This window comes from Podarcis filfolensis (assembly GCF_964270895.1).
Source record: "Podarcis filfolensis genome assembly, chromosome: W".
NCBI classification, from domain to species: domain Eukaryota; kingdom Metazoa; phylum Chordata; class Lepidosauria; order Squamata; family Lacertidae; genus Podarcis; species Podarcis filfolensis.
In genome coordinates, this window is record NC_139619.1 from 40123841 (window position 1) to 40267693 (window position 143853).

The 143853-nt window shown below is 48.4% G+C and overlaps 1 protein-coding gene across 1 annotated transcript; it reads left to right on the top strand.

Annotated features, from left to right (window-relative positions):
- Window positions 1–21042: 21042 nt before the first annotated feature.
- On the top strand, window positions 21043–102274 carry LOC310753814 (inositol polyphosphate 5-phosphatase OCRL-like; the record flags this gene model as incomplete). Its single annotated transcript, XM_083595148.1, has 11 exons — window positions 21043–21072; window positions 80062–80115; window positions 82103–82196; window positions 83593–83747; window positions 84244–84354; window positions 84818–84983; window positions 85792–85943; window positions 94901–95020; window positions 95838–95949; window positions 96033–96135; window positions 102247–102274. 11 exons carry the CDS (start codon window positions 21043–21045, stop codon window positions 102272–102274), a joined length of 1125 nt encoding a protein of 374 aa, XP_083451274.1.
- Between the last annotated feature and the right edge of the window lie 41579 nt (window positions 102275–143853).

Genomic DNA, 143853 nt, shown 5'->3' on the forward strand with positions numbered 1-143853 from the left:
AGTTATACTAGATCTAGGTTTCAAACGGAAGTGATTGAAGGGAAAGTGAAACTACTGAAGGCCGCATATAGCATATTATTAGAATGGGAGACGAAAGATGAAGAGGTAAAATCAGTTATGATTAAATGGGCACAAGATGTAGGTCACAACATTATGATGGAAGATTGGGTTAAATTATGGAAAACTGACTTAAAATTTACAGATTGTTCCCTACTGAAGGAGAATTACATGAAGATGATGTACAGATGGTACACAACACCAGTGCAGTTAGGGGAAATGTACAAAACTAGTTCAAATATATGTTGGAAGTGTAAGGAAAAGGAGGGAACATTTTATCATATGTGGTGGGATTGTAAAGTAATTAAAAATTTTGGGAAATGATATACAATGAATTGAAGAAAATGTTCCATTTACCATTTGTTAAAAAACCTGAGGCTTTTTTGTTGGGGATTGTAGGGAAAGATCTGCCAAAAAAGTTGAAAAACATTTTCATGTATGCGACAACGGCCGCAAGAGTTCTGGTAGCACAAGGATGGAAGACTGAAGAAACCCCAACTAAAGAATCACGGCAAGAAAAGTTGATGGATTATGCAGAACTGGCAAAACTGACATATAGGTTACGGGACAAGCAGAACTGTGACTTTACGGATGAATGGGAACCTTTTACAAAGTATTTGAAGACGCAACAAAGCGAACTGGACTCCTTGGCAGGTTTTGAATAAACATTCACATTTTTTTTTACTGATAATAATTCGCTAAACAGTTTGAAGATCTACACAATTCTGTAACATGCAGAAAATAGCGTTATTGGAGAAACCAAAGACTGGAACTGAGGGAAGTCGGGGGGTGGGGTGGGAGGATGGGTTTTGTGGGGGGGAGGGGGGAGGGAGGAAAAACAGGGGGTGGGGAAATAAGGATATGTTTTTGGAAAATATGTTTTGTTATAACTTTGAATAAATAAATTAAAATAAAAAAAAGAATTAGACAGCCCTGGGACAACAAAACACTCGGACACAGTGCCTTTAAAGCACGGACCTGGGCCTAGGAAGCATGGGGCACCAGGTACCTGTGGCTGAGCCTTGAGAGACTGCTGTCCAAGGTGCTGAAGGGATTGACTACAAAGATGCAACTGTTAGCATGTCAAGGGGCATGATGGTGCTTTGAATGCATAAAGCAGTTGCGGCCTAACTTGCACAGTTGCAGAATGAACTGAACTGAGCTGGAAGAAGCAGGACTACATGGGATGTAGAACGCTATACAGGAAATGGCTCGGGGTGGCCCACTGGGAGAGGCACATGATGCAAAAAGCGGCAGTTTCAACCCATTCATGGGAAAGAGAGCTCTGAAATCCTGGAGAGCAGCTGCTGGCTGTGGCAGACCATACAGAAGTAGATGGCCCAGTGGTCTCACTGGGTTTTTAAGCCAGAACACAGCTTCAGCGCCCCCAGAACAAACCAATTTTTAATTCCCCAAACTTTTACTAATCAGAGTTTCCTTTTTAAAGCGACAGTAGTTCAATGCATTGACTAGGGGCTTTTCAATGTTCAAAGGCACTTTGGATGCCTTGACTTGCAATCCTTACAACAACCCTGCAGAGCAGTTCAGTGTTATCTCGAGTAGCAGAATAGCGAGGCGCGATGCCGAGGCGGACGCAGGGTGGCCCACCCAAGGAGTTCATGGTAGGGGGACCTAATGAGGCCAAACTCCGTCTTTTGCAGCCCACTCCTGCATATTGTAATAAACAAAAATCTGCCCTTATTCCCTTATGGGGAACACATAATAAGACTGATTTTTACAAAAATTTAGAAGAAAAATTGTTTGAATATATGGACCAAAAGATAGTAATAATGAGAGATATGAATGGAGTGTTGTCAATGGAAATGGACAGACTGAGAGCAACAGGGATGAGTAAGGATGGAAAATTACCTAAGACTTTTTTTTCGATGACAAAGAATTGTAATTTAATAGACATTTGGAGACTTAGACACCCGTTGGGAAAGGAGTTCACATTTCATCCTGAGCCAAATCAATCAATGTCAAGAATAGATCAAGTATGGGTATCCAATGAATTAACTCCGAGAATACTGGATAATGAAATTCAACCAAGAGTAATTTCGGATCACAGTGCAATAAAATTTGAAATAAAAGGATATGAGGAAAGAACCTTCAGATGGAGAATTAATGATTACCTTCTAGATGATCAAAAAATCATTAATAGGGCACAAAAGTATTTGACAGATTATTTTGTAAATAATTGTAACAAGGGCACGAAAATGAAGACAGTATGGGATGCCAGCAAAGCTGTGATGAGAGGATTTTTTATCCAGCAGAATTCATTGAAAAATAAAAGCAGAGAGAAAGGAAAAAAGGAAATTTTAAAGCAAATACAGTGGTGCCCCACAAGACAAATGCCTCGCAAAACGAAAAACGCGCAAGACGAAAGGGTTTTTCGGTTTTTGCGTCGCTTCGCTAGACGATTTTCCCTATGGGCTTGCTTCGCAAGACGAAACGTCTTGCGAGATCTTGCGAGTTTGTTTCCTTTTTCTTAAAGCCGCTAAGCCGCTAAGCCGTTAATAGCCACTAAGGCGCTAAGCCGCTAATAGCCACTAAGCCGCTAAGCCGCTAATAGCTGTGCTTCGCAAGACGAAAAAACCGCAAGACGAAGAGACTCGCGGAACGGATTAATTTCGTCTTGTGAGGCACCACTGTAATGGACAATGAACAAAAATTAATAAAAAAACCTAACAATTTGAAAATAAGACAGGGTATAAAGGTTTTGCAAAAACAATTTGCAATGATAATAAATAAAGAAGTGGAATGGAATATTAAAAAAATGAGACAAAGGAACTTTGAATTCGCTAATAAATCAGGAAAATGGCTGGCGTGGCAGATTAAGAAAAGGAAGGAACAGAATACTGTTAATAAAATCATCATTGAAGGTACAGAAATAGATGATCCGAAAGGGATTAGAAAGGGATTCTTGGACTTTTACAGACATCTATACAAAAGTAGAGAAAAGAATAATATGAGGAAAATAGAAAGATTTTTAAAAGAAAAAGAGGTGCAGAAGATCTCGACAGAAAAAAAAGACAGACTGAACGCCCCAATAGAAACTGAAGAGATAAAAGAGGCAATAAAAGAACTGAAAAAAGGGAAAGCTCCAGGACCAGATGGATTTACGGCAAGTTACTATAAAGAAATGAAACACATCCTACTTGTACCAATGAAAGAAGTTATGAATAACATTATGAAAGAAAGAGAAATCCCGGAAACCTGGAAAGAAGCCTTTATCACATTTATTCCAAAACAAGATTCCGATTTAACACAAGTTAAAAATTATAGGCCTATTTCATTGTTGAATACAGACTATAAAATCTTTGCAAGTATATTGGCAATGAGGATGAAAAAGGTATTACAAGAAATTATACACAAAGATCAAGCGGGTTTTCTTCCGGGCAGGCAGATGAAAGACAATATAAGAAATATAATTGATATTTTAGAATATTTGACTGCCAGGAATGAGAAACAAGCTATGTTAATATTTGTGGACGCAGAAAAGGCCTTCAATAATATATCATGGCAATTTATGTTAAAAAATTTGGAATTGATGGATGTGGGAAAAGAATTTTTTAATGGAATAAAGGCTATATATACAGAACAGAGAGCAAAGCTGATAGTAAATAATATTACTACAGAAGACATAAGAATAACCAAGGGTACAAGGCAGGGATGTCCTCTTTCCCCATTGTTATTCATCTTGGTACTGGAGGTCTTTCTGAAATCAATAAGGAAAAATGGAGAAATAAAAGGGGTGACAGTAGGTCAAAATGAATATAAGGTTAAAGCTTTTGCCGATGATCTGGTACTAACAGTGGAAGAACCATTGAAAAGTGTAAAAAAAAAATATTGGAAGAGATAGAGCAGTTCAGTCAAGTGGCAGGGTTTATACTGAATAAGAAAAAGACTAAAATAATCGCAAAAAATATGAATCAAGAGATGATAGAAACAATGCAACAACAAATAGAGATAGAAGTGGTAAAGAAAATCAAATATTTGGGAATATGGTTAACCCCCAAGAGTATTGATCTGTTTCAGAATAATTATATACCAGTGTGGAATGGAATAAAAAGAGATCTGGAGGTGTGGGGAAGGATGAAGATATCATTTTGGGGGAGAATTTCAACGATAAAGATGAGTGTGCTGCCAAAGATGTTATTTTTGTTTCAGACAATTCCTATAATCAAGGGGGCATCAATACTTAAAGAATGGCAAAGAGTAATCTCAAGGTATATCTGGCAGGGTAAGAAGCCAAGAATTCAATTTAAGTTATTAACGGATGCGAAAGAAAGAGGGGGCTTCGCTCTGCCAGATTTGAAACTATATTATGAAGCATCATGCCTCTGTTGGGTTAAAAGAGTGGATAAAATTAGAAAATGGAGAGTTGTTAGATTTGGAAGGTTTTGACAACAGATTTGGTTGGCACGCATACTTATGGTGTGAAAAGAAGAAAATACATAAAGGTTTTGAAAACCACATTTTCCGTAGATCTCTTATAGAAATATGGGATAGGTATAAAAACCTATTAGAACCAAAACTTCCTCACTGGCTATCTCCATTAGAGGTGATGAGTGTTAAAAAGATCAATATGAGGGGGAGATGGATAACATATGGAGAGTTGATAATTAAAGAAGCAGGGAAATGGAAAATAAAACCATATGAAGAGGTAAAAGAGTATGTATATGATTGGTTGCATTATTATCAGGTTAATGAAATGTTTAAAAAGGATATTAAAGAGTGTGGGTATGTGGAAAAAGATTCAAAATTCCAAGCAGAAATACTAAGTAATGATTATAAAATCTTATCAAAAATGTATAAAATGCTGCTGGAATGGTATACAAAAGACGAAGAAGTTAAATCGGTGATGGTACATTGGGCCAGAGATTTTGGATATAATATACAATTTGATGACTGGACAAAATTATGGAATGAAAGATTAAGATTTACGGCATGTACTGCGTTAAAGGAAAACGTTATGAAAATGGTATATAGATGGTATATCACACCAGTAAAACTTGCAAAAATGTACAAAACGTGTAATAAGTGTTGGAAGTGTAAAGAAAAAGAAGGGACATTTTACCATATGTGGTGGGAATGTAAAAAGGTGAAAGGCTTCTGGGAAATGATTTATAATGAATTGAAAAAGATGTTGAAATATACATTTGTTAAGAAACCGGAGGCCATACTTTTAGGAATTGTAGGAAATGAAATATGTAAAAAAGATTGTAAACTTTTCCAATACGCAGTAACAGTGGCGAGAATACTCATGGCCCAAAAATGGAAACAGGAAGAATTACCGACGGTCGAAGAATGGAGATTGAAATTGACGGACTTTGCAGAACTGGATAAACTAACGGGGAAGATTCGATATTTGCGAGACCAGAAGTTCACCGAGGACTGGGGAAAATTTACAGATTATCTGAAAAGTATATGTGATGAACAGACAACGCTTGTAGGTTTTCAAGATGTTCTGTGAAAATATGAGGAATATTGTCAAAAAGGGAATAAGATTGGGGAGGTTATATTTCAAAGGCAATATTAAAATTAGAAAATGTGTGAATAAATAAACAAAATGGAAGATTGGCAGAGAAGCTGGGGGAAGTAAAAGAAAAGAAGGTTATGTGATAAATTCTGATATGGGTTATAGAAACTTGTATTTGAAAATGAATAAAAATATTATTGTCAGGGACTCAGGAGCAGGAGCACTGGGGAGAGAGGAAATGGAGTGCGAAGGGGAAGAATTAGCGTCAGACGCAATTAGCGTCAGAAGAGGCTAGAAAGGGCGAGATCCCAACGGCCAGGCGGAATCAGAGGCGGAAGGAACTGAGGAAGAGATGGAGTAAGGCTAGAATCTTAAATTGGTGTCAGGGGGGAGGAGACTCAGACGGAGCATCGGCGGTCTAACAGTTGAGACGTAGAGCTGCACGCTGCGGCTCTGGAAGTGAAACTGAACTTCAATAAAGACTTTGTACCTAACAACGAAGCAGTGGTCCTTTGTGAGCTGGGACCTTGGGCAGCTCTGACAATTATATATATAAAAAAACAACCCTGCAGAGCAGTTCAGTGTTATCTCGAGTTGCAGAATAGCGAGGCGCGATGCCGAGGCGGGCGCAGGGTGGCCCACCCAAGGAGTTGATGGTAGGGGGACCTAATGAGGCCCACTCCTGCATATTGTAATAAACAAAAATCTGCCCTTATTCCCTTATGGGGAACACAAGAGCCCTTCTAGAGTCCTTTGTAGGTTCTCCATCGTTCGGAGAAAATAACAGAGGCCAAGCAGAGAAGATTGAGAAGCAAAGCAGCTAGTAAGCGTGATCTTTATTGAACTGTTGCAACAGGGTGCTCCCCCCACAGGCAGGAGGAGGAGGAGGACCCACAACAAAGATGTGCCTGCCCTTATAGAGACATTTTAAATTGCCCGCCTTGGAGTCCAAGACCACCCCCAGAAACATCATACCTACATCACAGAAAGGGCTGTAGCTCAAGACCACCCCCCAGATACATCGTACCTACATCACAGAAAGGGCGATCTACAACAGACATCTGAGTGCGTTGTTTATCTCCTGTCTGGCAGGTTACCTGCTAGTGCTCACTTGATTGGGTTCCCTGGGGAGCCTGGCCAGTCTTTTGTAATGACAAAGACTTAGTTCCTGAGCCAGGTCACAGGCTCAGCCTATGTAGGAGTGCAAATATCCAGAGATGTAGTGATCAGATGGGATTACTATGAGGAATTATAAAAGACCCTGATGCTGGGAAAGATGGAGGGCACTAGGAGAAGGGGATGACAGAGGACGAGATGGTAGGACAGTGTTCTCGAAGCTACCAACATGAGTTTGACCAAACTGCGGGAGGCAGTGGAAGACAGGAGGGCCTGGCGTGCTCTGGTCCAGGGGGTCACGAAGAGTCGGACACGACTAAACAACAACAACAAAGCTCTCCATTCCTTTTCTGCACCAAACTTGATTATCGGAGGACAGGAAAATACTAGCAAAAGAAAAGGGGAAAAAAGCTGACCTTGTCTTGTGTTTCTTTCCTGGAATAAGAAAAAAATGAAGAGACACGAGAATTCTAAGGTGCCAGAACAAGCTTTGCTGGCTACTGGTAGTAAACAAACCAGAAGAGACAGAAGATGACCGACTTTCCATTGAAGAAGCCTTGACCCGTTTGAATAAAGGTAAGAAGAAAGATAGGGCTCTGTGCTTATGCCCCAATCCAGCAGAGAAGAACAAGACATGTAAATCAGCTCCAGTACGTTTGTCTCTTGCTGGATCACGAACTGGGAATAAAGCTGGTGCATATTGGAGTGTTAGTACTGAACTGCATTGTTTCCAATATGATGTGCTTCTGAATGGGTACTCCTCTTCATCTTTTAGCTCATCAAGCCATACTTTAAAATGGTGTTTACATGTGACTAGGGTTGGGTAAGGCCCTTACCGTCAGGATGTTAATACTTGGATGCTCAGTTGAGGTTTATCCCCTTCTCTTCAGCTGTTTAAGGACTGCCCCTCTTTCTGATTTACTGCCGCTGAACTTTGTGCCATCTGCAGATTTCTGACCCAAACCACTGGTTGGCTTTCATTGAGTTCTGTGGACACAGTAAAAAAAAGCTGCCATCTGGTTTCTCTCGGGATGTTCGGATTGTGGAACACAGATTTGCTCTCCACCGTAACCATGTCTCTCAGCATACCACTTTATTTCCCCCCAGATAGGTGGCTACTATTCACTTGTAGGAAGATGTGCTTATTTAGATTACAACATTGCAGTGGGAGCAAAAGCCACCTTTCTTCTCTCAAGAGGGTTAGTCGAGTTTCTGTTGTTACGGAAAAATCCAGGTGGGAGGCTGCTCAGAGCCCGTGGGTCCCTGCGGAACAAAGAAGGAGTCCAGCCACCAACCGGAGCAAATAGCGGAGACCAAAGTTTATCGCTGTCAGGGGCTCAGGAGCAGGGCAGCGTAGGGGAGTATGACAGTGGCCCGAGAGATTCCATGAGCTTCTCCAGCGAATCAGAAGATTCTCAGAAGGGGGCGCCAAAGGTCAGGGCAAGGGGGGCCCCAGGGGGGACGCACCAGAAACAAGGAGCCAGCGGGGAACCCCAAAGCAGCAGCGGGGGATCAGGACCAGTTTTCCCACCAGAGCGTAGTGGGGGGGAAGAGTCACATGTGTCAGGGCCAGCGTCTCCTCCAGCGGGGAGAGAAAGTGAGTCAGGGCTGACCACGCCTCCAACGGAGGGGAGGTCAGTTGCAGCTAGCCCCCCCAGAGGGGGAAGCAGTGACAGCAGCAGTGAAACGGTCAGGAGGAAAGTTGCTGGCTGGGCGCGCGCGCCAAGTTCAAATGTACAGGCGCGGGGGACAGCAGGAGACCCGGATGGGGAACCAGCTCCTAAAGCCCGCCGGAGGGAGGGGGAAGGCTCAGGGGATTCAGCGTCAGAAGAGTCTAGAAAGGGCGAGACCCCAACGGACAGGCGGAACCAGAGGCGGAAGGAACAGAGGAAGAGGTGGAGTAAGGCTAGAGTCTTAAACTGGTGTCTGGGGGGAGGAGACTCAGACGGAGCATCAGCGGTCTGATAGTTGAGACGTAGAGCTGCACGCTGCGGCTCTGGAAGTGAAACTGAACTTCAATAAAGACTTTTGTACTTAACAACGAAGCAGCGTTGGTCCTTTGTGAGCTGGGACCTCGGGCGGCTCTGACAGTATGCTCCGTCTGCTTTGAATTAACCCTCGCAGCGTGAGTTGGTGCAGCGAGGGGCAAGACTTGGCGTTTTGCGAGCTCACGAAGATAGGCAAAGATGACTACAGAGGACAAGGTGAAAGAACTGCAAAACACAGTCACGAGGGTGTATGCAGAAGTAGAAGCATCCAGGAAAAGAGAAGAAGAAGAAGCAGTAGCGCTCTGCCGGGATCTACAAACCAGGTGGGAACGTTGGGGCAAAGAGGGGCTGCCAGGACCCAAGCCAGAGGGAGTTGGCCTCGGGAAGAGGGGGGGCAGGATAGTAGCCCACTTCGACGGGAACCTGCAGCAGTACCCTAACTTCAGAGCCGACATAGTTTACGCGCTCAATTTGCTTCGGAAAGACTTTAGAGATGAGGAAGAGAAAGTGGGATTAATAATTACTCATCTGCATGGGGAAGCTAAATCGTGGCTGCGGAATTTGTGGCGCGAAAATGATCCCGCCCTCCAAGATGCCGACGCATTTATCAAAGCTATGGACGCTTGTTTTAAATCAACGGTAGATGTGGATGTGGCCAGGAGGGAAATGCATGGGCTGCAGCAGGGGAAAGCCACGGTGAGACAATATCACTCACGCTTTTTTGCGTTAGTGAACGTGCTGGGCTGGGAGAAAGACTCCGTTGCCGTCAGAAATCTGTTCTGGGAGGGACTGAATGGGGCCGTGAAAGATGAGCTGGCAAGGGGAGAAAGACCTAAAGGCACCACAGAGGTCGTCCAAAGAGCACTGGCGATAGGGGTGCGCCTGGAAGACCGCCCTTGGAGCAGAGAGGAGGGACGTAGGGCAAGCACTCCAGCCAGAACAACTCCCTTCCTACCCAAAGAGACAGGGCGCGCGCTATCCACGCCTCCACTGGGGAGAGGAGAAGAGCCGATGGAGATAGGTGGTGCCAGGGCTCAGACAGCAAGCAGAGCCCAAACACTAGGAGCAGTCAAGGCGAAGACTCATAGAGGGAGCAGGAAGTGTTACATCTGCGACAGTGCACAGCACATGGCCAAAGAGGGTCCCCAGAGGATCCAGAAGCACACTGCAGCCTCAGCAACAGTAAAGGGAGCAGTTCAGCAGCAAGAACAGCTGCAGGGAAAAGAAGAAGCCTGGTTGGAAACGGAAGCACTGGGGCCCAGCCAGGCGAGTCAGTGAAGCAGTCCCCAGAGATTTTACAGCCCACAGACCCCCTCCCACCCAAACCAGTGGTGCAACTCACCGCATCGCTCCAGCTGCCCAATGGGCTCACCCTGGAAGTCCCAATCACCATTGACTCTGGGAGCAACGCAGACTTTGTAGGAGTGGACTTCATCAAGCAACATCGCATAGCACTCCTACCAGCCACGATGCCCCTAAACGTCGTCACGGTCGATGGCAGGAAGATACTGGGAGGAGAGGTGGTACAGCAAACACCGCCTATGGTAATGCAAATTGGAAACCACCGCGAAGTCATCAGCTTCAACGTCACCCACCTGTCGGACACGCCCATAGTGTTGGGTATGAGTTGGCTGGATAGGCACAGCCCGGCATTAGCATGGTACCAGCGGCAATTGACCTTCTGCTCCTCCTACTGCACAGAACACTGCATCCGGACCAGCCAGGAGGACGAGGGGCAAGAGGATGAACCGCAGTTACACCTAGGCATGGTGCAAGCTGTACCCAACAAGTACAAGGAGTTTTTGGAGGTCTTCTGCGAGAGGGAAGCGGATAACCTGCCTCCCCACAGGCCCTACGACTGCAAGATTGACCTCCTGCCGGGGGCGACGCTGCCGACTGGAAAACTGTATTCCATGTCTGAGGACGAACAGCAAGAACTCAGGGAGTTCATAGATCACAACTTGAAGCGGGGATTCATCCAAGAATCCAAAGCAGTGGGGGGCAGTCCCGTGTTTTTCGTGAAGAAGAAAGACACGCCCCAACGCAGGCTCGTAGTTGATTATAGGATCATCAATTCCAGGACGAAGCCCACAACATTCCCCATGCCCAAGATCGACGACCTGCTCGCGACGGTGAGGAAGGGACGACTCTTCATCAAGTTGGATCTACAAGGGGCGTACAACCTTATACGCATGCGGGAGGGCCATGAGTGGAAGACGGCCATGTTTACACCTTTAGGCACCTATGAATATCGCGTAATGCCGTTTGGTCTACAAAATGGCTCCCATACATTCCAAGCTTTCATGCATCACGTGTTAGCGGGACTCCTCTACAAGAAGTGCGTCTGCTTCCTGGACGACATCCTGGTCTTATCGGAATCGCAGGAGGCTCACGAGGGGGACGTCAAGGAGGTCCTGCAGAGGCTACGGGAGCACAGACTTTACGCCAAACTAGAGAAGTGCCACTTCGACATGACGGAGGTGGATTTCCTGGGCTACAAGCTGTCCGACAAGGGACTCGCCATGGACAGCACCAAGGTCGGCGCGGTGTTGGATTGGAAGAGCCCGCGCAATCGGAAGGAGGTCCAGAAGTTCGTCGGCTTCGCCAACTTTTATCGCAAGTTCATCAAGGGGTTCGCGAAGGAGACGGCGGCCATCACGGACACACTCAGCTCCAAGAAGAAGAAGTTCACCTGGACGGACCAGGCGGAGCAGTCCTTTAGGTGACTCAAGCGTCTCTTCGCGTCCGAAGAACAGCTGCTACACGTAAACCCCAGCAAGCCAATGAGGGTTGAGACGGACGCCTCGGACAGAGCGGTGGGGGCGGTCCTGTTGCAGTAAGATCCGCAAGGGAACTGGAGGCCGTGCGCATTCTACTCCAGGAAACTCAGCAAGTCGGAACAGAACTACACCATCTGGGACAGGGAGTTGCTGGCCATTCGTGCAGCCTTCAAGGCGTGGCGGTACTTCCTCGTCGGAGCCAGACACACAGTGCAGGTCCGCACGGACCATAAGAACCTGGAGTACTGGCGCACGGCGCGGTTCCTGAACCAGAGACACATCCGCTGGGCGGAGTTCTTTGCGGATTTCGATTTCCGGATAGAATACGTCCCGGGAGACACCAACGTCATGGCGGATGCACTATCCAGGAAGCCGCAGTATCTCAAGGAAACAGCACCGGTGGTGGCCAAACACATTTTCGCACCGAAAGCGTGGGCGTGCGCCTCAGCCGCAGTGGAACTGGACGCGGTGCATCGAGTGCTGCAGACGGATTCGTTCGCACAATCCAAGGTGCGAAGAGGCACAGCGAAGGACGACGAGTTCCAGATACGAGACGGACTGCTCATCCGCAAAGGGGCTCTCTACGTGCCCGGAGACGACCTCCGCGCGAAAGTCTTGCAGCAGCTACACGACGCGCCCAGCGCTGGGCACTTCGGCAAGGACAAGACGGCGGAATTGGTAACCAGAGACTTTTGGTGGCCCAAGATGAGAGGAGAAGTCGCGGATTACGTCTCCAGGTGTGACACCTGCCAAAGGGCCAAGCCAGTACACAGGAAGCCGGCGGGTCTGCTAGAACCCCTACAGACGCCGTTCGAACCGTGGGAGAGAGTGGCCCTGGACTTTGTCACAGATCTGCCCAGTTCGCGAGGCAAAACAGCCGTACTCGTACAAGATCAACTTAGCGTCGGCACGACATCCGCAGACCAACGGACAGGCGGAGAGGGTCAACGCCATCATGCAGCAGTACCTGCGATGCTACGCGAATCAACAACCCTCGACCTGGGTGGACTACCTACCGCTGGCCGAGTTTGCATACAACAACACGAAGCACGCATCTACAGGGGTGACACCGTTCTTCGCCAACAATGGGCGTCATCCTAGAACCTTCCTGGGGTTAGAGATGAAGGGGGAGGGGGAGCCACGGGGAGCAGAGCACTTAGCAGCAGAGTTACAGGAGGTCCACGAGCAACTCCGAAGGCACTTGGAACTGGCGAAACACGCCTACAAAATGCAGGCAGACAAGCACAGGAGAGTTGGGGAAGACATCCAGGTGGCGGACTGGGTCTGGTTAGCAGCCCAGGCAGTGCCGGCCAGGACGTTAGCTAAGAGGAAGCTCAAACACAAGCAGCTGGGGCCTTACCAGGTCGCGGCACAAATCAATCCAGTGGCCTTCCGGTTGACACTCCCGGAGGGCTCCAGAATGCATCCAGTCTTTCATAGGTCAGTGCTCACACCCTACAGGGCACCCCACAGGTTTCAGGCGCCAGGGAACGCGCCAGACCCACTTAACGAATCTCCAAAGAGGGAGGGGTCACGGAGGGCGACGCCACTCAACGAGGTCACGGAGATTTTGGACTTGAGGTGGGGGGAAGAGGGGGTGGAATATCTCCTCGCCAGGGAAGGTACCCCAGCCAGCGCCAACAGATGGGTACCGTGCTATGCCGTGGAGGAGCACTACCTCAAAGACGAGTTCCATGCACTCTTCCCACATAGACCTATGCCGGCAGAGTATTTCGACGACTGGCTTTCCACACCCACACTTTCAGCCAGTACGTTCCAGGGTTTTTCATCAGCTGAAGAGACGAGGCCGGAAACAAGCTCCCCGGAGGGGTCACTCTCGGGGTTTGCCACAGACCGCTCCTATTGGTGGGACACTCAACCGGAGGTGGGGTGGCGCAGGGAACTGCTGTTGGGACCCTTACACGCAGTCTCACCCGAGGTACCCGGGGGAGGGAAGGACATGGACGTTTTGGGGGAGGATCCTGGATTCGAGCACAACAGCAGAGAGATGGAAGCAGAAGAAATCGACGTCGACGAGCCCATTGCGGTCTGGCCGGATCCCGCGGGCCGGCTGCACACCGGGGGGGAAGACTGGTATCCCGCACTCACACCCACAGCACTGGAGCACCCGGAACCCACACCCAAAGAGGGGGAGCGGGGAAGGGGGGCTTCGAGGGGGGGATGGATGTCAGGGGCTCAGGAGCAGGAGCACAGGGGAGAGAGGAAATGGAGAGTGAAGGGGAAGAATCCGAGGGCAGCGTAGGGGAGTATGACAGTGGCCCGAGAGATTCCATGAGCTTCTCCAGCGAATCAGAAGATTCCCAGAAGGGGGCGCCGACGGTCAGGGCAAGGGGGGTCCCAGGGGGGACGCACCAGAAACAAGGAGCCAGCGGGGAACCCCAAAGCAGCAGCGGGGGATCAGGACCAGTTTTCCCACCAGAGCATAGTGGGGGGGAAGAGTCACATGTGTCAGGGCCAGCGTCTCCTCCAGCGGGGAGAGAGAGTGAGTCAGGGCTGACCACGCCTCCAACGGAGGGGAGGTCAGTTGCAGCTAGCCCCCCCTGAGGGGGAAGCAGTGACAGCAGCAGTGAAACGGTCAGGAGGAAAGTTGCTGGCTGGGTGCGCGCGCCAAGTTCAAATGTACAGGCGCGGGGAACAGCAGGAGACCCGGATGGGGAACCAGCTCCTAAAGCCCGCCGGAGGGAGGGGGAAGGCTCAGGGGATTCAGCGTCAGAAGAGTCTAGAAAGGGCGAGACCCCAACGGACAGGCGGAACCAGAGGAGGAAGGAACAGAGGAAGAGGTGGAGTAAGGCTAGAATCTTAAACTGGTGTCTGGGGGGAGGAGACTCAGACGGAGCATCGGCGGTCAAACAGTTGAGACGTAGAGCTGCACGCTGCGGCTCTGGAAGTGAAACTGAACTTCAGTAAAGACTTTTGTACTTAACAACGAAGCAGCATTGGTCCTTTGTGAGCTGGGACCTCGGGCGGCTCTGACAATCGCGCAACAGGTTCAGAGAGGAATTGAACCCCGAGAACGGGGTGACAAGGACTTTTAAAAGTTCCTATCTTATCCCAGCAGACAGTTCGCTAAACATCACCACTCCATCAGAAAAGGGGAGGGTTATACATGGTTAACATAGGAGGAATGTGTTGGGGTAACATGCAAATACAGGATATGTCTTGGGAAATCCGCTCCACTTCCCTGTGGGGAGGAGTTGTGGTGGACCACGTGGCCACCCACTCCCCACCAGGGGTGGGGGACTCTGTCCCCCGTTGCCTATGGGATCCCGGCCACGTCAGAGCCGGGCCAGCCAACCCCCAGAGGACTTCCTCTTTGGCTCGCTTCCTCAATCACCCGCCCTCCCTCCCTATTTTGCAGGTTAGGCAATGGCCTTGCTGTGGACTTTGGTTGGTCGCCTTGGTTGTCCGAGTGGCCTGGTAGGAATTTTACCACTTGGCAAATTGGCACTGGACACTTGGTTTTCGCCTACCTCGTAGCAATCGTCACAACTTTGTTAGGGTTGCGGTTAGGCATTGTTTGACCTTGTGTGGGGGAGGGGAGATGTGGCCATCACCTGCCCCTCCATGCTTAAGAGTATTCTGTTAAAGGAATCCGGGGGTGTTGATCTAGTCTGAAGCCCAGCTGGGGGGCTAAGGCCTTGACACGACCCCGACGGGAACACCAGGGGGAGCTTGAGTTGGTTCGCATCGACAGGGCTCCCCCATCGACAGGGCTTACCCTTACTGGGACTTCCTGCAGGAGTCAGATATAGTCAGGTCCAATCAATGCCTAAGCCAATACCACTCACATTCTTTAATTTCAATAAAGTTGTGGCCAAAATTTGCCCAGTAACATAAACCTAATATCTGTGTCCTTGTGTGAGTCATTTCCAACGAGGGGAGGGGGCTGCGGGGTCTCGACACCCAAGTACATTCTAAGGACCTACTGCAAGAGGACAATAGAACTTTGGTTTGCATAGTCTGCCGCCTGGGTAAGTCCGGAGGAGAGCTTTTGCCCAGCGATTGTCACCTACGGGTAAAGTATCTTCCTGTGAGTAGGTGACCTCCCGCTTGGGGAATTCTGGCAGGGACTGAGGGGTTCCCAAGTCCTTGGCCAACGACGCAGACTGGCGGTGGAATGAAGAGAATTGGTGAAACCAGTGGTTTTCTATGAATTTCCAAGTGTTTTTAGGCTTTTTTAATACAGACGGTTCTTTTCGGAAGTGGCCTGGCCTGACATTGCTACATTGTATCTAGCTGGACCATAAAGAAGGCTGATCGCCGAAGAATTGATGCTTTTGAATTCTGCTGCTGGAGGAGACTCTTGAGAGTCCCATGGACTGCAAAAAGTCAAACCTCTCCATTCTTAAGGAAATCAGCCCTGAGTGCTCACTGGAAGGACAGATCCTGAAGCTGAGGCTCCAAGACTTTGGCCACCTCATGAGAAGAGAAGACTCCCTGGAAAAGACCCTGATGCTGGGAAAGATGGAGGGCGCAAGGAGAAGGGGACAACAGAGGACGAGATGGTTGGATCGTGTTCTCGAAGCTACCAGCATGAGTTTAAGCAAAGTGCGGGAGGCAGTGGAAGACAGGAGGGCCTGGCGTGCTCTGGTCCATGGGGTCACGCAGAGTCAGACACGACTAAACGACTAAACAACATCTAGTTTTGATTGGATTAACAGGGTAATGAGGTTTCGATTGACTCAGTCCGTTGTTTTCGCAGCGGGAGCTGTCATCACCTTGTCAGCGCTCAGTGGAGCGTGCAAAACAGCTGGAGCTGAGCTGCCTCTGCAGAGTCATGGCATTGCTGCGATTGGCTGAAGGGCTACATTCAATGCCATCTGATTGGCTAGAACGCATCCTCATGCAAATACATTGTTCATTCATCAAATACATCGATCGTGTATAGCATCGGGATACGGGGTCAGAAATGGCGCTTTCTTCTCGGGGTTTTGGACTTTTGTGCGGTGCTTGGTACAACGTTGTGACGGGGCGAGGGGAGTCCTAGTGTGGCAGGGTTCCCTTAAAACAAAAAATTTTTTTTTCCTTCCAGTAGCACCTTAAAGACCAACTAAGTTAGTTCTTGGTATGAGCTTTCGTGTGCATGCACACCTCTTCAGATACACTGAAACAGAAGTTGCCAGATCCTTCTATATAGTGAGAAGGTTGGGAGGGGTATTACTCAGAAGGGTGGTGGGAATGGGTGATAGGCAGATAGCTGTGATGAGCCTGTTGACGACTCTTAACGACTGCAATAGGTCTTACAGGAAAAAGCAAGGGGTGAGAAGGTGAAAAATGGCTTTGTCATGTATAATGAGATAAGAATCCAATGTCTTTGTTAAGACCAGGTCTCTCCATGGTTTTAAGTTTGGTAATGAGTTGCAATTCAGCAGCTTCTCTTTCCAGTCTATTTCTGAAATTCCTTTGTAGTAATACAGCTACTTTGAGATCTTGTATAGAATGTCCTGGGAGATTGAAGTGTTCTCCTACTGGTTTCTCTGTCTTGTGATTCTTGATGTCCGATTTATGTCCGTTTATTCTTTGGCGTAAGGTTTGGCCTGTTTGTCCAATATAGAGAGCTGAAGGACACTGTTGGCATTTGATGGCATATACAATGTTAGACGATGAGCAATTAAATAGTCCCGAGATGGTATGTGTGATGTTGTTGGGGCCAGTAATGGTGTTGTCCGGGTGTATGTGGCAGCAAAGTTGGCATCTGGGTTTATTGCAGGCTCTGGTGCCAGTGTCCGTGTTACGTCTGGTTGTAGTATTATTGTGGGTTAGGAGTTGTTTAAGATTGGGTGGCTGTCTGTAGGCAATGAAAGGTCTTCCTCCCAGAGCTTGAGAAAGAGAACTGTCATTGTCCAGGAGAGGTTGTAGATCTCTGATGATGCGTTGTACTGTTTTAACTTGGGAGCTGTATGTGATGACTAGAGGTGTTCTGTTATTTTCTTTTTTGGGTCTGTCTTGCAGCAAGTTCTCTCTGGGTATCTGTCTGGCTCTGTTGATCTGTTGTCTAACTTCATCTGCTGGGTATTTTAGTTCTAAAAAGGTTTGCTGTAGATCTCTTAGGTGAGAGTCTCTGTCTGTAGAATTGGAACAGATACGGCTGTAACGTAGTGCCTGGCTATATACAATGGACTGTTTGGTATGTTTGGGATGGTAGCTAGAGGCATGTAGATATGTTTGTCGGTCAGTTGGTTTACGGTATAAGGTGGTGTCTATGCGTCCATCCTGTGTTTTTATAGTAGGGTCCAAAAAATGTATTTCTTGTATAGATTGATTCATTGTTAGGTTGATTGTGGGGTGAAAATCATTGAATTTCTGGTGGAAGGTGTCCAGGGTCTGTTGACCATGTGTCCAGATGATAAAAATATCGTCAATGTATCGCAGGTACAAGAGAGGTTTGAGTGGGTAGGAGTTTAGGAAACGTTCTAAATCTGCCATGAAGATGTTGGCATTCTGTGGGGCCATGCGGGTGCCCATTGCTGTGCTGCTGATCTGAAGGAACAGGTCATCACCGAATTTGAAGTTGTTGTGGGTAAGGACAAATTGGCAGAGTTTGGTGGCAAAGTCCGCTGTGGTTTTATCTGAAATTGTGTTCCTTATAGCTTGTAAACCATCGTTGTGTGGGATGTTGGTATACAGAGATTCCACATCCATAGTAGCTAGTATAGTGTTGTTGGGAAGATTATTTAAAGATTGTATTTTCCTCAGAAAATCTGTGGTGTCACGTACATAGCTGGGAGCACTGATGGCATATGGTTTCAGAACAGAGTCCATATAACCGGAGACACCCACTGTAATAGTGCCAATACCTGAAATGATGGGGCGTCCTGGATTTCCTGGTTTGTGTATTTTAGGTAGAAGATAGAAAGTTCCTGGTCGAGGTTCTGTTGGTGTGTTGGTGAGGATCTGTTCTTGGATGTGTGGGGGTAGCTCCTTAACAATCTTGTTCAGTTCTTTTTTGTATTCTTGTGTGGGGTCTGAGTCCAATTTTATGTAAAAGGCGGTATTGGAAAGTTGTCTGTGAGCCTCCTGAATGTAGTCAGTTTTGTTCATGATGACGACAGCTCCACCTTTGTCTGCTTCTTTAATTATAATGTCTGGGTTGTTTCTGAGATAATCTATGGCTCTCCTTTCAGCATGGTTTAGATTTTGTTGTAAGCGATGGTGTTTTCTGGTCACATCTGTTTGGATTCTGTGGCGGAAGCAGTCAATGTACAAGTCCAGTGTGGTATTGCGTCCATCAGAAGGGGTCCATGTGGAGTCCCTTTTTGTGTAACACTTTTTCGGTGGTAGTTGGTGGTCAGTGTTCTGTTGGGAGGGTGGTTGTTGTTCTCCAGTGGGTTGAGAGGTGTTGTGTTGTGGAGTTGTTGCTTGTTCTGCTTTGTCTTGTTGTTGTGTGTGTTGAAAATACTCCATCAGGCGTAAACGGCGGAAAAATGCTTCCAAGTCCCCGTAGAACTGAATCATGTGTGGGGGATTTGGCAGGGCAGAATGACAGTCCATGTGAAAGGACTGATTCCTCAGCTGGGCTGAGTGCTTGCTGTGAGAGATTGACAATATTGTTGATCTTGTTTAGATTAGTAGCCTGTAGGTTGGAAAGGTTAGAGAGTTTCTTGTTTTTCTGTTTTTTCAGTAGCTCCAGTTGAGAGTGGTAAATGTTTTGTTTTTCCTTTTGGAACTCTTGCCAAGCTTGGTGGTTCCTGATAGAGTTGTCCAATACAAGGAGTTCCTCCTTTATTAGCTTCTGTTTAGAGTAGAGAACGCTGATCAGATGTTTGAGCAGCTTCTTAGAGAAAGTGTTGCATAGTTTTCTTGCATATTCAGTGGGATACGTGGATTGTAGAGGGTTCTTAATTCTAAGACCCTTGGGTATAATGTCCAGGTTCTTGCATTTAGTAAGAAAGAAGATATCAGTCTGTACCTGTGCAAGTTTCTTGGTGAGGTTGATGGACTTCCATTTCATGCGGCTCAATGTGGTGCCTTCCATAGTTCCAGTTACAGATAGGTAGCCGTGTTGGTCTGCCATAGTCAAAACAAAAAAATTTTTTTTCCTTCCAGTAGCACCTTAAAGACCAACTAAGTTAGTTCTTGGTATGAGCTTTCGTGTGCATGCACACTTCTTCAGATACACTGAAACAGAAGTTGCCAGATCCTTCTATATAGTGAGAAGGTGGGGAGGGGTATTACTCAGAAGGGTGGTGGGAATGGGTGATTGGCCAACACGGCTACCTATCTGTAACTCTTCTTTTGATCTTAATGTTATCAAGCAGTCTCTTGCCTTATTCTTCCTTTGTCTTGTACCAAGCCTAAATGCACTCACTATCTTGAATTCATCCTTCTCTAGGCCCTGTTGCCAAAAGTCCAGAAATTCTTTTGTCAGGAAGTCCGCCAAGTTATCTCTCTCACTTTCCGGAACTGATCTGATCCTTAAGTTTCTCTCTTTTCTTTGCAATTCGATCATAGACAAAGTCAGATCATGATCCTCCAATTTCTTAATGACCGGTGGTATCCTCTCCTGGGTAGCAGCGGCAATTTCCTTTGCTTCCTCAGCAATCTTTCGAGTTGTAGCCGAGTCCTCCAAAAGTCTTACAATAGTCTCTGTATTAGAATTTACCTTCCTTCCCAATTCATCGATACTTTTCGTGTTCAGGTCAATTTTTGCTGAGACCTCAGCCACTTGTTTATTAATTTCCGCAACTTGTTTACTTGTCTCTGTTCCCTGCTTCGTTAAGTATTCCAAAGATACATTAATTTTGCCAAGTGCCTGTGCCAGAGCATCTTCTGTTGACATAGCTCTTACTTTTGTTTGAGAGGCAGCAGCTGCACCCGTGCCTCCGGATGTTGAAGCTCTCCGCTGGTGGGAAATATCAGTCTTGTATTGTCTACCAGATCTTAAGCTTCTTTCTTCAAATTTCCCCTTTTCTTTATCCATAACACTCTCATTCAGAGCCAAGGTCACGTCCTAAACTTGTACTTTTGTTTTAGAAAGGAAATTTCCACTGGCTCTCACTTCTAGTGGCTTAGTTGTTATTGTTGCAACAAAGTCTCCACTAGGGGGAAAAGTTCCAACTTCACTTTGAAATTTTATAACCAATGTCTCTTTAAAAAACCCCTTTTCTCCAATTAGCCACAGTTTCCAATTTATCTTCAATGCTATTTTATGTAAAAGTCCATCCAAAGACACTGTATCTTTACACAGAGTTACTGCTACAAACAATCCCAATGTGCTGACAGTCCACCAGTCCACCATGTCAAGGCAGTCCGACTCCAGAGATCAAGGCAGCGGATGTTCTTTTTAAATTCGTTCCTTTCTTACAGGCATAAAAAGTTCAATTTCCACCCCCCTTCGCTCCTGCCAAACGGTGGGGAGAAATGCTCTTCCAAACGATAGATTACTAATTTCAAGAAAATATTCACTCTTAAGTTACAGCTTACAGTCACTTTGCTTTAGATTGTCTACACAACGGGAAGGCAAACTTCCTTTTTGTACCTTTCCCGTGCTAGTGCCAAAATTCTTGTTAATTTAATTTCAATTTAAGTCCGTTAATCCTACTCACGAGTAGTTGCTTTTAAGTCCAAATTCTTGGGAAGAAATCAGCGCTCTCCGATCATGGCGATGCGGCTTCACTCAACAGGCTGGGTAGACGACCCTCAGCACCGCGCCGCTCACCCGCTGCCGCTCCGAAGCCTTTAAAAAGGCTCCTTTGCGGTTTTGGGGGGGCGCAAAAGGTGCCCGCCGGGTCTCCTCGTTCACAGGCTTCCGCGCCTGTGATTTTTAGGGGTCCCCGCTTCGCCGTAGCGGCAGGACCTGAACCCGCTGAGCAGACTTCCCCCGGAGCTCGGGGGAAAATCCGCCATTAATCGCTGGCGCTGACCGGAAGTCTTCGGGGCTGAGGAATTTCAAGGAAGCTTTCGACTTGCCCCTACCTACACCTACCTACCCACTGAACGAAGGAGCAAGAAAGCAAAAGGCAAGTTCAGCATTCCAGAGTTTTCCAAATGCCATGGCATCTCAATGGGGCTCCCTTGCCAATTGATGGTAAAGCAAGCCATTGGACAGGCCATCATGCATGAGGACAGTTTTTCGAATGGATTTGAATCACACTTTGCCTTTTTTCTAATTCAAGATAGTGCCTTGCGGAAGCAGGGAGCTTTGCAGAGTCCTTTGGAGACTGTGGAAAAGATTGCGCAAGAGAGAGGCTTGGCACCAGAAGAAATTCATAACTTGCTGAACATCGCACTCAGTGCCAAGCTTGGTAAAGAAAACATGTTTGGGCTTCTCTTTCCCCTTGGCAACAAAGTATGTCAACGGAGCTGCATTGCCCTGCCTTCTCCCTTAACAAGAACCGGGGCTGCTTCGAGCTTGTGAGAAATTATCAAGAGTGAAGATGTTCAGAATGTTAAGCAGTGTCTTTCAATGTCTTGCAGGCACAGTGATAAGCACTAGGCTACTGAAGACTCTGATTCCCATTTCCGTAATAACAGAGGATTCTCTTCTTTCAGCTGTGTCTTGGCTCTGTGCTCGCAAGTGTTCTAGTGACTTTCAGGTAACTTGGAAAGCATGGTAATGATGTCTTGGTTCTGAAGAATGATATTTCCCCCAGTCTGACTTAGTTATCCTGGTGATGATTCAGCTAGATGTTGTACACGCTGAGCATATTCCAGAAGGGGTTTGTTGTCTTGGCCTTGCTTTGGCTTACTGAGATCTATCTTCTCCCTATAGGTGCTCATTCTAAAATGGATAATTGTAACGTTTGACTTCATTGATCAGAAGGAAAATATGAATGCTCTCTATGGTTTCTTCTTCCGCTTCTTACAATATGAGAAATTGGTAAGATAAAAAGGAATGTGTTATTTTGAAGGAACTCGCTTTTATTCTGACATTAACCCAAATCAAACAATAAAGAGTACTTTCTGACCACACAACAGGACACCATGTGAAAAGTGGGGCCTTAAAAATACCTCTCCCATTTCCTTCCTTTTCCTGTCTTGTTCCTTCCCAATGGGTGCCGGTCGCAGCGCCCCCCAGGTGCACGGCATGTTCAGGCAGGCAGGCAGGCAGGCAGGCAGCTATCCGATGTCGATCCTGCCCGTTCCTCCCTCCACCCCCCTCAAAGACAGCCGCGCAGGCAGCTATCCGATGGAGGGAGGGAGGGAAATCCTGTTCTGCATAGCTATCAATTCGGGTGTGATAGTCTTATGTTTGCATACTTATGGGAAAATAAAACTAAGTTATTCTAGAGCTTGTATTTGTGTGTATTCATGGTATTATTTGTAGACCCAGTAGATGGCAGTGTGGTGTGGAGAGTGTTTTTGGCAGCTCGTGAAAGGATAGAGGGTGGAACGTTGACCGTTCAAAGGCACTATAAGCAAGATATATATATCTCGCCACATTTTCCTAGCTACGTTTCCCCATAAAAGTATACACTCGAATACATTTGTATCAAATACATTTGGAACAAGTGATTGTTACATTAAAGGAACATTCTCTAGGTGATGAGTTTGGGGGGAAATACAAAAACCCATTCGGATACATTTGGATACATTTAGAAAAGTACAGCATTTTGAGGAAAAATACATTCAGATCCATTCTTAAAGTCAATGAGAAAGATACAGCAAAAAGGATACAATATGATACAGCGAAAAAGGATCCATTCCCCAAGGCACCATTGACCTTCTTGTAGGGTGTGAAGGCAGAATATGATCTATTTGATATTGGTAGGGTCCTTCTCCTTCATTCCCCTCTCTGACCCTGACTCTCTTACGACACAGGGACCATCCCAGAGTGTGGGCACAACTTTTGCCGGTCCGGCCTGATCCAGTGCAGCGGGGCAAAAAGGAGGCTGGCTTCCTGTCCTCAAGGCCGAGTTGGAGTCCAGAGAAGGAGCCTCATCCGCAATCGGCAATTGGCTACCTTTGTCGAAGTAGCCAAGACTCTCAGTCTTCCAGAGGGAAAGGAGGAGTCTGTGAGAAGCACCAGGAGCCCCTGAAACTCTTTTGCAAGGAGGATGAAGCCCCCATCTGTGTGGTTTGGGGCAGATCCAAGAAGCACCAACACCACGAGGTGATTCCTCTGGAAGAGGCTGTCGAGGAATACAAGGTACCTTGAGGGGGAGAAATAGCTGTGTATTCTTCTTGGCAGGTTATCTTCTTAATTCTCAGATCCAGAGTAGGCATGGTATTAATTGGTGGTTGTTTATTACCTTAGAAGCAGCCAAGGGGAAGCCTGAGGGCTGCTGGGATGGCTGGGAGGAGAGAGTCAAAGTCTTTCTCTCTGCCAGGGGGGCCAAGGGATCTTCCCTTTGAAATACAGCAGCTTCATGGGACCATGGCAGGGAGAGAAAGGGTTAACCTCATCCACATCCCCCAGCAAGGTTGCTTTGTACATATTTAGAACACTACAAATGTGAATTGCACATACACAACTGTCAGGGGACTGCCATCGGAGCCAGAGGCGGAGGGAAGGCTCCAGAGGGATGCCGGAGAGGGTCCCAGCAGGCAGAGAGGCAGCCCATCTGCTGGGGAAGGAAATCAGCGTAACACCAGTGGAGAAGGGGGGCAGATGGGGGAATCGGAGAGGAGGCTCCAGGACTCTTCACTGGAGACCAGCGGAGAGAGCACGGGTGCTCCGCTGCCCACACCCTCCCTGCACAGAAGACTTCCACGCAGGGAGAGTAGGAGGAGACTTGGCGTCAAAGAACTTCTTTGCTGGAAGAAGTTCAAGAAACGCCCACTGACGAATTCTGCCAGCGACTGAAACAGCCACAAAGTGAAGGGCTGTCCAGACAGAAAGGGTTCAACCAGGTAACCTAGCCAGGAGTGGCGGCAACTTACGCACAAGCAACCCCTATAACCATTACAGCAATCCGTCAGTCCCCGACGTTGCTTGTGCGCAGCTACAGGGAGGCAGCATAATGAGCCAAACCAGAGAAGCCGGAGGGACGGAGCAAGCAGCTGGAGTGCAAAATCTGGTAGAGAGGAACCGAGATTTGGAACAGCATGTGGCTCTCCTGACAGCGCGGCTGGACAAAAGACGGACTCAGGATGCACAGGTCAGACCCACCCCCATCGCAAGGAAGGTACCGGGGGTGGTACACAAGTTTGGGCGGAAGCCCCAGGACTACAACGCGTTCCGAACGGAAATAGAGTACGCTTTGGAACTGCAGCATAATGACTTTTCTGATGATGGGGAAAGGGTGGCCTATATTGTGGGGCATCTAGAGGATGGGGCACGGGAATGGATCAGGCCCCTAATGGCGACGCAAACTGCTGCCTTGAAGGACCTTAGGTAATTTTTCCAAGCGATGGATGCGATGTATTCCAGTGAAGTGGAGCAAAGTGTGACTCGACGGGAATTGATGGGGTGCAAGCAGGGGAGCCAATCAGTTAGAGACTACTGGTCGCGCTTTGTGATGTTGATCCACCGGCTCGGGTGGGATCTGGACTCTGAACCCATTCAAATGTTGTTTGAGGAGGGGTTGTCCCCAACTGTGAAGGACGAGCTGTCCCGCGCGCCCCGCCCGCAGTCGATGGATCAGCTGACCAAGGCTGTGCTTGCGATTGGAGTGCGGCAGGAAGCGCGGGCTCAGGAGAAACGCGAAGTGAGAGGGGAACGTTGCCATGACTACCGCATTCCTGAAATACCGAGACAGCTTTCCCAGGCGGCTGAGCCAATGGAAATAGATGGCGCGCGCGCGAGGTTTCAAACTCCAGTGAAGGTCGCAAGAGGGAGGGAAAGGATTGGAAAACCACCAAGAAGTGTTTCCTCTGCCAACGGCCAGGACATTTTGCCAGGGTCTGCCCTCAAAGAAAGGCCTGGCAAGGGATGGTGGGAGCTGCTGGCTGTGAGGAGAAGGGGGGAGAAGGGCAGGCGCAGGGAAACGGCAACGCCTAGCTGCCAACCAGCGGGGCCAGCAGCCAGGCCAGCAACCAATAGAAGTGCCCCAGCCTGACCCTCCCAGGGCAGCTATAGCCATAGAAGTGGTGCTAGAACTCCCGAATGGGCACCCAGTCAAGGTGGAGGGGCCGCTGGATTCAGGCAGCTCCTGCAATTTCTTCAGCAGGGACTTCGCTCTAGAGCACCAACTCCACCTGCTGCCCCTGGATTTTCCCTTGCAAGTGACCACCATCAATGGCAGGGAACTTCTGGGAGGGGAAGTGACACACCAGACCCCACCAATGCGAATGAGGGTTTCCAGGCACATGGAGACCATTGCCTTTCATGTAGCCACACTGGCAGGACCCCCAATAATACTGGGGATGAGCTGGCTGGCACTGCATGATCCAGTAGTGTCATGGCATCAGCGGTCAGTCACCTTTGGGTCAGCTTACTGCTTGGAACACTGTCTGGGGGGGGGGGGAGAACCCAAGGATGACAGTGGCCAGGGTGGCTGGGCTGGCTGTGGAGCCAAAAGGGGAGGTGCCACCACAATATGCTGACCTGAAGGAAGCCTTCAGCGAGAAGGAGGCGGATAGACTACCCCCCCCATAGGCCCTTTGACTGCCAAATCAACTTACTCCCAGGGGCTCAGCTGCCGGTGGGTAAGCTGTATGCCATGTCTGACCGGGAGATGCAGGAGTTGCGGCAATTTATTGACAAGAACCTGAAGAGAGGGTTCATAAGAGAATCAAAGGCGGTGGGGGGCAGTCCGGTGTTCTTTGTGGACAAAAAGGATACTAATCAGCCCAGGCTCGTTGTGGACTACCGGGGCGTCAACCTGGTGTCAGAACCCGTGACCTTCCCAATGCCCAGGATTGACGACATTTTAACACGGGTGAGGCAGGGGAAAATTTTTACCAAGCTGGACCTCAGGGGAGCGTACAATTTGTTTTTTTTTTTTTAAATAAATTTTTTATTGGTTTTTCCACACATAATACAAAACAATACAACACAATACATAGACATACAAACATATAAACACGTATACTTTCTTAACCTTTCTTTTCTTGAACCTTCTTTCAGCGACTTCCCCATACCTCCCCTTTCTGCATCCCTGTTATCAATCTTTTCAGCATCCCCTGATTTCAATATAACACTTTCTTTAGATCTTATTTCTCATATCCAGTTGTTAATCGCTGCAATTCTATTTTGCATTACCCAAAACATTTTAGCATTCATTAATTTTACAACAGTTCTTAAGATAGATTTTAAATTTCTTCCAATCTTCTTCCACCGTCTCTTTCCCTTGGTCTCGGATTCTGCCGGTCATCTCCGCCAGTCCCATGTAGTCTATTACCTTGGTCTGCCATTCTTCCAGTGTGGGTAGTTCTTGTGTCTTCCAATACTTTGCTAACAGTACTCTTGCTGCTGTTGTAGCGTACATAAAAAACGTCCTATCTTTCCTTGACACCAATTGGCCTACCATGCCCAGGAGAAAGGCTTCTGGTTTCTTCACGAACGTGCATTTAAGCACCTTTTTCATTTCATTATAAATCATTTCCCAGAATACCTTAATCCTTGGGCACGTCCACCAAAGGTGGTAGAAAGTACCTTCAGTTTCCTTACATTTCCAGCATTTATTACTGGGCATATGATAAATTTTTGCAAGCTTGACTGGAGTCATGTACCACCTATAAATCATTTTCATGATGTTCTCTCTCAAGGCATTACATGCCGTGAACTTTATGCCGGTGGTCCATAACTGTTCCCAGTCAGCAAACATAATGTTGTGACCAATGTCTTGTGCCCATTTAATCATAGCTGATTTAACCGTCTCGTCTTGTGTATTCCATTTCAACAGCAAGCTATACATTCTTGACAAATTCTTAGTATTGGGTTCCAATAGCTCTGTTTCTAGTTTTGACTTCTCCACCTGGAAGCCAATTTTCCTGTCCTGTTTGAAAACTTCATTTATCTGATAATAATGAAGCCAATCTCTTACCTTTGACTTCAATTTCTCATAGCTCTGCAGTTTTACTTTTCCCTCCTCCTGTTCTACAATTTCCCAGTACTTTGGCCATTTGGATTCCATATTAAGTTTTTTCACTTCCTTAGCTTCCATTGGTGACAGCCACCTAGGGGTTTTGTTTTCCAACAAATCTTTATATCGAATCCAAACATTGTACAATGCTTTCCTAACCATGTGATTCTTAAAGCCTTGATGAATTTTTACCTTGTCATACCATATATATGCATGCCAGCCGAATCTGTTGTTAAACCCTTCCAAGTCCAAAATGTCTGTGTTTTCAAGAAGCAGCCAACTTTTCAGCCAGCAATACGCCGCTGATTCATAATACAGCTTTAAGTCCGGCAGGGCAAACCCCCCTCTTTCTTTTGCATCAGTTAATATCTTAAATTTTATTCTGGGCTTTTTGCCCTGCCAGACAAATCTAGATATATCTTTTTGCCACCTCTTGAAACAATCCATTTTGTCTAAAATCTGCAATGTTTGAAACAAAAACAACATTCTAGGCAGGACATTCATCTTAATAACAGCAATTCGGCCTAACAAGGAAAGTCTCAAATTTGACCATACTTCTAGATCTTTCTTAATTTCTGACCAGCATTTCTCATAGTTATCTTTAAATAGGTTCACATTCTTAGATGTCAAATTAATCCCTAGGTATTTCACCTTCTTTGCTACCGTCAAACCAGTTTCACTCTGAAACTTCTCCCTTTCAGCAGCTGTTAGGTTTTTATCCAATACTTTCGTTTTCTGTTTGTTCAATTTAAAACCTGCTACTTGACCAAATACTTGTATTAGTTCTAACACTCTTTTCGTACTAGTGTCTGGCTCTTGTAAAGTTAAAACCAAGTCATCTGCAAATGCTCTCAGTTTATACTGTTTTGCTCCGACCTGAATCCCTTTAACCAGCTGGTCCTCTCTAATCATGTTTAATAAAATCTCCAGGACAGATATAAAAAGTAGTGGGGATATTGGGCATCCCTGTCGTGTCCCTTTTTCAATAGCAAATTCTTCTGTAACCACATTATTTACAATCAGTTTTGCTTTTTGTTCGGAATAAATTGCACTTATACCATTTTCAAAACCTTGGCCTACCCCCATCCCTTGGAGATTCTTTTTCATAAAACTCCAAGAAATATTGTCAAAGACTTTCTCCGCATCCACAAATATTAATACTGCCTTAGTATTAATATTAACTTCCAGTAACTCCATAATGTCTATTATATTTCTCACATTGTCTGACAAATGTCTTCCTGGAAGAAAGCCCGCTTGGTCTTTATGAATCTCCCCCACCAAAACTCTTTTCAATCTTTTTGCCAAAATGTCTGCAAAAATTTTATAATCCACATTAAGTAATGATATAGGGCGGTAGTTCTTGACCTGGTTCTTCTCAGTCTCTGTCTTTGGTATAAGTGTGATATAAGCTTCTTTCCACGATTCAGGTGCCTTCTTCCCCTCCAAAATTTCATTACAGACCTCCTTCAACGGTTGCATAAGCCATTCTTTCAAAGCTTTGTAGTATCTGGAGGTCAGTCCGTCAGGTCATGGAGATTTCCCCAATTGCATATTTTGAATGGCTCCCTCAATTTCTTGATCAGTTATCTTCTGGTTCAAAATCATTCTGCTTTGTTCAGAAATTTTTTGTAATCCATATTTTTAAAGAAATTCTTCAATTTCTTTTTCGTTCGCCGGCCCTTGTGCATAGAGTCTCCTGAAATAGCTCTGAAAACAGTTTCTAATCTCGTTTGGTTTATAGATGTTCTTTCCCTCCACTTCTAAATTGATAACCGTATTCTGTTTTTGTCTCTTCTTCAGTTGCCATGCCAAAAGTTTCCCACATTTATCTGCCGATTCAAATGTCTTTTGTCTCATTTGTTTTATTTTCCATTCTATCTCTTGATTCATCAGTTCCATATATTGTCTTTGGTGAAACTTAATTTCTCTCAAAATTTCATGAGATTTTGGTTTAGATCTCAATCTTTTTTCTCCTTCTTTTATCTTTTCCATGATCTTATCCTTTCTTTCATTCTGTCTCTTCCTTTTTATGGCATTCTGTTGTATTAAGAATCCTCTCATGACAGCTTTACTTGCGTCCCAAACTATTCTTTTTTCCACTTCTGTTCTCAGATTTATCTCAAAATAGTCCTTAACCGCCTTCTGGGCCTTTTTGTACACCTCTTCATCTCTAAACAGGGAGTCATTCATCCTCCATCTAAAGGAACCAGCTGTTGTTGGGTTCATTTCCATCTTTACAGCATTATGGTCGGAGCAAGTCTTTGGGCAGATTTCCACTTTCTTGATCTTTGATGCCATCCCACTAGTTATCCATATTTGGTCAATTCTAGTCCAAGTCATTTTTGCTTCAGAGAAAAATGTTCCCTCTCTCTCGAGAGGGTTCCTTGTTCTCCAAATGTCAATCAGGTTCATATTGTCAGTCATTTCAAAAAAGGTCTTAGGTAGTCTCCCATCCTTGGAGATCACCTGTTTTTGTGCTTTGTCCATATTTGTAGAGACCACTCCATTCATGTCTCCCATTAATATTACATTGTAATCCAAAAAGTCTATTAGTGTCTCATGCAATTTCTTGAAGAATTCTGACTTCCCTTCGTTTGGTGCGTAGACTCCTATTATCAATAGTTTTTCTCATTGTACTTGAATTTCAATTGCCAAATACCTTCCTTGTTCATCCTTAAATATTAATTTAGGGGCCAATTTCTCCTTTGCATAAATCACCACTCCTCTTTTCTTCACTTTATCCGACGAAATAAATTCTTGTCCTAATCTTTTATTAATAAGTAATTTTCGATGTACTCTAGTCACATGGGTTTCCTGTAAACAAATCAAGTCCAATTGTTCTTTTTTTAGGATGTGAAAGACTTCTCGTCTCTTCCTAGGAAGATTCAAGCCATTACAATTCCAACTTAGAAAATGCAGAGACATCTTGTTATTTATTTGGTTACCCCTCCAACAGCACCAGGGAGATCTTCTTCTGATGATTTTTTAGCTCCAAAAGATAAGTTTGAAATATCTGGTAGATTTTCTGAGTCCGTAGGTTCCGCCGTTTCCTTAAGAAGATCCTCCTCATTCCTTGTCATGAACTGTTCTTTATCTTGCACTGTTTTTATCTTGATTTTCTTTCCTTTGTAGTTAAAAGACAGGCCTTGTGGGAACTCCCATCTGAATAGAATGTTGTTCTTTCTCAATAGAGTGACCAAATCCTTGTAATGTGTCCTCGCTTCCAGGATATTTTTAGGGATATCTTTAAAAATCTGCACACGCGAGTCTTCAATTTCCAGAGCTGTTTGAAAGTGTAAGTTCAATATCTTATCTCTCTCCTCCTGAGATCTCAGAGTTATAAGGCAATCTCTTGGGCTCTTTCTGTTCTGTTTCCTTCCCAGTCTGAAAGCAGTTGTTATCTTAAATTCCTCCTCTTTCAGGCTGTCCTGCCAAAAGTCCAGAAATTCTTTTGTCAGATAGTCTATCAAATTGTCCTTTTCATTTTCTGGAATCAATCTCAGTCTCAAATTTTTATTTTTTCTCTGTAATTCCAATAGAGACAGGGCAGCATCATGTTCTTCCAGCTTTTTACAGACTGGTACTATCTTTTCCTGTGTATTTCCTGCTGAAAGTTTTGCTTCCTCTGCCGAAATTTTTGCCTCCTCTGCAATCTTTCTAGTTATTTCATTCTCTTGAACTAATTTATTTATAGTCTCTGTATTCAGATCCAATTTTGTTGATAATTCCTTCAACTGTTTGGAATTTTCAGTGCTCTGCTTTGTTAGCCCTTCTAGAGTCTCATTTATCTTGACTAATGCCTTTGTTATTGTTACTGTATCCATGGAGGGAGTTAAAGGGGCTGCAGGTGGTACAATTGAAGCTCTTCTCTTTTGTTCAACTTTACTCTTAGCCCTTGTTATTCTTTCCTCTGTTGGGCCACTCATATCCCAAGGTCTTTCCCACGAGAATCACTTTCAGCTGGGAATTTCCACAACCTTACAGTGAAAAATAATGGCTATTTTCCTACAGCCTCTAGATGGAGCAGTTCAAAGCTTCCAATACAAAGTAACAAAAGTTCCCTTCCTAGGTAAACAAAGGTAGCAACCAAATATCCAATATCTTCCAAAATGTCAAATTGTATCTTTCCAAAGTTCCAAATTTGTAGCAAGTCAGGTCTTTAATTGTAATCCAGCAAAGCGCCTACTTTGTAACAAGTCTCAAATGACAGTTCTCAGTCCCGGTAACTCACTTCCAGGCAGTCCTCCCCAAGGGTTTAAAACGGCAGAGCTTTGCCCTTCTAAGCTTCTTTCATGCAGGTAGGACAGATCATAAATCTTCCCCCCCTGCCCCTGCCTGCTAAGGGGGGGAACTGAGTCCAATGCCTGAGTCCGTCACTTTTAAAACGCTTTCTGTCAATTGCAGCTTCTTGTTTCGATGCTTTATTTACATGCAGTCCGGAGAAGGCAGACTTCCTTAATTTTTACCCTCTCCGCTTTCAGCCAATTTGTAGTAATTTCCTTTTAAATTTGTTGCTCAGTCTTACTCACGGTAGTCCAATTTGTAATCCAAATGTCAGGAAGAAGTCGGCGCTCTCCGCCAATGGCGACGCGGCTTCACTTCACGGGCTGGGTAGCGGCTCTCAGCACCGCGCTCCCCGCTGCCACTCCGGAGCCTTTAAAAAGGCTCCTTTGCAGTAAAGGGGGGCGCTTAAGGTGCCCGCCGAGCCTCCTTGCTCTCAGGCTTCTGCGCCTGAGATTTTAGGGGTCCCCGCTTCGCCGTAGCGGTCAGACCCGAACTCGTGAAGCAGCCTCCCTGAGCGGAGCTCAGCGAGAGGCGGCCATTAGCGCTGGCGCCAACCGGAAGTCCAGGGGAGCGTACAATTTGATTAGGATGAGGGAGGGGGACGAATGGAAAACCACCATGTTCACCCCCCTGGGGGCCTTTGAGTACTTAGTTATGCCATTTGGATTACAGTCGGGCTCCGCCTGCTTTCAAGCTTTCATGCACCACGTGTTGGGGTCCCTGCTGTACAAGAACTGCGTAGCCTTTTTGGACGACGTCTTAATCTATTCAGACAATGAGAAGCAACATGTCAGAGACGTCAGGGAAGTGCTAAAGAGACTGCAGAAGCACCAGTTGTGGGTCAAGCTGGAAAAATGCCAATTTCATGCCAGAGAGGTCGAGTTTCTGGGGTACAAGTTGTCAGACAAGGGCCTAGCTATGGACCCAAGCAAAGTACAGGCGGTGCTGGAATGGAAGGCCCCCAAAACCCGGAAGGACGTGCAGAGGTTCCTAGGGTTCAGCAACTTCTACAGGAAGTTCATCAAGAACTTCGCCCACTTGACAGCGCCCATCACAGATTGTCTCAGTAGCAAAAAGAAGTTCGCCTGGACAGAAAGTGCTCAGCAATCCTTTGAAAGACTGAAGAAGGCGTTCGCTTTGGAAGAGCAGCTCCTGCACGTTGATCTGCAGAAGCCCATGAGGCTGGAGACCGACGCGTCAGACCGAGCCATCGGAGCGGTACTATTGCAGCCAGGGGCCCAGCAGGGCTGGAGGCCGTGTGCCTTTTTCTCGAGGAAGCTGAGCAAGTCGGAGCAAAACTACACGGTGTATGACCGCGAACTGCTTGCGATCTATGCAGCGTTTCGCCGATTGAGACATCTGTTAATAGGGGCGCAGCACAAGATCCAGGTTTGTACGGATCACAAGAACTTGGAATACTGGAGGACTGCGCGAGTACTCAACCAGAGACAGATTCGATGAGCACAGGAGTTCTCCAAGTTTTCCTTCGAGATCCGATACGTGCCGGGAGAGGAAAACGTAAGAGCAGATGCTCTCTCCCGGAAGCCGGAGTACATGGAAGGAGAGGGACCGCCGGAGATCCGACACGTGTTCCCCGAGAACCGATGGGTGTGTGGGGGAGCGTTGGTTGGGAAACGAGAACTGGTCGGGCTTACTAGAAACGACGGGTTCGCTCAAACTAAAATCAGGGAACTCCGGGACGGAAGGGAAAACCATGGAGGGTTTGAGGAAAACGAAGTGCTACTGTACTATAAGGGGGCGCTGTACGTACCGGGGGAGACCTTGAGGGGGAAGGTACTCAAACAACTCCACAACAACCCAACAGCGGGGCACTTTGGACAGCACAAAACCATGCTGCTTGTCACCAGGCAGTTCTGGTGGCCAAGGGTGAGGGAAGATGTATGGGAATATGTACGGGGGTGCGACCGCTGCCAGAGGGCAAAGGGAGAGAGGGCGGCCCCCGCAGGGTTACTGGAACCCTTACCCACGCCGGGAAGACCCTGGGAGGTGGTGTCCATCGATTTTATGACAGATTTGCCCAAGTCAAGGGGGAAGACAGCAGTCATGGTAGTAGTCGATCTACTGACGAAAATGTGCCATTTCATAGCTTGCTCACATGTGGTGACGGCAGAGGAAACAGCCAGGTTGTTTGTGGATCACATCTTCAGGCTGTATGGAGCTCCCTCAAGGGTCATCTCAGATCGCGGGTGTCAGAGCTGCCCAAGGTCCCAGCTCACAAAGGACCAACGCTGCTTCGTTGTTAGGTACAAAGTCTTTATTGAAGTTCAGTTTCACTTCCAGAGCCGCAGCGTGCAGCTCTACGTCTCAACTGTTAGACCGCCGATGCTCCGTCTGAGTCTCCTCCCCCCTGACACCAATTTAAGATTCTAGCCTTACTCCACCTCTTCCTCAGTTCCTTCCGCCTCTGATTCCGCCTGGCCGTTGGGATCTCGCCCTTTCTAGCCTCTTCTGACGCTGAGTCCCCTGAGCCTTCCCCCTCCCTCCGGCGGGCTTTAGGAGCTGGTTCCCCATCCGGGTCTCCTGCTGTTCCCCGCGCCTGTACATTTGAACTCGGCGCGCGCGCCCAGCCGGTAACTTTTCTCCTGACCGTTTCACTGCTGCTGCTGTCACTGCTTCCCCCTCTGGGGGGGGGGGGCTAGCTGCAACTGACCTCCCCTCCGTTGCAGGCGTGGTCAGCCCTGACTCACTCTCTCTCCCCGCTGGAGGAGACGCTGGCCCTGACACATGTGACTCTTCCCCCCCACTACGCTCTGGTGGGGAAACTGGTCCCAATCCCCCACTGCTGCTTTGGGGTTCCCCTCTGTCTCCTTGTTTCTGGTGCGTCCCCCCTGGGACCCCCCTTGCCCTGACCGTCGGCGCCCCCTTCTGGGAATCTTCTGATTCGCTGGAGAAGCTCATGGAATCTCTCGGGCCACTGTCATACTCCCCTACGCTGCCCTCGGATTCTTCCCCTTCGCTCTCCATTTCCTCTGTCCCCAGTGCTCCTGCTCCTGAGTCCCTGACAGCGGGAAACAATTTACTTCCCGGTTCTGGAGGAAGCTCATGAGCTTGCTGCAGGTTGAGGTGGGCTTCTCGATGGCGAGACACCCGGAAACCAACGGGCAAGCAGAAAGAGCGAACAGTATACTCCAGCAATACCTACGCTGCTATGTCAGCGAGAGATAGAACAATTGGGTAGAGAAACTAGCGTTGGCTGAATTTGCATACAATAACGCTGAACATGTGTCCACGGGAATGAGCCCGTTCATGGCCAATTATGGGTGTCACCCCAGGGCCTTCCCGGGGAGGGGGGAGGAAGGATGGAGTGTACCTGCGGCAGAGCAGTTTGTGGAAGAAATGGAAGCCTTGCACCAGCAACTCAAGATGAACTTGGAGCGGGCCAAGGAAGTTTACAAGAGGCAGGCAGACAAGCACCGTCGGGAGGGGGAGGCCATACGGGTGGGAGACCGAGTGTGGTTGTCAACCCAAGGGTTACCCCTTAAGGGAGGGTGCAAGAAGTTGCAGCCGAGGCGGCTGGGACCTTTTGAGGTAACACAGCAGGTGAACCCCGTGGCATTCAAGCTCAAGTTGCCTGACAGCATGAAGATACATCCGGTGTTCCATAGGTCCCTATTCTCACCGTACAGGGAGGGGCGGGAATTTCCAGGGCGGGAGGGAGGAGTCACCACCCACCCGCGGGTAGAGGAGAGGGAACACCACAACCAAGCCATGGAAATACTCGATTCAAGGTAGCGAGGGCGCCAGGTGGAGTACTTGGTAGCTTGGGAGGGAGAACCCAGGTCAGAAAACACGTGGGTTCCCGCTGAGGCAATCAATGACGGGTATCTGGTGGAAGAGTTCCACAGCCTGTTCCCAGATAAACCAAAACCACTAGCGAGATTCTGGGAGGAAGAATTTGGAACCACAGACGACGAAGAGGACTTTGTGGGTTTTCCTGCCTCCGAAGAGGAAGGAGGGGAGGTGTCAGAGGGAGAAGAATCAGACTGGGAGGCCCACCCCGCGGGAAGAGATCGGAGCGGGTGGGAAGCGGGTTTTGAATCCTCAGAGGAGTCGGGCCGGGGGTGGAGGGGGTCTTGGGGGGGAGGTGGATGTCAGGGAACTGCCATCGGAGCCAGAGGCGGAGGGAAGGCTCCAGAGGGATGCCGGAGAGGGTCCCAGCAGGCAGAGAGGCAGCCCATCTGCTGGGGAAGGAAATCTGCGTAACACCAGTGGAGAAGGGGGGCAGATGGGGGAATCGGAGAGGAGGCTCCAGGACTCTTCACCGGAGACCAGCGGGGAGAGCACGGGTGCTCCGCTGCCCACACCCTCCCTGCGCAGAAGACTTCCGCGCAGGGAGAGTAGGAGGAGACTTGGCGTCAAAGAACTTCTTTGCTGGAAGAAGTTCAAGAAACGCCCACTGACGGATTCTGCCAGCGACTGAAACAGCCACGAAGTGAAGGGCTGTCCAGACAGAAAGGGTTCAACCAGGTAACCTAGCCAGGAGTGGCGGCAACTTACACACGAGCAACCCCTATAACCATTACAACAACTAAGTCCATGTCTCCTTTGACTAGCAGGATGCCTCCTCAATACCCTGCAAAGCAGATAGCAGCAAGGGGTCAGCTGCAAGGGGGTGGGGACTGGTGGCCAGTGTTATAAGGAAAAAACGGCTCCTTTTCCCTTCTGGGGTACCTCAGAGCCCATATAGAGTCCTTTGGTAGTGTCAGGGAATCAGGAGCAGGAGCACTGGGGAGAGAGGATTGGGAGAGCGAAGGGGAAGAATCCGAGGGCAGCGTAGGGGAGTATGACAGTGGCCCGAGAGATTCCATGAGCTTCTCCAGCGAATCAGAAGATTCCCAGAAGGGGGCGCCGATGGTCAGGGCAAGGGGGGTCCCAGGGGGGACGCACCAGAAACAAGGAGCCAGAGGGGAACCCCAAAGCAGCAGTGGAGGATCAGGACCAGTTTCCCCACCAGAGCGTAGTGGGGGGGAGGAGTCACATGTGTCAGGAGCAGTGTCTCCTCCAGAGAGGGAGTCAGGGCTGACCACGCCTCCAACGGAGGGGAGGTCAGTTGCAGCTAGCCCCCCCGATGGGGGAAGCAGTGACAGCAGCAGTGGAACGGTCAGGAGGAAAGTTGCTGGCTGGGCGCGCGCGCCAAGTTCAAATGTGCAGGCGCGCGGAACAGCAGGAGACCCGGATGGGGAACCAGCTCCTAAAGCCCGCCGGAGGGAGGGAGAAGGCTCAGGGGAATCAGCGGGAGAAGAGGCTAGAAAGGGCGGAACCCCGGCGGGCAGGCGGACCCAGAGGAGGAAGGAGCAGCGGAGAAGGTGGAGCAAGGCTAGACTCTTAAATTGGTGTCAAGGGGGAGGAGACTCAGACGGAGCATCAGTGGTCTGACACTTTAGACGTGGGGCTGCGCGCTGCGGCTCTGGAAGTGAAACTGAACTTCAATAAAGGCTTTTATACTTAACAACGAAGCAGCGTTGGTCCTTTGTGAGCTGGGACCTAGGGTAGCCCTGACAGTATGCTCCGTCCCACATAAAAACCTCGCAGCGTGAGTTGGTGCAGCGAGGGGCAAGACTTGGTGTTTTGCGAGCTCACGAAGATAGGCAAAGATGACTACAGAGAGCCAGATGAAAGAACTGCAAGAAGCAGTCACGACGCTTTACGCGGAAGTAGCAGCATCCAGGAAAAGAGAAGAAGAAGCAGTAGCGCTCTGCCGGGATCTGCAAGCCAGGTGGGACCGTTGGGGGAAAGAGGGGCTGCCAGGACCCAAACCGGAGGGAGTTGGCCTCGGGAAGAGGGGGGGCAGCCTGGTGGCGCACTTTGATGGGAACCTGCAGCAATACCCTAACTTCAGAGCTGACGTGGTTTACGCGCTCAATTTGCTTCGGAAAGACTTTAGAGATGAGGAAGAGAAGGTGGGCTTCATAATCACTCATTTGCATGGGGAAGCAAAAGCGTGGCTGCGGAATTTGTGGCGCGAAAAAGACCCTGCCCTCAAAGATTCCGATGCATTTATCAAAGCTATGGACGCTTGCTTTAAATCTACGGTAGATGTAGATATTGCTCGGAGGGAAATGCATGGACTACAGCAAGGGAAAGCGACGGTGAGGCAGTATCACTCGCGCTTTTTTGCCTTACTGAACGTGCTGGGCTGGGAGAAGGACTCCATTGCTGTCAGAGACCTGTTCTGGGAGGGGCTAAGTGGAGAGGTGAAAGATGAACTGGCAAGAGGAGAAAGACCCCAAAATACCCAAGAAGTTGCCCAAAGAGCGTTGGCAATTGGTGTGCGCCTGGAAGGACGTAAGGGAAGCACCCCAGCCAGGACAACCCCTTTCTTTCCCAGAGAGGCGGGGCGGGCGCTGTCCATGCCTCCTTTGGGAAGGGGAGAAGAGCCGATGGAGATTGGTGGTGCAAGGGCTCAGACTGCCAGCAGAGCCCAAACACCGGGAGCAGTCAAGGGGAAGGCTCCTAGAGGGACCAGGAAGTGTTACATCTGCGACAGTGCACAGCACATGGCCAAAGAGTGTCCCCAGAGGCTCCAGAAGCACACTGCAGCCTCAGCAACAGTAAAGGGAACAGGTGAGCAGCTGAAACAGCTGCAGGGGGAAGAAGAAGCCTGGTTGGAAACAGAGCCACTGGGGCCCAACCAGGCAAGTCAGTGAAGCAGTCCCCAGAGATTTTACAGCCCACAGACCCCCTCCCACCCAAACCAGTGGTGCAACTCACCGCATCGCTCCAGTTGCCCAATGGGCACACCATGCAAGTACCAATAACCATTGACTCTGGGAGCAACGCAGACTTTATTGGAGTGGACTTTATCAAGCAACATCGCATAGCACTCATGCCAGCCACGATGCCCCTAAACGTCGTCACGGTCGATGGCAGGAAGCTACTGGGAGGAGAGGTGGTACAGCAAACACCACCGATGGTGATGCAAATTGGAAACCACCGCGAAGTCATCAGCTTCAACGTCACCCACCTGTCGGACACGCCCATAGTGTTGGGTATGAGTTGGCTGGATAGGCACAGCCCGGCATTGGCATGGTACCAGCGGCAGTTGACCTTCTGTTCCTCCTACTGCGCAGAACACTGCATCCAGACCCGCCAGGAGGAGGAGGGGCAAGAGGATGAACCGCAGCTACACCTAGGCATGGTGCAAGCGGTACCCAACAAGTACAAGGAGTTTTTGGAGGTCTTCTGCGAGTGGGAAGCGGATAAGCTGCCTCCCCACAGGCCTTACGACTGCAAGATTGACCTCCTGCCGGGAGCGACGCTGCCGACTGGGAAACTGTATTCCATGTCTGAAGATGAACTGCAAGAACTCAGGGAGTTCATAGATCACAACTTGAAGCGGGGGTTCATCCAAGAATCTAAAGCAGTGGGGGGCAGTCCCGTGTTTTTCGTGAAGAAGAAGGACACGCCCCAACGGAGACTCATAGTTGATTTTAGGACCATAAATTCCAAAACAAAGCCCGCAGCATTCCCCATGCCCAAGATCGACGACCTGCTCGCGACGGTGAGGAAGGGACGGATCTTCACCAAGTTGGATCTACGAGGGGCGTACAACCTTATACGCATGCGGGAGGGCGATGAGTGGAAGACAGCCATGTTTACACCTTTAGGCACCTATGAATATCGCGTAATGCCTTTTGGTCTGCAAAATGGCTCCCATACCTTCCAAGCTTTCATGCATCACGTGTTAGCGGGACTCCTCTACAAGAAGTGCGTCTGCTTCCTGGACGATATCCTGATCTTCTCGGAATCGCAGGAGGCTCACGAGAGGGACGTCAAGGAGGTCCTGCAGAGGCTACGGGAGCACAGACTTTACGCCAAATTAGAGAAGTGCCAGTTCGACATGACGGAGGTGGATTTTCTGGGCTACAAGCTGTCCGACAAGGGACTCGCCATGGACAGCGCCAAGGTCCGCGCGGTGTTGGACTGGAAGAGCCTGCGCAATCGGAAGGAGGTCCAGAGGTTCGTCGGCTTCGCCAACTTTTATCGCAAGTTCATCAAAGGGTTCGCGAAGGAGACGGCGGCCATCACGGACACCCTCAGCTCCAAGAAGAAGAAGTTCACCTGGACGGACCAGGCGGAGCAGTCCTTTCGGAGACTCAAGCGTCTCTTCGCGTCCGAAGAACAGCTGCTACATGTAAACCCCAGCAGACCAATGAGGGTTGAGACGGACGCCTCAGACAGAGCAGTGGGGGCCGTCCTGTTGCAGCAAGATCCGCAAGGGGAATGGAGGCCGTGCGCATTCTACTCCAGGAAACTCAGCAAGGCGGAACAGAACTACACCATCTGGGACAGGGAGTTGCTGGCCATTCATGCAGCTTTCAGGGCGTGGCGGCACTTCCTCGTTGGAGCCAGACACACAGTGCAAGTCCGCACGGACCATAAGAACCTGGAGTACTGGCGCACGGCGCGGTTCCTGAACCAGAGACACATCCGCTGGGCGGAGTTCTTTGCGGATTTCGATTTCCGGATAGAATACATCCCGGGAGACAACAACGTCATGGCGGATGCACTATCCAGGAAGCCGCAGTATCTCGAGGAAGCGGCGCCGGTGGCGGCCAAGCACATTTTCGCACCGAAAGCGTGGGCGTGCGCTTCAGCTGCCGTGGACCTGGACGCGGTGCGTCGAGCGCTGCAGACGGATTCGTTCGCACAATCCAAGATGGAGGAGGTGCGAAGAGGCACAGCGAAGGACGACGAGTTCCAGATACGAGACGGACTGCTCATCCGCAAAGGGGCTCTCTACGTGCCCGGAGACGACCTCCGCGCGAAAGTCTTGCAGCAGCTACACGACGCGCCCAGCGCTGGGCACTTCGGCAAGGACAAAACGGCGGAATTAGTAACCAGAGACTTTTGGTGGCCCAAGGTGAGGGGAGAAGCCGCGGATTACGTCTCCAGGTGTGACACCTGCCAAAGGGCCAAGCCAGTACACAGGAAGCCAGCGGGTCTACTAGAACCCCTACAGACGCCGCTCGAACCGTGGGAGAGAGTGGCCCTGGACTTTGTCACAGATCTGCCCAGCTCGCGAGGCAAAACAGCGGTGCTCGTGGTCGTAGACATGTTCACCAAGATGGCACACTTTATTCCGTGCGCGAAGGTGGCCACAGCGGAACAGACCGCCAAGCTGTTCATAGACCACGTGTTCAAAGCTCACGGCTTGCCGCGGTCCATCCTGTCCGACCGGGGTCGCCAATTCGTCTCGAGCTTCTGGCAGAAGCTGCTGGGCATCCTGAACGTCAAGATCAACTTAGCGTCGGCACGACACCCGCAGACCAACGGACAAGCGGAGAGGGTCAACGCCATCATGCAGCAGTACCTGCGATGCTACGCCAATCAACAACCCTCGACCTGGGTGGACTACCTACCGCTGGCCGAGTTTGCCTACAACAACACGAAGCACGGGTCTACGGGAGTGACACCGTTCTTCGCCAATAATGGGCGGCATCCCAGAACTTTCCCAGGGTTAGAGACGAAGGGGGAGGGGGAGCCAAGGGGAGCAGAGCACTTAGCAGCAGAGTTACAGGAGGTCCACGAGCAACTCCGCAGGCAATTGGAACTGGCGAAACACGCCTACAAAATGCAGGCAGACAAGCACAGGAGGGTCGGGGAGGACATCCAGGTGGGGGACTGGGTCTGGTTAGCAGCCCAGGCAGTGCCGGCCAGGACGCTAGCTAAGAGGAAGCTCAAGCACAAGCAGCTGGGACCTTACCAGGTCGCGGCGCAAATCAATCCAGTGGCCTTCCGGTTGACACTCCCGGAGGGCTCCAGAATGCACCCAGTCTTTCATAGGTCAGTGCTCACACCCTACAGGGAACCCCACAGGTTTCAGGCGACAGGGAACGCGCCAGACACACTTAGTGAATCTCCGAAGAGGGAGGGGTCACGGAGGGCGACGCCACTCAACGAGGTCACGGAGATTTTGGACTCGAGGTGGGGGGAAGAGGGGGTGGAATACCTCCTCGCCAGGGAAGGTACCCCAGCCAGTGCCAACAGGTGGGTACCGTGCTATGCCGTGGAGGAGCACTATCTTAAAGACGAGTTCCATGCACTCTTCCCACACAGACCTATGCCGGCAGAGTATTTCGACGACTGGCTCTTCACGCCCACACTGTCAGCCAGTACGTTCCAGGGTTTTTCATCAGCTGAAGAGACGACGCCAGACACTAGCTCCTCGGAGGGGTCTCTCTCGGGGTTTGCCACAGACCGCTCCTATTGGTGGGACACTCAACCGGAGGTGGGGTGGCGCAGGGAGCTGCTGCGGGGACCTTTGCAAGCTGTCTCACCAGAGGTACCCGGGGGAGGGGAGGACATGGACGTGTTGGGGGAGGATCCTGGATTCGAGCACATCAGCAGAGAGATGGAAGCAGAGGAAATCGACGTCGACGAGCCCGTTGCGGTTGGGCCGGATCCAGTGGACCGGCTACACACCAGGGGGGAAGAATGGTATCCCGCACTCACACCCACTGGACTGGAGCACCCGGAACCCACACCCGAAGAGGGGGAGGGGGGAAGGGGGGGCTTCGAGGGGGGGATGGATGTCAGGGAATCAGGAGCAGGAGCACTGGGGAGAGAGGATTGGGAGAGCGAAGGGGAAGAATCCGAGGGCAGCGTAGGGGAGTATGACAGTGGCCCGAGAGATTCCATGAGCTTCTCCAGTGAATCAGAAGATTCCCAGAAGGGGGCGCCGATGGTCAGGGCAAGGGGGGTCCCAGGGGGGACGCACCAGAAACAAGGAGCCAGAGGGGAACCCCAAAGCAGCAGTGGAGGATCAGGACCAGTTTCCCCACCAGAGCGTAGTGGGGGGGAGGAGTCACATGTGTCAGGAGCAGTGTCTCCTCCAGAGAGGGAGTCAGGGCTGACCACGCCTCCAACGGAGGGGAGGTCAGTTGCAGCTAGCCCCCCCGATGGGGGAAGCAGTGACAGCAGCAGTGGAACGGTCAGGAGGAAAGTTGCTGGCTGGGCGCGCGCGCCAAGTTCAAATGTGCAGGCGCGCGGAACAGCAGGAGACCCGGATGGGGAACCAGCTCCTAAAGCCCGCCGGAGGGAGGGAGAAGGCTCAGGGGAATCAGCGGGAGAAGAGGCTAGAAAGGGCGGAACCCCGGCGGGCAGGCGGACCCAGAGGAGGAAGGAGCAGCGGAGAAGGTGGAGCAAGGCTAGACTCTTAAATTGGTGTCAAGGGGGAGGAGACTCAGACGGAGCATCAGTGGTCTGACACTTTAGACGTGGGGCTGCGCGCTGCGGCTCTGGAAGTGAAACTGAACTTCAATAAAGGCTTTTATACTTAACAACGAAGCAGCGTTGGTCCTTTGTGAGCTGGGACCTAGGGTAGCCCTGACAGGTAGCTTCTCTATCGGCAGGAGAAAATAACAGAGGCCAACCAGAGAATACTGAGAAGCAAAGCAGCTAGTAAGCCAGATCTTTATTACCTGTTGCAACAGGGTCTCACCCCCCCCCCCACGCAGGAAGGAGGAAGAGACCCCAAACCAAGTCCTTCTATAGACATTTGAAATTGCCCACCATGGAGCCCAAGACCACCCCTCCATACATCATACATACATCACAGAAGGGGCGGCCTACAGCAGACTCCTGTCTGGCAGGAAACCTGTTGATGGGTTTACCTGTCTGTTCATGGGTTTACCTGCATATTCTTTTGTGATGAGAACTACTTACGGTATTTATGTATGTGTTTATATCTTAGACCTTCTAATTCTCCTAACACCAGGAATTGACCAGATGGTGCAGGATGCCCCCCCCTCCCCAGTATCTGTTGGAAGCAGATTTAGGAGTGGGGGGTGGAAGCACCTACTGGTGGGGAGCACACTTCTTCTGGGAATGCTTCCTCCTCCTCCTCTTCCCACTTCTCGCTGGGGCCTCAAGATGAGAAGTCAGGCTGGAAGTCTCCTCGGAGAAGACAAAGGAGCAAGCATGGCTGCCTTTCCTCTTCTCCAGACCAGTTAGTTGGACTAGAAACCTTTCCCATCCCAGTTCTGCAGTGGTTTTCAAGCAGTGTGCTGTGGCAGCTGGGGTGCCTTGAATGATGGTCGGGGTGCCGCGGGAGACACTGGCCTCTGTCCCTCTTTCCTTCCCTCCCTCCTCGGATGCCATCTCTGCCTCCCCAAGGCTTGCCCAGCTGTTCTCCCCCAGAGAATGGTGCCTCTGGGGCTGGCCAGGGGGTGTGGGCTGCCAGGAGCTGAGGCGGCCTCAGAGGAAGCAAGCCAACTGGCGAGGGGCCCTTGCTGTTGGGAATGGACAGGCAAGTCCCAGGCCCCTGGGGGGCAGCGGGGGCAGCTCAGAGACCAAGAGGAGGACTCCTAAGGAGAGGGGAGAGGAGGCTGAGAGAGCACTCCGCAAGGGAGGCTGTTCAAGAAAGGGGGAGGGGAGGCAAGCAAGGGGGGACCTAACTGGTCTCCTGAGCCCCACAGGGGTGCCGCAGAAAGAAGGGAGTTGGTCCAGGGAGCCGTGGACCCCAAAAGGTTGAAAACCTCTGTACTTTTCTTTCCTCCAGTCAATTACTTTCCTATTATAGCAAGGCCACTGGACCCAAGAAGCCAGTAGAATATTCATCTCCTCTCTTTGTCGCCGCCTGGAGATTCGGAGGAAAGCGAGAGGGGAAATTCTGGCCTATCAAGCAGACCTGGACAAGGAAAGCAAAGACCTCCTTGGAAGTGTCCCTCTTGTTACTAGTGAGGGAACAAGCACTTCAAGAAGCAAGTCCGGACTGAGGAGGGAGGGGGAAATCTGCCCATTTCAACTTCTCCCCATTTCTCCTTTCTCCATATCGGTTTGTTATTTATTTATTATTCTGAAAATGAATCAAATGCTAGGGTGGCTACCTTCTCGTATAAAGATTTTGATACGTGCTTTACCCTCATAAATTCATTTTTTGTGAACATTACCTGGCTGGGTCAACCTTGAGAAATTCAGAGGTGTGAATTTCAAAAGATTGCTGTTTTGGTCTCCATATTTTTCCAAGAATTGTGAATTAGGTAAGTTCTCCTTTGAATGCAGCTAAATGGAGTTTATTTCCCATTGTTGTTCATTATGTGAAAATAATAATAATAATAATAATAATAATAATAATAATAATAATAATAATTTATTATTTATGCCCCGCCCATCTGGCTGGGCCTCCCCAGCCACTCTGGGCGGCTTCCATAGAAACCAAAAATACAGTAAAATATCACACGTTAAAAACTTCCCTGAACAGGGCTGCCTTAAGATGTCTTCTGAATGTCAGGTAGTTGTTTATCGCTTTGACATCTGCTGGAAGGGCGTTCCACAGGGCAGGCGCCACTACTGAGAAGGCCCTCTGCCTGGTTCCCTGTAGCTTTGCTTCTCGCAATGAGGGAACCGCCAGAAGGCCCTCGGCGCTGGACCTCAGCGTCCGGGCAGAATGATGGGGGTGGAGACGCTCCTTCAGGTATACTGGACCGAGGCCGTTTAGGGCTTTAAAGGTCAGCACCAACACTTTGAATTGTGCTCGGAAACGTACTGGGAGCCAATGTAGGTCTTTCAAGACCGGTGTTATATGGTCTCGGCGGCCGCCCCCAGTCACCAGTCTAGCTGCCACATTCTGGATTAGTTGTAGTTTCCGAGTCACCTTCAAAGGTAGCCCCACGTAGAGTGCATTGCAGTAGTCCAAGCGGGAGATAACCAGAGCATACACCACTCTGGCGAGACAGTCCGCAGGCAGATAGGGTCTCAGCCTATGTACCAGATGGAGCTGGTAAACAGCTGCCCTGGACACAGATTTGACCTGTGTCTCCATGGACAGCTGTGAGTCCAAAATGACTCCCAGGCTGCGCACCTGGTCCTTCAGGGGCACAGTTACCCCATTCAGGACCAGGGAATCCTCCACACCTGCCCGCCTCCTGTCCCCCCAAAAACAGTACTTCTGTCTTGTCAGGATTCAACCTCAATGTGTTAGCCGCCATCCATCCTCCAACCGCTGCCAGACACTCACACAGGACCTTCACCGCCCTCACTGGTTCTGATTTAAAAGAGAGGTAGAGCTGGGTATCATCCGCATACTGATGAACACCCAGCCCAAACCTCCTGATGATCTCTCCCAGCAGCTGCATGTAAATGTTGAAAAGCATGGGGGAGAGGACAGAACCCTGAGGCACCCCACAAGTGAGAGCCCAGGGGTCTGAACACTCATCCCCCCCCCACCACTTTCTGAACACGGCCCAGGAGGAAGGAGCGGAACCACTGTATGACAGTGCCTCCAGCTCCCAGACCCTGAAGACGGTCCAGAAGGATGTTATGGTCGATGGTATCAAACGCCGCTGAGAGATCCAGCAGAACTAGGAAACAGCTCTCACCTTTGTCCCTAGCCCGCCGGAGATCATCAACCAGTGCAACCAAGGCAGTTTCAGTCCCATGATGAGGCCTAAATCCCGACTGGAAGGGATCCAAATGGTCCGCTTCTTCCAGGCGTGCCTGGAGTTGTTCGGCAACCGCTCGCTCAATCACCTTGCCCAAGAATGGAAGATTTGAGACTGGGCGATAGTTGGCCATCGTGGCCGCATCTAAAGATGGTTTTTTAAGAAGCGGTTTAATAACCGCCTCTTTCAGCGGGTCTGGGAAGGCTCCCTCACGGAGGGCAGCATTCACCACCCCACGAAGCCCATCGCCCAGTCCTTCCCGGCTAGCTTTTATAAGCCAGGATGGGCAAGGATCCAGGAGACAGGTGGTTGGTTTCACTCGTCCAAGCAGCCTGTCCACATCCTCGGAGGTAACAGATTGGAATTGATCCCACTCAACTTGACTAGACAGAACTCTAGCACTCTCCCGCCCCGGCCCTGCTCCCATGGTGGAGTCTACTTCTTCCCGAATCTGAGCGATTTTATCTGCAAAAAACTTTGCAAAATCATTGCAGGAGAACATGTGGCCCGTACTGGGCCCCGATGTTGCAGGTGGTTCCGCTAAATTCTGAACCACCTGAAAAAGTCTCCTGCTGCTGTTTTCTGCAGATGCAATAGAGGCAGCGAAGAAATTCTTCTTCGCCGTCGCTATCGCCACTTGGTAGGCTCGACGTTGAGCTCTAACCTGTGTCCGGTCAGATTCGGAATGAGTTATCCGCCACCGGCGCTCTAGCCGTCTCAACGATTGTTTCATTGCCCTCAGATCCGTGGAAAACCACGGGGCTGTCCGGGCTCCATGCAATCGGAGAGGGCGCTTCGGAGCCAAACAGTCAATAGCCCTGGTTAACTCCACATTCCAGCGGGCCACCAGGGAATCAGCTGAAAGGCCATCAACATGGGATAAAGCATCCCCTACCACTCTCTGGAAACCATTTGGATCCATTAAGTGGCGGGGGCGGACCATCCGAATTGGTCCCACCTCCCTGCAGAGGGGATGGGTCGCAGAGAAGTCCAGTTGCACCAGGAAGTGATCTGACCATGGCACTTCTTTCGTTTCGCTTTTACTTAGTGTCAGATCACCAACATCCATAGAGGTAAACACCAGGTCCAAGGCATGTCCGCGGCTATGGGTTGGGCCAGACTTATTCAGGGACAGCCCCATGGAGGCCATGCTTTCCACGAAGTCCCGAGCGGCCCCTTGTAAGGTTGTGTCGGCATGGATGTTAAAATCCCCTAGGACGACCAAGCTAGGTGTCTCCAGGAGAACATCTGCCACGACCTGAAGCAGCTCGGGCAGGGAATCCTTGGTGCAGCGGGGAGGTCGGTACACCAAAAGGAATCCTGTACTGCCCCTATTGCCCAACTTCCAGAACATGCACTCGGAAAACTGGGTCTTCCCAATAGGACGCCTGGTGCAAACTAATGACTTCCTAAAAATCACTGCAACCCCCCCTCCCCACCCACATGACCTGGGTTGCTGTGTGTAAGAGAAACCTGGTGGACAAGCAGTGGCAAGGACAGGCCCATCTGCTTCATCCAACCAAGTCTCTGTCACACATGCCAGGTCAAATCCTCCATCCATGATCAAGTCATGGATGGCAGTGGTCTTCTGAATCATTGACCTGGCATTGCACAGCAGCACCTTCAGGTCATGTGGGTATCCCTTGCTGATTCTAGTATCCATCCGGTCAGGACCAGACCCGGAGGCAGAAATAGTCCTCAGACAACGACTAAACCTGCCCCCTCTGTAATGACATGGTCTAGTCTTAGCGTAACTCCTCCTCCTACCCGTGATCACTGAGATCGGTTGCCCCAGTGCATCCCCCCCTGCGGGACATGCCCCAGCCATTTTGTGGGCTGGGGCCCACTCCCCGGCAGCCCTGACCCCTCCCCCTAACAACAAAATAACACCTTAAACAAACAAATAAAACCAATAAAACAATACAAACAAAAAAATGTAAAAATTACAAAAACATCAAAATAAAAAATAATTCCCCAAGCCCAACCAAACATCCATCCCACCCCCACCCCCCACATACAAAAAATCCAAAAGAATTTTTTTAAAAAAACATTTAAAAACACTCTGTGCCCCTCTGGCAGTAACAACTGTCCTAGTGAGGCCTGTCAGGCCCCGCCCTGGGCCAGGTGGTAAGTGGCAAGAGCAGGGCCCTCAGGCACTCACTCAGGGGAGTCCTCCTGGGCAGCGGCAGCAAGCAGTCCTTGTGAGGCTTCAGGCCCCACCCTGGGCCAGGTAGGTGGTAAGCGGCAAGAGCAGGGCCCTCAGGCACTCACTCAGGGGAGTCCTCCTGGGCAGCAGGCAGCAAGCAGCACGCAGTCCTTATGAGGCTTCAGGCCCCGCCCCAGGCCAGATGGTAAGTGGCAAGAGCAGGGCCCTCAGGCACTCACTCAGGGGAGTCCTCCTGGGCAGCGGCAGCAAGCAGTCCTTGTGAGGCTTCAGGCCCCACCCTGGGCCAGGTAGGTGGTAAGCGGCAAGAGCAGGGCCCTCAGGCACTCACTCAGGGGAGTCCTCCTGGGCAGCAGGCAGCAAGCAGCACGCAGTCCTTATGAGGCTTCAGGCCCCGCCCCAGGCCAGATGGTAAGTGGCAAGAGCAGGGCCCTCAGGCACTCACTCAGGGGAGTCCTCCTGGGCAGCGGCAGCAAGCAGTCCTTGTGAGGCTTCAGGCCTCACCCTGGGCCAGGTAGGTGGTAAGCGGCAAGAGCAGGGCCCTCAGGCACTCACTCAGGGGAGTCCTCCTGGGCAGCAGGCAGCAAGCAGCACGCAGTCCTTATGAGGCTTCAGGCCCCGCCCCAGGCCAGATGGTAAGTGGCAAGAGCAGGGCCCTCAGGCACTCACTCAGGGGAGTCCTCCCGGGCAGAAAAGCAGTCAAGGAGAACCCTGAGGACTTGTGAGCTGAGAGGGTGGAAGCAGTTCAATTCAAATCCTAATTCTCTTGCCGATGTTTTGAAGGCTGACCATCTTCCTCACTCAGACCTGCTCAGAACCGGAGAGGAGACTGTGGAGAAGTTGAGACACCTGCGCCAGTTCCAGGAGGAGGAGGAGGAGGAGGAGGAGGAGGAGGAGGAAGAGGAAGAGGAAGAGGAAGAGGAAGAGGAAGAGGAAGAGGAAGAAGAAGAAGAAGAAGAAGAAGAAGAAGAAGAAGAAGAAGAAGAAAAGCGTCTGCTGAATCATGTGGAAGAGGTGGAGAAGGAGATTGCAGGGAGAAGGGATGAGCAGCTGGCCAGACTCTGCAGGAAACTCTCCTCTCTTGAGAGGATCATCCAGGTGGGGGCCACTAGGTGGCGCATCGGAAGATGGCTGACAATAACATCTCTCCGACCCACACGAGGTAATTTGGAGGCTATGATGGGGGTAATTAGCCTCCTTAACCCCCCCAGGATTGTGGGGGGACGGCCCTTGCCTGCTGTGCCCTATACCACCCCCGAATTTGTGGGGGTGGGGGCACTAGGCACAAAGCCCTCCTGTGGGATTCCGGCACTCCTGGATGCCGTCCCTGATTCGCGCCGCTAGTTGCAAGCATCTTCAAAAGAAACAATTTGGATGAGATAAATTGCACATGCTTCAAGAAAAAAGGGGAGTAAAGACTGCTGACAGAAGAGATCTCTGATAACAAGACAAGAATAAAATATGAGAAGATACGTCAAGATACGGTATGACAAATGACTGAGGGGGGAGGGGGGGGAAAACCTGCCTTCCTTTTTCTTATGTGATTTAACAAGAATCCCCTCCCCTAATGAGTCAGAAACTAAGGACTTAAGCTGTGGATTTAAGGCTGTGTGGAGATAAACTTTCGAACCAAAGCAATGTTTCAAGATGAAGCTGGAAAGCTAAGAGTTTTGGAATGACGCAGTTAAAAATGCCGTCGCCATTTTGGGAGGCATTGTTGGAGCTCTTGGGTCTGGGAGGAGAAAGAGAGAAGTAGAGTTGTTTACATATCATGAATCAACTCCTCGGTGGGACTTAAGAGCGACAAATGCCAAATTCATGATGGAAAGAGCGATGCTATCTACGAAGGAGATATATGGAAACCATCTGGACTTAGTGGAGGAAAGGGAAATCCACACAGGATTATTATTTTGCTTATCGGCTTAAGGAGACTAACAGAAGAGATCGTAAAGGAAAAATAGAAATTCTATGAACAAGATATGATGTGGAATGGGACTGATTTGGACATTAACGCAGTAATAAGAAGATGATTTGAATCCCCCTTTGGATCTTGAAGTATGGGTTCCCCCAACAAAATTTAAAAATTTGGCTTTGTAATTATGTGATGTGATTTAATTTGATGTGATTGGCCAGTTAATAAAAATTATTTTAAAAAAAGAGAGAGAGAGAGGATCATCCAGGTGATGGAGGAAAAGGGTCAGCAGCCAGCGAGTGAACTGCTGCAGGTAAGACGGCTCCAGGAAAAGGCTGCCTCCCATCCTTTCTGTGCCCCTTTCATGTACGCAAGGAGTGTAGGGGCTCAGTTGACGGAGCCTCGAGTCAGCTTTGTAATGGACAGGAACACCCCAGAGACCTGGGATGCTGAACTCACCTGAAGGCCGACTAGAGATTCTTCAGTCTTCTTGAGGGAAGGGGAGGGGATTTTCTGCTCCTTGCTGATGATTTGCCTCCGAATGCCTTCCCGTTGGGCAATGCTGCCTTCCTGCCCTGCCCTGGGCTTCGCCAAGGATGCAGTCAGGCCTCCTTCTGACATGAGCCAGTCTCTTGACCAAGCTTCTCTTCCCATTCCCTCCACAACTTCTGGGTGGACCCCCTTCCCCATAGATCCTGATCGGCCCCAAATGGTGCTCGGTCACAGTGATCAAAGAGCAAGACAGAGGGACTCATCCAGACTGCGCCACCTTCTCCACTCACAATCCCATATGGCCAGACGTACAAGTGCTTCTGAACGCCCTCTTTAAGGAGGCGGAGAAGGCTGACATACTGGCAAAGGCAGGAGAAGACCTATTACGGAATGATTGCCAGATGTCCCCGTCTCCCGGGGACAGTCCCTGGATTTACAAATCTGTCCCCAACAGATTGTAGATTTGTAGATTTATTAGTAGGGAAGGAATGTTGCGTGATTGGTTCAACGGCACAAGACACATCATATGGGGACTTATGACTAGGCAAAATGGCGGGTGCCACGGCAATGAGCAGCTCCTGAAGCCAGCCAGAGCCAAGTGCACTACCAGGCTGGCTCCGGGCTGCTGAGACTACCGCTGCCACTGCCACTGCCGAGGGGGAACCAGGGATGCCCAGCGCGTCAACTGGGGGAACCGCTGACACACACCCCCCGGACCCAAATTGAGGCGGGAGCGAGAGCGCCCGGCCATGTGGCCGACTGCCCAGCGTCGCTCCAGGGCCAGTAAAAACCCCGGAGCCAACCCAGGGAGAAGGAGAAGGAAGAGAGAGAAAGAGGAAGGAGAAAAAAGAGGGGAGCCCCGACCTTGCGGCCGCTGAGGAAGAAAGGTAGGAGAGCACCAGGAGGGCAAGGACACGGGGCCGAGCCAAGGCCCGACCCGAGCCTACTCCAGGGCAGATAGCACTCCAAGAGATCAGGCTGGGGCCCAGAGGAAGGCCACGCGACAGAGGAGACCCAGAAGAGAAGATATTACTTGTTATTTTTTTAAAAAATGATTTTTAAAAAATAACATTTGTTTCTCTTTTGGAAAAAAAAAATGTCCCCGGATTCTTTGAAAAAAAATCTGGTAACCTTACCTTAAATCCTAACCTTCTAATTCCAAGTCTCTTCTTTCTCAATATCCCCATTCCGTTAACCGCACCAAGCAACAAGCTGTCAAATACAAGTTTAAAACACAAGCTTTCCTTTGCATCTCGCAGAACTTTAAATGTAATTCGTGGGTTTTTTCACCTGTCCTCCAAACTTAGGTCGTTTTGCCTTCCTTTAAATGGGAAATCAGTAGTCGAGCCATACTTTTTGGTAAAACGTTCGTCTGGATCCCGGAAGTCCTACCTGAGAAGAACAATGGGAGTGTCCGCTAGCGCCAGCCGCTTCTCCTTCTGCAAGCAGCGCCACCCGAATTCCCACCTGGGATGAGCCGCTTGGCGCACTAAACTGAGCCGCCGGAGAAAGACTGGGGCGGGCGGCAAGTGGGAGGGGGAAGTCGTGCGCTTCTGTCCCGTGAGAAAAGTGCTGGGCTCTGTCTCTCCAGTTGCGCTTCCTCGGTTCAGAGGCGGACTATAGCAGCTGGGCTGGGCTGCCACAAAGCCCATCAAGGCCACAGGCTGCTAGCATGACTCATCCCGGCTTTCTCATCTGAGGGGAAAGGATGCGCGGTCTTAAATGCTGGCCTTGGCAACTTGGCTGAGCTACCTTGGGCCAGTCCTTGGGCCAGCTTAGCCTCCCACCCCAGCCGCTCCAGGATGGGAAGTGCGTCCCGAGGGAAGCGGGATTCAGGCGGAGGAGGACGTCGGGTTGGGTGGGGGTTGCCAGGAGCAGCACGATGTCCCTCCAACCCCCGGCTTCCACTCTCCAGGCAGGCGCCCAACGTGGCCAGCTGGCAAGGGCTCTTTCTTACTCCAGCCTTTGCGTGCAGATCCCGGGTTCAGCCCCAGATCTCTGGAGCGGAAAGGCTCTTGGGCGTGACTATGAAAGGCAGCATCTGTCATACTGAGCCAGTACAGATGAACGTGACTATTGGTTCGCTTCCTCGGCATCCCAGAACTGTGAAGGTTGCCTCAAATGTTGAGCCGCACAGCTAAGCAAGAAGGAGTGGAGTGTCTCCGGGGGGAGCATAGCTCCCATTCCCTGCCAAACACACAGACAGGACAGTGTGGTGGCACCCAGGGAATAGTTGCAGCAGCTGGATGGCTGGCTGAAACACACACCATTGCACTCTTTTTGAATGGGATTCAATCTGAATCAGCCAGTTAGTGAACTTGGTGCTCCTGTGCAACAAACCCACTACAAAATTGCTCTTCCCCACACACTTCCAGGTCCCTCCAGCTGGGCTTTTCGAGTGTGATGGGTTTTTCTCACTCCAGAGCAGTTTGTCTTTAAGCTGAAGGTCAGCAGGAAAGCAAGGGAGACTAAAAATTTTGCATTTGTTGATATAATAAGGTTTTAATAACTCTAATAATGACTAACTGTGTGGAAATGACTGGAAAAAAGAAAAAAAGGGAAAATCAAGGCTTTCGACTCTTGGTTTTCTGGAAGAAGATCAAAAGACTCCCCTGGACTAGAAGAGACATCTCATTAACAACTGGCGAAATGCCAAAGAACTTTGGATATCTGCTTGGGAGGTTTCTGATGCAGTATTAATTTAACAAGGAGCCAGGAGTGAAACCGAAAGTAGACTGACCAGCTAGCTGAATCCAATTATATTGCTATGGGGTGGGGGGGAACCTCTAACATTTTACTTTTCGATACTTGTACTTCCAGGGTGAATTGAATGTATGGAGGGGGGCGGGTTGGAGGAGCGGAGGAAAGAAGAGCTAACTTGTCCGTGGCTAGGGGGCGCAATCTGGACGGTTCTGCCGGGGCGCAAGATCACCTAACTACTGCTCTGCGCCTCTGGACCAGGGGTGGATGGTGCTCATTGGGACTGGGAGGGTGGAAGGCAAGGAAGCCAACAGTAGGTGGCGCCAGAGCCAAGGAGTGGCAGAGCAAATGCGTTCTGTATCTGAGATGGAGTGGGAAGGGGCTGGCAGCCACCGCAGCCATCCCCTGTCTGCCCTCATGGACCGGCCAGAATCCACTGGGCAAATGCTCATCTTGCCAGAGTCTGGGTCTTCTGCTGTTGCTCTCTCAGAAACCGTGCCCAGGTGGGATGTTTCGTTTTTCGTAGCTGCTTCATCCCTGAGGAAGTTGGAGGTGACGCAACTCCTGCATCTCTGACATGGGAAGGTTTGGAGGTATTTCAAATTCCACCCTTCTTCCTTGGCTCCCTGGAAAGAAGGCATCTTTACATTTTGAGCACATTTCACAGGCCAGGAGCCAAGCACTCCTTCCCGAGGGGGAGAAGAGGCCCAGAAAAGATGAGCCCTTCCCAGTTTAAATGGCAACACTCCTTTGCAAGATTGGCCACCTTTTTAATTGTTATGGAAAATCAATAAAATGATAAGTTGCCCCTGCCAAAGGGTTGCTTGACATCTGGCTGAAGACTTTTTGTGCTAAAAGTTGAAGCTATGCTGGGGTGTGTGTGTGTGTGTCCATGTGGCCGCTGTGTATTCAACATTCCATCCCCTCCAAAGAATCCTAAGAACCTTAGTTTTCCTTTCACAGTGCTACGATTCCCAGCACCCTTAACAAACCATTGTTCCCAGGACTTTTGGGGTGTGGGTGGGAGGAGATGTGCTTTACGTGTGCGGTGTGCAGGCATCTCCCAGCACATGTGTGGGGGGATTCAAGACTAACTCTTATGCTTTTCTTCCTTAGACCAGCTTGACGTTGAAAAAGAGGTTCTCTGGGTTGAGGAACACACGCAATTTCACAGCGAAGCAGAACATGGGCCGAATGGTCACTCTGACATTGCATTTGGTGAAGTCAGACTGGCTTTGCAAAGGAGCTTGCCCCTGAAGCCAGTTGGTTGTCTGCCTCTGGCTGGCTGGCGGCTTGGCATCACCAAAACACAAAGAGACAGCCCCATGCAACCTCACACCCAAAGATTTCTGCCCATGCTTCAGACATGCAGCCCTAAGAGCAGCTCTGACTCCCACTCTAGGCCCCTCTGCCCCAGTCTTCCTCCTGATGTAGGCTACAGGATCTGGGAAGTCTGATCCAGCTTTGAGGTGTGGTTCCATATGGCCGTTAGTACTGTTGTGTTTTTGCCAGAGAGCTACGTGGTAAGGAAGATCTCCAAGCACGCTTCCTACGAGGTCCTCTTTAATCCTCAGATGTGCCCACAAAGGCATGATCCAGCACCCTCATGCCACAGCTGCCTCTGGAGTGACCCTCCCTCCGGTAATAAGCGTGCCTCACAGCTGAGTGCCTGGTTGTTTGTGTAGGGCGGAGGCTGGGAATCTTGTGGGCTCCCAGATATTGCCAGATCCAATGGCCTTCTGCCTCAGCCAGCATGGCCGACGGTCAGGGGTGATGGAATCCAACAACATCTAGAGGGCCGACTCTGGGGTTGCGGCGCTCATCTCGCTTTACTGGCCGAGGGAGCTGCCGTGCAGCTTCTGGGTCATGTGGCCAGCAGGACTAAGCCGCTTCTGACGAACCAGAGCAGCACACGGAAACACCGTTTACCTTCCCACCAGAGTGGTACCTATTGATCTACTTGCACTTGGACGTGCTTTCGAACTGCTAGGTTGGCAGGAGCAGGGACCGAGCAACGGGAGCTCACCCCGTCGTGGGGATTCAAACCGCCGACCTTCTGATCTGCAAGTCCTAGGCTCTGTGGTTTAACCCACAGCGCCACCCATGTCCCACTGTTAGTAGTACCCAGTGGCCATTTGTTTTTCATGTCTCCTTTTATGATATGTTTATCAGTATGTGGTTAGCAGCTTCAGATGCTACTGTTTTACAGAGGCTGTTTCGCTTGCTCTTTTTACCCCTTTACTAGACAGGCTGTATTTCTGTGCTGTTTTCAGAGTCGGGAATGCCCATTCCTTCACGGCCAGCATGGAAACACAGAAGGCTGCTTCCGGAGGCGGCACCAACGGCAATGGCGGTCTCCTTCTAACCGGGAGGGAGAAGCTCTGCGGAAAGTGGGTCTGTCCGCTACGGCGAAGCGGAGACCCTTCTAAAAATCACAGGCAGGAGAAGCCTGTGAGCGTGGGACTCGGCGGGCACCTTTAGCGCCCCCCGAATTGGCAAAGGAACCCCCTAAGGGGTCCCGGAGCGTAACGGGAGGCGCGGTGCTGAGAGTCGATTGCTACTTCCGTGGGGCGAAGCCGCACAGCTGTTGCCGGAGAGCGCTGACCTTCTTCCTGTGACAATTCGGCTGCTAAACAACTACCCGTGAGTAGGTGAAGCTTAAGAAATTGGGACTAAAGGAAAAAAAAAAGGGATCAATTTGACACTGAAGCGGGAAGGTGTAAACAGGAAGTCCACCTTCCGTTTTTGTACACAGATCAAAGCAAAGACGTTTCTAAGCTCAGACCTGGAGAGCGGAGCTTTTAAACTTCTAAATCTGGACATTAAAGCGAAAGAACTCCCCCCCCTCCCAGGATAGTGAAGAGGGGGGGGAAGAGGGGAAAGTGACTTTGTTTCTTCTGGGGAAAATAGAGACAATTGCCTAACTCCTGGGACGGACTGCCAGGTGCATTAGAACTGTTGCATTGAGAGTTGCACTTTCTATGGACATTGTAACTTTTTAATGGTTAACTCTGCAAAGGAGATACTTGTTGAAGGTCTCCTCTGGACTTGAAACTCTTGCTTGCTTTTTCTCTTTTTTCTTGAGGGGGTTTAAGAAAGTTGGAAAAGACTTTTTTACTACTGTAAATTGAAGGACTGCTACAGTATCCCCCTAGAGGAATACTGAAGTTGTACATCCAGCTAGGGGATTTTTCCACTCTGGACTTTGGGGATTTTCCACAGCAAGATCTGTCTGTGGGAACAACCTTGACGCATAGACAGAGGTGGGATGACGGATAGAACAACACGTTCGGGAAAGGCCAGAGTGCAGCAGCCCAGCACAGTTTCCCAGCAACGCAGACCATCTGTTCCTGGCCCTCCTGTGACACAGGGGGAAGACTTTGCACAAGTTGAGCCAAAAGGAATGGCATCAGAAGGGGATTTTACCTCTGTGCTAAATAAAATTTTTGAAAAATTGGAAGGCCTAAGCAAACAAGTTACGGAACAATCAACTAAAATAGACAATTTGGGACAGAAGGTGAATTCTAATACAGAATCTATTGAAAACTGTTGGAAGAATCTGCGTCTAATAGAAAAATAGCTGAGGAAGCAAGAGAAAAAGCAGTGGCTGTAGAGGAAGAAATAAAACCTATGCGTAAACAGATTGGGGATCATCAGTCACTTCTGTCTATGATTGAACTGAGGGAGAAACAGATTAATTTAAGGATCAGGGCAGTACCAGAACTTGAAAAGGATAATTTAAGTGACTATCTTACGCAGGAATTTGGAAAATTTTGGAATTTGGAGTTGGAGAAAGACTTTAAGATAGTAAGTGTGTTTAGACTTGGAAGAGGAGGAAGGAAAAACTGGGTGAGAGACTGTCTGGTTACCCTTCGAACGAAAGAAGAGAGAGATAAAATACTGAGTGCGCACTTCCAGAAGACTTTGGAGATAAACGACTCGAGAGTGGAGATTTTTAAGGATATACCGAAACATCTATTGGACCTTAGATCTAACTACGGTGATCTGGTGACCCTACTGAGAAGAAACAGAATTGTTTTCAGGTGGGAATTCCCCCAGGGATTATCCTTTAACTTGAAAGGGAAAAAGTTCAAAATAAGATCGTTGGAAGATAAGGAAAATTTTTTGAAAGACCACGAAGAAGACCTGCAAAAAGAAGTGATAGAAGAATTAAGAGCTTTAAGAGCAGGAGTACTAGACATAGCACCACCACCTTTGGGACTGGAAAAACAAAAAGAAGTGATACCACCGTCAGAACAAGAAGAACTTTTGGGAGCAGTTGGAGGAAAATAGAATAACTACATCATGTCTCTGCAATTATTAAGTTGGAATATTCATGGATTTAACTCCCCGGAGAAGAGGAAGAAAATCTTGCATTTACTGAAAAAGGAACTGTCAGGGAATCAGGAGCAGGAGCAATGGGGAGAGAGGAATGGGAGAGCGAAGGGGAAGAATCCGAGGGCAGCGTAGGGGAGTATGACAGTGGCCCGAGAGATTCCATGAGCTTCTCCAGCGAATCAGAAGATTCCCAGAAGGGGGCGCCGATGGTCAGGGCAAGGGGGGTCCCAGGGGGGACGCACCAGAAACAAGGAGCCAGAGGGGAACCCCAAAACAGCAGTGGAGGATCGCGACCAGTTTCCCCACCAGAGCGTAGTGGGGGGGAAGAGTCACATGTGTCAGGGCCAGCGTCTCCTCCAGAGAGGGAGTCAGGGCTGACCACGCCTCCATCGGAGAGTGGAGGAACGGAAGGGAGGTCAGTTGCAGCTAGCCCCCCCGAAGGGGGAAGCAGTGACAGCAGCAGTGAAACGGTCAGGAGGAAAGCTGCTGGCTGGGCGCGCGCGCCAAGTTCAAATGTGCAGGCGCGCGGGACAGCAGGAGACCCGGATGGGGAACCAGCTCCTAAAGCCCGCCGGAGGGAGGGAGACGGCTCAGGGGAATCAGTCTCAGAGGAGGCTAGAAGGGGCGAGACCCCGGCGGGCAGGCGGACCCAGAGGAGGAAAGAGCAGCGAAAAAGGTGGAGCAAGGCTAGAATCTTAAATTGGTGTCAAGGGGGAGGAGACTCAGACGGGGCATCAGCGGTCTGATAGTTGAGACGTAGAGCTGCACGCTGCGGCTCTGGAAGTGAAACTGAACTTCAATAAAGACTTTTGTACTTAACAACGAAGCAGCGTTGGTCCTTTGTGAGCTGGGACCTCGGGCGGCTCTGACAGTATGCTCCGTCTGCTTTGAATTAACCCTCGCAGCGTGAGTCGGTGCAGCGAGGGGCAAGACTTGGTGTTTTGCGAGCTCACGAAGATAGGCAAAGATGACTACAGAGAGCCAGGTGAAAGAACTGCAAGAAGCAGTCACGACGCTTTACGCAGAAGTAGCAGCATCCAGGAAGAGAGAAGAAGAAGCAGTAGCGCTCTGCCGGGATCTGCAGGCCAGGTGGGACCGTTGGGAGAAAGAGGGGCTGCCAGGACCCAAACCGGAGGGAGTTGGCCTCGGGAAGAGGGGGGCAGCCTAGTAGCCCACTTCAACGGGGACCTGCAGCAATACCCTAACTTCAGAGCTGACGTGGTTTACGCGCTCAATTTGCTTCGGAAAGACTTTAGAGATGAGGAAGAGAAAGTGGGTTTCATAATTACTCATTTGCATGGGGAAGCTAAAGCGTGGCTGCGGAATTTGTGGCGTGAAAATGACCCCGCCCTCCAAGATTCCGATGCATTTATCAAAGCTATGGACGCTTGCTTTAAATCAACGGTAGATGTAGATGTTGCTCGGAGGGAAATGCATGGACTACAGCAAGGGAAAGCGACGGTGAGGCAATATCACTCACGCTTTTTTGCCTTACTGAACGTGCTGGGCTGGGAGAAGGACTCTATTGCCGTCAGAGACCTGTTCTGGGAGGGGCTAAGTGGAGCCGTGAAAGATGAGCTGGCAAGGGGGGAAAGACCCCGGAGTACCCAAGAAGTTACCCAAAGAGCGTTGGCAATTGGTGTTCGCCTGGAAGGACGCCCTTGGAGCAGGGAGGAAGGAGGTAAGGCAAGCACCCCAGCCAGGACAACCCCCTTCCTATCCAGAGAGACAGGGCGGGCGCTATCCATGCCTCCATTGGGAAGGGGAGAAGAGCCGATGGAGATAGGTGGTGCCGGGGCTCAGACTGCCAGCAGAGCCCAAACACCGGGAGCAGTCAAGGCGAAGGCTCCTAGAGGGACCAGGAAGTGCTACATCTGCGACAGTGCACAGCACATGGCCAAAGAGTGTCCCCAGAGGCTCCAGAAGCACACTGCAGCCTCAGCAACAGTAAAGGGAACAGGTCAGCAGCCGAAACAGCTGCAGGGGGAAGAAGAAGCCTGGTTGGAAGGGGAAGGACTGGGGCCCAACCAGGCGAGTCAGTGAAGCAGTCCCCAGAGATTTTACAGCCCACAGACCCCCTCCCACCCAAACCAGTGGTGCAACTCACCGCATCGCTCCAGTTGCCCAATGGGCACACCCTGCAAGTACCAATAACCATTGACTCTGGGAGCAACGCAGACTTTGTAGGAGTGGACTTTATCAAGCAACATCGCATAGCACTCCTGCCAGCCACCATGCCCCTAAATGTCGTCACAGTCGATGGCAGGAAGCTACTGGGAGGAGAGGTCGTACAGCAAACACCACCGATGGTGATGCAAATTGGAAACCACCGCGAAGTCATCAGCTTCAACGTCACCCACATGTCAGACACGCCCATAGTGTTGGGTATGAGTTGGCTGGATAAGCACAGCCCGGCATTAGCATGGTACCAGCGGCAATTGACCTTCTGCTCCTCCTACTGCGCAGAACACTGCATCCAGACCCGCCAGGAGGAGGAGGGGCAAGAGGATGAACCGCAGTTACACCTAGGCATGGTGCAAGCGGTACCCAACAAGTACAAGGAGTTTTTGGAGGTCTTCTGCGAGAGGGAAGCGGATAACCTGCCTCCCCACAGGCCTTACGACTGCAAGATTGACCTCCTGCCGGGAGCGACGCTGCCGACTGGGAAACTGTATTCCATGTCTGAAGACGAACTGCAAGAACTCAGGGAGTTCATAGATCACAACTTGAAGCGGGGGTTCATCCAAGAATCTAAAGCAGTGGGGGGCAGTCCCGTGTTTTTCGTGAAGAAGAAGGACACGCCCCAACGCAGGCTCATAGTTGATTATAGGATCATAAATTCCAAAACAAAGCCCGCAGCATTCCCCATGCCCAAGATCGACGACCTGCTCGCGACGGTGAGGAAGGGACGGATCTTCACCAAGTTGGATCTACGAGGGGCGTACAACCTTATACGCATGCGGGAGGGCGATGAGTGGAAAACAGCCATGTTTACACCTTTAGGCACCTATGAATATGGCGTAATGCCTTTTGGTCTGCAAAATGGCTCCCATACCTTCCAAGCTTTCATGCATCACGTGTTAGCGGGACTCCTCTACAAGAAGTGCGTCTGCTTCCTGGACGACATCCTGGTCTTCTCGGTATCGCAGGAGGCTCACGAGAGGGACGTCAAGGAGGTCCTGCAGAGGCTACGGGAGCACAGACTTTACGCCAAATTAGAGAAGTGCCAGTTCGACATGACGGAGGTGGATTTCCTGGGCTACAAGCTGTCCGACAAGGGACTCGCCATGGACAGCACCAAGGTCCGCGCGGTGTTGGACTGGAAGAGCCCGGGCAATCGGAAGGAGGTCCAGAAGTTCGTCGGCTTCGCCAACTTTTATCGCAAGTTCATCAAGGGGTTCGCGAAGGAGACGGCGGCCATCACGGACACCCTCAGCTCCAAGAAGAAGAAGTTCACCTGGACGGACCAGGCGGAGCAGTCCTTTCGGAGACTCAAGCGTCTCTTCGCGTCCGAAGAACAGCTGCTACATGTAAACCCCAGCAGACCAATGAGGGTTGAGACGGACGCCTCGGACAGAGCGGTGGGGGCCGTCCTGTTGCAGCAAGATCCGCAAGGGGAATGGAGGCCGTGCGCATTCTACTCCAGGAAACTCAGCAAGGCGGAACAGAAGTACACCATCTGGGACAGGGAGTTGCTGGCCATTCATGCAGCTTTCAAGGCGTGGCGGCACTTCCTCGTTGGAGCCAGGCACACAGTGCACGTCCGCACGGACCATAAGAACCTGGAGTACTGGCGCACGGCGCGGTTCCTGAACCAGAGACACATTCGCTGGGCGGAGTTCTTTGCGGATTTCGATTTCCGGATAGAATACATCCCGGGAGACAACAACGTCATGGCGGATGCACTATCCAGGAAGCCGCAGTATCTCGAGGAAGCGTCGCCGGTGGCGGCCAAGCACATTTTCGCACCGAAAGCGTGGGCGTGCGCTTCAGCTGCCGTGGACCTGGACGCGGTGCGTCGAGCGCTGCAGACGGATTCGTTCGCGCAATCCAAGATGGAGGAGGTGCGAAAAGGCGCAGCGAAGGACGACGAGTTCCAAATACGAGACGGACTGCTCATCCGCAAAGGGGCTCTCTACGTACCCGGAGACGACCTCCGCGCGAAAGTCTTGCAGCAGTTACACGACGCGCCCAGCGCTGGGCACTTCGGCAAGGACAAGACGGCGGAATTAGTAACCAGAGACTTTTGGTGGCCCAAGGTGAGGGGAGAAGTCGCGGATTACGTCTCCAGGTGTGACACCTGCCAAAGGGCCAAGCCGGTACACAGGAAGCCGGCGGGTCTACTAGAACCCCTACAGACGCCGCTCGAACCGTGGGAGAGAGTGGCCCTGGACTTTGTCACAGATCTGCCCAGTTCGCGAGGCAAAACAGCGGTACTCGTGGTCGTAGACATGTTCACCAAGATGGCACACTTTATTCCGTGTGCGAAGGTGGCCACAGCGGAACAGACCGCCAAGCTGTTCATAGACCACGTGTTCAAAGCTCACGGCTTGCCGCGGTCCATCCTGTCCGACCGGGGTCGCCAATTCGTCTCGAGCTTCTGGCAGAAGCTGCTGGGCATCCTGAACGTCAAGATCAACTTAGCGTCGGCACGACACCCGCAGACCAACGGGCAAGCGGAGAGGGTCAACGCCATCATGCAGCAGTACCTGCGATGCTATGCCAATCAACAACCCTCGACCTGGGTGGACTACCTACCGCTGGCCGAGTTTGCCTACAACAACACGAAGCACGGGTCTACAGGAGTGACACCGTTCTTCGCCAATAATGGGCGGCATCCCAGAACTTTCCCGGGGTTAGAGACGAAGGGGGAGGGGGAGCCAAGGGGAGCAGAGCACTTAGCAGCAGAGTTACAGGAGGTTCACAAGCAACTCCGAAGGCAATTGGAACTGGCGAAACACGCCTACAAAGTGCAGGCAGACAAGCACAGGAGGGTCGGGGAGGACATCCAGGTGGGGGACTGGGTCTGGTTAGCTGCCCAGGCAGTGCCGGCCAGAACGCTAGCCAAGAGGAAGCTCAAACACAAGCAGCTGGGGCCTTACCAGGTCGTGGCGCAAATCAATCCAGTGGCCTTCCGGTTGACGCTCCCGGAGGGCTCCAGAATGCACCCAGTCTTTCATAGGTCAGTGCTCACACCCTACAGGGCACCCCACAGGTTTCAGGCGCCAGGGAACGCGCCAGACCCGCTTAACGAATCTCCGAAGAGGGAGGGGTCACAGAGGGCGATGCCACTCAACGAGGTCACGGAGATTTTGGACTCGAGGTGGGGGGAAGAGGGGGTGGAATACCTCCTCGCCAGGGAAGGTACCCCAGCCAGCGCCAACAGGTGGGTACCGTGCTATGCCGTGGAGGAGCACTATCTTAAAGATGAGTTCCATGCACTCTTCCCACACAGACCTATGCCGGCAGAGTATTTTGACGACTGGCTCTTCACACCCACACTGTCAGCCAGTACGTTCCAGGGTTTTTCATCAGCTGAAGAGACGCCGCCGGAAACTAGCTCCCCGGAGGGGTCACTCTCGGGGTTTGCCACAGACCGCTCCTATTGGTGGGACACTCAACCGGAGGTGGGGTGGCGCAGGGAGCTGCTGCGGGGACCTTTGCAAGCAGTCTCACCAGAGGTACCCGGGGGAGGGGAGGACATGGACGTGTTGCGGGAGGATCCTGGATTCGAGCACATCAGCAGAGAGATGGAAGCAGAGGAAATCGACGTCGACGAGCCCGTTGCGGTTGGGCCGGATCCAGCGGACCGGCTACACACCAGGGGGGAAGAATGGTATCCCGCACTCACACCCACAGCACTGGAGCACCCGGAACCCACACCCGAAGAGGGGGAGGGGGGAAGGGGGGGCTTCGAGGGGGGGATGGATGTCAGGGAATCAGGAGCAGGAGCAATGGGGAGAGAGGAATGGGAGAGCGAAGGGGAAGAATCCGAGGGCAACGTAGGGGAGTATGACAGTGGCCCGAGAGATTCCATGAGCTTCTCCAGCGAATCAGAAGATTCCCAGAAGGGGGCGCCGATGGTCAGGGCAAGGGGGGTCCCAGGGGGGACTCACCAGAAACAAGGAGCCAGAGGGGAACCCCAAAACAGCAGTGGAGGATCGCGACCAGTTTCCCCACCAGAGCGTAGTGGGGGTGAAGAGTCACATGTGTCAGGGCCAGCGTCTCCTCCAGAGAGGGAGTCAGGGCTGACCACGCCTCCATGGGAGAGTGGAGGAACGGAAGGGAGGTCAGTTGCAGCTAGCCCCCCCGAAGGGGGAAGCAGTGACAGCAGCAGTGAAACGGTCAGGAGGAAAGCTGCTGGCTGGGCGCGCGCGCCAAGTTCAAATGTGCAGGCGCGCGGGACAGCAGGAGACCCGGATGGGGAACCAGCTCCTAAAGCCCGCCGGAGGGAGGGAGACGGCTCTGGGGAATCAGCCTCAGAGGAGGCTAGAAGGGGCGAGACCCCGGCGGGCAGGCGGACCCAGAGGAGGAAAGAGCAGCGAAAAAGGTGGAGCAAGGCTAGAATCTTAAATTGGTGTCAAGGGGGAGGAGACTCAGACGGAGCATCAGCGGTCTGACAGTTGAGACGTAGAGCTGCGCGCTGCGGCTCTGGAAGTGAAACTGAACTTCAATAAAGACTTTTGTACTTAACAACGAAGCAGCGTTGGTCCTTTGTGAGCTGGGACCTAGGGTAGCTCTGACAGGAACAATTGGACTTAATTTGTTTACAGGAAACTCATGTGATAAGGCTTCACAGGAAAGTACTGATTAATAAAAGATTGGGTCAAGAGTTTATTTCATCGGACAAGGTTAAAAAGAGAGGAGTTGTTATTTATGCTAAAGAGAGCCTATCACCGAAAATTGTTTTTAAAGATGAACAAGGAAGATGGGGGGCAATTGAAATTCAATCACAAGGAGAAAAATTTTTGATTGTGCACCAAATGAGGGGAAATCTGATTTTTTTAGGAAATTGCAAGAGACATTGCTTGACTACATGGACTATAATATTATCCTGATGGGAGATATGAATGGAGTGGTATCTACAAATATGGATAAGTCGCAGAGACAAGTTGTAACTAAAGATGGCAGACTACCAAAAACCTTTTTTGAACTGACTGACAATATGGACTTGATTGACATTTGGAGATCCAAGAACCCCCTTGGAAGGGAGGGAACATTCTTCTCTGAAGCCAACATGACATGGACAAGAATTGACCAAATATGGATAACTAGAGGACTGTCACCTAAGATTCGAAAAGCGGAAATTTGCCCAAAAACCTGCTCCGACCACAATGCAGTGAAGATGGAGATGAAATTAACACCAATCGGTTCCTTCAGATGGAGGATGAATGACACCTTATTTAGAGATCAAGAGGTCACTAAGAAGGCCCAAAAAATCCTGAGAGACTATTTTGAGATAAATTTGAAGACTACGGTTGAAAAAAGAGTAATCTGGGACGCAAGCAAAGCGGTTATGAGAGGGTTTCTGATTCAACAGAATGCATTAAAGAAGAGAATACAAAATGAGAAAAAAGATAAAATCTTGGAAAAAATAAAAGAAGGAGAGAAGAAATTAAGAGCGAAACCAAAGTCGCAAGAGATTCTGAGAGAAATAAAATTATATCAAGTACAATACATGAAAATGATAAATCAGGAAGTTGAATGGAAAATTAAGCAGATGAGACAAAAGACATTTGAATCAGCTAATAAATGTGGGAAACTGCTAGCTTGGCAGATGAAAAAAAGACAAAAATTAAATACTATTACAAATCTGGATGTGGAAGGAAAGAATATACAGAATCCATTGGAGATTAGAAAGTGTTTCCAGAGATATTTTAAACAACTATATACACAAGGGCCACAGAAAGAGACTGATATAGACCAATTTTTAAGAACAAATGGATTACAAAAAATCTCTCAAGAAAATAAGATAATGTAAGGACCAAGCGGGCTTTCTGCCGGGAAGACACATATCTGATAACTTGAGGAATGTAATTGACATCTTGGAAAAGTTAGATGTGAACATAAATACTAAAGCTGTTTTGATATTTGTGGACGCGGAGAAAGCCTTTGACAACATTTCTTGGAGTTTTATGAAAAAGAACTTACAGGGTATGGGGGTAGGCCAAGGTTTTGAAAATGGTATAAGTGCAATATACTCTGAACAAAAGGCTAAATTAATTGTAAATAATGTGGTTACGGAACAATTTAAGATTGAAAAAGGGACACGACAAGGGTGCCCAATCTCCCCTTTACTTTTTATATCGGTCCTGGAGGTTTTGCTGAATATGATTAGAAGGGACCGGTTGGTTAAAGGCATACAGGTCGGAGCTAAACAGTATAAATTGAGAGCATTTGCAGATGATCTAGTCTTGACGTTACAGGAGCCTGAATCTAGTACCAAAAGAGTTTTAGAATTAATTCAAGAATTTGGTCAGGTGGCAGGATTTAAATTGAACAAGACCAAAACTAAGGTTTTAGAGAAAAATATGACATTGTTTGAAAAAGAGAAATTTCAGAATGAAACAGGTCTGTCTGTGGTGAAGAAGGTGAAATATCTGGGGATCAACATGACTTCTAAAAATGGGAACTTATTTAAAAATAATTATGAGAAATGCTGGTCAGAAGTGAAAAAAGATCTCGAAACATGGTCAAATTTGAAGCTTTCCTTGATGGGTCGAATAGCAGCTATAAAGATGAATGTATTGCCTAAAATGTTATTTTTGTTTCAAACATTACAAATTGTGGACAAGATGGACTGTTTTAAGAAGTGGCAGAAAGATATCTCTAAATTTGTCTGGCAGGGCAAGAAGCCCAGGATAAAATATAAGATTTTAACTGACGCAAAAGAAAGGGGTGGCTTTGCCCTGCCAGACTTCAGACTGTACTATGAATCAGCAGCATTCTGCTGGTTGAAAGACTGGCTGCTTCTTGAAAACACGGACATTTTGGATTTAGAAGGTTTTAACAATGTTTTTGGATGGCATGCATATTTGTGGTATGATAAGGTTAAAGCTCACAAAGCATTTAAAAATCATATTGTTAGGAGATCTCTGTTTAATGTTTGGATCAGATACAAGGATTTATTGGAAAATAAGACCCCAAGGTGGTTGTCACCAATGGAAGCGAAAGCTCAGAAAAAGCTCAATATGGAGGCCAATTGGCCAAAATATTGGGAAATTTTGGAACAAGAAGGAGATAAACTGAAACTGCAGAGCTTTGAGAAACTAAAAAATAAAGTCCGAGACTGGCTTCATTATTTTCAGATAATGGAGGCTTACAATTTGGACAGGAAAATTGGCTTCCAGGTGGAAAAATCTAAATTAGAAACAGAAGTGCTAGAACCTAAAACTAAAATTATGTCAAAAATGTATAACTTGCTGCTGAAATGGAACACACAGGATGAAACGGTTAAGTCAGCTATGATTAAATGGGCACAAGATCTTGGACACAACATCATGTTTGCTGACTGGGAACAGTTATGGACCACAGGTATGAAATTTACGGCATGTAATGCCTTAAGAGAGAATATTATGAAAATGATATACAGGTGGTACATGACCCCAGTCAAGCTTGCAAAAATATATCATTTCCCCGATAATAAATGCTGGAAATGTAAGAAGGTTGAAGGTACATTCTTTCACCTTTGGTGGACGTGCCCAAAGATTAAGGCTTTCTGGGAAATGATTTATAATGAAATGAAAAAGGTATTTAAGTATACCTTCCTGAAAAAACCAGAGGCTTTTCTCTTGGGCATAGTCGGCCATTTGGTGCCAAAGAAGGACAGAACTTTTTTTATGTATGCTACAACGGCAGCAAGAATACTTATAGCAAAGTACTGGAAGACTCAAGATCTACCCACTCTGGAAGAATGGCAGATGAAGTTGATTGACTGTATGGGACTGGCAGAAATGACCGGCAGAATCCGCGACCAGGGAGAAGAGTCAGCAGAAGAAGATTGGAAGAAATTTAAGGACTATTTACAGAAATACTACAAAATTAATGAACTCTGAAAAGATGTTGGATTGAATTTTTGTGGTCTCTAGCTGTTATGATAAAGATAATAGGGATTAAAATTGTTTAAGTCACTAAATTTAAAAAAGTTGAGTGGAAAATAAGGTGTTATTTTAAAAGGAATGTTAAGAGATTAGGATTTGCTGGATTAACAAGTTGAACTAGAAAACAAGAAGGGGAGGTACGAGGAAGTCAAAGAAACATGTTATTGAAAAATTGTTATGGAAATTGACTTGTTTTTAATATTTTTCTTTTTCTTTTTCTTTTTGTGTTTATATAAAATTGGAAAATCTAATAAATATTTATTGAAAAAAAAGAAAATAAGATAATGTTGAATCACAAAATTACAGAACAGGAGGTTGAAGGTGCCATTCAGAATATGCAGTTGGGCAAATCTCCAGGGCCGGATGGTCTTACCTCCAAATACTATAGATCTCTGAAAGATTGGTTAATTCAGCCACTAAAGGAGGTTTGTAATGAAATTCTGGAGGGGAAAAAGGCGCCAGAGTCGTGGAAGGAAGCTGACATTACACTCATACCGAAAACTGAGTCTGAAAAGACACAACTTAAGAACTACTGTCCCATATCCCTGCTTAATGTGCATTACAAAATTTTTGCTGATATTTTGGCTAACAGATTAAAAAAGGTATTAACTGAAGAGATACATAAAGATCAAGCCGGCTTTCTTCCAGGTAGACATTTGTCTGACAATACGAGGAACATAATTAATATTTTGGAGAAGCTGCAAGTGAATATCAATACCAAAGCAGTTTTAATTTTTATAGATGCGGAAAAAGCTTTTGACAATATTTCTTGGAATTTTATGAAGAAAAATCTTCAGGGAATGGGGGTGGGCCAAGGGTTTGAAAATGGTATAAGTGCAATTTATTCAGAGCAAAAAGCTAAGCTAATAGTCAATAATGTGATGACAGAGGAATTTAAGATAGAGAAAGGGACACGACAAGGCTGCCCAATTTCCCCATTGCTTTTTATTTCGGTCCTGGAGGTTTTGTTAAATATGATTAGAAGGGACCGTCTGATTAAAGGTATTCAGGTTGGAGCCAAACAATACAAACTGAAGGCTTTTGCAGATGACTTAGTTTTGACGTTACAGGAGCCCGAATCTAGTACGAAAAGAGTATTAGAACTGATTCAAGAATTTGGTCATGTGGCAGGATTTAAACTGAACAAGTCAAAAACTAAAGTTCTTGAGAAAAACTTAACACCGATTGAGAAAGAGAGGTTTCAGAAGGAGACTGGTTTGACATTAGCTAAGAAAGTAAAATACTTGGGGGTTAATATGACTGCTAAGAACTTAAACTTATTTAAAGATAACTATGAGAAATGCTGGACAGAAGTGAAAAAAGATTTAGAAATATGGTCAAATTTGAAGCTTTCCTTGTTGGGTCGAATTGCAGCTATAAAGATGAATGTATTGCCAAAAATGTTATTTCTGTTTCAGTCATTGCAAATTTTGGACAAGATGGACTGTTTCAAGAAGTGGCAGAAAGATATTTCTAGATTTGTCTGGCAGGGCAAGAAGCCCAGAATAAAATTTAAAATACTAACTGACGCAAAGGAAAGAGGTGGATTTGCCCTGCCGGACTTTAAATTGTACTATGAATCAGCAGCATTCTGCTGGTTAAAAGATTGGCTGCTTCTTGAGAACACAGACATTTTGGACTTAGAAGGTTTTAATAATGTTTTTGGGTGGCATGCATATTTGTGGTATGACAAGGTTAAAGCACATAAAGCATTTAAAAACCATATTGTCAGGAAAGCATTGTTCAATGTCTGGATAAGATATAAAGACTTATTGGAAAATAAAACCCCAAGGTGGTTGTCACCAATGGAAGCGAAGGCTCAGAAAAAGCTCAATATGGAGGCCAAATGGCCGAAATATTGGGAAATTTTGGAACAAGAAGGAGATAAATTGAAATTGCAGAGTTTTGAGAAATTAAAAGATAAAGTGCGAGACTGGCTTCATTATTATCAAATAAGAGAGGCCTATAATTTGGATAAAAAAATTGGCTTCCAGGTGGAAAAATCAAAATTGGAAACAGAATTGTTAGACCCCAAAACTAAGATACTTTCAAGAATGTATAACTTGCTGTTGAAATGGAATACGCAGGATGAAATGGTTAAATCTGCTATGATTAAATGGGCACAAGATATTGGTCACAACATTATGTTTGAGAGCTTGTAGGGCAGCAGCTGAAGAAGGAACAAAAAGGGTTCTCTTGTGTGAGTTTCTTGTGGCTGATTAGCTGCTTTCTCTGTGCAAAGGTCAGAGGGGGCAGGGCTTCTGTTGAGGTAGGTGATTAGCTGTGGGAGGAGCTTGTCGGAGCTTGTAGGGCAGCAGCTGAAGAAGGAACAAAAAGGGTTCTCTTGTGTGAGTTTCTTGTGGCTGATTAGCTGCTTTCTCTGTGCAAAGGTCAGAGGGGGCAGGGCTTCTGTTGAGGTAGGTGATTAGCTGTGGGAGGAGCTTGTCAGAGCTTGTAGGGCAGCAGCTGAAGAAGGAACAAAAAGGGTTCTCTTGTGTGAGTTTCTTGTGGCTGATTAGCTGCTTTCTCTGTGCAAAGGTCAGAGGGGGCAGGGCTTCTGTTGAGGTAGGTGATTAGCTGTGGGAGGAGCTTGTCAGAGCTTGTAGGGCAGCAGCTGAAGAAGGAACAAAAAGGGTTTTCTTGTGTGAGTTTCTTGTGGCTGATTAGCTGCTTTCTCTGTGCAAAGGTCAGAGGGGGCAGGGCTTCTGTTGAGGTAGGTGATTAGCTGTGGGAGGAGCTTGTCAGAGCTTGTAGGGCAGCAGCTGAAGAAGGAACAAAAAGGGTTTTCTTGTGTGAGTTTCTTGTGGCTGATTAGCTGCTTTCTCTGTGCAAAGGTCAGAGGGGGCAGGGCTTCTGTTGAGGTAGGTGATTAGCTGTGGGAGGAGCTTGTCGGAGCTTGTAGGGCAGCAGCTGAAGAAGGAACAAAAAGGGTTCTCTTGTGTGAGTTTCTTGTGGCTGATTAGCTGCTTTCTCTGTGCAAAGGTCAGAGGGGGCAGGGCTTCTGTTGAGGTAGGTGATTAGCTGTGGGAGGAGCTTGTCAGAGCTTGTAGGGCGGCAGCTGAAGAAGGAACAAAAAGGGTTCTCTTGTGTGAGTTTCTTGTGGCTGATTAGCTGCTTTCTCTGTGCAAAGGTCAGAGGGGGCAGGGCTTCTGTTGAGGTAGGTGATTAGCTGTGGGAGGAGCTTGTCAGAGCTTGTAGGGCAGCAGCTGAAGAAGGAACAAAAAGGGTTTTCTTGTGTGAGTTTCTTGTGGCTGATTAGCTGCTTTCTCTGTGCAAAGGTCAGAGGGGGCAGGGCTTCTGTTGAGGTAGGTGATTAGCTGTGGGAGGAGCTTGTCAGAGCTTGTAGGGCAGCAGCTGAAGAAGGAACAAAAAGGGTTTTCTTGTGTGAGTTTCTTGTGGCTGATTAGCTGCTTTCTCTGTGCAAAGGTCAGAGGGGGCAGGGCTTCTGTTGAGGTAGGTGATAAGCTGTTGGAGGAGCTTGTCAGAGCTTGTAGGGCAGCGGCGCGCGCCTAGTGGCGCGCGCAGTTTGATCCATCTTTTAGATTTAGGGGAGCTAGTCTCAAACGTTTGTTGGGGGAGATATAGGTTTATTTGGGGGGATTTATTTGTCCTGTCTTCACGCTTTTTATGGTGGAGGACCGCTGTAGTCACCCCCAACGACACCTTCTCAAGATGGAGGGTGAGGGAACAGCTGCAGTCGCCTGTGGTTCCTGCGCAATGTTTGCCATCTTGCCAAAGGTTGCAGGCAGCTTTACCTGCAGCAATTGCATGCTGATTGCCCTCTTAAAAGACAAAGTCCAGCAACTGGAGGAACGTGTAGCTACGCTCCAAAGAATTAGAGAGCTGGAGCTCTTCTTGGAAGCAACAGAGCACACCGTCTCCACCAAGGAGGAGACAGGGGACTCCCCTGAGAAGGAGGCTAGTTCACCAACACAGGAGCCAGATATATGGAGAAACGTGACTCAAAGAAGTAGGAGGCCCAGGGTTCGCTCTGATTGTTTAGAAATACGCAATCGCTTTGAGGTCCTTTTCCCTAGCATGGAAGACGAAGAGCAGACTCCATTTGAGGATCTCTCCCTCATTACAGTCGATCAGGTATATGAAGACGAGCAGCAAAGGCAGTCCTCAGGGAATGTGCAGGCGACCTTGGAACGGACAGCTCACGGAAGAACCCCGACCAGACCTAAGAGGAGGCGTGTAGTGGTGATAGGGGATTCCCTACTGAGGGGAACAGAAGCAGTGATCTGTGGGCCTGACAAGATGTCTCGGGAAGTGTGCTGTCTCCCCGGGGCTAAGATCCAAGATGTAACTGAACGACTGCAAGGAATCATAAAACCCACTGACAAATACCCCTTCCTCTTGGTTCATGTGGGAACCAATGACACTGCATGCAATAGCCTCCAGAAGATCAAAAGAGATTACGAGGCTCTGGGCAGGAAATTGAAGCAATTAAATGCACAAATTGTCATCTCATCTGTCCTCCCAGTTGAACGACGTGGCCCAGGGAGAGAGGGAAAAATAGTGGAAGTGAACAACTGGCTTCGCAAATGGTGTAAACAGGAACGGTTTGGATTCTTAGATCACGGAATGCAGTTTCTTGAAGATGGACTTCTGGCAAGCGATGGGCTGCACCTCACAACGGTTGGGAAGAATGTTTTTGCAAAAAATCTCAGAAACCTCATCAGGAGGGCTTTAAACTGACTAATGTGGGGGAGGGAGACAGTGCTCCTGAAGGTAGGAGTCTATCAATTGATGAAGATGATCATCCAAATGTCATAGACCGAATGGAGCAAACAGCACGCAGACCTAGTGGTGGGAGGAAAAAATCCTTAAATAAGAGACACGGGGGAATGATTAATGGACTTCAATGTCTGTACACTAATGCGCAAAGCATGGGAAATAAACAAGATGAGCTTGAGCTCTTGGTACAGCAAACTAAATATGACATAATAGGAATCACTGAAACCTGGTGGGATAAGTCCCACGATTGGAATGTAATAATGGAGGGATACAATCTATTTCAGAGAAACAGACCAGACAAGAAAGGAGGAGGAGTGGCGTTATATGTCAGGGATGTGTATACCTGTGAAGAGATCCAAGGTTTAGAACCTCAAAGCCAAAGTGAGAGCATTTGGGTCAAAATTAAGGGAGAGAAGAATAACAGTGACCTCATTGTGGGAGTTTACTATAGATCCCCAAGCCAAACGGAGGACATAGATGATGCCTTCCTGGAACAGATGGCCAAGCATGCAAAAGGAAGGGAGATAGTAGTAATGGGGGACTTCAATTACCCGGATATTTGTTGGATGTCAAACTCAGCCAAGAGCATAAGGTCAAACAGATTCCTCGCTGGCCTTGCAGACAACTTCATTGTCCAGAAAGTGGGAGAAGCAACAAGAGGAACAGCCATTTTAGATCTGGTCCTAACCAATGTTGATGACCTGGTTAGTGGGGTAGAAGTGGAAGGATCATTAGGCGCGAGTGATCATGCTCTTCTGAAGTTTACTATACAGCGGAAAGGAGCAGCCAAGCATACTAGGACTCAATTTCTCGACTTTAAGAAAGCCGACTTCATAAAACTTAGGGAAGTGCTTGGTGAGATCCCATGGACAGTAATACTAAAAGGAAAGGGAGTTCATGATGGCTGGGAGTTTGTTAAGAGGGAGATAGTAAAAGCACAACTTCAGGCAATACCAATGAGACGGAAACATGGAAGGTGCCTAAAGAAGCCAGGGTGGCTATCTAAAGAACTTTTAACTGAGTTAAGATTAAAAAAGGATGTGTACAAAAAATGGAAAAGGGGGGAAACCACCAAAGAGGAATTCAAACAAATAGCCAGCACGTGTAGACACAAAGTCAGAAAAGCTAAAGCACAGAATGAACTCAGGCTTGCTAGAGAGGTTAAAAGCAACAAAAAAGGCTTTTATGGGTATGTTCGTAGCAAAAGGAAGAACAAAGAAACAGTGGGGTCACTCAGAGGAGAAGATGGTGAAATGCAAACAGGGGACACAGAAAGGGCTGAACTCCTCAATGCCTTCTTTGCCTCAGTCTTCTCCGATAAAGAAAACAATGCCCGACCTGAAGAATTTGGAGCAAATGATTCAGCAGAGGAAACGCAGCCCAGAATAACTAAGGAGATAGTACAAGAATACTTGGCTAGTCTAGATGTATTCAAGTCTCCAGGGCCAGATGAACTGCATCCAAGAGTATTAAAAGAACTGGCAGATGTGATCTCAGAACCACTGGCAGTCATCTTTGAGAATTCCTGGAGAACAGGCGAAGTCCCGGCAGACTGGAGGAGGGCAAATGTTGTCCCTATTTTCAAAAAGGGGAAAAGAGAGGACCCAAATAATTACCGCCCAGTCAGTCTGACATCAATACCAGGGAAGATTCTGGAGCAGATCATTAAGCAAACAGTCTGTGAGCACCTAGAAAGGAATGCTGTGATCACCAATAGTCAGCATGGATTTCTGAAAAATAAGTCATGTCAGACTAACCTGATCTCGTTTTTTGACAGAATTACAAGCCTGGTAGATGAAGGGAACACAGTGGATGTAGCCTACCTTGATTTCAGCAAGGCATTTGACAAGGTGCCCCATGATATTCTTGTAAAGAAGCTGGTAAAATGCGGTCTTGACTATGCTACCACTCAGTGGATTTGTAACTGGCTGACTGACCGAACCCAAAGGGTGCTCATCAATGGTTCCTCTTCATCCTGGAGAAGAGTGACTAGTGGAGTGCCACAGGGTTCTGTCTTGGGCCCGGTCTTATTCAACATCTTTATCAACGACTTGGATGATGGACTCAAGGGCATCCTGATCAAATTTGCAGATGACACCAAACTGGGAGGGGTGGCTAACACCCCAGAGGACAGGATCATACTTCAAAACGACCTTGACAGATTAGAGAACTGGGCCAAAACAAACAAGATGAATTTTAACAGGGAGAAATGTAAAGTATTGCACTTGGGCAAAAAAAATGAGAGGCACAAATACAAGATGGGTGACACCTGGCTTGAGAGCACTACATGTGAAAAGGATCTAGGAGTCTTGGTTGACCACAAACTTGACATGAGCCAACAGTGTGACGCGGCAGCTAAAAAAGCCAATGCAATTCTGGGCTGCATCAATAGGAGTATAGCATCTAGATCAAGGGAAGTAATAGTGCCACTGTATTCTGCTCTGGTCAGACCTCACCTGGAGTACTGTGTCCAGTTCTGGGCACCACAGTTCAAGAAGGACATTGACAAACTGGAACGTGTCCAGAGGAGGGCAACCAAAATGGTCAAAGGCCTGGAAACGATGCCTTATGAGGAACGGCTAAGGGAGCTGGGCATGTTTAGCCTGGAGAAGAGGAGATTAAGGGGTGATATGATAGCCATGTTCAAATATATAAAAGGATGTCACATAGAGGAGGGAGAAAGGTTGTTTTCTGCTGCTCCAGAGAAGCGGACACGGAGCAATGGATCCAAACTACAAGAAAGAAGATTCCACCTAAACATTAGGAAGAACTTCCTGACAGTAAGAGCTGTTCGACAGTGGAATTTGCTGCCAAGGAGTGTGGTGGAGTCTCCTTCTTTGGAGGTCTTTAAGCAGAGGCTTGACAACCATATGTCAGGAGTGCTCTGATGGTGTTTCCTGCTTGGCAGGGGGTTGGACTCGATGGCCCTTGTGGTCTCTTCCAACTCTATGATTCTATGATTCTATGATTCTATGACTGGGAACAGTTGTGGACCACCGGTATGAAATTTACGGCATGTAATGCCTTAAGAGAGAATATTATGAAAATGATTTACAGGTGGTACATGACCCCAGTCAAGCTTGCGAAAATTTATCATTTGCCCGATAATAAATGTTGGAAATGTAAAGAAAATGAAGGTACATTCTTTCACCTTTGGTGGACGTGCCCAAAGATTAAGCCTTTCTGGGAGATGATATATAATGAAATGAAAAAGGTATTTAAATATACCTTCCTGAAGAAACCAGAGGCCTTTCTCCTGGGCATAGTCGGCCAATTGGTGCCAAAGAAGGATAGAACTTTCTTTTTTTTTTTTTTTATAAAATATTTATTAAGGTTTTAAAAGTTTATATAAAATAGAAAAAACAAAACAAAAAACAAAAACAGTAAAAATACATACAAAACATACAAAACACATACAACAACAAGTATAATTTCAATCCCTTATATTCATAAAACTTACTTTCCCGACCTCCTCATACCTCCCCTTTCTGTATTCCAATCTCTAATTAATTCAATTCAGCAAATCCTTCCCCTAATTTCTGTATAATTTTTAACCTTTCTTTTCTTAATCACATAATCATTACAGCTTATAACCACTTAATTTCTGAATCAACATCGTTCTAACCTTCAATAATTTTACAATGTTTCCTAAGATAGTCCTTAAATTTCTTCCAATCTTCTTCCGCCGTCTCTTTTCCCTGGTCTCGGATTCTGCCGGTCATTTCTGCCAGTCCCATATAGTCTATAACCTTCATCTGCCATTCTTCCACGGTGGGTAGATCTTCTAAGGATAGAACTTTCTTTATGTATGCAACAACAGCAGCAAGAATACTTATTGCAAAGCATTGGAAGACACAAGAGCTACCCACCCTGGAAGAGTGGCAGATGAAGGTGATGGATTATATGGAATTGGCGGAAATGACTGGCAGAATCCGTGACCTGGGAGAAGAGTTGGTGGAAGAAGACTGGAAGAAATTTAAAGACTATCTTCAGAAACATTGTAAAATTAATGAATCTTAAAATGATGTTGGACTGAAAATAAGTGGCATTAGCAACAAAGTTAATAAGAATATGCAAAAATGAATTGATAAATGGATGAAAATATAGAGTTATAATATGTTAAGATATAGAGTTAGGATAAACGAAAGAGGGTAAGGATTTGCTGACTTGATTATTTAAATGGGAATACAAAAAGGGGAGGTGTGAGGAGGCCAAGGAAATAAGATAACGAGTTAGGGTTACAAAAATGGATTTGTTTTTATTTTCCTTTTCTTACTTTATGTATTTTTCTATGTTTCTTTTATTGTATTTTTTTCTTTTTATATGATCTTTTAAATTTATATCTTTGTAAAACTCCAATAAATATCTTTAAAAAAAATAAATGGAAACACAGAAGGCTAGCCATTTAGGAGGTTTGCAAAGAGGACAAGGGTGTTACGGGGTAATCTTCTAGCAAACAAGCTTGGCACAGCAGATCTGAGAGGTGGTTTTCTGCTCCCGGAAAGCCAGCCTGGAAACCAGGTTGCCAGGTGAAGGAAGAATGGAAAGATCAACCAACTCACTTGCCTTCAAAGAATTTCTGGTTGCCTGTGGCTACTGGGATAGTGCTTAGATATCAGGCTGGCTGACACATCTTAAAAAATACAAGGAAAAGGCTTTTTTTCTTTCATTAGCAAAGCTCCTTTGGGGCCCCGAATAGCTAAGCTGAGGAGGAAGTGGCTGGTATTACTTGTTTGTTCTTGGTCCTGATCTTGCCTGCCCTTGCACACTCCGGTTGTCTTTGCATATTTAACCAGCACGTCTGTTCCGATGGGAGTCCTATTCCTGCAGTTCCACATCCTTCTCTTTGGCACTTGGGCATTCGGTTCCAGGAGCTGGACCTGAGCACAGAGGCTTTCTTCTACTTGGACTCGACAAAGGAGCAAGAGTGGCTGACAGCTGTGGGAAAGGCTTTGCGTTCCAAATCCAAGTACAAGAAAGTAAGTCCAACCCCACCCATTTCTTCAGCAGCCAGACAGCTGTCAGGAGCTGGAGTGAGGAGGAGGAGGAGGTCAGCAAGAAAAAACTCCTGGTGTCAGTGGTGTTTTATTCAAAAGAAGCCAACATTCTTTATTCAAAGAAACCCAAACCGTGCAGGCCTAGTGATCACAGAAACCTTTCCCAACAGGTCTTGCCCCAGTGAGGTAGTTGTGAAGGCTGAAGGTTGCTACCCTCCCACCACTCTCTGAAGTCTCCTCCTCCCCCTGGTCCTTCCCAAGCAACCTGAGACTCTGACACCTTGCCTGTCTTTGCTCCATCCTCTTAATTTCTCTGTGTTCTGGGAGACCAGCAGGGAGGGGAGCTGATCGCAGCAGGATGGGGAGACCCCCTGGCTTCTTCAGCAGCCTGCCTGATCTCTGCCTCTTGACCCCCGCCTCAAGCCTCCACTTCTGCCTCGGATTCTGGACTGCTGTTTGCCGTAGAATCTTCCTGCCCTCCTGCCTCTTCAGTTTCCAACACCTCCTCTTGCTCACAGTCTGCTCCCTCTTCTCCCTCTGACGACCCCCCACCAGTTCCCTGGCTCTGAGCCTTCTTCCCTTGGGGGATCCCCAGTTGGTGCCACCTGCCACTCCTATCTGCATCCAGCCGGCCCAGGACAGCAAGCAATGAACAGAGCTGATAGACATCCCAGTACCTTGCATCTTCTAGGTGCAGCTGGTGCTCATCTTTGTCAGGAAGGACCAGCTCAGCCGCATCAAGGAAGTGATGAGGGAGACAGTGGGCACAGGCATCATGGGGAAGATGGGGAGTAGACCCTGACAGCGGAATTCCCCACGTCTATCTTTCTGTCTGTCTATCTGTTTTTCTAATCTCTGCCAACCAGTTCCCCCCTTTCCTGCTTGCTCACTAACAGCCATCTTTGCTCCGCCCCTGCAGGGTAACAAGGGGTGTGTGGACGCGAGGTTTGTCTGCAACAATACCAGCTTCTGCATGGTCAATTCCCACCTTGCTGCCCACGTGGAAGACTTTGAGCGCCGAAACCAGGATTACAAGGATATCTGTGCCCAGATGAGCTTCCTGCCCCCTGACCAGGGTCTGCCGCAGCTGACAATCATGAAAACGAGTGCGTTTTGAGGGCTTGGAGGGAGAGAGCCTTGGCTGATGTAACTTGTTGGTCTCCGCTATCTGGAGAAGCAAACTGAGTCATGTTTCTGTAACTTTCCTGCCTGTGTGTAGCTCAGGGTAGGCAGCATTTGTTGTTGTTTAGTTGTTTAGTCGTGTCCGCCTCTTCGTGACCCCCTGGACCAGAGCACGCCAGGCCCTCCTATCTTCCACTGCCTCCCGCAGTTTGGTCAAACTCATGCTAGTAGCTTCGAGAACACGGTCCAACCATCTTGTCCTCTGTCGTCCCCTTCTCCTTGTGCCCTCCATCTTTCCCAACATCAAGGTCTTTTCCAGGGAGTCTTCTCTTCTCATGAGGTGGCCAAAGTCTTGGAGCCTCAGCTTCACGATCTGTCCTTCCAGTGAGCACTCAGGGCTGATTTCCTTCAGAATGGAGAGGTTTGATCTTCTTGCAGTCCATGGGACTCTCAAGAGTCTCCTCCGGCACCAGAATTCAAAAGCATCCATTCTTCGGTGATCAGCCTTCTTTATGGCAGGCAGCATAGTGCTCTCCAAATGTTGATAGACCAAAATTCCCATAATTGCTAAGAATTGGCCTTGCTGACTGGGGCTCATGAGAGTTCCACTTCAGCAACACCAGGAGGGTGCAGTGTCGGCGATCCCTGCTGCTGCAGCTGCACCACTAAGGTTTCTACTAGAGCAGCCAGTAGAGAGCAACATAAAGCGAGTGGCAGAGATGTATTAGATTAGATTATAGCAAATGTGGGCAACTTCTCCAGTGATCGGGGTGGGAGTTGCAGTTTGTTAAGGGCAGTAAGGCGAAAGCAGAGCGGCCATTTTGCATGGAGAAGGTTCCAGGCTCAGTCACCAGTGTGTGCAGATCGGGCTGGGCATGATCTCTGCCTGAAAGCTGCTGCCAGTCCATGTAGTCAGTCCTGAGCTTGATGGGTCAATGGTCTGCCTCAATATAAGGTAGCTTCCTATGTTCCTGTGTACTACAGCAGGGTTTGGAGGGCCACAAGCGCCCTGCCCATGAATTAACGTACCAGGGGAAATTCGAAAAGTCTTTGCTGAAAGGACATCAAAGCAGGGGCCAGGTGAACCTCTTTGGGAGATTATTCTGAAAGGTCGGGTGCCATGACTGAAAAGGCCCTGCCATGCTTGAAAGAGCAGGAGTTCCCTGGGAAAGGGATTCTAGTCAGTGGAGAGGCAGTGCAAACATAAGTGGGCCTTCTTCTGGTACCCTTTTCCCAAACCTTGAAACACTTGAAAGGCCAAATGGGATGCTCTGAATTGGGCCTGGAAGCAGTTCAAGAGCCAGTCTAGTTCACAGAGCACTAGCCTAATATGATCATATTGCCCAATCCTAGTTATCAGTCTTACTACATATTGCAGGAAGTGGCAGCAGGCTGCCCCCCGCCCCCCGACCCCGTGAGCTAGCCTGTAGCTGTGGTTGCTTTGCTTTTTTCCAGCATTGTCATCTGATCACTAAAAATGAGCTTCAGAGACTTCTGACCTACGACCAGGTGAGAGACATCTTTGTGTTATATGTGGTGGTTTAGGATATTGCCCTGTTTATTTCCTTTGTCTGGGATACCCCAGCCTAGGCTAGAGAAGCCACTTTCAGGCAGTTAGGAGCAAAGAACATAGGATGACTGCGACTTCTACAAATGCTTTTTAAGGTTGCAGGTTTGTGCAACCTGAATTAGAAGCAAGTCCCAATTAAGTTGGAGGGTTGCCTTGGAATAAGTAGGACTGCTCTGCAGTTTCCCAGTTAGAGGGCTTTCCTAGCTCAGCACACGCTCCAGATGTTGTTGGACTCCCATCAGCCCCAGCATAGCTGCTGTCCAGCAATATCTAAAGGTCTAAGGTTTCCTGCTCTAGGTTTTGCATCTGTCTGGAAAATCTGCGTTGCTCACATGTTCTTATCAGCAGATACTTCCATTAAGTCCAATTAAATTGCTGGTGCTTTTTGTTTTACATTTTTCTCTCCAAGGTTTGTGTGTTCATCATGTTGACGACCTTTCTCCCACTTGGCATAAGGATCATTGGTATTTTGTGTTGAAACAGAGGCCTGATTGCTGCACCTTATGGTGGATTTAAACTCTGTGAGCGTAGTCATGCCTTAGCCCTTTGAGAAGGATGCTGCAAGGAAGGCAAGGGGGGGCAGCCTCAGACTTCCAACATACGCAAAACCATCATAAAACATTAAAAACTTCCCTAAAGGCTGTATAGTTACTTATCTCCTTGACATCTGACGGGAGGGTGTCCCACAGGGCAGGTGCCACTACTCAGAAGGCCCTCTGCCTGCTTCCCTGTAACTTTGCTTCTCACAGTGAGGAAACCGCCAGAAGGCCCTCGGTGCTGGACCCTGATGCCTGGGCTGAACAATGGGGATGGAGACACTCTTTCAGGGCTGAGGCCATTTAGGGCTTTAAAGGTTGGCACCAACACTCAGAATTGTGCTCAGAAACGTCCTGGGAGCCAACGTAGGATGCAAAAGGATGGTTTTGCAGTTGCTCATAGTGTCGGGGTGTATTCTGGTGGTTGTTAACAGTTTGTATGGATTATTGGTACATATAACATTGCATATTGTAGGTATGGCTAACCTGTGGTCTGCCAGATGTTACTGAGCTGCAGTTCCTGTTGGCTCCAGCCATCATGGCCAGTAATCAGGGATGATGGGAATTGTAGTTCTGCAGCATTGTGAGGGCCACGTGTCTGCTGCTCCTGAGTTAGAGGATTTTCCTGTTGTGTGATGCAGCAAAGTAATTTAAGATGACATGGGGCAAAAATGCACAAGCATCCTGTACCTTTAATAATTGTGTATAAGATAGGATTTCAGCAGGTATACCCCTTTTTTTGCACTTGGCTAACCTACTAGTAGGGACGCGGGTGGCGCTGTGGGTTAAACCACAGAGCCTAGGGCTTGACGATCAGAAGGTCGGCAGTTCGAATCCCCGCGACGGGGTGAGCTTCCCTTGCTCGGTCCCTGTTCCTGCCAACCTAGCAGTTCGAAAGCACGTCTAAGTGCAAGTAGATAAATAGGTACCGCTCTGGCGGGAAGGTAAACACCGTTTCTGTGTGCTGCTCTGGTTCACCAGAAGCGGCTTAGTCATGCTGGCCACATGACCCGGAAGCTGTATGCCGGCTCCCTTGGCCAATAAAGCGAGATGAGCGCCGCAACCCTAGAGTCGGTCACAACTGAACCTAATGGTCAGGGGTCCCTTTGTTGTTGTTGTTGTTGTTTAGTCGTTTAGTCGTGTCCGCCTCTTCGTGACCCCATGGACCAGAGCACGCCAGGCACTCCTGTCTTCCACTGCCTCCCGCAGTTTGGTCAGACTCATGTTTGTAGCTTCGAGAACACTGTCCAACCTGGGGTCCCTTTACCTTTAACCTACTAGTACTTCACCTTGGTCTTCCAGCACAACAGTGGCTGTTAATAGATTCCATTGTCAGGCAACAGGGGGTCTTTTGCTTCTCTGCTGATAAGCAATTTCTTTTTGGCTTTAGCTAAACATTCAGCGTACCCAAAAGACAGCTTTTGCTGATTTCACAGAGGGAGAGATCAAGTTCATCCCGACGTACAAATTTGACTCTAAAACAGATCCTGCTTGATAGTTGAGCCTTTGTAAGTAAGTCCTCTCAAACATTCTTCTGCAAGGCTTGTTTGTTTTTCCTAGTCTGCTGAGATGCTAGTAGTGTCCTGCCTTTCCATCCTCCTGAGCAGGCTAGTAAAACATATATTTTAAACATGGCTTTCTGCTAAGCAAGCTGTTGGAGGAGGGCTAGAGTTGAGGGCTGGACGGACTTCCTTTCCTCTGCAGCCAGAATGGACACCAAGCCACAGAGGAAGAGAGAGATCCAGCTCTCCTTCACCTGCTCACTTTGCTTGCATGGAATTCCGGGTTGCCAAAGGCTGCTAGGCGAGTTGTGAAATGCAAGGCTGTGATATGTTGTCTTCCTCAAGCCATCCCTGCTCTGGAAATGTTTTGGCTCCTTTTCCCCACATTTGTCCTGATAATCAGCATCCTCTGTTTCGTGGTGTGTATAAGCGGTGTTGCAGTTCCTTGAAAGGTGCAGCAGGCTGAATGAGAATCCTCTTTGTGTCAAGGAAGTCTGGGAATTAGACTTGGTGCTCTCTCATAAGAGCATGAGAGCAGCCCTGCTGGATCAGGCCATTGGTCCATCTGGCCCAGCGTCCTGTTCTCACATTGGCCAATGAGATGCCTCTTGGGGAGCCCACAAACAGGACCTGGGTGCAACAGCACGCTCCCCTCCTCCAAGCCATACTGCTTCTCTTGGTGGAGTATGTTCTGTGGCCATTATGGCTAGTAGCCACTGAGCCTCACCATCCATGATTTGGCATATTCTTGTGGTTCTTGACAACTGTCAGAAGCCACCTAGGCCTGCTAGTTTCATTGCTCTTGCTGTGGTAATGGGGAAATCAAAAGGACAGGCGGAACATGTAGTGACGAAGCCGGAAAAGGGCAGGCTCCTTTGGGCAGCATTTCAGGTGCCAGAAAGGGTCTTTTGGATCACTGAAAAAATAGTGTCTGAACAAGAATAACGGGGCCCCTTGCTTTGGGGAAGGATCATCATTTGGTGGTGTGCCATATGCTTTGTATGCAGAGTCTCAAGTTGAAAGGCACCTCCACCTGAAAAAGGATTGGGCCACAGAGAGCTGCTGCCAGCCAGAGGAGACTTAATTAATGAATTGTGGGGTTGGAAGGGATCACGAGGGTCATCTAGTCCAACCCCCTGCAATGTAGGAATCCAAACTGGGGGAGGTCAGAAATTCATTCTGACCTGGTAGATGGCAGCTTTTGATTTCCTGACAACTCTCTCCATGAGGCAAAATGCCTGCACACCTGCAAGGTCCGCCCCTTCAGAAGTTGGACTCCCAAGCCCCATCATCTCCAGCTCTTGACCGTGGTCAAGATCACAGGCCGTGTGTGGAGCCAAAGTTGGACTGTGTGAGCCTTGTGTGTTGCCTCAGCCAGTCCAACTGTCTCCTTGCAGTGGGAAGTGCCGTGTGCCAGCATGGTGTGAGCCAATCCTCTGGAGAGGAGGCAGCGTGAATCAGCTCAGCTACCGAAGCCACATGGAATTGAAAAGGAGCGACCACAAGCCCGTCAGCTCCCTCTTCCTCACAGGGGTAAGACCTGCCCTGGCCAGGGCTATCGTCTATTCAGGGTTTTTAGTTGCCTGCTATGTGGCACCTCCTCGAATCTGGGCAGGCCCTGACCAACAACCAGGCCCCTTTCCACAGAGCTCCTCCTTGGCCAATGACTTCCGGTGCAAGGAGTGGGCAGGTTTTGGCTCTGTTAAATCCCTAGGCTTCCATTCTCCACTCTTCTGAGTACACGCTGCTCCTGCAGGCATGGCAGACCACATGGGATGAACTGTATACCTTAACCGTTGGCTCCATTCATGCAATGGAGCTTCTGTGGTACTTGGCTTGGAGCATTTGGCTTCAGCCCATTGGCTCTGGAAGTCACAGCCGCTGCCATCCTGGGGAAGCTCTCAGAGTTACAGTACTTGCCTCTTTCAGGGCTGGGAACAGGGGGGTGCATCAGGCCTTTCTGCTCTTAACTCATGCCCCCCCCCTTTCAGTCGATAGCTCCAACAAATGTGCTCTGCCCCCCCCATAGGTGAAGGTTGTGGCTGACCGACGGTACCGGAAAGTGTTTGAGGATATTGTTCAGTTGATGGACAGGATGGAGAACGAATTCCTTCCCTCCCTGGAGGGAGGTAAAGACGAATAGGATCCTCTCCAACCCCTTAAAGAGGGTTTGCTGCAAAAAGACCAGGGGGGAAAGAAGCCCTTGGCCCATCTAGCTCAGTCTTGAGCGGTTCCCCAGGATTTCCGGGGGATCTCTCCCAGCCCTACCTGGAGATGCTGGGGATAGAACCTGGGACCTTTGCATGCAAGGCTGATGCCCTTCCACTGAGCGGCAGCCTCTTCCTCTTCCTCGCAGGCAAAGACTCCAGGGGTAGCCAGCGTGGTGCCCTCCAGATGCTGGACTACAACTCCCATCATCCCCAGCCAACATGGCCAGTGGCAAGTGCAGCAATATCTGGAGAGCCCCACGTGGACCTGTTGCATGTGCAGTCCCCTAAATGAGAGCCCGGGGCCAAGGACAAACTTCCCCCTGGAGCACGTTTCCTTGCCTCTGCTGAAGGCAAGCACTCTCTTTCCTCCCCCCCCCCCCTTTTGCTCTGCAGTTTCCGTTTGAGAATGTGAAGTTCCGGCAGCTGCAGAAGGAGAAGTTCCAGATCACAAACAACGGGCAGGTCACCCTCCACTTCTCCTTTATCCCCAAGCTCAGTGACAGCCAGTATTGGAAGCCATGGCTTTGCGCTGAGCCCTGCGAGGGATACTTGGAGCCCAGCGCGTCTCTCTCTGGAATCAGAGAACTGTAGAGTTGGAAAGGGACCCCAAGGGTCATCTAGGGAAGGCCTTCCTTTTCTCCTCCTCTTCCCAACCCTCCTCCCTCAAACCTTGGGAGTTTGGTAGAGCAGGGGAGGCTTAACATTTGTGGGCTGCATTGCCCCATGCTCAAGCCTCCAAGGGCCACACGTCAAAGCAGCGGAGCCCAAAGTGTAAAAGTGTGTGTGGCCAGCTTTAAACAAACACACACACACAAATGAATTGAAGCCAAACAATGCTGGAGGGTCCCCAAACACCTTTTGGCATCGCAGGGAACCAGTGAGAGCAGTCCGTCCAAAAATTACTTTTTTAAAACAATGCGTATTTTTATGTTGTGGAGGCACAAAAATATCTTGGGGAACATATACAACTAGCCAAACTTTTAAAAACTCAATGAAATGTAAACTAAAAAAGAAAGTTACATTGGGGGCGCAAAAATCCTTTCCCTTTTTATATTCTTTTGTTAGGATCACTTTCTCTTACCCTCCAGTATCCTGTCACCATCTTCTGTGCAGCTGCTGCTTTGGAGGACTAGAGAGGAAAGTGGGGGGGGGGGGACTGAGTCGCTTCTTCTCCTAATTCTTGAAGTTAAGGTTTCCCCCATACACCTGTGAGAACAGGATGCTGTATTAGATGGGCCATTGGCCTGATCCAGCAGGCTCGCATTGTGTCCTTCTGTTCAATTCTTCACTGTCTTCACTTTTAATTTACAGACAAGCAAACCTGGCTGTGCCAAAGAGTGTATCTACCTGACCTCCTCCCGTTTTAGGTGAGACGGTGGACATTTCCCTGGATGTGTACGTCAGCAAGGAAGAGAAGATTGAGGCTATCTTTGTCCTTCACCTTGACCGTGGCAAGGACTATTTCCTCACCATCAGTGGGAGCTACCTACCAAGCTGCTTCGGGACCTCCTTGGAAGCCTTGTGCTGGATGTCTACCCTTCCCACCCTGCTTCCCTGCTTGAAAAACAGCTGCTCTTCCACTCAGAAATGTGGGGGCTGGGGGTCCTCCGCTGCATTCAGCTTCAGCTTCTGTAGCTGTGCATCCGCTTCCTGTGTGCTGTTCATGCCCTTTGTTTGCCTTGACTGAGTCATCCCAGGTTCTGGTCCTCCCACCTGCCCTTTCGCAGGGCCACTGAACCGTGTGCATTTCCCTGCCATCTGCCCAGATACTGTTCAGCCAACGGGCTGTTTCTTTCTCTTCTCAGGGCCTGTGCCATTAACACCCTTGGTTGTCTTTTGCTCTTGCCTTCCTCCTCTGATCTCAGGGAGAAGACAGCTTCCTAGAAAAGGTAACAGTTGGTTTGCTATCCTCTAGATGTTCTTGTAGCGGGCTCAAATCAGGTACAGGCAACGCCCCGTTTACACGGGGGTTGCGTTCCGAGGTACCGTGCGTTTAAATGAAATTGCGTATATTGGGGACAGCATTGGAAAAGCCTGCAAACACCCTCTAAACTTCCGGAAGCCCTTTGGAAAGGCCTTTTGAAAACCAGCAGCCTCCCTGCAAAACTCCTTGCTCCAACTCTCCACAGGCCTGAGAGGTCGGTGCCAAAGCTCCTGGGAGGGAGTCGAGATGCTGTTTCCATGCCACTTTGCCGCTTTTGTGCTCTGGGGGGGGGGGGACATTTTTGCCCCTTCAAGTGCCCCTTCCAGCTTTGCGGCAGTGTGCATGTGCCTCGAAGGCACGTAAATGGAGTTGCCCTTGTCAACGATCAGCAGCTGCTCCATGCAGTGGCAGGTGGTCCCTTAGGGCAAACCAGGCACTACCCCACCAACCTCACCTGCCTGCCTTCTGACTCAAATCCAGTCCAGGTGGTGACTCTAGCTCTCTGCGTTTTTCTCTTCCCTAGTCTCAACGTGGCCCTTGTAGAACTCGGCAGAGGAGAACGGAGACGAAACCAGAATTTGCCAGCACTGCTTGTAACTGATTTTGCGCTGCTTGACTCTGGGTCCGCTTGCGATTGGCAGCACGGGAGGCAGAAAGCCCAGTCTCATGATGCAGGCGCCAGCCCCCTCTGGCCCCAAGAGCCAGTTTTCTCCTTGTTTCTGTGCTCAGCCACTGCTGCACAGGCTATGCCACTCTGGCTTACTCTTACCACCTGAGCACTGGCATTTGGGAAGCGGTAGTGGCTGCTTTGGGGTGGCTCAGGGAAATGTCACTCCTCTCGAAATCAGATATACTTGGGTGTATTATCCTAGCCACAAGGAGACAGTGGTGACTGTCAATTTGGACAGCTGTAGACATTGAGAATCATGGAGGATATGTTTATCAGTGGCTACCGGTCAGGGCTATTTCTTGCCACTATTATCACAAACCACATGCTTTTGATTACCAGTTTCTGGGGAACATGATGGACAGAGTGCTCTTGTCCCCGTGTCCCTATGGACTCCCAAGGGCATGTGGTTGGCCATTCTGGGAACAAAATGCTGATCTAACCCAGCAAGGCTCCTGTGTTCTTTAGCATGCACCAGCTACTCTTGCACTAAGACTCTGATACAGTATGTGTCATTCCCCACATCAATACACTCTCTCTCTCTCTCTCTCTCTCTCTCTCTCTCTCTCTCTCTAGACAGGGGCGGGGAGTATTGGTGGCGGGGGGGGGAGGGGAGGGGGGATGAACTGGGTCCTAATCAACAGCTGCCCTGGGGATGAGGGGATCAAATTCTCCATCCTTGTCAACTCCTTTTAGTGATGGGCTGCTTGCCACTGCTGTGCTCCTAAAGCTCTCTTGCTCCCCCCTCCTCTCTTTCTCTTTCTCTTGAATGTGGTAGCTTGAGATAGAACTAACCACCCTGAACATTTCTGGAGAGGAAGATGGGAAGGAGGCAGGAGGCATGGTTCACCAGCTGCTGTGTGCTGCATTGCCCAGACAAAGTCGTGGGCTGGGGCTCCAGCTGTTGCTCAGTTTCTACCACTGCCTCTGCAACGTGCTCTAGACAAGGGGTGGTGAACATGTGACCCCATCATCTCATCATGCTGGCTGGGGCTGCAGCCCATCAACCTATGAAGGCCCATCCATGTTCTGTTGCTGTTTTTGTTACTTATTTCCTGCCCTTCACCCTAAGGTCCCAGGGCAGGTTCCAGCAATTTAAATAAAATGTTAGCCAAACCTCATGTCCACAGCTGCATATTCAGTAAGCTTTTGGGTGAACTCCACATCCGGAGTGGGAGGATTACGAGCTGCATATTAATAGGGGGAGGGGGACGGCGACGGAGGTAGCAGCCTAATTAGAGCCTCCGACTTCAACTAAGCGTTTTTATTAGTTTTTATTAGTTTTAGCCTCTTCAAGACCTCAAAACTGCACCTTAAGGACTTTAAAGACTATTGGCTGTCTGTCTCGTCGCCTCGTTTTAATTAGTTTAGTCTTTTATTGTTTTATTGTTTATTTATTGTTTTACCGTCGCACTGTTTACTGATACTGCTACACTGACTTACAACCTTGGAGCTCCCGGACGACGGATTGGCTTGAAATACAGCTAAAGAAGCAGAGGAAACCGCTGAACTCCATTGAGCCTAACTTCGATAAGATAAGTCCAAGAACTCCCCCATGAATACCCTCCCGCCCCAAGTTAAGGCTTAAAGAAGGAAAGGTAGGGAGGCTCCCTGATCCAACAGCCTGGATACCGGTTTTCCAAACTTTACCTCTACCTTTATTTCTACAATAAAGTGCCCAATAAGGGAAGCTTCCAACTTAGAGAATGGTGTTCACAAGACAGAGCTATAAAGAGCTGGGAATCCCCCTCACCAAAGCGGCTGAACCCTCTACAAGAGGAAGGCAGGTGAAAATCTCACAATATTTTAAACCGAAAACAGACAAAATAAATAATGCTGACAAACGATACCCCCACGAATGGTCCATAGACCGCACCAGGTACGGGGAGCCTATGGAAACAGACGAAGAAGGGGTGGGAGTCAATCTGGCAACGGAAATAAAACAAGCTGCCATAGAAGATGAAACCTCAGTGAATCAACCGGGGCTGGAGCAGGAACAAGAGCCACAAGAGGAAAACCCAGTAACTAAGACAGATGACCCCTCCCAAAGACCCAGGCCCGGGGAGAAGATGGGGTTTCACACGAATGAGGACCTGGAGGACACAAGAGCCCAATATCTGGACTTGGAATGCCTCCCCTACACACTAACAGGGCTATATAATGATCTGTTAAATGAACAGAAGTTGCAGATAGGCAGAGAACTGGGACACATCAAAGACTTCCTCTCAGAATGCTTGGGCCTACTTACCACCCTGGCTGAAATAACTAGGAGAATAGACATCTTGCATTCATATAAAGTTCTCTCTAGCACACCAAACGATAACAGCATTAAGGAAAATAAAACCCGACATGAGGTGGAAAAAAGGAAAACATCTAGGATCAAAGCAAACCAGAAGGGAAACTTAATAGACCCTAAGAAACCCCTCTTAAAGGGGAAGTGTCCCAGGAATAAAGAGAAGAAGCCCAAGAACGTAAAAATGGGAAGGAAGACAAAGCTCCCATCTCGAACAAAGAAAATGAACTTCACAAGACTATTTAAGCTACTAGAGAATTCAAATTCAACGAGCCCAGCTAACCCAGTTCTGCCACCCCTTGATAAAAGTCGAAGCCCAAGCCCAAATAAAAACCTCCATAAGGCTGGGCTTTTCAATTCAACAGAGGAACTCCATAAGGCTAGGCTTCATAATTCAACAGAGCAATTAGCGCTCCCGAATGGAACCGCGGGAAAATCAAGGGAAAACCCGAGCCCTAAGCAAGAAACTACTCCTAAAACAACATACTCTCGCAGAAATCTAATTCTTAATAAACAAAAACTTATCATCCTACCTGTATACATGCACAAAGATCTCCTTTCCCCAGCACAACAGAGAATCTATATTCTCAAGAAAACTGAATTAGCCGTTAGAGGGCTCGTCCCAGCAGAAAACATCATTAACGTTAAATTTCTGCCATCAGACAAGGACCTAAACAGAGTTGTGGTAACATTCAGAGACTGGCACACAACCAAACTAGTTTCAGACAATAAGGACAAGCTACAAAGGGTTGGATTGCAGGTGACTCGCCTATTCGAAGTGTCCGGTACTCCCACTCCTCTCATCGAAACAATCAAGACTGATAAGATAAAAATAAAGCCGACAATGTCTATGATGGACAAGAACTGTAAGATGCTTCAACTAGAGGCAGATAAAGCCCCAAACCAGCTGGCTAAAAGACCAAAAACCCTATCCCCAAACCACGTACCAGATGAAAGCTCCAGCATAGAGAAGGAAAACCGTTTCATAGCAACTATTGAACAAATACATAAAGCTCAGGACGCACTAATTGAAAGATTAGCATCCATAAGGAAATCTATTACACTCCTAGCCACACCCGTCACCAGGGAATTTAACTATGCAACTTATACCACAAAACCTTTATCCAACAGTGAGTGGACACTAAGGCGATTCCTATCGCCAGAGGAACTCGGACCTACGGAACCACCTATAGCAAAGAAAACAATAACACATCAAGCTGAAATAGCGGTACCACCAGGCAAGAACGGTTCAATCTTTGTGGACAACCTAGGAGCCCTAGACACCATTCACACGGATGACTGAAATAAGGTCACGAGGAAAGAACGCCCCTCCGGGACACTAAAATATGTCCAAGCACACACCGTGCCAAAATGTCCCACTATACACCCCAAAAGGGACATAATGAATGATAAATTCCAAATTGGCCAGAAGCCTAAGTTTGATTGTCCCTTGAGATGTCTGACAATCAAAAATCACAAGCTGACCACCTGTACGTGGAACATCGCAGGGTGGGGAGCTAAAAGCAAAGATCCCAATCTAATGGACTTCCTCACTAAATTTGACATCCTATTCATCCAGGAAACCTGGTCGATAGACGAGCTCTACCTGGATAATTACCACTCGTGTATAAAAAGAGCAACACCTAGTCAAAGAGGGGGCAGACCCAAAGGAGGCTTAGCCTTACTGTTCTCAACGCAGATACAAGCTAATATTACCCAATTACCCTCCAATGATGAATGGTCTGTAGCAGCAGTTTTAGATTTTGGACAAAGCAAACTGCTATGCATAAACTTATACTTACCTACATGTCGACGGCAGGCACAAGTAGAACAACTATGGAAAGAAGTGGAAGCCCACTTGGTGCAATGGAGGAGACAACACCCGTCAGCCATGATACTACTAGCTGGTGACCTAAACGCAAGAGTGGGCCCCAACGACAATGCCCTATACGCACATTTTCACCAATGGCCTCCAGAAATGGAAACTATCCCACCCCTAATGACAAGATCATCCTACGATAAGACATGCAACATTGGAGGACTACATTTAGCACAGATGGCCTACAGACAGAATCTACACTTACTGAATGGGGCTATACAAGGAGATTATCCTGGTCAATATACATATTGGTCAGGACACAAACTGTCAACGATAGATTATTGCATTGCTTCCCAGGACCTGATCCCTAGGATATCAAAATTCAACATTACAGCAAGAGCTGAAAGTGATCACCTACCTTTATCCCTCGTGTGCGATTTACCCTTTGATCTGCCCAAACCACAACACAGATATCAACCAGATCTAACACCTGGAACAGGCCTCAAGAAAATCAGATGGAATGGACAAGTGAGCGAGCGGATATCTAATTGGTACAAATCTGAGGAGAGCTACCGTCTCTCAAAAGCAATTATGAAAGGGTGCCTAGAAACAGAGGAGAGCGCCCTGAACATGATGACAACATATGAAATGCTTATACAAAAAATTCAAGAGTTTGTTGTAAAACCGAATTCCAAGTCTCCCCATCATAGGAAAGCTTCCAGGGAGTGGTTCGATCACGAGTGTATAACCTCCAAGAATTCATTGATCCACTCCTTCATCTGCCATAAGGATAATCCAACAGAGGATAACAGACAAAAGATGCTTGAAGCCAAAAGAAGCTACAAAAAACTCCTGACACAAAAGAAAAGATACGCAATGAAGTTATTATGGCAGCAACTGATAGAGGCCTCCAAATCAAGTAACCCATCATTATTCTGGAGAATCGTAGCTGTACAGCCGGATAGGGGCCTATCACAACTATCCTGCTGCATATCAATGAAAGCTTGGGAAACACACTTCCATAATCTTTACGAGGAATCTAGCGATGAGTCCTATGCATTAGACATACCGGAAGATCAGATACAGCCATGGCCAGCAGTCTCAATAACAGAGACTCATCTGCTGATTGACCAACTAAAGAACGGGAAAGCCCCCGGAATTGACTGTATACCAGCGGAACTTTTTAAAACCAATGCGAACTGGTGGGCCCCCTTGCTAGCCTCTCTGTTCACATATATAGATAGAACTGCACAGATTCCACACGACTGGGGGACTTCCATCATTATTCCCATTTACAAGAAAGGCTCGAGGGACGATCCCTCCAACTATAGACCTATAAGCCTCCTGAATATAATAAGTAAATTATACGCTAAACACCTCAGCGAGAAACTGTGCGAATGGATAGAAAGAGCGAAGATTCTTGATGATGCACAGGCAGGATTTAGACAGGGGAGATCCACAATGGATCACTGCCTGATCCTACAGCACCTAGCTGAGAAATACACGTCGCACCACAATCACCACCTATTCGCAGCATTTGTAGATTTTAAAGCAGCCTTTGACTCCATCCCAAGAACCCGACTCTGGGACAAACTTAACAAATCATCCATAGACCGACGTCTGCTGCTACTAATATACAAATTGTACAACAACACACGACTTCGTATAAGATGCAGCCAAGAAGGTCAACTCTCTAATTTCATTAGAACAACAAAGGGAGTTAAACAAGGATGCATTTTGGCCCCCTTTTTGTTCAACATCTATATAAACTCCCTAATAGACCACCTACAAGGAGCGGATACACACGCCCCAAAATTAGCAGACAAAAAACCTGCCTATCCTACTCTATGCAGACGATGCGGTTATATTGTCCCAGACTCAGATGGGCCTCAAAAGAGCTCTTAACAGCTTATCCCAATACTGTAGAGAAGAGAAATTAACAGTGAACTACCAAAAAACAAAAATCATGGTTTTCTCTAACAAAAGAAAAATATACAGATGGAATTTAGACAATCAGGAGATTGAACAAGTGACATGCTTTAAATATCTAGGAGTTATATTCCAAGCATCAAGGAAGAAGACTGCCCACATAAATTACAGCTCCTCTACAGCACAAAAAAGTACAACAGCAATCCTAAGATTCCATCGTACAACGGGAGGAAATTTCATTCCTGCTACAATTAAACTATTCGTTGCAAAACCAACAGCACAAATACTATACGGCGCACCACTCGTCTCCCTCTCTAATCTAGACCCATATGAAAAGATACAATCAGGTTTCCTTAGATCACTCCTGCAAACACCTAAATGTGTCCCAAACGCCGCCCTACGACTGGAAGCGGGCTTATACAGCATTAAAGCCAAAGTATGGATAAGAACCTTATGCACTTGGCTAAGACTTAACAACTCGCCGGCTGGACTACTTTCCCTGATGCTTCTTGACAAATTCCAATCTAGTTGGTTGAAGGGCACTCTCAGAAAACTGGCCACATATGGTCTCTCCCCAGAGTATCTATTAAGTTTAGAAAGGGGAAGGGCCAAGAACATAATCAAAGAAAGACTCAGGGACATTGAAGCCCAAAATGACTTTAATCAACTTCCGATAACTTACAAACTTCTATACATCCCCCAAAGGCCCCATCTAGCAAACTATCTCAAAGTTCTAGACAACGCTAAACACCGATGGGCATTTTCCAGGGCCCGCTTTAACGCTCTCCCTTCAGCTCTTCTAGAGGGAAGATACAATAAAATACCGATCGAACAAAGATTATGTCCCTGTAAAAGCAATGAAATCGAAACCATTGGGCATGTCATCTTATACTGCCCATTATATCGAGACTCAAGAAAAGAGCTGATCGAACCAATTCTGAGGAAAATACCTCGCAGTACAGACGACACCTATATCAGACACCTCTTAGCTGACAAAGAGCCCGAAATTAACAGGTCCGTGGCAAAGTACTGTTACATTGCAACAAGAATAAGACGAGCAATGATGTCAACAACGGAGTTCAAATTGTAAACATCGAAGGAACGATAATAAACAGTAGCGACACCTGAATTGAATTTTTAAAACTTTAAAAGTCAAAACCTGGTTATAAATATAAGCACCAATTCTGTGAATTGGCCATATTACTACTGTATTTGTAGCACAATACTACTTTTAATGTCATATTTTTATAAATTGCTTCCTGGTCACTGACCGTATTAAAGATATTTGATTTGATTTGCCCACAGTCAAGTCCAGTCATGCATCCAAACAGCTTCACAGCTTTAACCCCCATTTGAAAACATCAGCCTGGCTAGATAGAGCAGAGGTGGGGAATCTTGACAGGCCCGCAGGCCCCACATCTAGCATCATACGTGGTGTCAAGGTAAAGACATGGCTGCAAAGGAGCTTCAAGGGTGCGTTCAATTGTTCTTTGGCAAGCAGGGTTTGTTGACCGCACTTTTGGAGTTGACCACTAGTATTTGCTGTTTGGATTGAAACCATGCCTGCAGAAGGACATTTCCTCGGCAGATCAGCTTTGCAGGCAGCTTCGTCAAGAGGGGAGGTGTGGGATAATTACAGTGGGGTGGCTCAGTTGGTAGAGCGTGACACTCTTAATCTCAGGGCTGCGGGTTCAAGGTCCACCTTGCGCCAAAAGGGGAAACTTGCAAGGTGGGCCCAGATGTATAAGGACCAAGCTTCTTGCTTTGGACCAGCCTGGGAAGGAGGCAGGCTGCAGGTAACAGGACAGAACATTTCCCTTGCCAGGCTGTCAATAGCTGGCAGTGACCACTCGGTGGCCGAAGCTCTGCTCATCTTCCTGGAGGCAGTGCCAGAACCAGTCCTTTGCTATGAACTGTATCAGCGCTGCCTTGAGTGCTCACATGACAGCCACCTCTGTTGCCAGGTCGGCCCCAGAGCCCCATCTCTTCCTGGCTGGTCTGTGGTGTGTACAGAAGCATAGAATCAGAAGGGATTTCCAAAGTCATCTAGTCCAAATGTTGCCGCGAGTAACAGGAAATCCACTAAAACATCCCTGAAAGCCAGTAAACCGGCACACTGGCAGGAGGGCTAGTCTGGTCTGGGAAGCCTTGTTAACTGCAGAGGTTGCTGATGTCTCCTTTGATAACCATCCCTCTCCGTTGTGGAGGGGGGTGGGGTGCGCACATGTTGCCTTTTTGCTTTCTGACCAGGACTTGTAACAATAGCCCACCTGTTTCAGTGAACCTCGCTTGAATTTCCAACCCAGGAAGCGGCCATATACTGGGCCATCTAGCTCAGTATTGTCGAAATTGACAAGCAGTGGCTCTCCAGGATTTCAGACAAGGGATGTTCCCTACCCTCCTGGGAGATGCTGGGGGTGGAGCCTGAGACTTTCTGCATGAAAAGCAGGTGGTTTACTGCAGAGCTATGGCCCTTCCCCCAAGATATCTCAGTTGGTAGAGCATAAGACTCTTCATCTCAGTGTCCTGAGTTCGAGTCCCACCTTAGGCATTGCAGGGGGTTCGATTAGTTAACCCTTGTGGTCCCTTCCGACTCTGCAGTTGCATTATTCCCCAAAGTTCCCAGCAGAGTTCTAGTCCGGTTACCATTTTAAACATTCTTTTTTTTTTATGCCAGGTCTAAACCTGCAAACATAACAAGTACACCGTGCTAGTGATCCATGCCCCTCCTCTAGCAAAGCTCTGCACTGAAACTCCAAACCGCCCCTCCCTGTCTTGCAGGTGATCTGCCAGTTGCCGCGGTCGCACCAGAACGTGTTCCGCTTCGTGGTGGCTTTCCTGCGGGAGCTGCTGAAATACTCTGAGAGCAACAATGTCAGTGGCAACATGCTAGGTAAGGCCTGCCTGTCCTGGCTGGGAGCTGGCCTTCCTCCTGCTCCCACCTCCTCTCATGCAAATGTTTTCGCTTCCCTGCAGCCACCCTCTTCGCCAGCCTCCTGCTACGGCCTCTGCCCAACGTTCTGCCGAGTGCCATCGGCTTCCTCCTGGGCTTCCTGCTGGGGGTGGATGACTGCGAAAGGTGCCAAGCGTGACTGGAGACGAAGTGGGGAGGGAAGAGGCAAGGCCCAGCCTCTGTTCTCTGGTGCCTGCCCTTCCCCTTGTGCCATCTTGCCATGTGCCAGCTCCCTTCCCTGTGCTTTGCCCTTTCCACCTTTTCCTCTTGACTCCTGACACGGTTGCACACTTGGCTTTCCACATGGTTCCAGGGCATTGGCAGCAGGTTCAGGGTGCTTGGGGAGGGACCCTGTTGGAGGACAGTCATTCCCCTGCCCATCCTACTACCACCACTGCTGCTCTCAGTCCCTGCGCAGTAGTCCACGCTCTCCCCTTCTGCTGCAGCTGAGCATGTGCTACTCTTGGTGGGTACCAGGCATAAGGATTCCTGGCCTGTCCTGGGATTGCAGGACCTCTTTCTCTGTCCCCCCAGCCTTGATGCTCATCAAGAAGGGGCAGGGCAGCCACTGTGGCCCACGTACGCCTTAGCCTGCTCTCTATAGTTCAGCTATCTGTCCCCATTCTGCCAAGTAGAGTTCTAGGGTGTTCATTCTTCATGAGACACTAAGCACTGCCTAAAGGGACCAGGGAGGAGGAGGGGGCGCAGGCTGGGAAGCAGGAGGGGAGCTGAGGCAGTGGGTACAGCTGGGTTGGGTTGGGCTCCCCACCCGACCCCAAGTTCTGCAACTTTGTCTTTCTGCTTTTCTGTCCTGGGTTCCTGTACTTGGTGCACACACACTCTTAATTTATTGGGAAGCGGTTGTTTCAAAATGAAAGATCCGTTGTGCAGAGATTGTTCTGGTGTTTGGAGGGGAGCTACACTTGCCTTGGCTGGTTTCTCCACTGCTCTGAAGCTCAGCCAGACTTTCCAAATGTAGCCGCCTTGGGCCCTCGCAGCACACATGAGGGAGAGGCTGTGGAGAGGGGGTGCTGCATGGGGCATCAGGTCGTGCAGATACCATGGAATCTGACTTCGCTCTTCACAACAAGGCTTGCAGGTGCAGAAAGAGGGCTACATTGCTTCCCCAAGGTGTTTCTCAATTGCTTTCCTTCCTCATACTGCTTGCAGCTTGCAAGTTTCAGCCCAGCAGCAGCTGGCTGCGAATTATTGAATAGACTCTTGAGGGGAGGTCTGCCCTCCCCTCTCCCCATTAAGCTTTGTCTCCAGGGCTCAGTGGTAGGAGGGAGAGCAGAGGAAGAAAAAGAACTGGGCTTGGCTTGAGGGGGTTATGAGAGCATATGTGCACCTGGTGCCAAGGGATAAGGCTGCAGAACTGAGCAGAGCACACTTAAGAGCAGGAGGAGCTGAGCCCTGCTCCCGCCACCACCATCAACAGCAACTCCTAGATGTCCACTTGTTCTTCTCAAGGGAGTCCCAAAAATGACCAAAGGAGACTGGAGCTCTGAGAGCAGCTATGGAGACTGCAGAGTCTGGATGGGGGCTCTTTTATTACTTATTTTCATTTGAAGTGGGATGGAGTGGAGGCTAGATGGATCACTTTGAGGGGGGGGAAGCAGGTGCTGAGCAGTGGAACGGGATTGGGAACTTCCCCCTTCCCCACTGAAATAATCCAACTGGGCACCCTAGGAATTGGCAGGGCCAACCTGCGCATGAGGCGTTGCGAGGCCATTGGCTCAAGGGGGGGCAGATCAAGGTCCATAGAGCACCATGCTTGCAGCCATGCCACTATTGTGACCACGGTCAGGCCCTTGTGAGGGTTTCGCCAACACAACCTGCTCCTCTCCAGCCTCCTTTCCTAAAGGAGAAGCAGAGGCAAGGCTCAGGGTGTTTCTGCCTCAAGCAAGAACATCCTCAGCTGGTCCTGGCAGTGGACATTAGAAATTGCTTTCGATATGAAAAAGAGTGGAATGCAGGAAAGTGGGGGGAGGGGAGTGTGTTAAAGGAAAAGGGAGGAGTTTTCCAAACTAAAATGGGGGTTGAAGACAGAGCTCGATTGAGTCACAAAAGGGGCTTCTGCCAGCCCAGTGGAATTTCCGGCTCCCCACATCCCAGTGTCTTAAAACACAAGAAGAGCTTGGGGAGTCAATTTTGTGCATAAGGTAGATGTTTGGCATGGTCTGTCCTTGATGTGAAAAGAGGATCCTTTCAATATTTACTTTGGTGAACTACAGCTCCCACAACAACAACTCTGAAGGTGACGCAGATGTTCAGAGCGGGGTGCTGATAATGCCAAGGTCCTAAGTTTGATCCCTGTATAGGCCAACTGCATTATTCCTGCATTGTAGGGGATTGAACTAGATCAGTGGTTCCTAATTGGCTAATTACTGAGGACCCCTTATTTTTCAAAAGCCAAGCCGCAGACCCCCTACTTTTGAAAAAATTGATAACTCTATGGTAGTTACCTCTGCAAAGCAATTTTTTGAACAAAATGTGGGGTAATAAGCAAAGGATTTTAGGTATACTAAAAACAACAAGACCACCCATAAAATGTATGCTATTGCCATGCCAATATGAGAGAAAATTAGTTGGAGGGAGGCAAGGGCCACGGACCCCTGATTGGGAATAACGGAACTAGATGGTCCTCGGTGTCCCTTCCAACTCCACAATTCTATGATCCTGTGTCTTAAACACAAATCTTGAGGAATAGTGTGTGTGTGTCTGTGTGTTTTTCTGTCTGAACTTTCCCAGCCTTTGCTTTATTCTGATTTGCGCTTGCGTCCCTACTCCCCACGTGTAGAATTGCTATACCTTGGGATTTTCCTGGACATTCAAGCGTTTCCCGCATGGACACTTGTTTCCAACGGCCAAATCCCGGCGGATGGCAACCCTACCCACTTGTGCCAGATTGCCTGGCATACGTTACAAGCATCTAGTCACATAGATTCTCCAGAATCCCGGGCCTAGCCCACCTGACGGGAAGAGTCCGCGACCAGAAGGAGGAGGAGTACCAGGAAGAATGGACAAAATTCAAAGATTATTTAGCTAAATATGTCAAGATAACCTAACTGGAAAAGCTTGCAAATATGAGATAGGCTTAGGGTTTAAATATGTAAGGATAGGAATTAAGATGTTTCAAGCTAGATTAGAAAGAATGAAAGATGTGAAGTGATCAAGTTATATTTTTTTTTTAAAGAAGATTGATTTTGGAAAACTGTTAAAATGAAATACAATGAAATTCAACCAGGGGGATTTGAGGAAGTCACTTAACAATGTTATCAAGATTGGTTTAATTACAATTAGGATGTATGTTTGTTTGTGTTATGTACTGAGTTCAATAGGATCCAAACTGCAGCAGTCTGATTGGTCCTAGAACAATAGGATCCAAAAGGCAGCAGTCTGATTGGTCCTAGAACAATAGGATTCAGAATGCAGCAGTCTGATTGGTCCTAGAACAATGCAGCAGTATGATTGGTTGGCAGGAACCACCCAATCATGCTCCAGATAGAAGTGAATCCACAACCTGATTGGCTTACAGTAGAATTCCGGAATTAGCCAATCATGTGCAGCCCATTGTGTAAATAATGTATATAAAGCAGATACTTTGAGGAGACATTCATTCATTCCTCCTCACCACTATGAGCTGAATAAAGAGCATGAAATCACTTTGCGACTCTGAGTATATTTCAGTTTGTTTGTTTGTTTGTTTGTTTGTTTGTTTGTTTGTCTTAAAAATTTTTTGGAAAATTAATTAAAAAAACTGAAAAGAAAAACACCATAGATTATCCAGAATCCCAAGCAGCGACACTGTGAAACTTTCATAGGAATAAAAGGTAGGGGGAAAGGAGGCACAATGTCAAGCAGGCAGCAGAATAAACCCGAGCACTGTGGGTCTAAAACCGGCCCCTGAATCTCTTGCTCCCCACTCTGCCCTTCTAACAATACCATTTTTTTGCTTGCTGGATGGCTGTGTGCAATGAGACCTCAGTCACTGAGGAAGGGTGCTGGCCCAGTGGTAGAAGTATGTGCTTGGCATGCAGGCGATCCAAAAATCAATTCAAGAGCAAAATTCCAGTTCTCATGTTTTCTGTCAAAATGGCTAATTTAAAGGGGAATAGCATGGTGCCTTCCACAGAGTCAGACCATTGAGCCGCCGAACTCCTTAAGGGAGGACCAGAGCTCACTGGTGATGCAGGTCCCAGAACAGTCTCCAGCATCTCCAGGTGAAACTGAAAACATCACCTGCCTGGAACCTTGTAGAGCCACTGCCAATCAGTACAGACAGTGCTGAGTTAGGTAGCTATGATCCATCCACCATCACCCTTTGCCCGAAGCAAAGGCACATCGCTGGTCCAAATCTTTGAAAGACTTTCCCTGCTCACCAAGCCACCTGCCCTCCTTTATGCATTGCCGATGGCTTATCAAAGGGATCCTCACTGCAAGTCTCATCAAGGCAGACAGCTTGATGAAATCTTGGTGCCCTTTCTTACAAAATGCTAACAGGGACAATGGCACCAGTTGCCCTCTGGACTCACAGAGTGCAGCTTACTTTGGAGCCATCAATTGTACACATTTGGAATGGCCCTTGAGAAAGGATAGTCTGCCTATAGTCAGCAGCTTACCCCCTTGTTGTTTGTTAAAAACTTGAATAAAAAGCATGCTTAAAATAAAACAGGAAAAGTGAAATTTTGCTGGTTTCTTGAGAAAAGAATAATGCCTCATTATTTGTATCTGCTTTTAAATGTTGTTTCTCTTCTCTTTGTAATGAGTTTTACTGGGTCTGTGGTCATTTTAAGTTGCTTACCTTCACTAAAATATATAAATCTACTCGACTGGAAACTTTTATTATCCAAATTCAAACCCACTTTGGATAGCAAAATTCCTGGAGTGGGGAGGAGGGTTCAATGTTCTAATAGATTAGATATGGACAGTCCTTCAGTACAGCAAAACTTGACACTTTGAAACCTTTGAGTCCTTTCCAAAAGGACTTCACCCACTATTTAGGGGGGGAGTATGTCAGAACTGACCTTCTGCAGTACTGATTCCACATTCTTGGACTCCTAATCTTACACGTAAATTAGAGCTGGAACCATCTCAGGCCCTATGGCTCTTGAAATGACCATGACCTATTGAGCAAAACCACAGACTCCACCTCTCTGGTGACTAAACCCCACTTGCGTTTACAAAATAAATTAACAACAGAAGAAAATCATGGAAGAAATAAAATGGCTTTTGAAATTAACAAAGGCGATTCCTTTTATCCACATGTATTACGGGACATGTTCAAAGCGCCCCTCAGGAGAAATTCTGTAAGCAAAGGTAGCAGATACACAAGGACACATTGCTAAAAGAAACAAAGGGATTTGGAGGGACCATGAGTGAACAGGTAGTACCAGAATGTACAGAATTGTACCTAGAAAAAGGTTACAACTGGATTACCTTTTTGTAAACAAAAACAACAACAACCCCCAAAATAAAACTCGGAAGCAGCAGGACTCCTTAGGAACTCTTCAAAAAACAAAACACAAAACTGCATATCCCTACCTAGTCACCAAATGTGAGGGGAAACGTAAACCAGCATCTTACACTGCTTTAAATGATAGCCAGATTCTGCAATTTTTTACCACACCAGAAGTAAAAGCACGGGGCATTAATAAGTTTTTGAAAAATCATGCACTTCATTTGTAGGCAAGGGAAAGCTTTCTGAAATGTACAAAATCTTACTAAGACACACAATCTGTTGAAATGACCAAGCAGCGGACAAGATTCGGGGACAGTGGTGTGCCGCCTGGGGAAATGTTCCTTTCCATTCACCTTAAGCAAAGATGTGGTGACCTTGTGCATCCATAAATAACTTTCAGAAATGTATTTCATTACTTCCCAAAGCTTCTCAATGGGCTACCAAATGGCATTTCTTTCTATTTTGGATGAAACTGGGGAAGCAGCTTTAGAAGAAGGGGTTGCTGACATTCACTGGCCTGGAAAACACCTGATGCCAATATGATGGCAAATTGTGGGTGGTGCATTGATGGAGAAACTAAGGCAACAAATGGGGACATGACGCCACCGGTGTTCTAAAGATACATTTCATGTAAAGATTATGATGGGCTTCTTCAAATGCCCATAGCCTCTTACAAGCAGAGGTTTTAGATCAATTTTCTGTAAACCTCTGTCATAAATAGTTGTCACTGAAAATACGACCCAACAATGCAATGCTGGACTCATCCCTCCCGTCAGCGTGCCTGGAAAGCACGGGTCCCGGTAGTTTCCGCCTCACTCTGCTCCTTTCTCTGTGAAAGCCTGCTCTTTAGCTTTCACATCGGAGCAAACCTCAACCCACCCCCTCCCAAAGAAACCTTTTTTATGAGCCCCCCTACTCTGCGTGTGCTTTCTTTGGCTCCTGTCTCAATGTGCAGAAATTGAGCACATGAATTTTCCAGCATCGGGAGTTTCCCCCAAGACAGTGTTGAGATCAGGCGTGTTTGTGTGGCTCCACGCTTGCAGTTATTGGGGCTTTGGCTAAGAGGAGTGCATGCACTTTCAGCAAGACATAGCTAGCTAGCTAGCTAGACAGTTTACCTCCCTTTGCTACAGTTTAAATTTCTGCATGCCATCTGCTGTTGTGGAACAAGTCATCCCCATGATCCCTCTAGCCCAGTGCTCTCTCGGGCGGCCCACAGAAGCTCTCAAGGGTTTCAGACAAAACATTTGTTCACTTCAGCATATAGCAGTCCAAAGAAATGTATGCTCTAGAAGGTCACAGGCTCCCCCGTCTTTGGGGTAGAGGTTTGACGTCTGAGACTAGATCTGCAGGACTCATAAACATTTCACTCTGTAGAGATGAGTAGTCGGCACCGTCCGAGTATAGGAGGAGGGGGGTGGGGGTGGAATACGGGGGTGAGAAATAGAAGAATGCGTTCCATCTCCTACACGAAGTCAGAGCCAATTATGAAGATTGACCAGTTGCTTATAGATCAAATGCCTGGACCATGCAGCTGCAAAGAGGTCTACCCAGCCGCTCCCACAGGCAACATGGAATTCTTCTGTGCAATTTACTGTGTTGTTGTTGTTGTTGTTAAAGATGTAAGACAAGCCTATATTGCACTTCATTAAAAATGCCAGGTCACTTCACAACAATATACTGATGGACTCAGTAGAATCAGCAATCAGTACTGGGGCAGGGGCCTTGGCTGGCACCCTGAAATGCACGGCCCCTGCGCCAGTCCTGAGGAGGCTCAAGGCCAGGGGTCAGCAACCTTTTTCAGCCGTGGGCTGGTCCACCGTCCCTCACAGCATGTGGGGGGCCGGACTATAATTTGGAGAGAGAAAATGAACGAATTCCTATGCCCCACCAAGAACCCAGAGGTGCATTTTAAATGAAAGGACCCATTCTACTCATGGAAAAACACATTGATTCCCGGACTGTCCGTGGGCCGGATTGAGAAGACGATTGGGCCGCATCCGGCCCCCGGGCCTTCGGTTGCCTACCCCTGCTCAAGGCAATCACTTCCTGCACTTCACGTTAACGCAGAAGACGGCCCAGTTGTGCTCAGATGCTCAAAATTCCCTTTTCACCTTTGAATCTTTGGAGGGTCTGTTTCAGTTGGCATCGGGACAGCTCACCTAGCAGTGCAGCTGCCTTTATTGCAGAGGCAGGAAGTTTCCTTCCTTTCATATTCAGGATTTCTGTACTCACATAGAAATAATAAAATGGTTTCTGCTGTTTGTTAAAAGCCATGAATGAACTCTCACAAAGCGTGTTCTCCCTAACAGAGAGCACGTGTTGCGGTTGGGGGAACAGGCCACCCTGTCATGACTAGGCAAATTTGGTATGGAACCCTAGCCTTAAGGGGTTAATTGGGTTGCTGGGGAATTTTGGTTGTTGCCAATTCGGAGGAGGGGTCAGAGGCTTTAAATATAGGGGCCAGACGATGGGACGTCCTCTTGGCTGTTTTGCAACGGATCACATGGAGCACTTGGACAATCTTCTCATTGTCTGGTTACATTTCTTTATTTCTGTATTTCCCCTTTCTTTTTAATCCTCTCTAGTCCCTTAAATAATTTAATTCCCCCCTTTTCCTGTTCAATTTCTCACCCCACCCCTTACCCTGCCCTGTGGGAAGATTCTCCCTGTATCTATGGCTTGCCTTCCCCAATAGGGAGAGAGCCCCCGTTAGGGGCTTTCTTTCGCAAAAAGGTTTCCCCCATTTCTCTTGTTGAAATTGTGGGGCTAGTCAGGGCTGTTCCCAGCTTAGCTGGAATCACTTTCGTTTATAGTATCCCCAAAGGTTGGCTTTATTTTGAGTGTGTGCAGCGCTGTTGGCCAAATTTTAAGCTAGCCTTGGGCGGGAACACTATTTTGAGTTCCTTTAATATTGCTATGAGACTAAGATTCTCAAGAGCAGAAGCAGGGAGGCCTATTCAGCCTGCACATAACTTCCAAGCCTAAGTCTGCTACAGGTAGCAGTTAATTGTTAAGTCTCTGTGACACGTGACTCATTCTCGCTATAGGAATGTATCTGCTTGCAGGCCCAGTTGCTGCTAATATATTTCTGAGGCAGACAGAGGGCCCCAGGGGCTCCCTGTGCCTCCAAGGACTATGAGCACTCTGTATATGCTCTTGAACTATGCTGTTTCTGAACAAGTTTATTTTCTTTAAGTTTGTTTTGCCCTGATAGTGGCGACTGCCATTTTAGAGACGAGCCATTGTGGCTTAGTGGCTAAAGTATAGGACTAGGACCTGGGAGACAGGGTTCATATCCCCCTCTTAGCCATTGTTATAACAAAACAAAACAAACTGCTCCTTTTGGGCTATTCTGTTGCTGGGTAGTTCGGCCCATTTGTGATAAAAGAACTTTGGGTTTTCTTGAAGGGGTGCTTCCCTCTAAAAGGGCAAGCAGGGGTACCTGGACAAGCTGTGGCCTACCTCAACTCTGCCATTTCAGTGGAAACATTTATGCCTGGCCTAGCAGGTGATCCTAGGGCTTTGCCCTAGAATTTAACGGCCTGGAAGCGTTTCCGGCCTGAATAGTGTCCCCATGTGGTCCATGAAGCATTGGTTTCACTGGGTCAGCACATAGTGCCGGTAATGCCTAGGTTGCAGGATTGGTCCCTGTATGGGACAGCTGCATGCTCCCCCATTGCTCTACCTGGACACTTAGGTCCTTTTGGTGGTTACCTCACTGCGAGGGATGTAACGGGCGCCACGTTTGCAATATGCAAGTGGGAGAAAGCACCTTTGCGTGCCCGCATTGCAGTTTGCTCTGTGCGTTGCAGGGCACGGCGCTGCACAGGCTGCAATTGCATTGCATTGCGTGAGAGATTTGCAGTTGCATTGCACGGAGGGTGGGTGCATTGCACGGAGTGTGTAGTTGCATTGCACGGAGTGTGTTGTTGCATTGTAAGGAAGGTGTGGTTTCATTGCACGGAGTGTGTGCATGTGCATTGCACAGAGTGTGTAGTTGCAGTGCATGGAGGGTGTAGTTGCATTGCACAGTGTTTTTTGCATTGCACGGAGTGTGTGTGCATTGCACGGAGTGTGTAGTTGCATTGAACGGAGGGTGGGTGCAGTGCATGGAGTGTGTAGTTGCATTGCACCGAGTGAGTAGTTGTATTGCATGGAGTGTAGTTGCATTGCATGGACTGTAGTTGCATTGCATGAAGTGTGTGTGCATTGCAGGGAGTGTGTTTTGCATTGCACAGAGTGCGTAGTTGCATTGCACGGAGGGTTTGTGTGTGCATTGCACGGAGTGTGTAGTTGCATTGCATGGAGTGTGTTTTTTGCATTGCACGGAGTGTGTAGTTGCATTGCACGGAGTGTGTAGTTGCATTGCATGGAGTGTGTGTGCACTGCACGGAGTGTGTTTTTGCATTGCACAGAGCGTGTTGTTGCATTGAACCGAGTGTGTAGTTGCATTGCACGGAGGGTTTGTGTGTGCATTGCACAGAGTGTGTAGTTGCATTGCACGGAGCGTGTTTTTTGCATTGCACGGAGCGTGTTTTTTGCATTGCACGGAGTGTGTAGTTGCATTGCATGGAGTTTGTGTGCACTGCACGGAGTGTGTTTTTGCATTGCACAGAGTGTGTGTCTGAAAAGGAAGCTGGCTTGGCGGCAGCTTTGTCAGGACTTCTTTAGGGGTTCTGGCCAGCGTCAGCCCTGTAAATTTACATATCATGATGGCAGCACAAGATGCCCCCTGCCCAAGCAGGGGCTGGAAGCTGGCAAGCAATAGCTCAATACCTTTTTGCCCATATTCCCATTTTATTTAGGGATCCAGTTGGATATCGTTGCTAAAACATACCACTTGCCTATGGAGAAGCTGTCTGCCTTGAAGGAAGTTGTTTTGTAATACTTCCTCTGTAGCAAGTGATGCTTCATCAGATCCGATCTTGCTGGGTCACTTAATTAATCTTCCCACTAGGCCAGGCTGCCTGCGGCCTGAGGTCCCCTTACCATTGTATACGCCTACCAAGTGTGGTGAAGGCAGATATCAGGCGATGGTAGCAATTCCTGAATGTATGCAATAGTAGTTCGCCATGGCAGGACACCTTGAACCCGCACAGGGATTTTCAGGTTCATGCTGGTGCTGCTGGATCTTTGCCCCTTGGTTTTTATTTCAAGGGCTGCTGGTGTGCAAAGCTATGGCCTCAAGCCCGATGTGGTGAGGCAATCATGTGACATAACTTTTCTTGAGTTTTCCCCATTGTAGTAGCAGTTCACATGTGGCCCGAGGAGTTCAGTGACCATCGGATCTGCTTTTGGTTTGATAACCAGGTAGTGGTGAGCGTCTTGGCAAAACAGTCCTCACGCTCTAGCACAGTCTCTGCCCCTCCGCTCATGCTTTCGAGCTGCGCTGCTTAAGGTTTAATTTTGTGCTTTCTACTCTCCAAATTTCGGGATCCTCTAATGATGTCGCTGACACTCTATCCCATTTTCAGATGAAGCGCTTCAGATCCTGGTCTCCAGACTCAGCTATTGCCAGACTTTTCCAGACCACCTGTGGCATTTTGACAACAATTAGTAATTACAGAGAGCAGCAGCTTCCATTTCCCCTTCTGCTTTAGCTCTTATGGGAAGGCCTGGATGGATTTCTTAGCCTTAAGCTGGCAGTCCTCGGCCATTCAGATGAATTGGCCCTCATCCTCTGAGCAGATCCTGCAGTATTTGGTCCACCTGCTGCAGATTGGGCATGCGGTTATAACTATCAGAATTCAGTCTGCTGCAATGTCTGTTACACTGAAGCTTTATTTTTCAGAGACCCTTGTATAAAGTTTGTAGTGCGCAGGGCCTTGGAAGGTTGGAATAGGCTCCAACCTCATAGGACAGTGGGCAGGAAGTTGGTCATTTTTACCTATGCAGTATCTGCAACAAGTTAAAACTTGTCTGCTGGTTAAAGATCAAGGCGAGACTCCTTTCAGTAGTCCATTGCATTTTTGCACTGAGGGTTGGGAAAATGGTTGTTGGAGCCAGCACGGGGCTGAGAGTCTGGAGGCTTATTGCTTCAGGACTTTTCCTTATCCTTTGGAGCTTGTCATTAGAGTTGGGAACTTAAAAACAGACTTAGTGGGCAGGAGTGCCACAATCAGGCTTCCCGCCACAGGTGAGGAGGGCCCTTGCCCGGTTATGGATAACAGAATATTTGGCTTTTTATTCCCTGGGGGCTGGCCTGCTCCTAGTGCACGAAAATGGGTTCCCGTTAGCCAGGCATCAATGTGCTTACGTTGTGCACCAGTTATTACGGCCTGTGGCTTGCTTACCGCTGAACATGCCTCATTCCTTACGATTAGGTGCTGCTGCAAAGGCTGCACACTGGGGGCCTGTCAGGAGACAGGATTGTGAATACGGGTCATTGGAAGTCTGACGCTGACAAGGGTTCTATCAGGAAGTGTCACAATGATGTCTGTGCTGATGCTTGTCTGTTATTTCCTTTTTTCATAGGAGCAGCTGTGCACATTTGGGCCACAGCATTGTACACTAGGCTGGCAAGCATGATGACGAGTTTGGACTGGGGCGCCATCTCAGTCTTCCTGCCCATGTGAACATATACTGGATGTCCAGATGGGGAATGCTTTGTGAGGAGATGCTTCCTTTGGTGCGGTCGAGTGTGACCTGTGCAGGTCCTCCCGCAGTGCTGGTAGTACAGCTGGGCGAGAATGTTTGCTGTCTTCCTCCAGCATAAGTCTGCATCCCTGCATGCAAGAGGGCTTGGATTGAGTTGATGGCAGCTCTCCCTGGACTCAAAATATTTAAGGCATTGGTTCAAGGTGGTCTGGAGGGGGGGATTGGAGCACCTGTTCCCTCCAGTGCGCAAAGATATTCCATTAAGGGAATCCAAGGATTCGCCATGCTTTTGTCGACCCCTTTCGAGGGGTAGGGCCACGCAAGAGTCCCTGGGAGCATTTGGGGGTGAGTTGGAGTCTGATCCTGGTTCATTGCTCCCCCACGCTGTTTATTTGTACTGACGATATGGTGGGGCCCAGTCGTCAGTGCTGCCCTGCTGAGGTCAGGTGCAGCTAGTCGGGAACCAATGCCTAGACAAACTACCACCGAGCAGGCCAGAAAGCATGTTAATAAGGTGGTGGACAATAGAATAAAATAAATAAAGTAAATAAAATAAAATAACAAATAAAATAAAATAGGTCCTTGCTTTAGGTGGTTCTGTAATATTGCACCCTGCTATTTTCTTCAAGGCTGTTGCCCTCTTTAGGGCAGATGGGGCGCATCTTTCCCCTATGGGGAACGACACCTGGCGGGATGCGATTGCCTTGGGATTCATTGCTCCCCCACAATGTTTGCTGGTACTGACGATATGGTGGGGCCCAGTCGTCAGTGCTGCCCTGCTGAGGTCAGGTGCAGCTGGTCGGGAACCAATGCCTAGACAAACTACCACCGTGAAGGCCGGAAAGCGTGGTAATAAGGCAGTGGAAATAAAATACAGGTCGTTGGAAATTGAATGCATTCAAAGGTTATGTTCGTTAACATTATTGGTGTCTTGTTTTATCTTAGGTTTAGCAGCTGTCCGCATCTGGATGGTGGGGCACAGCCTCATGCATTGGGCTGGCATCAGTGCACGGCAGTCCGGATTGGGACCGGGTCTTGGCCTTCCTCCACATGTGCAGTTGCCTTGGCTGTCCAGACGGGGAATGCGCCGGCCAGAATTCCTGCCAATGATTCGGAGGCAGGTGCTGCTGGAAGGGCCGCCCACTGCTGTTGGGGTGCAGCTGGGTGAGAACGACCTGGTTTCCATGGACTGTTTTTTCACCACGTGCTGCAATTTTGGGTGACCTGGAGAAGCTGCGGGCAGTGGTGCCAACAGCAAAAATATTTTGGTCAAATCTTTTGCAACGGCGCATTTGGAGGGGCAGTCGTTGCCCAGCCGCCACTGAAAGGCCAGAAAACGCATCAACTCCGCTGTATCTAAAAAGATCGTTGAGCTGGGTGGAGATGTGATTTTTCACCCTGAGATTCTTTTTCAGGTGCCATCCTTTTTCCGAGCTGATGGCGTGCACCTTTCTGCTTCTGGGAATGAGGCTTGGATAGGTGCGGTGGTGGCCAAGCTGAGGTCTTGGCTGGGGCTGTGAGTGGTTTGGCGGTGAGCTGTGGGCTCCATGGCGGTTAGGCATTGGTTAAATTGGTGCTTGGAGGGGTAAGTGCCTATCCCTCCAAATGATGCGGAAAGGGAATTCCGTTAAAGGAATCCAGGGGCTTGCCATTCTTTTCGTCCTTGTCCGTGGAGCCGGACTTGGGCCGTGCAAGCCCCACAGGAACATGAGGGTGAGAGGTGAGGGACTGTTGCCCAGCTTCATTTTCTCACCCAATACTTGTTTCCCACGCTGGCTTCCGTTGGTGTCCGGAAGGCCAGCTCTGTCCCTGAGGGCAAGGACAGATAGTCATAACCAATGCCTAAGCAACCACTCACATTTTTTGTATTTGAATAAAGTTGTGGCCAAAAATTATGCCAAAAACCTTAAACAAAAATTGAAGTGTGAAGTGTGAATTATTTTGGGGGGTGGCACTGTGGGACTCAACACGCAAAGCGTGTTCTCCCTAACAGAGAGCACGTGTTGCGGTTGGGGGAACAGGCCACCCTGTCATGACTAGGCAAATTTGGTATGGAACCCTAGCCTTAAGGGGTTAATTGGGTTGCTGGGGAATTTTGGTTGTTGCCAATTCGGAGGAGGGGTCAGAGGCTTTAAATATAGGGGCCAGACGATGGGACGTCCTCTTGGCTGTTTTGCAACGGATCACCCGCCCTCCCTCCCTTTCATAGGGTGGTTTTTTGCTCGCTTGACCTTGCTATGCCTGTCATGGGGTCGTCCGCCTTGGAGCGGGGGCCTGGTAGGAATTTTGCCATTTGGCTGATTGGCTGGTGCCATTTGGTTTTCGCCTACTGCGTAGCAAATCGTCACAACTTGTAAGGTTGGCGGTTAGGCATTGGTTAAATTGGTGCTTGGAGGGGTAAGTGCCTATCCCTCCAAATGATGCGGAAAGGGAATTCCGTTAAAGGAATCCAGGGGCTTGCCATTCTTTTCGTCCTTGTCCGTGGAGCTGGACTTGGGCCGTGCAAGCCCCACAGGAACATGAGGGTGAGAGGTGAGGGACTGTTGCCCAGCTTCATTTTCTCACCCAATACTTGTTTCCCACGCTGGCTTCCGTTGGTGTCCGGAAGGCCAGCTCTGTCCCTGAGGGCAAGGACAGATAGTCATAACCAATGCCTAAGCAACCACTCACATTTTTTGTATTTGAATAAAGTTGTGGCCAAAAATTATGCCAAAAACCTTAAACAAAAATTGAAGTGTGAAGTGTGAATTATTTTGGGGGGTGGCACTGTGGGACTCAACACGCAACTCGTTGATAAGGTAGCTTGCTTGTGTTTCGAGAAATCGTATAAGAGGAGCATTCATAGGAAGTTGCACTTGACAGAGTCAATCTAGCTTAGCACTGCCTACACTGACTGGCAGCAGCGCTGCAGGGTTTTCAAACAGGGGGCAGTCCCAGTCCTGTCTGGTGGAGATCCTGGACTGAACCTGGGATCTCCTGCATGCAAAGCAAGGCCTCCCTCAACTCGGGAGGCGTGAGTTCTCTACTGTATTTCAACAAATGCTTTCACTTTATCATTTCATTTTCATCTGTATATTTTGTGCACATATTTTCCTGTATGTTTTAGACAGAGAGGAGTAGCAATAGGGTTAGAGGCAAGGGTCAGAGTTAGTGTTGTGTGAGCATTTTAAAGCAGTTGAGTTTAAACAGGAGGGGATTTCACCTGAAGAGATGGCCAGCATCGTGAATCTGTAAGTAGGATTTCGACTGCTTCTTTTTTGTAATCTTCTGGGGCGAGGGTTTGGGGTCCCCCACACGGCCAGCATCCCCATGGAATTCAACCCCTTCCTGAACAGCTTAACTTCTCTTCCCACCTGCCTTCCCATTCTCCCTCAAATCTCATTGCAGCTCAGCTGGTTAGAGGGAGCTGCAGATAGCACCAAGGTTGCAGGTTCGATTCCCATAAGGTACAGCTGCATATTCCTGCATTGCAGGGGGTTGGACTAGATGATCCCCAGGGTACCTTCCATGATCATTATTCTGGGATGCTTTTTATTACATTCGTAGCCCACTTTTCATCCAAGCAGTTCAAGGTGGCATTTATGGCTTGCCTTTCCCCCTGTTTTCCCCCTCACAACAAACCTGTTAGGCAGGCTAGGATGAGAGTGACTGGACCCAACATCAAACAGTGCACTTCATGACTGAGTGGGGATTTGCACTCGGATCTCCCAGGTCCTCCTAGTCCAGAATTCTAGCCACTATACACCCCCCTCTCTCTACCCCTTCTCCGTTTCTCAACTCTTCAGCCATCAACTGCAACAGACAGGGGTTCTGTCAGTCTTCCTGTCAGTCACTCTGACTCTAAGAGAGTTTTCATTGCATTCTTTGGCTCATCTATGCCTTGATGCTTTGACGACCTTCCTAGCAGCCCCCTTCGCTCTCCAGGCAGGGCTGCTGTCCTAAAAGCATTATGCTGAGGGCTCTTTTAAATGCTGGAAATGCTTCTCTTATCTTTCCTTTGCTGGGGGTGGGGGTGGGGGGAGTGTTGGAATCCCCCCCCCCATACATGAGATGCACCACTGTGTTCCTGTGGAGAGCCGTTTGGGTTCTGTGGGTGCATAAAAAAACAAAAAGAGCCCTATTGCGTGGCGAGTTCCAAAGTGGAAATAAAGACACATGACACAATTATTTCAGGTTAATGGGCTAAATATGGCCACAACTTTATTGGTTACAGGTGATGAGTGGTATTGGCTTAGGCATTGGTCCTAACTGACTATCCGGCTTCAGCCTGTCCGCTTGAAGTCCGGGAAGGGTTAACCACCAGTAGAGGGAGTCCTGCTGATGCACATCAACTCGCAACCCCCCCCCCCCCTAGGCGAAAAACCAAGTCCGGCAAAAGAGGGAGATCCCCGGCCGCGCCAGCGATAAATAGGGCTGGTCACGCCCCCTGAGCCAGCCAATTCCCTCAGTCGTACTTTCCAGACTAAGGAGAGCCCACTCTAACATGTACACTCTAGGAATGTTGTCATTAACTGCTCCTGTGTTTACATCCCACAGGCTTTCATTGAGTTCTGTGGACACAGTAAAAAAAAGCTGCCACCTGGTTTCTCTCGGGATGTTCGGATTGTGGAACACAGATTTGCTCTCCACCGTAACCATGTCTCTCAGCATACCACTTTATTTCCCCCCAGATAGGTGGCTACTATTCACTTGTAGGAAGATGTGCTTATTTAGATTACAACATTGCAGCGGGAGCAAAAGCCACCTTTCTTCTCTCAAGAGGGTTAGTCGAGTTTCTGTTGTTACGGAAAAATCCAGATGGGAGGCTGCTCAGAGCCCGTGGGTCCCTGCGGAACAAAGAAGGAGTCCAGCCACCAACCGGAGCAAATAGTGGAGACCAAAGTTTATCGCGCAACAGGTTCAGAGAGGAATTGAACCCCGAGAACGGGGTGACAAGGACTTTTAAAAGTTCCTATCTTATCCCAGCAGACAGTTCGCTAAACATCAGCACTCCACCAGAAAAGGGGAGGGTTATACATGGTTAACATAGGGGGAATGTGTTGGGGTAACATGCAAATACAGGATATGTCTTGGGAAATCCGCTCCACTTCCCGGTGGGGAGGAGTTGTGGTGGACCACGTGGCCACCCACTCCCCACCAGGGGCGGGGGACTCTGTCCCCCATTGCCTATGGGATCCCGGCCACGTCAGAGCCGGGCCAGCCAGCCCCCAGAGGACTTCCTCTTTGGCTCGCTTCCTCAATCACCCGCCCTCCCTCCCTATTTTGCAGGTTAGGCAATGGCCTTGCTGTGGACTTTGGTTGTTCGCCTTGGTTGTCCGAGGGGCCTGGTAGGAATTTTACCACTTGGCAAATTGGCACTGGACACTTGGTTTTCGCCTACCTCGTAGCAATCGTCACAACTTAGTTAGGGTTGCGGTTAGGCATTGTTTGACCTTGTGTGGGGGAGGGGAGGTGTGGCCATCACCTGCCCCTCCATGCTTAAGGGTATTCCGTTAAAGGAATCCGGGGGTGTTGATCTAGTCTGAAGCCCGGCTGGGGGACTAAGGCCTTGACACGACCCCGACGGGAGCACCAGGGGGAGCTTGAGTTGGCTCGCATCGACAGGGCTCCCCCTACCGGTGGCTTACCCTTACTGGGACTTCCTGCACAATGGGCAGGAGTCAGATATAGTCAGGTCCAATCAATGCCTAAGCCAATACCGCTCACATTCGCCGAAGAATTGATGCTTTTGAATTCTGCTGCTGGAGGAGACTCTTGAGAGTCCCATGGACTGCAAGAAGATCACACCTATCCATTCTGAAGGAAATCAGCCCTGAGTGCTCACTGGAAGGACAGATACTGAAGCTGAGGCTCCAAGACTTTGGCCACCTGGAAGACTCCCTGGAAAAGACCCTGATGTTGGGAAAGATGGGGGGCACTAGGAGAAGGGGACGGCAGAGGACGAGATGGTGGGACAGTGTTCTCGAAGCTACCAGCATGAGTTTGAGCAAAGTGCGGGAGGCAGTGGAAGACAGGAGGGCCTGGCGTGGTGTAGTGGTTAAGAGTGGTAGTCACGTAATCTGGGGACCCGGGTTCGAGTCTCCGCTCCTCCACATGCAGCTGCTGGGTGACCTTGGGCCAGTCACACTTCTTTGTAGTCTCTCAGCCCCACTCACCTCACAGAGTGTTTGTTGTGGGGGAGGAAGGGAAAGGAGATTGTTAGCCGCTTTGAGACTCCTGAAGGGGAGTGAAAGGCGGGATATGAAATCCAAACTCCTCCTCCTCCTCCCCCTCCTCCTCCTCCTCCTCTTCTTCTTCTTCTTCTTCTTCTTCTTCTTCTTCTTCTTCTTCTTCTCTGGTCCAGGGGGTCACGCAGAGTCGGACACGACTAAACGACTAAACAACATCTAGTTTTGATTGGATTAACAGGGTAAGGAGGTTTCGATTGACTCAGTCCGTTGTTCTCGCAGCGGGAGCTGTCATCACCTTGTCAGCGCTCAGTGGAGCGTGCAAAACAGCTGGAGCTGTGCTGCCTCTGCAGAGCCATGGCATTGCTGCGATTGGCTGAAGGGCTACATTCAACGCCATCTGATTGGCTAGAGCGCATCCTCATGCAAATACATTGTTCATTCATCAAATACATCGATCGTGTATAGCATCGGGATACGGGGTCAGAAATGGCGCTTTCTTCTCAGGGTTTTGGACTTTTGTGCGGTGCTTGGTGCAACGTTGTGACGGGGCGAGGGGAGTCCTAGTGTGGCAGGGTTCCCTTGAGGTCATCGCCTCGGGCTCTACGTCTCTTACTCGGGAGTAAGACTTCGTTCATATGCCCCCCCTCCATTCCGTAACACTCTTCAAATGGACTTCATGGAGTGTGCACTCTTGCAGGGTCTGCTTCCAGAAACTACTATTGCAGATGGATATATTTTGGCAGAAATGGTTTACAAATATGCACGATGGCAAGCAGGCAGACAGGAACAGTTACAAAGCAACCTTGGTCCTGCCTAGCCTGGAAGCTGTTTCCAACTAGTGAACTAGAAACCTTTCAGCAACCTTTACAACCATCTACAAACCCCGAAGTTTGTAGGATTCTCTTATTTCAGCTGTGTCTTGGCTCTGTGCTCGCAAGTGTTCTAGTGACTTTCAGGTAACTTGGAAAGCATGGTAATGATGTCTTGGTTCTGAAGAATGATATTTCCCCCAGTCTGACGTAGTTATCCTGGTGATGATTCAGCTAGATGTTGTACACGCTGAGCATATTCCAGAAGGGGTTTGTTGTCTTGGCCTTGCTTTGGCTTACTGAGATCTGTCTTCTCCCTATAGGTGCTCATTCTAAAATGGATAATTGTAACGTTTGACTTCATTGATCAGAAGGAAAATATGAATGCTCTCTATGGTTTCTTCTTCCGCTTCTTACAATATGAGAAATTGGTAAGATAAAAAGGAATGTGTTATTTTGAAGGAACTCGCTTTTATTCTGACATTAACCCAAATCAAACAATAAAGAGTACTTTCCGACCACACAACAGGACACCATGTGAAAAGTGGGGCCTTAAATACATTTGAATCAAATACATTTGGAACAAGTGATTGTTACATTTAAAGAAAATTCTCTAGGCGATGAGATTGGGGGGAAATACAAAAACCCATGCGGATACATTTGGATACATTTAGAAAAGTACAGCATTTTTTTTTTTAAGAAATATTTATTAAGATTTTACAAAAAACAGATATGCAGAAACACATAATAAAAAAACAAGAAAAAAATAAGAATAAACACACACAAAAAAGATACAAAAAATTAAAAACAATTCTTTTTCATAATTTAAAACTCATTTGCTTGTTTCTTTGACTTCCTCACACCTCCCCTTCTTGTATTCCCATTTAAATAATCAAATCAGCAAATCCTTACCCTCTTTCATTTATCTTATCTCTATATCTTGACATTTTATAACTCAGTATTTTCATCCATTATCAATTCATTTTTGCATATTCTTATTAACTTTGTTACTAATACCACTTATTTCCAATCCAACACCATACCCTTCTTCCATATTCTTAAAGCATTACAGCTAGAAACCACTTAATTTCTATCCAACAACCTTCTAACATTCATTAATTTTGCAATATTTCTGTAGATAGTCTTTAAATTTCTTCCAATCTTCTTCCACCGCCTCTTCTCCCTGGTCCCGGATTCTGCCAGTCATTTCTGCCAATCCCATATAGTCCATCATCTTCATCTTCCATTCTTCCAAAGTGGGTAAATCTTGTGTCTTCCAATACTTTGCAATAAGTATTCTTGCTGCTCTTGTAGCGTACATAAAAAAAGTTCTGTCCTTCTTTGGCACCAATTGGCCGACAATGCCCAGAAGAAAGGCCTCTGGTTTCTTCAGGAAGGTATATTTAAATACCTTTTTCATTTCATTATATATCATCTCCCAGAAAGCCTTGATTCTTGGGCACGTCCACCAAAGGTGAAAGAATGTACCTTCATTTTCTTTACATTTCCAACATTTATTATCGGGCAAGTGATATATTTTTGCAAGCTTGACTGGGGTCATGTACCACCTGTATATCATTTTCATAATATTCTCTCTTAAGGCATTACATGCCGTAAATTTCATACCTGTGGTCCACAACTGTTCCCAGTCAGCAAACATAATGTTATGTCCAACATCTTGTGCCCATTTAATCATAGCAGATTTCACCGTTTCATCCTGAGTATTCCATTTCAACAGCAAGTTATACATCCTTGACAAAATCTTAGTTTTGGATTCTAACAGTTCTGTTTCTAATTTTGATTTTTCCACCTGGAAGCCAGTTTTCTTGTCCAAATGATATGCCTCCATTATCTGATAGTAATGAAGCCAATCTCGCACTTTGTTTTTTAGTTTCTCAAAACTCTGCAGTTTTAGTCTATCTCTCTCTTGTTCCAAAATTTCCCAATATTTCGGCCATTTGGCCTCCATACTGAGCTTTTTCTGGGCTTTTGCTTCCATTGGTGACAGCCACCTTGGTGTTTTGTTTTCCAATAGATCCTTATATCTTATCCAAACATTGAACAAAGCTTTCCTGACAATATGGTTCTTAAATGCTTTATGTGCTTTAACCTTGTCATACCACAAATATGCATGCCACCCGAAAACATTGTTAAAACCTTCTAAATCCAAAATGTCTGTGTTCTCAAGAAGCAGCCAGTCTTTCAACCAGCAGAATGCTGCTGATTCATAGTAAAGTTTAAAGTCTGGCAGGGCAAATCCACCCCTTTCCTTTGCATCAGTTAATATCTTAAATTTTATTCTGGGCTTCTTGCCCTGCCAGACAAATCTAGAGATATCTTTCTGCCACTTCTTGAAACAATCCATCTTGTCCACAATTTGCAGTGTTTGAAACAAAAACAGCATTCTAGGCAATACATTCATCTTTATAGCTGCAATTCGACCCAACAAGGAAAGCTTCAAATTTGACCAAGAAAAAGTACAGCATTTGAGGAAAAATACATTCAGATCCATTCTTAAAGTCAATGAGAAAGATACAGCAAAAAGGATACGATTCGATACAGCGAAAAACGATACATAAATCACAGAAGGGGCGGCCTACAGCAGACTCCTGTCTGGCAGGAAACCTGTTGATGGGTTTACCTGTCTGTTCATGGGTTTACCTGCATATTCTTTTGTGATGAGAACTACTTACGGTATTTATGTATGTGTTTATATCTTAGACCTTCTAATTCTCCTAACACCAGGAATTGACCAGATGGTGCAGGATGCCCCCCCCCAGTATCTGTTGGAAGCAGATTTAGGAGTGGGGGGTGGAAGCACCTACTGGTGGGGAGCACACTTCTTCTGGGGATGCTTCCTCCTCCTCCTCCTCCTCCTCTTCCCACTTCTCGCTGGGGCCTCAAGATGAGAAGTCAGGCTGGAAGTCTCCTCGGAGAAGACAAAGGAGCAAGCATGGCTGCCTTTCCTCTTCTCCAGACCAGTTAGTTGGACTAGAAACCTTTCCCATCCCAGTTCTGCAGTGGTTTTCAAGCAGTGTGCTGTGGCAGCTGGGGTGCCTTGAATGATGGTCGGGGTGCCGCGGGAGACACTGGCCTCTGTCCCTCTTTCCTTCCCTCCCTCCTCGGATGCCATCTCTGCCTCCCCAAGGCTTGCCCAGCTGTTCTCCCCCAGAGAATGGTGCCTCTGGGGCTGGCCAGGGGGTGTGGGCTGCCAGGAGCTGAGGCGGCCTCAGAGGAAGCAAGCCAACTGGCGAGGGGCCCTTGCTGTTGGGAATGGACAGGCAAGTCCCAGGCCCCTTTAATATATCAATAACAAATCAACACAATGACACTATAATGATACAATCTGAATCATTAGGGGTGCATTGCAGCAGTCAATGCAAATCTCCATGAGTCGCCTGCAGCCAGAAGCTCTGCAGCACAGGTGGTTCTGATGATTCCCCTGTAAGGAAGGCTTACAATGTAGGAGGCTTTGGGGCTTTGCGAGGGGGGGGGGGAAGTGGGGACATCATAGAAGTATGCATGATGTGGGAAAGGTGCAGAGCGATGTTTCCTCCTCATAATATCAGAACCTGGATCTCTTTAAGAAAGCGGAATGATGGCAGATTCAGGCCAGACACAGAGTGCCTAGTGACACTGAAATTTCCTCCTTCCAGAGGCACTGACGGGGATGGCTTTAAGAAAGGATTCGTCAAATTCATGGAGGGTTAGACCATGTTGCACCTCCAGCCGCAGAGGCACTCTACCTCTGCTTACCAGTTGCGGGTGTCCCCAGTGGGGAGAGTGGGGCTGCATTTGGAGTCTGCTTGGGGCTTCCCTTGGACATCTGCTGGGCTGCTGAGAGCTGGACTAGATGGGCCTTGGTCTGATCCTGCAGGGCTGTGACAATAAGAGCCTGGAGCCTGGAGTATGGCTTCGCAAGCAATTCAGGGAACAGTAGTGCAGAGTTGCATCTCCCTGGGAAGGGGCACGTGCTCAGCAAAGCTGTCTCTTGCTTCTGGTCCTAAGAGTTGGGGTGGGGACATGGAGGAAAGGGGTGCAGCCTTCTGTAGAGGCCGGAGTCTCTCCCCTGCCTCTCTCTGCCACCTCTGAGGTGCCCAAAAAGGCAGATAGCAGAGGAAGCGAACCAATAGTCACGTTCATCTGTACTGGCTCAGTATGACCTATTCTGACAGATGCTGCCTTTCATATTCACGCCCAAGAGCCTTTCCGCTCCAGAGATCTGGGGCTGAACCCGGGATCTGCACGCCAAGGCTGGAGTGCCAGCTGGCCACATTGGGTGCCTGCCTGGAGAGTGGAAGCCGGGGGTTCGAAGGACATTGTGCTGCTCCTGGCAACCCCCACCCAACCCGACGTCCTCCTCCGCCTGAATCCCGCTTCCCCTGGGACGCACTTCCCATCCTGGAGCGGCTGGGGTGGGAGCGCTCCCCACCCCCCTTTCCAGACTCTCCTCGTTCTTCTTCTTCATGCCTCGGGTGTTTTCCTGAGTGTATCTTCAGAACAACCCTCTGTGAGGGAGGCTAAGCTGGCCCAAGGTGGCTCAGCCAAGTTGCCAAGGCCAGCATTTAAGACCACGCACCCTTTCCCCTCAGATGATAAAGCCGGGATGAGTCATGCTAGCAGCCTGTGGCCTTGACGGGCTTTGAGGCAGCCCAGCCCCCTTTTCTGCAAGCAGGCTGCCTCCGGGGAGGACCAGCACTTTTCTGACGGGACAGAAGCACACAACTTCCCCCTCCCACTTGCCGCCCGCCCCAGTCGTTCTCCGGCGGCTGAGTTTAGCGGCTCATCCCAGGCGGGAATTCGGGTGGCGCTGCTTGCAGAAGGAGAAGTGGCTGGCGCTAGCGGACACTCCTATTGTTCTTCTCAGGTAGGACTTCCGGGATCCAGACGAACATTTTACCAAAAAGTATGGCTCGACTACTGATTTCCCATTTAAAGGATGGCAAAAAGACCGAAGTTTGGAGGACAGGTGAAAAAACCACGAATTACATTTAAAGTTCTGCGAGATGCAAAGGAAAGCTTGCGTTTTAAACTTGCATTTTACAGCTTGTTGCTTGGTGCGGTTAACGGAATGGGGGATATTGAGAAAGAAGAGACTTGGAATTAGAAGGTTAGGATTTCAGGGTTAGATGGCTTGGATATTTGTGGTAGATCAAGTCAGAGTAAATGCGCACCTTGAGAACCACTGTATTAGACGTGTGTGGCGTATTAAGAATCTGAAAATAGATATAAAGTTAGTTTATACACAAAGGCTCTGTTTCACCAGAAGACCCTTTTTATAGACAAAAGGGTGACGGATAAAGAGAAATGGTTAATCTACTGAGAGTTCTTAAAGTGGAAACGGGGAGATTGTAAAATTTAAACAAGGGGTTTCTCTTTTACACTTAATAAAAGAGGGTTGGGGTGTTGTTTATGGGTTCTTTTTCCGGGGGGGGGGGTTGCTGTTGCTGATGATAATTTTTTATCTCTTTAGTTTGGATTATATGATTTCCATGGAATCTTATTATTTATGTGGATTTTTTTTCAATTTCGTTGTGTACTTTTTGATATTTTGTTCATTGTTTACGACTAGTTTTGTTATGTTTGCAGTTATGTAATATTTTAATTTTTTTGTAAGCTGCCTTGCACATGGTTTGAAATTTGGAAAGGCAACATACAAATAAATGATTGATTGATTGATTGAGAGATTCTAGTTGGAAATGAAGACTTGGGGTACGGAAGAGTGGAAGACGGGTTTTGAGATACAATTGTGCACATCATGTGATATCAAAAATGTACAAACTTTTGTTGAAATCCTAAATGGAAGAGGAACAGATTAAAAAGTGCATGATTAAAGGGGCAAGATTTTCTCTTTTTTTGGTTATATTGTACCGTTGGAATAGTGGTAACATATGTGGACTAAAGAGTTAAAATAATAATTGAGTTATGACTTAAAATAGACTTTTAAATATATATATATTTCAGTATTGTTGGCATCTAACTCCCGAGAAGTTATTTAGAATACATGTAAACATACCAAATATTTGTTGGAAATGTCAAGAAGATGAAGGGACAGTTTCTCGTGCTTGGTGGACATGTGAAATAGCTTAAAACATATGAGATACAAATACATACATTGTTTTTGAAGGTTCCTATTCAACTGTTGGGACTTACCGATATACAGAAAGCCTTTCCTGACTATAGCGCTGCAGCAGCTCCCAGCCAAGTGCTAGGAAATGTTCCCCAGCAGATGGCATGCTAGGAGGTCCTGCACCACTGGGTTTTTCAGGCATTCAGAGAAATTGTGGATTTTAGGACTTAGAAATGGGTCAGCAGCTTCATTTGGCAATGCCAGAAAAGACTGCCCCTTCAAATTCTGTTTCTAACGCGTATAATAATTTAATAATTATATTTTTTAATTATTTCTACCCGGCCCATCTGGCTGGGTTTCCCTAGCCACTCTGGGCGGCTTCCAGCAAAAGATTAAAAATACATTAAAACATCAGTCATTAAAAGCTTCCCGAAACAGGGCAGCCTTCAGGTGTCTTCTAAATGTCGTATACTTGTTTATTTCTTTGGCATCTGGTGGGAGGGCATTCCACAGGGCGGGCGCCACTACCGAGAAGCCCTCTGCCTGGTTCCCTGTAACTTCGCTTCTCGCAATGAGGGAACCACCAGAAGGCCCTCAGTGCTGGACCTCAGTGTCCGGCCTGACCGATGGGGCTGTAATGAAGCACAATAGGGGGTGGTGTAGGGACTTTGCGCAGGTGATTGATGGTCAAGAAAAGGCAACCTTTGTGCTGTTTTATGTCAGGAGCTGGGAATTCTAGAAGTAGTACTCCTTTTTGCACGTTCTTACTTCCTGTACTGCTTGAATGGAAGAGGAAAACTTCACTTACTAATTAATTATGTTAAGCGAGGCAAATGTTAGGTCAGGAAGCTCAGCGCAGTATACCTGAAGGAGCATCTCCACCCCCATCCTTCAGCCCGGAGGTCCTCCTCCGAGGGTCTTCTGGTGGTTCCCTCCCCGCGAGAAGCGAGGTTGCAGGGAACCAGGCAGAGGGAGGGCCTTCTCGGTGGTGGCAGCCTCTCTGTGGAACGCCCTCCCTACAGGTGACAAGGAGATGAGCAACTATCAAACCTCTGGAAGGCAGCCCTTTATAGGGGGGCTTTGAATGTTTGTTGTTTTAATATGTGTTGGAAGCCGCCCAGAGAGGCTGGGGAAACCCAGTGAGGTGGGTGGGGTACAAATAACACAATTACATTTATAGCCCCCATTTCCTGCAAGGAGGTCCAGTTGGTGTGCAGAGTTCTCCCCCCCCCCCATTTTATCCTCACAACAACCCTTTGAGGTAGGTTAGGCTGAGCGTGAGTGCCTGGCCCAGGGTCACCCAGTGAGCTTCAGGGCTGAGTTTGAATGCCTGCCCCCAGCATTCCTCCTCTGCAAGGCCTGCCTCCTCCCATGACAAAGTCTGCTCACACACTCTCAAGCCCCCATGGATGGCTGAGGCAGGTAAGGTTGTGTGTGTTGGAGGAGGGCAGGAGCAGGCAAGGTGAGCCATGCCCCCAAAGGAGGCAGCTGCAGCAGCCCCCTCCTCCTGCTGCCCTCCAGGAACAGGGCGGGGAGGGACCAGCCCCCAGGAAGGACATGTTTGCCTCCCTCTGCAGTGCTCAGAACAAGAGGGGAATGAGGCCACCCAGGCCCTCTGGAGCACAGAAGGGCTCACCATCCTTGACTTTCCCCCTTCAACTGCCTTTTTACCCAATCCCTCATTTTGAGGAAGTCTCCTCTTTTGAAGTCAAATGTGTCTGTTCTGGATTTCCTTAGCAATTGTCCACTTCCATACTGTGTATGTTGAATTTGATAGCACTGTGGTCACTGTTCCCATTTGATTCAACCACACCTACATCTTGTCAGTTGAGAGCATCAGGCAGAGCACCCAGCACCTACCGAATCCTTTTTTTATGCCAGCAGGTCTTTGTAACGGAAGTCTGATGTCTTCAATGTTAACTTTTTCGGCAATGTATTTCTCGTGTGTCACTTCAGAGATGATTATAGTCAAGTGGTGTATAAGCTGTTTAAATAGTAAATGGTTGAATGCAATTTTAAAAATAATAATTGTATAACAAGGGGGAAAGCATACTTGTATCTGACCATATCTTAATGGACACAGACTTTGATAAATAGCATCCTAGCCATAGGCTAATTTTGTGGAGTTTAAAGCTAAGCATACAAGTTCCCAAAGCATGCTTTGAAATCCGTATGAACTCTAGTATGCTGTCGGGGGAAGAGGAAGGATGTGGTTGGCTGAAATGAAGTCTGATCCTGTACAGATAAATCACTAGTGGAAGCGCCAACAGAAACGTGTACAGATTCCACACGATCATGAGGAAGCCTGAATCTGGGCAGGACCTTGTCTCTTTGCCTGTCATTTGTGGCTGCTCCACCCAGGTCTGAGACGCCTTCCGGAGTGAAACAGTGATCGGGGGGCGGGGGAGGCAAGAGGATGGAAACCCCTCCGCGGGTACTTTGAAAACAGACTCCTTTTGTCTGGATCTTCCCCGCGCAAAGATGGGTCTGTATGCATTTTGAGCAGAGGAGGAGGGTCTGTGGAACTGCCCACCACTGCGGTGTACTGTTCCCAGGATATTAAAAAAATATATATATTCAAAGTTATAACAAGACATATTATCCAAAAACATATCCTTAGCCCCCCCCATTTTTCCTCCCTCCCCCTTCCCCCTCCCCCCCAGAACCCACCCCCCCACTCCACCTCCCAACTTCCCTCAGTTCCAGTCTTTGATTTTTCTAATATTGCTGTTTTCTGCATGTTACAAAGTTGTATAGATCCTCAAACTGTAGAGCTGATTATTATCAGTAAAAAAAAATTGTGGATGTTTATTCAAAACCTGCCAAGGAGTCCAATTCACTTTGTTGCGTCTTCAGAGACTTTGTAAAAGGTTCCCATTCATCCTTAAAGTCACAGTTATCCTTGTCCTGTAGCTTATATGTCAATTTTGCCACTTCTGCATAGTCCATCAACTTTTCTCGTCATGATTCTTTAGTTGGGGTTTCTTCAGTCTTCCATCCTTGTGCAACCAGAACTCTCGCGGCCGTTGTCGCATACATGAAGATGTTTTTCAACTTTTTTGGCAGATCTTTCCCTACAATCCCCAACAAAAATGCCTCGGGTTTTTAAACAAATGTTAAATGGGGCATTTTCTTCAATTCATTGTATATCATTTCCCAAAATGTTTTAATTACCTTACACTCCCACCACATATGATAAAATATTCCCTCCTTTTCCTTACACTTCCAACATATATTTGAACTAGTTTTGAACATTTTCCCTAACTGCACTGGTGTTGTATACCATCTGTACATCATCTTCATGTAGTTCTTCATGTACTGTTCCCAGGATAGGTAAAGATCATTCAACAGTTTTCAAATTGAAAAACGGTCTTTCATTTTGAGATCCTTTGTAACACCATCCACTTCATTTAAGCACAACCTACGACCCTTGAGGTTTTTACTGAAGCAAAAGGATTGATTCCATCCCTGCATCAAACAGCTGTGATTTGAGGATCGTCTGTTTCATAGCAGCTCCTGTGCCCCTTCCCTCTGCTACATTTGGCATGAAATTGCCGGTGATTTCCCCAGGAGTAAAAAGGCCTACCTACTCTGGGCTTATTCTTGGGCATTACTTTGCAACAAAGAAGAAAGCTTTTCGTCTTCTGTTTCTTTTCATTTTTATGTTTTCAAAATGCTTGCTATCTGACACTGTGTTTTCTTTGTTTTTCAAGCTTTCATAAAAAATAGCCTTTGAAACCAGCTGGTACAGTGGTCAGAAGACTTGCCTTCGTGTCCACAGAATGGAGAAGAAAAGTTCGCCCAACGAATCCCTGGGTGCGACCCCAGAGACCTCCGGCTCCCACCTGGCTGAGCCTTCTCATTGCCAGCTCACTTTGATGCCCTCTGTTCCCAGAGATACCACTGGAAGAGCTGCTTCCCTTAGCCAGGAAGAGTCGGGGTCCCAGCAGCCTTCCCAGCAGGCCTCCCACATTTCCTCCTCCTTGGGCAGTGCTCCATTGCAGGTCCCCGAGCAGCTTTCCGAAGAAAGGCCCCATGGCACTGGCCAAAGTGCTTCCCTCCCATCACTGGATGAGGTTTCTTCTTCCCAGTGCACCACCCAGGGAACGGGTCACCAGCGTGCAGCAACATTCTCTAGCCTGCAGTCTGGGAGTAGGAAAAGTGTGATCACCTTTGCGGGGACCCAGGCTGTTTCCTCTACCTCTAAGTCTCCAGAGGGGTCTGTCCCAGCTCCGAGCACAGCTGATCTGGCTAAAGGCGGCCAGGGGCAAGGCCAGGTAAGTCCAGATTGAGAGGTAGGGAAAGGGCTTTGAGGCTGTAATGCCTCCTTGAGTCTCTCCAGCTGGTTTGGACAACTGCCCCCATCCCTGACCCCTGGCCATACTGCTTGGGCCTGGTGAGAGATGGAGCCAGGTAGAGAAGGGGAGCTGTTTGTCTCTTCAGATGCCTGGGAGAAGAGAGCAGTGGGTGGGGGCAGCCTCTGCTCCCCCTTCTAGAAAGGAGGCCTTTGCCAACATGGGTGCAATTCTGCTCCATGTGGGGAAAGTGTTTATCCATCATGGATTTGGGGGGATGCTGCTGCCAGCCAATATGGGCTTTGAAAGATATTTTTTTACTGTAGGCCTGTTTATTCTGCTGCATTTCAATGTTTGCCTATTTTCGGACCTAGTTGTAAAGTACCTTGAGATTCCCACATAATAGGTTGCAGGTAAATACTCTAAAAATAAGAACTCCCCCCCCCATCATGTCACAAAGTCAATTGACAGAGAGCCTAAAATAATGCCAACGAGCTCTTCTACCTGGAAGTGCAACATCAGCCCTTCAACACATCAGCATGATGTGCAGTTGTCACACGGCTACGACTCATAAGCCATGAATGCAGGTCTGAATAGTGCCCCTTTGGAAACCCCCACCCTCCATGCAGAAAAAGAGCATCTGCCCCTGAAATCCTTTCAGTATAAAGTGTATGAATGACAGGCAGCTAAAAAACTGTCTCCTCGGCTATTTGGCTCATGTGTCTCATAGAACAAACTCCGTGGACGAAAACAGCCTTGCCAGGAATGTGAGCCGACTTTAATCCAGCCTGCCCTGAAATATCTCAGAAGTGAAGCAGGAGAAAGAGGCCCAGTTTATGGCGGTGAGCTGACTTGGTTTTGAGTAGGAGGGTGTGCGCTGCAGGGGACTGGTCTGCTTATGTGAATAGGCTGGACTACAAAATCTCTGGCTGCTCTTATATTCTTTTCCTGCAAGGCTGCAGTTAGGTTAGTGAGTGGCAGGCTATTGCCTATCTTGTGTATCAGCAGCACTGTAGAGTCAGGCCAGATGGCAAATCCTGATAGTTGGGGTCGGGATGCATATGGAATGGGTTCAGGAAAGAGGGGTGGCCACTTCCAATCTACCAGGAAGCATTTTTCTGCTGGAGAAACAGCTTGCACCAGCAGAGGGAGGCAGCACTCCACAGAAAACCTCTCTGTCATACAAGCAGTCCTCTACAAGGAGATCCTTGGGCTGGGAGGGGGCTGGAAGTGACCATATTCCAGATGAGGGGGAGCATGAAGCCAGGCTCTGGGCTTTCGTTTCGTGTTGGAATGGAGATGTAAAATCACTTCTTTTGTATTCAGGTCAGGACAACAGATCCACACCTGGGAGCTTGTCAAAAGTTAAAAGTTAAAAATGTAAAAGTCAAAAGTTTAAAATATAAAGGCTAATGGAATTCTATTTAAAAATCAAAAGTCGCTATGGTGGTTCAAGTTATAGTGTCAGACAAAAGACAAGATGGAAAAGGAAAGATAAGGAAGAGAGAAAAGAGATAGAGAGAAAAAGAAGAAAGAAAGAAAAAGAAAACACAAAAAATCCTACTGAAAATGGTTTGTTTGTTTGTTCAGAAAAGAGAAGGAAAAGAAAAAAACCATTGTAATAAGTAAATAGAAAAAGGGGGGGAGTGGGGATGGAATAGTAGTTATATATATATAGAATTCTTTAATGAGAATTTTTTTAAAAAAACTTTTAAAACTTTTTTTGAGTGATAGCAGCTCTTTTGGCTGAGGTGTGGCATGCAGCAGAAACAGTATTTAAGGAAACTCAAGCATTGCCTATGAAGGTCCAGGAGCTTGAAGAGAAACTCCAGGCGTTGCCAGCAACACTCCAGGAGCCGCAAGCCAGAGGTATTTTTGAGAATCCTGTCTTCACAAATTCCGGGAACATGGCCCTCCCAGTGTTAAGGTGGGGAGGTGGGGCTGCGGGTTTGCAGATAAGAGTCAAAAGTTAAAAATGTAAAGGCTAATGGAATTCTGTTTAAAAATCAAAAGTCGCTGTGGTGGTTCAAGTTATAGTGTCAGACAAAAGACAAGATGGAAAAGAAAAGATAAGGAACAGAGAAAAGAGATAGAGAGAAAAAGAAGAAAGAAAGAAAAAGAAAACACAAAAAATCCTACTGAAAACGGTTTGTTTGTTTGTTCAGAAAAGAGAAGGAAAAGAAAAAAACCATTGTAATAAGTAAATAGAAAAAGGGGGGAGTGGGGATGGAATAGTAGTTATATATATATAGAATTCTTTAATGAGAAATTTTTTTAAAAAACTTTTAAAACTTTTTTTGAGTGAAAGCAGCTCTTTTGGCTGAGGTGTGGCATGCAGCTGAAACAATATTTAAGGAAACTCAAGCATTGCCTATGAAGGTCCAGGAGCTTGAAGAGAAACTCCAGGCGTTGCCAGCAACACTCCAGGAGCCGCAAGCCAGAGGTATTTTTGAGAATCCTGTCTTCACAAATTCCGGGGACATGGCCCTCCCAGTGTTAAGGTGGGGAGGAGGGGCTGCGGGTTTGCAGATAAGAGTCAAAAGTTAAAAATGTAAAGGCTAATGGAATTCTATTTAAAAATCAGGTCAGGACAACAGATCCACACCTGGGAGCTTGATGGCAGCTGAAGGGATCCACGGTGATCCAGGACAAGCTGCACTTGCTGCTCAGGTAAGGCCAGAAGGAGGCTTAGCAGGCGTCCCCGGTTGCCAGGGAGAGTCCCCGGATTCAGCAATTTTTCCCGGCAGAAATTTGTCTCCGGAATGTCCCCGGATTTACGCCTGGGGACTTCCTGCGCTGCAACATGGCTGACGCCATGGCAGCAAGCAGCATCGGAGGTCCCGACTACATCCGGGGACATTAATTAAATCTGGGGACATTCCAGCCAGTTCCAGCCAGCCAATCCGCTGGCTGGGGGGGTGCCCCGACCTTGCTGCAGCCGCCGCCGCTGAGGAGAGGGAGAGCCCGACTCGAGAGAGCACACCCAGAGGAAGGTATGTCTGCTTTAACGCCTCATTGCTGAGCAAAAAACAGCGTTCTTGGCCGTTCCTGTGGTGTACACCCCTCCCCCCTTTTCTCCAGCTGGACGGCTTGTCTTTGGGGCGTTGAGGCAAAGCACAGCAGAGGGGATCCCCTGTCCCCCCCCACTTTGTGGGAGAGCTCGCTTGCAGAAAGGGATAGCACACGGTTGGAGATCCTTTTATTTGTAATTGCTCTGGTTGCTTAGGAGGGTATTTGGCGGATGAAGTGAATCAAGTCAACTTTAATCGTTTAACCTGCCAGAAAAAGGGCCAGTTTAAAACAGCGGCTGTCTAGTTCACAGAGTTCCTGAACAAGCATGCATGGAAACACCGGTTTCTATAATGACTGAAATGTGCTTCATTTGCAACTAAGTAGAGCCTCTCTGCTAATGCAGAGCACAATCCACAGCTTCAGGCAAGGCCATTTATATACCCAGAATCCAGAGCAGCCTTTTCTCATACTCCTCTGAAGTACCACCACTGCAACACCAGCGCTTGGCCTTCTGGCACCTGCAGGCTAGGGAAAGAGCTCTTTAGCACCCTGGGGTGGAGCTCCTTCTCAGCAATAGCACTGTCTGCTCATTCCCAACTTCTTCAACCAGTGCCTCTGTGCCTTCTGTAAATGTCTGGAGTAAATGTCTAGCAGGAAGTGTCTGTCCTCTCCAGGATGTTGAAATACTGAAGAAGGCGCCCAATAGCCCTAAGACGGGGGCGGAAACAGTACTTAAGGATGATGAAGCATTGTGTATGAAGGTCCAGGAGCTTGAAGAAAAACTCCAGCTGTTGCCAAAAATACTCCAGGATCCGCAAGGAAGAGGTATTTTTGAGAATCCTGTCTTCACAAATTCCGGGGACATGGCCCTCCCAGTGTTAAGGTGGGGAGGTGGGGTTGGGAGTTTGCAGATAAGAGTCAAAAGTTAAAAATGTAAAGGCTAATGGAATTCTATTTAAAAATCAAAAGTCGCTGTGGTGGTTCAAGTTATAGTGTCAGACAAGAGACAAGATGGAATAGAAAAGATAATGTCAGGGAATTGCCATCGGAGCCAGAGGGAGAGGGAAGGCTCCAGAGGGGTTCCGGAGAGCGTCTCGGGAGGGAGAGAATCAGCCCATCTTCTGGGGAAGGAATTCAGCGTAGCACCAGTGGAGAAGGGGGGCAGATGGGGGAATCGGCAAGGTGGCTCCATGACTCCTCGCTGGAGACCAGTGGGGAGAGCACGGGTCCTTCGCTGCCCACACCCTCCCTGCGCAGAAGGCTTCCGCGCAGGGAGAGTAGGCGGCAACTAGGCGTCAAAGAGCTTCTTTGCTGGAAGAAGTTCAAGAAACGCCCACTGACGGATTCTGCCAGCGATTGAGACAGCCACGGGTGAGTGGCTGTCCGGACTGAAAGGTTTCACCCAGGTAACCCAGCCAGGTGTGGCGTCGATTTACGCACGACCAACCCCTAGAACCATTACAGATAAGGAACAGAGAAAAGAGATAGAGAGAAAAAGAAGAAAGAAAGAAAAAGAAAACACAAAAAATCCTACTGAAAATGGTTTGTTTGTTTGTTCAGAAAAGAGAAGGAAAAGAAAAAAACCATTGTAATAAGTAAATAGAAAAAGGGGAAAGTAGTTATATATATATAGAATTCTTTAATGAGAAATTAAAAAAAAAAACTTTTAAAACTTTTTTTGAATGATAGCAGCTCTTTTGGCTGAGGTGTGGCATGCAGCTGAAACAGTATTTAAGGAAACTCAAGCATTGCCTATGAAGGTCCAGGAGCTTGAAGAGAAACTCCAGGCATTGCCAGCAACACTCCAGGAGCCGCAAGCCAGAGGTATTTTTGAGAATCCTGTCTTCACAAATTCCGGGGACATGGCTCTCCCAGTGTTAAGGTGGGGAGGTGGGGCTGCGGGTTTGCAGATAAGAGTCAAAAGTTAAAAATGTAAAGGCTAATGGAATTCTATTTAAAAATCAGGTCAGGACAACAGATCCACACCTGGGAGCTTGATGGCAGCTGAAGGGATCCACGGTGATCCAGAACAAGCTGCACTTGCTGCTCAGGTAAGACCAGAAGGAGGCTTACCAGGCGTCCCCGGTTGCCAGGGAGAGTCCCCGGATTCAGCAATCTCTCCCCGGCAGAAATTTGTCCCCGGAATGTCCCCGGATTTACGCCTGGGGACTTCCTGCGCTGCAACATGGCTGACGCCATGGCAGCAAGCAGCATCGGAGGTCCCGACTACATCCGGGGACATTAATTAAATCCGGGGACATTCCAGCCAGTTCCAGCCAGCCAATCCGCTGGCTGGGGGGGGGTGCCCCGACCTTGCTGCAGCCGCTGCCGCTGAGTAGAGGGAGAGCCTGACCCGAGAGAGAAGAGACCCAGAGGAAGGTATTGAAGAAGATTTATTGCTCAGATAAGTCCTGGCGTCCAGCCAGCTTTGGCTGCGCAGCAACCGGCCAGGCCTCTGCACTTCAAAGGGCCACATTCCGAAGCTCTGAGCAAATGCAGAGTTAAGCAGTGGTCAGAGAAAGCTGCAAACTCAAGTGCTTTCCTTCAGTGTGCTTAAATAAAGTCCACTCAGGATCTTAGCAGCTAAAAGCAGTTTTATTTAAGCAGAAACTATCCATTGTCGAACAGCATCGTGAAAACACGTGCACTCTCCTCAAAAGCGAAAGTAGAGAGAAAGAACAAAGGCTGGAGACTCTCGGATATGACGCAGAATCTCCCCCCTCCCAATAGTAGGCAGGGCGTACACTCTGAGCTGTTTAACCCTCTAAGCTCAGGTTCTCCTCACACCCCCTCTCGCCCTGCGCTACTGTGGGGAAAGTATGTACAGAACTTACCCCCAACTCCAAACCACCACAAAACTCCCCATGACGCTGGAAGCTTAAAGGCTTGGTAAATCCATCGGCCAAGTTACTGTGACTGGCACAATACTTCAGCCGAATCAAACCTGACTGAACACTCTGACACACATTTTGGAAACGTATGTCCAGATGCTTGGTTATGGCCTTAAATTGCGCAGATTCAGCCAATTTCAAACAAGGTTGATTGTCTTCCCAAACCGTGATGGGCAAGCTACGATCCCCATTGATCTCTTGCACCAAGCATCTATAGAACTCTAGTTCCCGTCACAAATCTGACAGTGCGCTGAATTCAGCCTCAGTAGAAGACAGCACAATGAGACTTTGCTTCCGGGACTTCCACCCAACTAGTGACTTCCCAAACTTTACCACCAACCCAGACACAGACTTGCGGTCCTGCGAATTTGCCCAGTCACTGTCCGCATAGCATGTGAGCTTCGGCTCACCTTCAGCTGGCAGCTTAAGACAGAAGTCTTTGGTATGCTGCAGGTAGCGCAGTACCCGCTTGATACCGTGCCAAGCACTCACACTGGGCTTTGACGCTTCCCTACTTAGCAGGTTGGTAGCAAAGGCAATGTCTGGTCTGCTCCATTGGGACAGATACAACAGACTACCTAGAGCTGACTGAAAGAGCTCAGCATTCTCAAACTCGGCACTTTCTGCTTGCTGGCTCTCTTTCACGAAGTTCGTCTCCATGGGTGTCTGAACTCCTGCACAATCGGACATTCTGCACTTCTCAAGCAACTGCTCAATCTTGCCTTTCTGACTGAGCAAGAAGCTACCATCCTCAGTTCTCGCTATCTGGACGCCTAGGTAGATCTTTACTGCACCCAGGTTCTTGAGCTGAAACCGCTTCCCAAGCTCTTTGGCAAACTTCTGCACCTGTTTGTCTGCCTTTCCAATATGGATGATGTCATCAACGTAAAATAACACCAGTTCCTGTGAGTCTCCTGATCCTCTAAGGAACAGGCAACTGTCAGCAAGACTCTTCCTGAAACCTAGTGTCAGGGAACTGACATCGGAGCCCAGAGTGGAGGTAGGGCTCTCCAACGATGCAGGAGAAGGGACCAGCAGGGAGAGGGAGAACACTTCCCTTGGGGAAGGAAATCGGCGTGACACCAGGAAAGAAGGGGAGGAGGGAAGGTCTTCGGAGAGAGGGCTCCAAGACCCTTCCACAGGGTCCAGCGGGGAGAGCCCAGGACCTCCGCTGGCCATGCCCACTCTGCGCAGGAGACTTCCGCGCAGGGAGGCTAGGAGGAGACTTGGCGTCAAACAGCTTTTATGTTGGAAGAAGTTTAGGGAACGCCCACTGACGGATTCTGCCAGTGACTGAGACAGTCGCCTTGTAAGGGCTGTCAAATCAGGGAAAGGTTTAGCTACCCCAACAGCTGGGAGCAGTTTGGAATTTACGCACAAGCAACCCCAATTCCCATTACACCTAGCTTCTCCAAAGCTTCATTCAGGCACAAGTTCCAATTCCTGGCCGACTGCTTCAGGCCGTAAATTGACTTGTGAAGTTTCCACACAGTACCTTGCTCATTGCCCTCAAACCCTGGAGGAGGAAGCATGTACAAATCCTCCTGGAGGTCTGAGTTCAAGTAAGCAACATCCACATCAAAATGATGCACCAGCAAACCTCTTTGTGCAGCAACGGCCAAGAGCAAACGTAGAGATTCACTCCTACAGGTGGGAGCATAAACTTCCGTATAATGCAACCCCCTGCGCTGCGTGAATCCTCTCGCCACTAATCTGGCCTTATACTGCGGTTCTCCTGTCGCTGTGGGCTTAAGACGGTAAACCCAGCGGCTACCCACGGCCTGTTTGCCCACCGGCAACTTCGTGAGGGAGAACACACCTAGAGACTCCATTGAGCTCATTTCCTTCTGCATCGCCTCATGCCATTTTCTGGCTTCTTCCTGAGGCAGTTTCTGAACATCCTCAAAACTCTCGGGTTCACACTGTGCCATTCCGACCCACACGCTAGTGACGGCAAACCTTTCAGGAGGTTTCCCCTTGGTCGTCCGAGCTGAACGGCGCAGCACTACTTCAGGAACCCCCTCTGACCCACTGGGGCCAGCCAGAACGTCCTTGGCATCAGAGAGCTCCCCCTCTGACTTACTGCGCCTTCTGGACTTCTCAGCCGAACCTGTGGGGGAAGATATAGCACTGCGTTGCTCAATCTTCACAGCCTTGGGAGAAGTTCTCCCCTCTGCCTGCACTGGGTCTGGACTCTGGGCCTCAGTAGCAGGTTCAACCTCTTCCTCTCCTTCATCGGCAGAGTCAAGCAGACTCTCTGACAGGATGTCAGGGTTCCCATGTATCCTTGCCCAGCCACTCTGCTCACAGAATTCAGCACTGTTGCTGAGCTGAATCCTGGACTGATTCCCTGACGGATAAGCAAACCTCCACCCCTTGGTCCCTGGCTCATACCCACAGAAAATCATCTTTTGGGACTTGGGTTCACCTTTCTTGCGTTTGGCCTTTGGTATGAGGACCCAAGCCTCACAGCCAAAAACGCGGAAGTAGTGCACTTTCGGCTTCTTTCCATGCAGCAAGAAGTAGGGTGTGTCACCTACCACTGAATTGAACGACCTGTTCAGAATAAAGTTGGCCGTTCGCCAAGCCTCCCCCCAAAAGCGCTGTGGGAGCCCGGCATCAAACAAAAGAGCTGCGGACATCTCCCCTAGAGTCCTGTTCTGTCTTTCCGCAATCCCGTTTTGTTGGGGACTGTGTGGAGAGGACAATCGGTGCTGAATCCCCTTTTTGCGGAAGAAACTTTGCAGTGCAGACCCGGTGAACTCCCCACCGCGATCGCTCTGAAAGTTTTGCACCCGTGTGGAAAACTGCAGTTCCACAGCCGCAATCCAGTCTTTGATTAGCGGCGCAGCTTCATTTTTGTGTTGGATCGTGAAGATCCAGGAGTTGCGTGTATGGTCATCAATCAGAACCAGCGCATATTTGGCTCCGCCCATACTGGTCACAGACATCGGACCACACAAATCTGCATGAATTAACTGAAAAGCCCTAGTGGTCACCCTCTCAGACCTAGGGTATGTGCACATTTTTACCTTTGCAGACTTGCACGCTCTGCAATCTAGAAACTTAGCACATGATTTCATTTTGCACCCTTGCGTACACTCTGGGATCTTCTTCACTGACCCCCAGGACACGTGAGCCATGCGTCGGTGCCATAAGTGAGCACACGCATCATGAACTGGAACGTTGGCACACTGTGCTTGAGCCACCTCCGTGTCACCTGTACCTGCAAAAGAAGCATCTATCACAAACAACCTGTCTTTACATTCAACACTGACTAGTTGCTGTCCATTCTTAGAAATAGAACACTTATTGTTCTCAAAACACACTCTGTAGTTCTCAGCAAGAAGGGCGCTGACAGACAGCAATGTGCAGGACAGTCCTGGAACAACAAAAGCCTGGATTGAATCCTGTAAGAAAGAACAAAACAGTGAGCCAGTCTGCGTGAGTGGGTGTCGAGTCCCATCTGCTAAACAGACAGTCTTCCCAGAAGATACAGAGGTGCAGTTCTCCAGGAATCCTGCAGATGGCACTAGGTGATGGGACGCTCCACTGTCGATCACAAAAGCCAGCACAGCATCCTGTTGACAACTCTTGACTGCAGCCATAGAGGCTGCCAAATGTTTATGTTCAGTGTCTCTGCCAGCTGCCTTCGGCTTGCCTTTCCCACGCTTTGAAGAAGAGCCCTTTATCTGGTTGCTACGGGAGACGGCCTTCGGCTGTTCCTGTGCCTCCACTGGACATTCTCTCACAAGATGGGAGGGGGAGCCACAGTGACGGGGAGCAAAAAACAGCAGCTTCTCAAGTTTCACAGCCTTTTAAAGCACACAGTACTTCAAAGCAGGCTTCAAAGCAGCTTCCTCTAATTGCAGTAACTGTCGCCCATAACCTGAAGAAGATTTATTGCTCAGATAAGTCCTGGCGTCCAGCCCGCTTCGGCTGCGCAGCTACCGCCCAGGCCTCCGCACTTCAAAGGGCCACATTCCGAAGCTCTGAGCAAACGCAGAGTTAAGCAGCGGTCAGAGAAAGCTGCAAACTCAAGTGCTTTCCTTCAGTGTGCTTAAATAAAGTCCACTCAGGATCTTAGCAGCTAAAAGCAGTTTTATTTAAGCAGAAACTATCCATTGTCGAACAGCATCGTGAAAACACGTGCACTCTCCTCAAAAGCGAAAGTAGAGAGAAAGAACAAAGGCTGGAGACTCTCGGATATGACGCAGAATCTCCCCCCTCCCAATAGTAGGCAGGGCGTACATTCTGAGCTGTTTAACCCTGTAAGCTCAGGTTCTCCTCACAGGTATGTCTGCTTTAACGTCTCATTGCTGAGCAAAAAACAGCGTTCTTGGCCGTTCCTGTGGCGTACACCCCTCCCCCCTTTTCTCCAGCTGGACGGCTTGTCTTTGGGGCTGTGAGGTAAAGCACAGCAGCGGGGATCCCCTGTCCCCCCCCCACTTTGTGGGAGAGCTTGCTTGCAGATAGGGATAGTGCACGGTTGGAGAGCCTTTTATTTGTAATTGCTCTGGTTGCTTAGAAGGGTAGTTGGCGGCTGAAGTGAATCAAGTCAACTTTAATCGTTTAACCTGCCAGAAAAAGGGCCAGTTTGAAACAGAGGCTGCCTAGTTCACAGAGTTCCTGAACAAGCATGCATGGAAACACCGGTTTCTATAATAACTGAAATGTGCTTCATTTGCAACTAAGTAGAGCCTCTCTGCTAATGCAGAGCACAATCCACAGCTTCAGGCAAGGCCATTTATATACCCAGAATCCAGAGCAGCCTTTTCTCATATTCCTCTGAAGTACCACCACTGCAACACGAGTGCTTGGCCTTCTGGCACCTGCAGGCTAGGGAAAGAGCTCTTTAGCACCCTGGGGTGGAGCTCCTTCTCAGCAATAGCACTGTCTGCTCATTCCCAACTTCTTCAACCAGTGCCTCTGTGCCTTCTGTAAATGTCTGGAGTAAATGTCTAGCAGGAAGTGTCTGTCCTCTCCAGGATGTTGAAATACTGAAGAAGGCGCCCAATAGCCCTAAGACGGGGGCGGAAACAATACTTAAGGATGATCAAGCATTGGGTATGAAGGTCCAGGAGCTTGAAGAAAAACTCCAGCTGTTGCCAGAAATACTCCAGGATCTACAAGGAAGAGGTATCTTTGAGAATCATGTCTTCACAAATTCCGGGGACATGGCCCTCCCAGTGTTAAGGTGGGGAGGTGGGGTTGGGAGTTTGCAGATAAGAGTCAAAAGTTAAAAATGTAAAGGCTAATGGAATTCTATTTAAAAATCAAAAGTCGCTGTGGTGGTTCAAGTTATAGTGTCAGACAAGAGACAAGATGGAATAGAAAAGATAAGGAAGAGAGAAAAGAGATAGAGAGAAAAAGAAAACACAAAAAATCCTACTGAAAATGGTTTGTTTGTTTGTTCAGAAAAGAGAAGGAAAAGAAAAAAAAACATTGTAATAAATAAATAGAAAAACTGGGGGAGTGGGGAAGGAAAAGTACTTATATATATATATAGAATTCTCTAATGAGAAATTTAAAAAAAAACTTTTTAAACTTTTTTTGAGTGATAGCAGCTCTTTTGGCTGAGGTGTGACATGCAGCTGAAACAGTATTTAAGGAAACTCAAACATTCCGTGTGAATCTCCAGGAGCTTGAAGAGAAACTCCAGGCGTTGCCAGCAACACTCCAGGAGCCTCAAGCCAGAGGTATTTTTTAGAATCCTGTCTTCACAAATTCCGGGGACATGGCCCTCCCAGTGTTAAGGTGGGGAGGTGGGGCTGCGGGTTTGCAGATAAGAGTCAAAAGTTAAAAATGTAAAGGCTAATGGAATTCTATTTAAAAATCAGGTCAGGACAACAGATCCACACCTGGGAGCTTGATGGCAGCTGAAGGGATCCACGGTGATCCAGGACAAGCTGCACTTGCTGCTCAGGTAAGGCCAGAAGGAGGCTTACCAGGCATCCCTGGTTGCCAGGGAGAGTCCCCGGATTCAGCAATCTGTCCCCGGCAGAAATTTGTCCCCGGAATGTCCCCGGATTTACGCCTGGGGACTTCCTGCGCTGCAACATGGCTGACGCCATGGCAGCAAGCAGCATCGGAGGTCCCGACTACATCCGGGGACATTAATTAAATCTGGGGACATTCCAGCCAGTTCCAGCCAGCCAATCCGCTGGCTGGGGGGGGGGGTGCCCCGACCTTGCTGCAGCCGCTGCCGCTAAGTAGAGGGAGAGCCCGATTCAAGAGAGCACACCCAGAGGAAGGTATGTCTGCTTTAATGCCTCATTGCTGAGCAAAAGACAGTGTTCTTGGCCGTTCCTGTGGTGTACACCCCTCCCCCCTTTTCTCCAGCTGGACGGCTTGTCTTTGGGGCGTTGAGGCAAAGCACAGCAGAGGGGATCCCCTGTGTCCCCCCAACTTTGTGAGAGAGCTTGCTTGCAGATAGGGATAGCGTGCGGTTGGAGAGCCTTTTATTTGTAATTGCTCTGGTTGCTTAGAAGGGTAGTTGGCGGATGAAGTGAATCAAGTCAACTTTAATCGTTTAACCTGCCAGAAAAAGGGCCAGTTTAAAACAGCAGCTGTCTAGTTCACAGAGTTCCTGAACAAGCATGCATGGAAACACCGGTTTCTATAATGACTGAAATATGCTTCATTTGCAACTGAGTAAAGCCTCTCTGCTAATGCAGAGCACAATCCACAGCTTCAGGCAAGGCCATTTATATACCCAGAATCCAGAGCAGCCTTTTCTCATACTCCTCTGAAGTACCACCACTGCAACACCAGCGCTTGGCCTTCTGGCACCTGCAGGCTAGGGAAAGAGCTCTTTAGCACCCTGGGGTGGAGCTCCTTCTCAGCAATAGCACTGTCTGCTCATTCCCAACTTCTTCAAGCAGTGCCTCTGTGCCTTCTGTAAATGTCTGGAGTAAATGTCTAGCAGGAAGTGTCTGTCCTCTCCAGGATGTTGAAATACTGAAGAAGGCGCCCAATAGCCCTAAGACGGGGGCGGAAACAGTACTTAAGGATGATGAAGCATTGTGTATGAAGGTCCAAGAGCTTGTAGAAAACCTCCAGCCATTGCCTGCAATACTCCAGGAGCCGCAAGCAAGAGGTATTTTTGAGGAAAGGGGGTGGGGTGTGGGGATGGAAAAGTAGATATATATATAGAATTCTTTAATGAGAAATTAAAAAAACCTTTTTTTAAAAAAGAGAAAAATGAGTAATAATAATGAAAATGAGTAAATGAGAAAGAAGTGAATAGAAATGGATGAATAATGAGTAATAATGTATTAATAAAAAAGGGAGGGTTGTGTGTATAACTAAAGAAGAAGGAGGAGAGAGAGAGAGAGAGAGAGAGAGAGAGAAGGGAACAAGAAAAAGGGGCAGTTTGATTTCTCCCGTGGGACCCCCAGGGCTTGGTGTCGAGTCCCTAGTTCAGGGCTGAGGCGGCGGTTCCAGGAAATGAGCTCCAATGGTTCAGGCCGCCTACCTGGGTTCATAGGGTTTTAAAATACGGATAAGAAATGGACTGAAAATAAACTAAATAAGATAAAGCATGGTTTTTGCTGTGCCCCCCTGCACTGGCAGGGGAGGGTCCACGCCGCGTTCTTCTAGCCCCCAGCCGGTCCCCGGTGCATGGTTCCTCTGCTCTTTTGCTCCAGCCGCTGGTGATATTGGCCTGGGGTGGGAGCTGGGCTAGGTGGGGCGTTCCCTCCGGGTTTCCCTGTCTCTCCCGATCCCCCCATCATTCTCCTCCCCCCCATGTTACCTGTGGGGACCCCTTACCAATACAGTCGTACCTTGGATCCCAAACGCCTTGCGACTCGAATGTTTTGGCTCCCGAACGCCACAAACCCGGAAGTGAGTGTTCCGGTTTGTGAATGTTCTTTGGAGCCCAAATGTCCGACGGGGCTTCCGTGGCTTTGGATCGAGTGCAGGAAGCTCCTGCAGCCAATCGGAAGCCGCGCCTTGGTTTCCGAATGTTTTGGAAGTCAAACGGACTTCTGGCATGGATTCCGTTTGACTTCCGAGGTACCACTGTATATCTTCTCGGAGCAGGGGCAATCCCATTGCCGCCTTCAGTTCTGGTAAAGCTAAGAATTGCTTGTGCAGATCTTGATGCCTTCAAGGCCGAGGCTGTCATCTGATGAGACCCAGTACTCCTATCAGAGAAGCAAATCCTCAAATACAGTCATTCCTCCTCTTCCGCTCGGTTCAGGTTACGTCTTTTCAGGTTGCGTCCCACGGCGACACGGAAGTAATGGAACGGGTTACTTCCAGGTTTCGCTGCTCGCGCATGTGCAGACGCACAGAATGATGTCACGCGCATGCGCAGAAGCTGCAAATCGCGACCCACACACGCGCAGACGCGGGTTGCGTTCTGCTCATGATGCGATTGGGGCTCCGGAATGGATCCCGTTCGCAACCAGAGGTAGCACTGTAGTTGAAATACCTGACTTGTTCAATGGCTTGTCCATTTAGGAGCCATTTCTGCTTCCTGGGCTGTGCCCCCAATACTACGGCTTTTGTCTTGGAATAATTTGTATTCAAATCTTTGTTACGACACAGTCCCCCAAAGTTCTTTAGTAATCGCCTCATACCCACTTGCGTTTGTGCTAACAACACCGTATCGTTGGCATGTAGCAAAATGGACACATTACGTAATAAAACTGAAAGAGGGAAATATCTGGCCATTTGGGTTCCTTTATTACATCATTTACATAAATGTTAAAAAGCAGAATTTTAGGAAGTATTTCAAAGTGTTTAAAATGATTTAGGAATTACAAGGTTAACTTTTTAAAAAAGATATTAAATAAGTTTTAAAAGCCTGTATGTGTAACTGCTGGTGATGTTGGGGGGTGGGGGGTGGCGGCAGCTGTGCTTCTAAGACTCCCTTAAAACTGATTTACAGTGCTGGCTCTTGGGGATTGAAAGGGCACATAAAGAGGCCTTGCTCCAAATTAAAGAAAAACCAACAAACAACCCCAGTCAAACAATTAGAAAAACCAGCTTGGGGAGCTCAGATGAACAAGTCCCACTTTGGTGCAACTTGACCGGAATGACATGCACAGATGCTCCCTTCTTTTTCTCAGTGATAGCAGCTCTTTTGGCTGGGGTGTGGCAAGGAGCTGAAACAGTATTTAAGGAAACTCAAAGATTCCTTGTGAAGCTCTGGGAGCTTGAAGAGAAACTCCAGGCGTTGCCAGCAACACTCCAGGAGCCGCAAGCCAGAGGTATTTTTGAGAATCCTGTCTTCACAAATTCCGGGGACATGGCCCTCCCAGTGTTAAGGTGGGGAGGTGGGGTTGCGGGTTTGCAGATAAAGAGTTAAAAGTTAAAAATGTAAAGGCTAATGGAATTCTATTTAAAAATCTGGTCAGGACAACAGATCCACACCTTGGAGCTTGATGGCAGCTGAAGGGATCCACGGTGATCCAGGACAAGCTGCACTTGCTGCTCAGGTAAGGCCAGAAGGAGGCTTACCAGGCATCCCCGGTTGCCAGGGAGAGTCCCCGGATTCAGCAATTTTTCCCGGCAGAAATTTGTCCCCGGAATGTCCCCGGATTTACGCCTGGGGACTTCCTGCGCTGCAACATGGCTGACGCCATGGCAGCAAGCAGCATCGGAGGTCCCGACTACATCCGGGGACATTAATTAAATCCGGGGACATTCCAGCCAGTTCCAGCCAGCCAATCCGCTGGCTGGGGGGGTGCCCCGACCTTGCTGCAGCCGCCGCCGCTGAGGAGAGGGAGAGCCCGACTCGAGAGAGAAGAGACCCAGACGAAGGTATGTCTGCTTTAACGTCTCATTGCTGAGCAAAAAACAACGTTCTTGGCCGTTCCTGTGGCGTACACCCCTCCCCCCTTTTCTCCAGCTGGACGGCTTGTCTTTGGGGCTGTGAGGTAAAGCACAGCAGCGGGGATCCCCTGTCCCCCCCCCACTTTGTGGGAGAGCTCGCTTGCAGATAGGGATAGCGCGCGGTTGGAGAGCCTTTTATTTGTAATTGCTCTGGTTGCTTAGAAGGGTAGTTGGCGGATGAAGTGAATCAAGTCAACTTTAATCGTTTAACCTGCCAGAAAAAGGGCCAGTTTAAAACAGCGGCTGTCTAGTTCACAGAGTTCCTGAACAAGCATGCATGGAAACACCGGTTTCTATAATGACTGAAATGTGCTTCATTTGCAACTAAGTAGAGCCTCTCTGCTAATGCAGAGCACAATCCACAGCTTCAGGCAAGGCCATTTACATACCCAGAATCCAGAGCAGCCTTTTCTCATTCTCCTCTGAAGTACCACCACTGCAACACGAGTGCTTGGCCTTCTGGCACCTGCAGGCTAGGGAAAGAGCTCTTTAGCACCCTGGGGTGGAGCTCCTTCTCAGCAATAGCACTGTCTGCTCATTCCCAACTTCTTCAACCAGTGCCTCTGTGCCTTCTGTAAATGTCTGGAGTAAATGTCTAGCAGGAAGTGTCTGTCCTCTCCAGGATGTTGAAATACTGAAGAAGGCGCCCAATAGCCCTAAGACGGGGGCGGAAACAGTACTTAAGGATGATGAAGCATTGCGTATGAAGGTCCAAGAGCTTGAAGAAAAACTCCAGCTGTTGCCAGAAATACTCCAGGATCCGCAAGGAAGAGGTATTTTTGAGAATCCTGTCTTCACAAATTCCGGGGACATGGCCCTCCGAGTGTTAAGGTGGGGAGGTGGGGCTGCGGGTTTGCAGATAAGAGTCAAAAGTTAAAAATGTAAAGGCTAATGGAATTCTATTTAAAAATGAAAAGTCGCTGTGGTGGTTCAAGTTATAGTGTGAGACAAAAGACAACATGGAAAAGAAAAGATAAGAAAGAGAGAAAAGAGATAGAGAGAAAAAGAAGAAAGAAAGAAAAAGAAAACATAAAAAATCCTACTGAAAATTGTTTGTTCAGAAAAGAGAAGGAAAAGAAAAAAACCATTTTAATAAGTAAATAGAAAAAGGGGGGAGTGGGGATGGAAAAGTAGATATATATATAGAATTCTTTAATGAGAAATTAAAAAAACCTTTTTTTAAAAAAGAGAAAAATGAGTAATAATGAAAATGAGTAAATGAGAAAGAAGTGAATAGAAATGGATGAATAATGAGTAATAATGTATTAATAAAAAAGGGAGGGTTGTGTGTATAACTAAAGAAGAAGGAGGAGAGAGAGAGAGAGAGAGAGAGAGAGAGAGAGAGAGAGAGAAGGGAACAAGAAAAAGGGGCAGTTTGATTTCTCCCGTGGGACCCCCAGGGCTTGGTGTCGAGTCCCTAGTTCAGGGCTGAGGCGGCGGTTCCAGGAAATGAGCTCCAATGGTTCAGGCCGCCTACCTGGGTTCATAGGGTTTTAAAATACGGATAAGAAATGGACTGAAAATAAACTAAATAAGATAAAGCATGGTTTTTGCTGTGCCCCCCTGCACTGGCAGGGGAGGGTCCACGCCGCGTTCTTCTAGCCCCCAGCCGGTCCCCGGTGCATGGTTCCTCTGCTCTTTTGCTCCAGCCGCTGGTGATATTGGCCTGGGGTGGGAGCTGGGCTAGGTGGGGCGTTCCCTCCGGGTTTCCCTGTCTCTCCCGATCCCCCCATCATTCTCCTCCCCCCCATGTTACCTGTGGGGACCCCTTACCAATACAGTCGTACCTTGGATCCCAAACGCCTTGCGACTCGAATGTTTTGGCTCCCGAACGCCACAAACCCGGAAGTGAGTGTTCCGGTTTGTGAATGTTCTTTGGAGCCCAAATGTCCGACGGGGCTTCCGCGGCTTTGGATCGAGTGCAGGAAGCTCCTGCAGCCAATCGGAAGCCGCGCCTTGGTTTCCGAATGTTTTGGAAGTCAAACGGACTTCTGGCATGGATTCCGTTTGACTTCCGAGGTACCACTGTATATCTTCTCGGAGCAGGGGCAATCCCATTGCCGCCTTCAGTTCTGGTAAAGCTAAGAATTGCTTGTGCAGATCTTGATGCCTTCAAGGCCGAGGCTGTCATCTGATGAGACCCGGTACTCCTATCAGAGAAGCAAATCCTCAAATACAGTCATACCTCTTCTTCCGCTCAGTTCAGGTTACGTCTTTTCAGGTTGCGTCCCGCGGCGACCCAGAAGTAACGGAACGGGTTACTTCCAGGTTTCGCTGCTCGCGCATGTGCAGACGCTCAGAATGTTTGTGCTAACAACACCGTATTGTTGGCATGTAGCAAAATGGATACATTATGGGATAAAACTGAAACAGGGAAATATCTGGCCATTTGGGTTCCTTTATTACATCATTTACCTAAATGTTAAAAAGCAGAATTTTAGGAAGTATTTCAAAGTGTTTAAAATGATTTAGGAATTACAAGGTTAACTTTTTAAAAAAGATATTAAATAAGTTTTAAAAGCCTGTATGTGTAACTGCTGGTGATGTTGGGGGGTGGGGGGTGGCGGCAGCTGTGCTTCTAAGACTCCCTTAAAACTGATTTACAGTGCTGGCTCTTGGGGATTGAAAGGGCACATAAAGAGGCCTTGCTCCAAATTAAAGAAAAACCAACAAACAACCCCAGTCAAACA